General features: G+C 40.1%; 1 protein-coding gene across 1 annotated transcript; it reads right to left on the bottom strand.

The window, feature by feature from the left end:
* Nucleotides 1–26966: 26966 nt before the first annotated feature.
* On the bottom strand, nucleotides 26967–140129 carry SCEL (sciellin; the record flags this gene model as incomplete). The annotated part of the gene is made up of 32 exons (XM_080689489.1): nucleotides 26967–27055; nucleotides 39688–39790; nucleotides 42334–42442; nucleotides 49224–49298; nucleotides 51664–51735; nucleotides 52418–52510; nucleotides 55494–55556; nucleotides 71416–71472; nucleotides 71614–71673; nucleotides 71813–71872; nucleotides 77380–77439; nucleotides 78802–78846; nucleotides 79095–79154; nucleotides 80563–80622; nucleotides 81798–81857; nucleotides 86588–86647; nucleotides 89359–89418; nucleotides 91179–91238; nucleotides 91819–91878; nucleotides 92192–92251; nucleotides 93902–93946; nucleotides 98302–98361; nucleotides 100823–100888; nucleotides 103851–103931; nucleotides 120237–120302; nucleotides 124341–124418; nucleotides 125389–125427; nucleotides 125980–126048; nucleotides 131524–131592; nucleotides 135718–135780; nucleotides 139258–139375; nucleotides 140087–140129. 32 exons carry the CDS (start codon nucleotides 140127–140129, stop codon nucleotides 26967–26969), a joined length of 2163 nt encoding a protein of 720 aa, XP_080545615.1.
* Between the last annotated feature and the right edge of the window lie 3842 nt (nucleotides 140130–143971).

The raw sequence follows: 143971 nt of genomic DNA, 5'->3' as shown, positions 1-143971 counted from the left end.
GAATTTTGACTGTTTGACTTTCCCCCTGCTATCTTATTAGGGGGAAAGTTCCCTGCACTGGTTCTCATACACTATCTGGTGAAGGTCCTTGCTCAGGGACTGAACATCCCAACCTCTGTGACAATGTATTCATCCCTCAGGAACTACTACCACATTGTATCTATCGGCTTTTGATTTGCTTTGTGCTTTCCTGCTCAGAAACACTCCTGTCTTCTCAGTTTTCAGTTCTCTCTAGCTTCTGTGGCTGTGCAGGGTGGATGTTCTGCCTTTGACTTGCTTGGAGAAGGCTTTCTAAAATTAATGTGTGTGATCTCTACCTTGAATCTTCCCTACCTGCCACCCCAGCTCACTAGCCTACCACCCAACCACCTGTGCCCCCCATCACCTGCCCAAGTTTCCTTTTATCTTTCTTCCAATGTGTTGGTTATTACTAAAACCTGGAGCAGTGGAATGATACTACTGAAAGTCAAGTAAAGACTCTATTGAGGGATTTTTCCGCATGCTCAGTGGCAGATGCGGGTAGCAGTATCCCTGCAACACAAAGAGAGCTGACAGGCACCATGAGAACAAAGAGCTGCTGGGCTCCACATTAGTGAAAGAAACTGGGATAGGCACATAACAGTGAAGACAATAAGAATTAAGATGTAAAGAAAAGCAGTCATTTTACTGCAAAATTTATACACTGTAAAAAAAAAAAAAGAAGAGCAGAAGAGCGAGAGGGAAGCAGCTGTCTCCTCCCCCGTCTGCCCAGGATGGTCTACAGAATTCATCCAAGCAGCCAAAAGTCAAGCTTTAGAACTATGTTCTCCAAGTAACAATTATAAAAATCTCCCTTGTTTGAAAAGAAAGCACTCATTGTAAACATACAAAAAAGAGGGGAAACATTCTGTTTTACGTTTCTAGTCTGCGTTATTCTTCTGAAAAGACAAACTTGCCCTGTTCCTGCTTTGAAAGTGTGAAGTAATTCATGTTCAGAGAAATATTAAATCAGTATTTTCTATTAAAGTCCTCTTTTTCCCCCCTTCGGACAATTGTGTATGTACACATACCAAAGACACTCAACATCCACACTGATTTTCCATTGGTATCCCCAGGATACCAGTCCCTTTAACACATAATTAAGAGGTTGATGGTGTCAAGGTTTTAATTAAGCAGTCTTGATTTTTTATTTTGATGCAAATTTTAAGCTGTGTGCTTTGAAAGAAATTGCATGCCTAGTTGTTCCATCCATTTTAATTTTAATTTTAAGTGAAATAATAAGGTGGTTTTAGAGGTTGCAGAGAAGATATGAGAATAAAATGCATGCCTCGTTAAAAACTTTCAGCTTTAAAGATAGTTAAAATATTATGAAGTAATGGGAATTATCTATATACCGTATATGCAAAAACCAGGGAATGAAACACATATTTTTTCAGTATGCCCTATTCATTATACTTTATAATTACATCAAGGTCACTCTAGTGAGTTTTCAAAAATAAACTTATTTTCATTAGTATTTTCCACATATATCTCCAGTAGTATCTAATAGATATTAATTGCCAATTTGATCATTGATCCAGCTGAACAGAGCTACAAAAGCAGTATAGTTTCTTCCTGAATACTTAAATATACTTCTCCAAGGAAGAACAGCCTGTTGTTATTCTACTTTTACTTATGAGCTAGATTTCAGGCCCAAGTTTAGTCAAGAAAATGATGGCAGTTCCCAGCAGTTTCTAATGGCTCAATCATGCTTTTCCTTACCTTTTGCCTTAGAGTAAAATTCCTCCTAGATTCAGCCCTGTGTGTTGTAAATGTAGATTTTCCATCAATGCAGCTGATGCTCCCTACCATGAGCACTACATTAATCCAAGATCATAGATCCACTTACCCAAGAAAAGAGAAACCGCCTATGTGTAAGACCAACATCAAGGATCTCCAGTGGTGTTTTCAAGTTGATTCAGACTACAGTGTCCGAGTGATTCTTATACCTCTTAATGAAGAGTCTTGTTAATTTGCACAGTCTAGAATTGAATATTGCCAGTCCTTCTACCCTTGTGGTCCACAGTGCCTCATATGGTGTCTAGCGCACGGCAAAGAAAGATTGAAATGTCAAAAAAAAAAAAAAAGAGAGACAGATGAATAAACTGGGCATCATGGTATATGCCTGTAATCCCAGTATTGGGAGACTAAGGAGGATCACAGATTCAAGTCCAGTCTCAGCAATATAGGGAGACTCTGAGCAACCTAATGAGGCCCTGTTTCAAAAGTAAAAAGGGCTAAGGATGTAGCTCACAGGTAGAATTCCATGAGTTCAATCCCCAGTACAACAACAACAACAAAAAAAAAAAGGATAAATAAACCCCCAAGTTGTAACTGTACTTCAGACAAGAACCTAATTAGTCGTTTTCATAAGCTTCATTTATCATGTAGTAGCAATAGGAGAAGATTAAAAGGCTTTTTGCAGACCTCATGATAATCGATTATTTCACATCTGACCCAAATAAAACTGAGAAAAAATGCTTGCTACTTCTGATGTGTTGTGTTATAATGTAAAAGAATAATGCAGAAAGAAAACAAGAATATGCAAAACCAGAATTGGTAAGAACAATCCCTGTGTCAACTGAACCATCCTAACCTCACCCAACACTGCTGCTCATATTCATGCTTTCTAGGGTATAATTTCCACGTAATTATACCCCATAAAGTCACATATAGTAGGAGTCATAATAACAGTAATAGCAATAATAATAATGATTGTGTTTATTTGGCAAAACTATACACGTAAGAGCCCTTTTAATAAATACTTACTACATGTCTATTATGTTCAAGTCACAGTGCCATATGATTTTTAAAAGTGAGTAAGACTATGTCTCCACCAAGACCTTATCTAATTGGAGAAAGAAACACATAAACAACTAGTACCTGACTTAGTGGATCAGGATGAAAATACAAATCAACCCTATAGCGGGTGGCCAAGAAGAAACAATTTTGGCCAAAAATCTGGAGACGCCGCATGTTGCAAGTGATCATTCATCTGCTTCTTCTCATCCAGCTGTGAGGCTTTAGGGAAAGTATGGTGATCTTCATTCATCAGTCAGGAGATAGGGTATGTCAAAACGACAAAAGAACTAGAAAAAAGCACCCAGATCCAATTCTCAATATTATTTCTTCTGTGATCAGGTTGTTTACTTTTTATTAATAACTCACATAGCTATCATTACTACTAGAAAGAAACTTTCTACAGTATTTCTTAAGAGTAGCTATTAGTGAGCCGGGCGTGGTGGTGCATGCTTGTAATTCCCACGCTTGGGAGGCTGAGACAGAATGATCGCGCTGGCTTAGGAGACCCTGTTTCCAAATAAAAGTACAAAATAGGTCTGGGAGTGTAACCCGGAGGTAGAAGAGTTTCCAGGAACCCCAGTACCACCCCCCCAAAAAAAAGTAGCTATTAGTGTTTACTAAATACCAGGGTTTATTCTAAGCACTTTACATAGGATAACTTACTTATTAAACAACCTTTTAAGGTAGTTATTATTCCTATTTTATAAACAAGGAAACCGAGACACAGAAAGTTCAATCTGCCCCAAATTATCAGCCAGTAAGTAATAGAATTAGGGTTCAAAGCTAGGCAGTCTGACCTGAGTTCAAGCTCCTAAACTACAGTATCTCTTTTAAAGTCTTAGGCATCACCTCGTAGAGTACCCTGCTTTGGTCGTCATGGCTTATAAATAAAATCCATTGACTAATGCAAAATCAGTGGCCTGGGATGCCTTGAACAAAGTGTAATTCATTGAAAGAAAATATGACTGAAACTTTAAAGGTCACCAACGCAGATTAGAAAACAGTGAGCTTCCAAGATCAACAGAATTGCCTGTACTGGCACATTTTTGACAGTACAATGGCTCTTCATTCAATGCTTATTTCTGAGCAGACGACAAAAACAGCACAAATTACCACCGTGCTGTTCTGTGTTTTTAGCCATTGAGATTCATCAAATGTCAATACCACTCTTAAAAACACTCAAAAGAAACAAACAACGCCGGGCGCGGTGGTGCACGCTTGCAATCCCCGCGCTTGGGAGGCTGAGACAGGAGGATCGCACAGGTTCGAAGGTAGCCTCAGCTACTTAGTGAGGCTCTCAGCAACTTAGTGAGACCCTGCTTCCAAATAAAAATATAAAACGGGTCTGGGAATATAGCCCAGAGGTAGAAAGCCTCTGGGTTCCACCCCCAGTACCACAACAACAACAAAAAAAGAAACAAACATCACTGCCAATGTCAGGCCTGATCAGATCTCATTATGGCTTGGGAAGTATTTTAAAATTTTAAACTTTAAAAACAAAAACAAATTTTTTTTCAGTAACCTTTTTCAAAATAAAAAACATCTTTACCTAAACAAATTGATATGCATCTTAATAAGGTTTTCTCTTCAGGAATATAAGTGCTAAGATTACTAATATATATATATATATATATATATATATATATATATATATTTTTTTTTTTTTTTTTTTTTTTTTTTTTTTTGTGGTGGTGGTACTGGGGGTGGAACCCAGAGGCTTTCTACCTCCGGGCTATACTCCCAGACCTTATTAAATATTTTATTTGGAAACAGGGTCTCACTAAGTTGTTGAGAGCCTCACTAAGTAGCTGAGGCTGGCTTCGAACCTGTGCGATCCTCCTGTCTCAGCCTCCCAAGCGCGGGGATTACAAGCGTGCACCACCATGCCCGGCTCAAAGAATAACATCATATTTATTTATTTATTTATTTATTTATTTATTTATTTATTTATTTTGGTGGTACTGGGGTTCCTGGAAGCCCTTCTACCTCCGGGCTACACTCTCAGACCTATTTTTACATTTTTTTTTTTATTTGGAAACAGGGTCTCCTAAGCCAGCGCGCGTGGCTGGCTTCGAACCTGCGCGATCCTCCTGTCTCTGCTTCCCAAGCGCGGGGATTACAAGCGTGCGCCACCATGCCCGGCCATAACATCATATTTAAAAGGGAAGATGGCACATGCTTGCGATCCCAGGTCTTGGGAGGCAGAGATAGGATGATCGCAGGTTCAAAGCTAGCCTCAGCAACTTAGTGAGACCCTATTTCAAAATAAAAAATTAAATACAGTTGATGGTGTAGCTCAGAGGTAGAATGTCCCTGCATTTAATCCCCAGTAACAATATATACATATATAAATGAACCTTTAGTTTTTTTCAAAATTTAACTTCATAAAAGATCATTAATATAGTGTGATTTGTCTTGCTAGGAAAAAAAAAAACCTGTCATTTAGACCACATCACACCAGATATCTACTTTAGAACTTTTAGACTATTTAAATTTAAGAGTAGCCAGGCGTAGTGGCTCATGCTTGTAATCCCAGCATTTGGGAGGCTGAGACAGCAAGATCCTGGTTCAAGGACAGCCTCAGCTGCTACTTAGTGAGACCCTTTGCAACTCAATGAGACCCTGTTTTAAAATAAAGAATAATGCCGGGCGTGGTGGCGCACGCTTGTAATCCCCGCGATTGGGAGGCGGAGACAGGAGGATCACACAGGTTCCAAGCCAGGCGCAGGTTCGAAGCCAGCCGCGCACGCTGGCTTAGGAGACCCTGTTTCCAAAAATGAAAATGTAAAAATAGGTCTGAGAGTGTAGCCCGGAGGTAGAAGGGCTTCCAGGAACCCCAGTACCACCAAAAAATAAATAAATAAATAAAAATAAAATAAAATTGAGAATAGGGCTGAGGTGTCCTTCCAGGTAGAATGCCCCTGGGTTCCATTCCATTACTGCAAAAAAAAAAAAAAAAAAAAATTTAAGAGTAATTTATTTTTTCCCATTCTTCAAATGTTTCATCATAAAAAGTCAGTGTGGTCGAGTTTTCTTTCTTTAATTCGTAAAAGTTATTTTCTTTGATAATTTACAGAGCTTTGATAAAACCTTTTTGCAAAAAAAAATTGCAAACGTAAAGAAGTGTTAAAAATCAAAGCCATATGCATATTTATGGGGGAATGAATGGAACTGTAGAACATTATGCTAAGTAAGATTTGTCAATCACAAAAAGTAAAAAATCAAACGTTCTTCCTAATAGGAGGAAACTAGGGAGAAAAAGGATCATAGGAGAAACTCCAGATGAAGGAAAAACCATAGATGAGCAAATAAGGCGGCCTAACTAAGAGGGAACTCCTTAATGTACATGATGTACATTCACAAACATATCAGCATCAATCACTAAACCAAACATGAGAAGGAAGGAGGGGGAAGTAATGGGGTGAAACTGAGGAAGGCCTAAATGAGTGATGTTTGCGCGTATGCCTCTACCATTGTGTACCCCATTAAGATGTACGACTACAATGCACCAATAAAATATTTTTAAAGGCCGGGCGTGGTGGCACACGCTTGTAATCCCCGCGCTTGGGAGGCAGAGACAGGAGGATCGTGCAGGTTCAAAGCCAGCCGCACTGGCTTAAGAGACCCTGTTTCCAAATAAAAGGTATAAAATAGGTCTGGGAGTGTAGCCCGGAGGTAGAAGGGCTTCCAGGAACCCCAGTACCATCAAAAAAAAAAAAAAAAAAACAAAAAACCCCAGAGTCATAAATCATTTGGAAGTCCATGGGACATGGCCAGGCAATAAGCCTTCCTGTGACAGGAAGTTCTGTAGTTCCCTCCAAGGCACTGGAGCAGCCACAGCGATGTGACCTTTGGGATCCAAGTAAGTTTCATGGAAAGTAGCGTGCAGATGAGAGTACATCGTTCTTTGCCAAAGCATTGCATATTAATTGTGTGTGTGTGTGTGTGTGCGCGCGTGTGGGTTTGGAGATGGAACCCAGGACATTTGACCCCCAAGCTACATCCCCTGCCCTATTTTTTATTCTTTATTATTTTTTAATTAATTAATTAATTAATTTATTTATTTATTTATTTATTGGTGGTACTGGGGTTCCTGGAAGCCCTTCTATCTCTGGACTACACTCCCAGACCTATTTTTACATTTTTATTTGGAAACAGGGTCTCCTAAGCCAGCGCGCGCGGCTGGCTTCGAACCTGCGCGACCCTCCTGTCTCTGCCTCCCAAGCGCGGGGATTACAAGCGTGCGCCACCACGCCCGGCATTATTCTTTATTTTTGAAACAGGGTCTCACTAAGTTGCAGAGGGCCTCACTAAGTAGCTGAGGCTCTCCGCGAACCGTGATCTTCAGGTTTCAGCCTCCCGAATGCTGGGATTACAAGTGTGCGCCACCACGCCCGGCAAAGCATCGCACTTTAGAAGTCACATATCAGTCTCAAAGTTGCCACAAGTTTGTTCAAAATAAACCTTCAATGAGTGTACATGGTCTATACACATAATTTTCAGACAAAAATAATAATTAAGCCGGGCGTGGTGGCGCACGCTTGTAATCCCCGCACTTGGGAGGCTGAGACAGGGGGATCACACAGGTTCCAAGCCAGCCTCAGCTACTTAGTGAGGCTTTCAGCAACTTAGTGAGACCCTGTTTCCAAATAAAAAAATTATATATAAAAAGTAAAAAAATAATAATTACATCATAAAGGCATGACCTGTATTTCAACTACAATCTAGGATCATCCCAGATCTTTCATGAAGAAAGTGATTATTATTCTGTTACAGAAAGACTGTTTCTTCATGATTACAGATATAGTCATGCACCCTATAATGACATTTTCAGACTTCTATGGACCACATATACAACAGTGGGTTCACTGAATCAATTATGACCCCTGGAATGTCTTAGCCATCATAGTCTGTGATAATTCACTCTGTGATGGTCTCACAATGTTGAAATCAACTAACAACACATTTCTCAGAATGAGTCCCCATCCTTAAGTGACTTATGACTTATATTCTTATATTTTTATCTTTGAAAATGGTTTATTTTCAGATATGTGTTGCTTACCATTGAAAGTTTTATGAATGCTGTGGTTGCCTTCACGACATCAAAACGCAAAAGGCTCAAACACGAACGGCTCTCCTAACTACAGAATGCTCGAATGGGTGGCAAGAGGGAGAATTAGTTATGAGGACCATTTTCCAGCTTTGTAACCAGTGTAAAGCCTCTGTTTTCAGACTCTGGATTTAATTTGATGGCATTTGTAAGCAACATTTATTAGCACATGGACAATAATGTCTGAAAGCTCCCAGATGCTACTAGAAAACTAGAGGCAGCAAAAACAACAAACAACAAAACATACTTTTCAAAGACTGGGCTCACTGGGTGATTAAGCCAACAGACTGCAAATGTAGCTCCAAAGAGGGAAAGCTAAAATAATTCAGTTTATAAAAGTCAGAAGTTCAGAGAATAACTGTGGATGCCAAACCTGAAAATGAGCTTGTGGTGCTAAGTTCCTTCACTGCTCTTGCGCTGTGCAAGTGAACGGACCCAACAAAAGTCAGAGGGTGGCAGGGACCCCCAAAGGATTTGGAAGACAGTCACCCTTGCTCAGGTGCATTGCTCAGGGAAGGCTCACTCCATCTCTCGGCATCGAATTTGCTAAGTTAAGAAGAAAAGAATCTGGCCAACTGTGTTTTAGCTCATATATCTCCTGTCCCTAAAAATTCTTTCCATCCACACTCCATTGACCAAAACAAGTCAAATGGCAGCAGAACTTCAACGGAACACGTATAGTGTGCAACTGTGCTGTGTAGACGCAGAAGAAGGACCAGGAATATCAGTGTGTAACACTTTCTACTACAAAAGATTCTCTTTTAATCTTTTCTGTCACTCAAAAAAACTATATATGGATAAGATTTTCTAAATATGTTGGCTGTTTCCCATAAATTTTGAAATCTCTTGGCTTTTCTAGTTGTTTACCTATCAGTTCACTGTGATTATGCCTCTGGCTCATGTGTAACCTAAGAATATAATTTTTGCATAGTGAGAAACTCAGCAACTTAGTGAGGCCCTAAACAATATAAAAAATAAAAACAATATAAAATATAAAAAGATCTGGTGGTATCGTTCAGAAATAAAATGCCCCTAGGTTTAATTCCTGGTTCCCAACCCCTCAAAAAAATAAGAGAACACAATTTTTGGCATATGTGTATTTATATATTTTTATTAATTTTTCATTTCTGTTATGATAAAAAAGTCAGTCTATGTAAATCTGATTCATTGAAATTTGGCAGGTCTTCCTTTGTGACATTGTATGCTATAAATATATGAGAATATTACATGTATACTTGAATATTATGTATATATTGTATTTGTTAGGTGCAGGACATATGAATACATATAGTTTATATAAGCATTATATAGCATTTATATAAATTTAAAATATTTACATAGATATATAACTTATCCATACTTGTTTGAAATTAAATTGCTTATATTATTCAAATTTTCTTATCAATTACTGAGGCTGACCAAAAACCTTCGATCTTCCTGACTCAGCCTTTAAGTACTGGGATTACAAGCCTGCTATCACACCTGGCTTGTTTTTATATATTTTATGTGTACATGTTCAAAAATTATATCTTATCCATAGAGTGTTATTTATTATTATGTAATGTTCCATTCATCTCTTTTTTTGCTTTAAAATATATTCTACAAATATATTAATGTTGCTAACCCAGCTGGTACTATTTTTAATCTTCTGATCTTTTTGTGTTTCTTTTTTTTTTTTTTTTTTTTTTTACCAGTGATTCACATAAGGTGCACATAGCTGGATTTTTTTTTTATCATCCAATCTCATTGTCTCTGTTATTTATTAGGTGAATGCAGCATCTTTGTATATTTTGTGATTATTGATATTTCTGGAATTATTTCTATCACAATGTTTTGTTTTCTGTACATCATATTTTTTCTCCTTTCACTCTTTTCAAACTTCTCTTGAATTTATAAATTTATATATTACATTGTTCCATTCTCCTAGTCTAAAGACTATGGATTTGACTTCTCACTTACTTAAAGTTGCCCTTTCATTTTTAAGATTCATCTTCAAATATAAATTTTTCTAAAAGCTTTTGATTTATTTCCTTATATGTGTACGACAAGGACTTTAAATTTCACTGGGCACTTCTTCCTTCCTGTCCTTATTATCGTTAACTTTTTTGGCACATACTCATGCACACTCAAATAGTTATTATAGTTATTTTATCCATAAATAGTTGAATTACTAACTTTTCGAATTTTTCAATTTATATTTTCATTGTTTTCTTTTATATCTTTCTTGCCTGTGGTTCTGTTTGCTTCTTTTGAATTTCTTCTGTTTGTTTTCATTAATGGTCTGTGAGAAACACTTGAATGGGCTTTGGCTTAATATGAAAGTATTAATATTAACCTATATTTTGGGTACATATAAATTTGTCTAAATATAAAATTCAATGGTACATGCCTGCAATCCTAGTAATTTGGAGGCAGAGACACGAGGATAGTAGATTCCAGGTCAGTCTTAGTAACCTAGCAAGACCTTCAGCAGTAGAGCAAGACCTTCTTTCAAACTAAAAATCTAAGAACCGGGGCTGTAGTTTGGAGGTAGAACACCCCTGGTTCAATCCTCAGTACCAAAACAAACAAAAATTCTGGTGAAATCAATATTTTTTGGAAGACTTTAATTATATAATTTTATTTCTTTCAGCATCTACTGATAATAATGTGGTGGTGCTGATGATGATGATGATGACGACGATGATGATGATAATGTAATAATTGTTATATCCTTTTCTCCCTGGTACATTTTTTAAGATTATCATTGTATTTTGCTTTGTTATTATAATTGGTCTCATTCTGCATCTAGTTTTATTTATCTGGAGTATGTTTTTAATCTGACAAAGAGTTTCTTTCATCAACTCAGAAGATACTCAGTGTTTAGCTGTCTGCTTGTTGCCTTTGCCTTCCCTCTACTCTTTTCCTCTGGGAGTCCATATGTCCAAGTGAGCATTCATTCTTCGATTTATTCACACCTGTCTCCACATCAATCTCCACATTCTTTAACTGATCTTTCAAATGTTTTTCAGTTTATCTCTGTTATATTTTGGGTGAAATCCCAAATATCACCCCTTAATTAATAACAAGTAATATTATTTTGATTATTTCAGATTAGAATTTATCCAGTCTACTGAGTTAAAATTTTTTTGCATAATTTCTTGTTTTTTGGAATGATGCTATGATACATATATATACATATATATCACAGAAACATTATATATGTGTGTATATATATATCTGTATATACAGATATATATTATATATATGTGTGTGTGTGTGTATATATATATATATCATGCTTTCAGACTCAGGACTACATATCATCTTTCTGTGTGTGTGTGTGTGTGTGTGTGTGTGTGTGTGTATTTGGTAACTCAAGACATGCTTATTCTAACGCCTTTTTAAAATAAAACCTTTATTTTCATTTTGTCTAAAAGTATTTATTTCCCAGCTGGGCATGGTGGTGCACACTTGAAATCCCAACATTTGGGAGGCTGAGATAAAAGGACCGAGGTTAGCAGATACTCTCCGTTACGTAGGCCTTTACAACTCAGTGAGATTCTGTATCAAAATAAAGAGTAAAAAACAAACAAACAAACAAACAAAAAACAGGGCTGGGGTATAGTTCAGTGGTAGAATGCCCCTGGGTTCCATCCTCAGTACTGCAAAAAATATATAAATAAATAAAAATAAAAATGAGCCCGGCGTCGTCCCGCACACTTGTTTTCCTAGCATTAGGGAGGCTGAGACCAGAGGATTGCGGTTCATGAATAGGCTCAGGTACTTAGTAAGGCCCTCCACAACTTAGTGAGACCATGTTTCAAAATAAAGAATAAAAAATAGGACAGGGCATATAGCTTGGAGATCAAATGCCCCTTGGGTTCCATTCCTAGGCCTCAAAAAATAATAATAAATAAATAAATAATAAAAAATAAAAATAAAAAGACTAGAAAATAGGACTAAAGGTGTAGCTCGGAGGTACAATGCCCCTGGGCTCCATACTCAGTACTGCAAATAAATAACAAATAAATAGATAAATAAATAAATAAATAATTTACTTCTCAATATAATAATATTTACTTATTCTCAGGGAATACATTCTAAATCTCAGTAGATACCTCAAACCATGGATATGACTGATCCTATATACACCATTTATTCATATATATATTCATATATATAATCATATATATATATGGTAAGGTTTAATTTTTAAATAGGCACAGTAAAGTGTTAACAAAAACTAAAAATAAAATAGAACAATTATCACAATATAGTATAATAAAAGTTATATGAATGTGATCTCTCACACCATGTATGTTTTGCTACTGTAGATTTTAGCAATCTTGGCATACAATTCTTTTCTTCCCTTATTTAAGCTAAAAACTTTCACATTTGCGCTTCAAGGTAGCATTTTATAGCTTTTCTTTGTCATATCTGAATCGCCAGCTTGACTATTCTTGTGCTTTGGAGCCATTGTTAAGTAAAACAAATGTCACTTGAACACAACAATGCGCTACAACAGTTGGTCGATAACGAAAGCATCTGCAAAGTGAGTAATGGGCAGGTAGTGGACTCAGCATGGATACGCTGGACCAAAGGATGGTTCGTGATCCTGGCAGGATGGGGCAGGAAGGCGTGAGATTTCATCACACTATTTAGAATGAGGAACCATTTTAGAATGATGAATGATATAATTTTCCACAAAAAGAAAAAGGATTTTAAAAAACATGGAAAAGCTAAATGAAAGCCTAAGGTAGGAATTGGACTAGATGACCTTGAACATTCTTACCAAAAACAAGTAGGATTACAAATTATGTATTCCTAGAGTTTTCAATTTAACCTTTTTAGGTCATATTTGACCATAGGTAACTGAAACCATGGAAATGGAAACCACGAATAAGGGGGATTTTATTCTATGTGCTTTCTTTCTCAGTGGCAATTTTCTTTGTATGTTTTACAATATTGGTTCTTAGACCCACCTTAACTTGGTGCAACTTTCTTTTTCTCTTTCTTCATCTCCTCTATTTAGAGGTTTTATGGTTTCCCCAGCCCAGCCCCTAAAACCCATATCCCAAGCCCAGACCCTCCTTTGATGGCTTCAGGCTCTTCCTTCATCATGATAACTGAGACTAGTTTAGGACGGGATGACTGCTGGCTAGGCTTGGTCATGAAGGTTGAGCCTGCCCTTTTGGCTTCCTTGGCACTCAGATTCATAAGCTATAGCTCTCTGCAGCAACCTGCAGCATCTTTTTTTCCCTTACATTTCTTAACAGGGTAGAAGGAAAGGAAAATAGAGAGGACAGAGACATACTCCTTTGTCCCACCTCTTTTGGGTCCTGGAAACTGGCATCCTCCTACTTCTGTTCCTTCTGCTACCGAGAATGGCAGTCGTTGGAGCTTCAGACCTTCCCCTTCAGTCCCTGGCTCATAAAGAGGACTATGCTGTTTGTTTTATTTTCTTTTATGTTTGAGCATGGGGCTTGTGGGTGGCTCAAACTGTAAATTTTGAATGTCATTTTGACAAGAAATCTATGCCCTTTCATTATTTGCTTAAAAAGAAAAAGAAAAAAAGTGCATCACAAGCCCATACCACAGCCAACATCTGACCACGCACTCTGCAAGTCAGAGTTCCTGTCCAGTGTCAGCCTCCTCCAATGCACCATGCTTTTCACTAATCAGAAAGCCTGTCTCTGTCCAAGGCATGAGAGGAAGCAACAGTGATTTTAAACTTCTCCTTCTTGTATAAAAACAAAAGAATCAATAACATAAAACATTTTCTCATATAAATATTAAAATCTTTTACACTCATTGATTTGATGCCCTGCATCGGTGGGAAGAATGAACTGGACAGTGGATGTGGGTGGCCTGTCTGCTGCTAGTTCCTAGAACTTAGTGGCCTCTTGACTCTTGTTTTCACATCTAGTCATCAGCTAGGAAAAGCTGATAAAAATGAGACACCGGCTTAATATATATATATATATATATATGCCTACTGTTGAATGTGAGTTGTAATTAATTTTGAAATGCAGGATAAATGATACTTTTAAAATAAGCAGCCAGAATCTTATTTGTGATGTTTCTTTTCCTCTTTTTTTTCTGGCAAAGAATGGAACGGAGACGATGAGGGAGGTTTACATTTGAACTTGCTTTAAATTTTAAAAAGCTGTTCTTTTAAATGTACCATCTGTTACTTCAGTACTTCAAAGTGGCTATGGTAGCTGTTTAGGATACCAGACAGAAGCATGGCATAATCGGGTATGGCTTGACCCCTACTGTGCCTTTCTCATGGAGGGAGACCAACTCATTGTGAGTCTTGTCACATCAAGAGAGAGTTTCCCCACAAATATGTTAGCTTTCTGGTTATAATGTACAACAGAGATAAGAATTACCCATAGATGTTCTTGCAAGTCATTTAAGTTATAAGGTGCTACTTCTGAAAAGAAAATTCTCTCATCCTCCTGAGCTGGACTTCAAGACATAATATAGTACTTAAACATTTTTTCTACAAATCTCAGAAACAATATGCAAATATATTTAAGCAATGCAATTAGTTTTTGCTTCAGAAAGGATGATCCATGTCACTGCCAGTTTTCAGATTCCATCGTTTTCCTGGAGATAGTATTAGTTGAAGAAGTTACCATAAATACTTGGTGGATAGTGGTATTGATGTGGTTATTTTGAGTCTGTGATGTGTGTACTTAGGACAAAGGAAATGAGTGCCATGTTTATGTTATTGAGAGCTGATATTGTTAGTAAAGGAGAAAGATGTCTACTAAGAGGGATGAGCTTAACTTTAGGGTTCTGAATTGAATTGAATTAGAATTTCAAACTCATCATTTTTCATAAAAGAAAAAAATTATTTTTATCACTATCTACTGAAAGGGCCCAGAGATACTGACCAACCCAATAGCAACGAGAAAAGCAACAGAAATTTGAAAACACAGGAAAAGCTGAATGGAATCCTAAGGTAGGAATTGGACTGGACGATCTTGAAAATTCTTACCAAAAAAAAAGTAGGATTTGAGTCAAAGGGTCTCAGAAGCCAATCTAAATCAATTCCCAGTGTCCAAAGTTTGAGTAATTTTAGTATCAATAAAAAATATTAGCTGCATGGACTGAAATACAGCAAATATGTTTGGATCCATGAATTCAAACTGATTATTTAATACATAGTCTGAGAATACTAGAATTATGACTTATTTCTTTGAAAACGGGTAAAGCATTTATTCTGCCTTTTCTATTCAAATTCTTTTTTTTTTTTTCTTTTTGGTGGTACTGGAGGTGGAACCCAGAGGCTTTCTACCTCCGGTCTATATTCCCAGACCTATTTAATACTTCTTTTAGAAACAGGGTCTCACTAAGTTGCTGAGCGCCTCACTAAGTAGCTGAGGCTGGCTTCGAACCTGCGTGATCCTCCTGTCTCAGCCTCCCAAGCGCAGGGATTACAAGCGTGCGCCACCACGCCCGGCCTTTTCTATTCAAATTCTGGGTAACCAAACTGTTGATGAGACAAAGCGTCTTTTCATAGATGTATACTAGTTAATAAGTGAAAGAACAAAAAATATAAGTAGAACAGCACATTTTGCAACCCCTGATAGGTTAATAACACCACAAAATCAGAGAAAGATAATATGTGCTTCTGAAGAAAGTATCCAGCGTGATTCATCGAGAAGGCTTCCCAGGCAGCAATACCAAACCTGAATTTTATCACATATCAATACACTGAAATACAGGGCTAAGAAACATGTATAAAGCCAAACAAAAGTACAAACTGCAGAAAGAGCTCTACCAAAAACGACCCAGCTGCTCTCAGCTACTGATGTTCTTCCTCCTTCTCCAACAACAAAATTGCAAGGGAGAAAAGAAGAGCGGATGGAAGAAACTATAAGAAATAGCTTCCCATCGCTCTAACAAATACTGAGATGATTCACTTATAAAGAGAAAAGGGATATTGTGGTTCACAGTTTTTTCAGTCCATGGTCACTTGGCCTCATTGATTGGGGGTTGGCCTATCATAGTGGCACAGCATGACAGAAAAAGCCCTCACCTCTTGTCCAGGAAGTAAAAATAAAGAGGAAGGCAGGGGTCAAGGGGCCACTATCCCCTTTAAGGACACGTCCCAGTGATGAAGATCGCCCTCTAGGCCACACTATTAAAACTTCTACTAATTCCCAATCACACTGAGCTGGGGACTTAGTCTTTAACACATCAGCCTTCAGGAGATGCTCCAGATCCAATCTATAGCACAATACACTAAAAGAGACAAGAGCACTTAGAGAACATTTATAGCAGAATTTGGAAAATGTGAACTCTATCTGGATATTTGAGGAGATTGTGATCGATAGCTGATTTGGCAGAAACATAGTACACATATTAGATGTAATATAGTAAGTGGACTATATTAACTACCTCTGCACCAATCTCCTGAGACTAGAACTCAGAGGGAGTAATGCAGGAATAGAGGAGAGGAGAGGGATGGGGTAGGAAGGGAAGATTTGTTTATTGCGCCCTTTTGCCAGAAAAATAAACTCAGAGTGTACCTCAAACTGGGCTTTAATATAACCAGAAGTTTGAATAAGAGCAGTTTAACAAATAAATTAGTGAACTATTAAGGCCCATAAATAGAAAAAGCTTCTTTTCTCTAGCTTTTCTTTCTTTCTTTCTTTCTTTCTTTCTTTCTGATGGTACTGGGGATCAAACTCTGGCTTTAAGGTATTCTACCTCTGAGTTACCCCCATCCCTATTTTATTTTTTATTTTGAAACAAGGTCTCACTAATTTACTAAGGGCCTATGTTGTAGAGGCTGGCCTCGAACCTGCATCCCCCTGTCTCAGCCTCCTAAGTACTGGGATAAGTACCATGCCTGGCTAGCACATTTTTTTTCTCTACTAAAGAAAGTATACTGAAACTTCACAATGGACTTGAGCATCTTTACATTATAAAAGTCTCAATACATAATGAAAGAGTTAAATATATGCACATGCCTGCCTGTATTTTAGAATTTTATGTTTGTTAAAATTTGGTAGGTCCTTAATATTTCCCCCTTTTTTTCATAAACTAATCATTCAGGATTGAGTTCAAAGACAACCAAAATAATAAAAATAGTAAAGAAGAGAAAAGAATTTCTGAGAAGGAATCTATTCATACTCACACATTTTGATTTTTCCTTCCTATGATGTGTATTTCTTTTAAAGAATCATGGAATTAAGCACATCAACAGTTTATTTCTATAGTATTCCCTCAACAAATAGTACTCTACTTAGGAACTGAATATTTTCTTAGGTTGTGACATGTCTGAAAAGGTGAGATATTAGATCCTAAAACACATGTATGAGAAGTGCCTAGGACACAGTTGGTGCCCACAGTTGGTGCCAGTGGAAGTTATTACTGTGTCAAAAAATTACTAATATGGTCAGAGGCTTGATTGTTCTCCATTTTCCTGCCTGTCAAAGAAAATCTGCATTGACAAGTCCAATTTTCTATCTCTTCTCACCTCCTAAGGGGAAAGGATAATTTTCTGCTGAGTTTCAGCCTCTCAGTGTATTGAACAATGTTAGCAGAAAGAAGAAAGGAGAGGAGGAGGGCCACATTAAGAAGGCTGGGGATTAAGAGGTTTGGGTCGGTGGTTTACTCAGGGATGGAGGAAGTAGAAGAGGAAAGGGATTAAAGTGGACATGGAGTATGTATTTGGATCATCTCAGTTGTCTTTGAGAGGCACTAGTAAAAGATGGAATTCTTTATAATTACACTTTAAGAATTGAATTTCCTTTCTTAAATGTAGCCCTGTTATGGGAATGAAACCTGAGCATGTCTGGATATATAAAGCTATATTGCCACGCAAGTTGTGTGGAAAGGATTAACCTGGTCGACAGAGAGGTTTGATTTTTGTCTTGGGCTCCTGGGAGGTAACTTCTAAGCTCTTGAGATGTCCTTCCTGCTGAATGGGTTCAGGTTTGCTTGAGGCCTTGGGCCATACCAAGTATTGTATATTGACAATGTAATTTGTGATGGAGACTTGGGCTGCACAGAATCAGCTCTACCTCTGGATGGGCTAGAAACAAAGGTAAGACATGCAAGGGATAGGCCATACCTCTATGACCAAAGCATAATAAAAATTCTAAGCCGGGCGTGGTGGCGCACGCTTCTAATCCCCGCGCTTGGGAGGCAGAGACAGGAGGATCGTGCAGGTTCGAAGCCAGCCGTACGCGCTGGCTTAGGAGATCCTGTTTCCAAATTTTAAAAAAATGTAAAAATAGGGAGTGTAGCCCAGAGGTAGAAGGGCTTCCAGGAACCCCAGTACCACCACCAAATAATAATAATAATAATAATAATAATAATAATAATAATAATAGTAAAAATTCTGGAGCCCAAAGCTTCTCTGGCGATTCCTACTCAACCTGTGTACCTTCGTGTGTTTGCTGGGGGGGATGATTTCTGTCCACACAACTGCACTGTGGAAGAACCTTAACCTGAGGCTCAGCATTTAGCATCTCCTCGACTCTGTCCTTTGCTCCTCTTCCTTTGGTTGATGTCCATCCATGTTCTTTCACTGTAATAATCTGACACCATGAGTACCATTGCTTTTTTGAGTTCTGAGAGTCCTTTAGGTGAATGATCAGAATTTGACAGTGGTCTTGGGGATCACTCAAATTTGTGGTTGTGTCACAAGTAAAGGTGGTCTCAGGCACCTCGAATGCTAGTGTTGACGTCAGAGGTGAGGGCAGGCTTTAAGATCTGCAAGCTTTGCAGAAATGCACTGTGAAAAATATTTTTACACACAAATGTAAGGTGAAAATATTTATGGAAAAGCCTAAAAGTGAAAAAGAGAACTACATTTAGAAGGAAACAAATCTGTAATTACAGTATAATTCTACTTCCAGAGAGAATATTAGGCTATCTAGTCAGAATAGAAAAATATGGGAGTAGCATAACTTTTAAAATAGTAAATGTTAACAATGTATTTTTTTATGTATGATATGATAAACTGGAAGCAAAAATGTATGTGATCAGTATTAACTAATATGAAAGATATTAACTGATTTTAACTTTAGTAAAATTTTTATCTGAACCCAGAGTTTGATGTTTTAAAGCACCTGATGGCTGGGCCTGGTGGTACATACTTATAATCCCAGCATTTGGGAGGCTAAGTTAGGAGAACAGCCTCAGCTACTTAGTGAGACCTTTTGTAACTCAGTGAGATCCTGTTTCAAAATAAAGAATAAAAAATGGGGCTGGGGGTGTAGCTAAAAGGTAGAATGTCCCTGGGTTCCAGCTCCAGTACCACAATAAATAAATAAATAAATAAATAAATAAATAAATAAAGCACCTAATGTTAAATAGGCTTCAAAAGGAATGTAAATTTAATTAATTCAATAGTGATACATGCAGAATACAAAAAGTCATAATAGAAGAAATCTATATAAATCTAAGCTAGCAAAGAACTTGGTTTGCAAATGTATGACATAAAATTGATTCAGACAAGTAAAAACCACAAGTTAAGTAGAAGTTAGCAGTGTGTTGCTGAAATTCTAAAAGTTAATAAAATATTGCAGTAAGTATTCAAACAAGAGAAGGACATGTAATGCCTGATTTGTCACAGTATTCGATTCTAGTTTGATCAGTTTAGATTATTTTATTTATTTAATTTTTTGGGGGGGTGGTACTGGGGTTCCTGGAAGCCCTTCTACCTCCGGGCTACACTCCCAGACCCATTTTCATATTTTTATTTGGAAACAGGGTCTCTTAAGCCAGCGCGGCTGGCTTCAAACCAGCGTGATCCTCCTGTCTCCGCCTCCCAAGTGCGGGGATGACAAGTGTGCACCACCACGCCCGGCTATTTTATTTATTTAAAAACCTCTTATATAGTAAAAGAGACTTCAGCTTGCTAAGTTTCAGTCTTAGCTTTGCCACTAAAAATTTGGCTATATCATGGAACTATCAAGGGCCTCAGGTCCTTCAATCTTTCCTACTCCACACTGCATAAATCAGGGACATCAGCTCAGAATCATATTCAAATAACCACACAAATTTTACATCATTTGGTCAATAGGGAAAGATATAGTTAAAAATCATGTGGCACAGTCTAATCACAAACATACACAGTCTACAAAGCAATGTGTCATTGAAGGCTGTGAGCTGTCCCCTGATGAACTGTCTTTGGGGGTCAGATTAAGAGATCTGGGTCCCAAGCTTCATCTTGTTTGGGTAATAAATCTCTCAACACATTTTAGCAGGTGCACATCTAGAAACTACATTTCAGAACCTCCCTCGGAGTTAGGTGTGGCCAATATGAATGACCATTTGGATGTGAGTGAAAAGAAGGGGATTGCTTCTTCATCTCACCTATTCTAGTTCTCTTCTCTCAGTGAGGGGCACAGTGATGGAGCGGATGAGAGCTTTGATCAAGAGAAACCAAAGGACAGCAGTATGCTCTGGACAATTTCGTGGACAGAAGCTACTTTTATTTTGCTATGAAAAAGAGAAAAGAACTCTATCTTGTCTGAACTACTATATTTTAGAGGTTCTTTGTTTCAGACACTTAGTTTTGCCATAATTTTTACGGAAAATGGTACCAGTAATCAGATGCCATCTACTTTGTATTAGCTCATTCCTTATGTGGTGGGAATAAAGAAATAAATATTACAGCATAGAAATTGAGTGACTCTTACTATGCCAGGAAAAACATTTAGAAACATTGTCACTTACCTTGGCTACCTAGGGAATCCATGCTAAAAGAAGAAACTGGAACAAAATAAAATATTAGCATATGTTGGCCACTCCTTGACCGAGAGTCTAGTGATGGAGAGCTTAATCAGGCTAGAATAGCCAACCTCAACTCTGTGACACACAGCAAGATACATTTTTGTATCTTGGAAACTCTACCACAGTCTTCGTTAAATGCTCTTCCCCAGACAATGGCATTTACTCATCTGCAAAGATCATTGCATTAGTCAGCTCCCTGTCACTATAACATAACATATGCCTGAAATAAATAAATTTATAGCCGAGAACATTTTGCTTTTACCTGGGAAAGGCCGCAATGGCATTTTTTTTTTTTTTTTTTTTTTTTTTGGTATTGCCCCAGAGATACATGCATAGTCTGACCTTATGTTAAAGTCTAGTGGCACAGTATTTAGCCTTCTGGTGAAAGCCTGGAGCTGTACAGTTGCTCTATTATATCGATGATATGCTAACATTTGTTTATCTTTCAGAGTTAGAAGCAGCTGCATCCTCCAAGCCATTCTCCAGGATTAGGAGTGGGCTGTCAAGGAGGACAAAGTCTAGGGACCTGGGTATTCTCTCAAATTATCTATGATGGCCTCTCTCTCTCTCTCTGCCTTGTCCTATCATGCAGGTTAATGGCAGGGAATAGCCTGCTTTCCTGGGCACACACCTTTCAAAGACTCCACAACACCTCCCAGTGCTGGGTTTGTACCAAGTTACTAGTGGAGGCAACCAAAGGTCTCTCATGCCAAATCACTCCCACTACTTCAGACAACTGTTCTATTTGGTAGGCTCTCTCTTTAGACTTTTGATGGTTCTCCTTGATAAGCAGACACTTATTTGTTTAATGTCATCCCACTTATTAATTCTTGTTTTAGATTTTTGAGCTTTGAGGGTCTTATTGAGGAAGTTTCTGTCTATGCCTATATGTTGGAATGTTGAATCTATGCCCTCCTCAAGTAATTTCAGTCTCTGGTCTACTTTCTAGGTCTTTGATCCATCTTGAGTTGACTCTTGGACAGGGTGAGAGATAGTGACTTAATTTTATTTTATTTTATTTATTTATTTTTGGGGTCTGGGGATGGAACCCAGGGGCATTCAACTTCGGAGCTACACCCCCTGCCCTATTTTTTATTCTTTATTTTGAAACAGGGTCTCACAGAGTTGCAGAGGGCCTCACTAAGTAGCTGAGGCTGTCCGCAAACTGCAATCCTCTGGTCTCAGCCTCTCAAATGCTGGGATTACAAGTGTGCGCCAACAAGCCAGGCTTAATTTTATTTTTCTATGAATGAATAACCAGTTTTCCCAACATCATTTGTTGAGAAGGCTATCTTTCCTCCAACATGTTTTTTTTTTTTTTGAATCTTTGTTGAAAATCAATTGGCAACAAGTGTGTGGATTTATTTCTGTATCTTCTATCCTGTTCCATTGGTCTGTGTCTCTGTTTTTGTGCCAATACCATGCTGTTTTTATTACTATGGTTTGTTGTATAACTTATTTATTATTTATTTATTTATTCATTGTAGTACTGGGGATGGAACCCAAGGGCATTCTACCTCTGAGTGACACCCCCAGCCTTATTTTTTATTCTTTATTTTGAAACAGGGTCTCACTGAGTTGCAAAGGGCCTTAATAAGTAGCTGAGGCTGTCCACAAAACTCGATCCTTCTGTCTCAGCCTTCCAAATGCTGGAATTACAAGTGTGCACCACCAAGCCCAGCTGTTGTATAATTTAAAATAAAAACTATGCCGGGCGTGGTGGCACACGCTTGTAATCCCCTCGCTTGGGAGGCAGAGACAGGAGGATCATGCTGGTTCGAAGACAGCCTCACTGGCTTAAGAGACCCTGTTTCCAAATATAAAAATAGGTCTGGAAGTGTATCCCAGAGGTAGAAGGGTTTTCAGGAACCCCTATATCACCAAAAAAAAAAAAAAAACAAACAAACTATGATATTCCTGCATAGTTCTTATTGCTGAAAATTTCTTTGACTATTCTGGGTCTTTGTTTTTCCATATGAAATTTATTTATTATTTATTTATTTATTTATTTATTTATTATTTATTTTGGTGGTACTGGGGGTTGAACCCAGAGGCTTTCTACCTCTGGGATTTACTCCCATACTGATTTTATATTTTATTTGGAAACAGGTTCTCAATAAGTTGCTGAGAGCCTCACTCAGTAGCTGAGGCTGGCTTCGAACATGTGCTATCCTCCTGTCTCAGCCTCCCAAGCGCGGGGATTACAAGTGTGCGCCACCATGCCCAGCTCCATAGGAAATTTAGAACTGATTTTTCTTATTCTGAGAATGACATTGGTATTTTGATAGGGATTGAACTGACTTGTAGTCCATTTTTTATAGAATGGCCATTTTGATAAAATTCATTTTGCCAATCTAAGAACTTGGGAGATCTTTAAATTCTCTAAGACCTTTTTCAATTTCTTTCTTTATTGTATAATAATTTTCATTGTAGAGGTCTCTGACCTCCTTGGTTAGATTTATTTCTGGGTATTTTATTGGTTTTGAGGTTTTTGTGAATGGAATTGTTTTCTGGATTTTTTTCTCAGTGGATTCAGAGTTGGTCTATAGAAAAGCTACTGATATTTTTAGATTGATTTTGTATCCCACTACTTTGTTGAACTTGCTCTAGAAGTCTTTTAGCTAACTTTTTGGGTCTTCCAAATATAGGATCATATCATCTGCAGATAGAGATAATTTAAGTTCTTCTTTTTCTATTTGAATTTCTTTGATATGTTTTTCTTGCCTTACCACTCTGGGAAGTGTCTTAAGTAATATATATATATATATATATATATATATATATATATATATATATATACATATATATATATATGCAGGCATCCTTGTCTTGTTCCTGATTTTAATGAGAATTCCAACAGTTTTTTCTAATTTAATATGATATTGTCTTTGGTTTATTGTATTGCCTTAATGATGTTTTAGATTGATTTTAAGTAAGTTCCCTCTATTCCAATTTTCTACAAGATCTTTAACATAAATGGGTACTTTTCAGCATTTATTATGACAAGCATATGGTTTTTGTTTTTAGTTTCATTTATTTAGTGAATGACATATATTGATTTGCATATGTTGAACCACCTTTGCATCCCTGAAATAACACCAACTTGGTCATGGTGTATAATTTTCTTGATATAGCTTTGAATGAATATTGCTAGCATTTTGTTTATAATTTTTGCATCTATGTTTATTCAGTACACTGGACTATCATATTCTTTTCCTGAGGGATCTTTATTTGGTTTTGGTATTAAGGCGATACTGGCCTCACAGAAGGAGTTTGGAAGGATTCCATCTCTTTCAATTTTGTGGAATAACTTGTGAAGTATTGGGTTTAGTTCTTCTGTAAAGGTTTTGTAGAATTCATCTGGGAATCTGTTTGATCCTGGAAGGCTTTTGATTGTTGTTTCTATCTCTTTGCTTCCAATTGGTTGGTTTAGGTTTTCTGTAGCTTTTTTTTTTTTTTTTTTGTACTGGGGATGGAACCCAGGGACCTTCTACCTCTGGGCTACACTCCCAAACCTATTTTATATTTTATTTAGAAACAGGGTCTCTTAAGCCAGCTAACGCTGGCTTCGAACCTGTGTAATCCTCCTGTCTCAGCCTCCCAAGCGTGGGGATTACAAGCGTGAGCCACCACGCCTGGCTTCTATAGCCTCATGAATCAATTTAGGTGGGTTGTTTGTGTATAGAAATCTGTTGATTTCTTCTATGTTTTCCAATTTATTGGCATATAATTTTTTGTGGTACTAGAAATGGAACCCAGGGGAATTGTACCTCCAAGAGACACCCCCCAGCCCTATTTTTTAAATAATCTTTTCATGAAAGATTAAAAAAAATCTTTTTTTGAAACAGAGTCTCACTGAGTTTTGAAGGACCTCACTAAGTAGCTGAGACTATAAACTGAGCTCCTCCAGTCTCAGCCTCCCAAATGCTGGGATTATAAACGTGTGCCACCACGCCTGCCTTCAACTCTTTTCCTATATTTGAGAATTCTCTGGGATTATTTATCTGAAGTGGCTTCTGATTCCCTTGGTTTGTGCTTCTAGACCTTCAATGCCTGTTTTCCATAGTTATTTCATATTATCCCATATTTCTTTGATGTTCTGATCATATTGCTGTATTGTCTTCTCTGTATTATTGCCAGTGTCATCAGTTTTGTATTAGCTGCCTTCCAAGAATGAGACTCTATTTTTATGTGGTCTAGTCTGCCAGAGGTGGTGGTTTTCTACTGAGGTCTTTAATTCAATTATCTCATTTCACTCAAAGCCTCCTTTTGGTTCTTACTTAGGGCCTCAGTTTCTCTATTCGTATATTATTTCATTAGCAGTGTGCTTTCTCTGATTGAATTTCTGAGGCCTTTGAGCATATTTAAAATCAAAATTCTAAAATCTTCTGGCATTTTCTACAGCTTACAATTGGTGATCTCCCATGTTGTTGTGAGACTGTTTCTTCATTGTCATTCATTCTCACATTCTCAGAATTCTTAGGTTTGTATATCTATTGTCTTTAGATCTTAATTCTCTTTTTGTGAGGGTCCTATGTCTATTTGTTAGGCCTTTTTAATAAAACCTATGCTAGGGATGTATATTTGCCTCAATGAATCTGTTTCATATAATCAGACCTTTGAGTTTGTCCTCTAGAACCTCTTTAAAAATATATAGTTCTTAGTGCAGGCAAACAGGAGTCTCTGATTGGCTATAGGCCACCATACTCTCCAGGTCCAGACTCAGCAGGGCCAGTCTATGCTATTTCATTCAGAGCCTGTGCTCTACTGGTTGTAATTTAATGTCCCACAGACACCACCACTGCTCTGCTGAGTGTGAACCTGTGAGACACTGTAGAGCACTGACCTCTGGCCTCTGTGACCACTGGGCCTAAGCTCAATAGGGCCAGAAGTCACTATGTTCTGAGTTCATGGCCGACTGGTTGAACTTTGATGTCCTAGGGACAGCCCCATTGATCTGCTGGTTGTGATCAAGTGCTAGTGGAGAAAGTGTTGTGTTCCCATTTTTTAGCTGTGATTACATGAAACCCTACTGGCCCCTTGCTTCCCTGCTTTCAGAGCCCAAGCTCTGGAAGGGAAAGGTTATACTGTTCTGAGCCAGAGGCTTTGATGGTTCAGTTATTTGATTCCAGGGATACCACTGCTGCTAGGAGCATCTGTGATCGTTTTATATTTATTGGGCTCTAACCTTGTCGCTTGTGGCACCCAAACACTGCCAGGCACGATTTTATAGCCTTCTGAGCCTGCAGCATCCTTGTCTGAGTTAGTTCACCCCCAAAACACCACTATTAGTGGTCCTATAGTAATTGCTGGAGACCCTGAAGAGGTGTGGCATGCTTCTAACCCTAGGTCCCACCAACTTGGGTGTCCTTACGGATCGTCTGCTAATTCATGCTTCTGTTGTGTCAACAATAGTCCTTGCCTCCACCTCCACAGGGAGGATTTGCCAACTCATAGACTCCATGGGTCTATTCATTGCCACACAAGTCCCTGTAGCCACGTGCAGTCTCCCACTTGGATGCTCTGTAAACTCAAACTTTTGATCAGTACTGCTCAGGCCTCTAAAAGAAGGGATAAGTTCAGCTGCAGCCACATGAGTTTTCTGGATGGTTTTGCTGGTTGGTCTGTAGATTCACAGTGTTCTTGATGAGGCAGGATGTAGCCACTGGGTTCCCTGCAAAAAGGCCTGTCATTTCTCAGTCCAGGTTTAGCTATAGCCACAGGAGTTCACTGGGCAGTTTGGATGGGTGGTCTGGGGAGTCACTGTCTTGAGCTATCCAAGCTCAAGAGAAGAATGTGACTGCATTTTATAATGGTTTTCTGCAATCACTGTCTGAGCAAGATTCTGCTTCTTCTTTGCTGAAGTTAGTCTCTTAGAGTGCTGGTCCTGGCAGCTGCCCACCCTAGCACTGGCTTGCCAAGATGGTGCCGCCTCCACTTTCTTCTCATCAGATGAAACATGTGGGGCTCTTTTCAGTCTTCTGCACTCCATGTTGGATCCAGTTTCACCACATTTCTACTGTCTTTATTCTCTTGAGTTCTGATTGCTTTTCTTCTCTTTCCAAGAAACAGTCTTCCCACTGGTTGAGTTTTGAGTCTTCAAGCAACTGAAACCTGCTGTCTTCCTATATTACACCACCTGTATTCTTTCACATAGGACCTTTTTGTATAGAACAGGTGAACTGGCTTGTAATCAATCAAATGACTGGTTTCCCCAAGAGATGCTAACTGGTGGTGGTAAGAATGGAAACCAACAGAGACCAATCTTCATGATTTTCTCCCAATATGCTTATCTCTGGGTCAAGTCGCACACTGCTACCCTGTAGGGGTAGAGAGAGTATAATGCTTGAGGAAGGAGAGGCAGCAGGAGATATGACCCTGAGCAGCCACAGATATGCATTTAATTAAATGAGCATGACTGGGAAAAATGCAACACACCAGTATAGATCCACGCTGGTGTTAACCTGTGCCATTTTTCCCAGAGTCCTATATAAAGAACAAAGCTATTGAATAAAGCACTGTTGTTCTCTTGATGGCCACTCCATGTGCTTTCTTCAGTCTGGGGATATCACCATTGAAGCCTCCCCTGCAGCAACAGCTGGCCTTTGACAGATGGATTCATTTAACTATGGCAAATGTATTATACTAATGTTGGGTACTAACAAGTGTGTTTAGATTTAGCCTTTTTAATAGACATATAGTATCTCATTGTTGTTCTAAGTTGCATTATCCTTATGACAAATGTTTTGAGCACCTTTCATATATGTATTTGTTATCTAGATGTTTTCTCTGGTAAAGTATCTGTTCAGATACTTTGTTTTTAATTAAATTTTTTGGATTTATTTTATTGTTGAGTTTTAAGAATTATTTGTATATGCCAGAGACATGTTCCAGACAAGTAATATGAAGAGATTTTCTTCCAGTCTGTGGCTTACCTTTTCATCCTCTAAACAGTGTATATTTTAATAAATTTCAACATACTAATTTTTTCTTGTATACATTATGCTTTTAGTTCCACATATAAAAACTCTTCACCAAACTTAAGAAAGTTTTGAATTTTCTTCCATTTTCTAGAAGTTTAATAGATTTGCATTTTTTACTTTTAGGTATTGTTCCATTTTGGTTAAATCTTTGAATCTTTGTGAAATGTGAAAAGTAAAAATAAGTTAGCTCTACTTGTTTCAATATGATTTAAATCAGTTCATTAAATCAGTGATATCCATTAATATTTAATGACACAAATCTAAGTGGTATAAAGGAATTATAAGTAAATTATCAAAAGAAAAATTGCAACACATTTAGAGATCTTAATTAGCCTTTTATTTGTGATTTTAAATGGAAGAATAGCACATTCTATAAAACAGAATGAATGTTCCCATGAGCTGAGCAGAGGAGGTTGGCATTACAGACAGAAAAGAGCTGAGAAAGCAGAAACTGAGAACAAAAAGTGAACTGGTTGTTTCAAAGTTTCTTTGTAAAGGTTAAAGCAGGAAGGCCCTTCTTTCTAATCATGTTGTCTAAAACTGGTCTGTTCAGGGATTTGACTATTATCCCTCCTCTGGTTTCTCAGAAGTTCAAATAAAGAACTTAGTTTCAGCTTGGTGGTATGGACCCTGGGCAGAAACAATTCCATTTGGTTTGGTCTGCTGGGCCCAGGGCAGAAGCTCAGTTCAAAACATTGCCCTCCTAGGAATTTTACCTATACAACCTCCACTTAATAATACATATTTTTAATGATCAGTTATAAAACTAGCATGACCTGTCTCTTGCCTACTTCTTCAACATCTATCTTCCTATTTGCTAATTCCAGCCTCCTAACAGACTTCCTTCCTTTTCTTTTATTCTTATTCAAAATTTTTTTCCTTTAATGGTGCATAGCAATTAATAATCACATTGAAATATGGAATGATAGGCATATACATGCATATATTTCATGGAGTATCATCTCTTCTGGTCCCACCCTTCTCCTTCCCCTTAAATGTACATAGCATTACTTAAATGGTTACCTTCTTCAGGTCTTTATCCGCTCTCCTCCTTCCCCTGAACACCCTCCATACTTTATTGGAGTCTTTTCTCCTCTATCCTGAAGTTACCCTTACACACTTTCTATTCCTGAATCACACCAAAACTATACTGAATTTAGGGCCTAGACACTTCTCTGTAGATTTGAAATCCAATTTGCCTCTAGGCGCTTGAAAAACCCTAAAGATCTATTTTCACTTGGGAAAGGAAGTCAAATTAACAAATTGTAACAGTTGAGAAAAGCACACCAAGATCCGGATGTTTCTTTCCATCAGATACATTATTCATCTTGCAACAGGGAAGAGGAGGTGAGAAATGTGAAATTCCTGCTTTACTGCTTAATGTTTCTAAAAAGGAAAGTGATCTGAACCTGTGCGCCTCACATGAGATAAGATCACACACCATCCCTTGCTTCCACTCCATCATGGGTGGGTCACACCTCCCAGTCCTGCCTAAGTCACTGTGCTCCCTCACACCCACCAGGGCTGGGGTTCTTAGCCTACACGGGCAGTGTCATTCTGGGGTAACTTGCCTTTGGCACAGAATTGAAATCAGTCTCAGTCATTTATGAACATTATTTTTCATGGACAATAGAGAAACCTTAAAAATCTTTTGACTAATCTCTGTCTCCTAGCATTCTAATTTCCATCTGATTATGTTTAAAAGAAGCAAGATTAGGTTTAGCCCAGAAAATCGTCAGATGTCACCCAAATCTAAGACATCTCTTCTAAGAAAACGTTCCTTCATGTTGGTTCCTTACCATCATTTCGATCCATTTAAATATCTCATCCTCATCTTACCACAGTATTTTTATTTTTTGTATTTTGTATTTTTTTATTTTATTATTATTATTATTTTTTTTTTTTTGGTGGTACTGGGGTTCCTGGAAGCCCTTCTACCTCCGGGCTACACTCCCAGACCTATTTTTACATTTTTATTTGGAAACAGGGTCTCCTAAGCCAGCGCGCACAGCTGGCTTCGAACCTGCGCGATCCTCCTGTCTCTGCCTCCCAAGCGCGGGGATTACAAGCGTGCGCCACCACGCCCGGCAATTTTTTGTATTTTTAAAATTTTTGTGGTACTAGGGATGGAGCCCAGGAACATTCTACCACCGAGCTACACCCTCAGCCCTATTTTTTTTATTCCTTATTTTGAAACAGAGTCTTACTGAATTGCAAAGTAGCTGAGGCTGGCCTCGAACCACAATCCTCCTGTCTCAGACTCCTGAATGCTGGGGTTACAGGCATGAGTCACCACGCCTGGCTTACCACAGTATTTTTAAAAGTATCCCATTTGCACAGTCACTGTGTTTAGTTTCCTGTAAGGTCTTAATGATTTCAGAATTATTGCATTAGTATTTTTGCTTTTCAACCTGTCCCTCTCCTGCCCTCTCCTCATTAGAATGTAAGTTCCAGGAGGGCAAGAGTTTTTGCTGTTTTATTCATCACTAGGACCTGCACTGTAAGTTCTCAAAGAAAACAATGTAAGTTACTGAATAGCAGGATGAATAAATGCATGAATGATGACAGCTTGTTAGCCATGCCTCTTTTCTTCTACAGAGCCAAGAATAACCAGATATTTAACATACTAATGAGTAGGATATATCAAAGAAAATGAAGAGGCCAGTGAAGTTAAAAGAGCCTTCCAGATGGCATTTAAAAACTGATAAATGGTGTTCGCCTTCCTGTAACAGGGAGGAAACTTAAATCATCACCTAAAATGTACAATGGAATATTTTAGTAATATCTCTCAGAAACCATTCTTCTCAAATGGCAGGACAAAGATCCAGTAAATAGGTATCAGGATGGCTTTCAACATTTGTCTTATAAGGAACTCCAATGAAAGTCTCAAATACACACAAAACATTCAGTAACCTTCAGGCACCGAGCAGAAGATAGTATATAAAAATAGGGTGGGCAGCAGGAATGCTCATATTCATGTAGTGCTTGAGCTGGTGAGTACATTAGAACCAATATTCTAAACCCCACTTTTTATTTTTTGGTACTGGGGATTGAACTCACTGGCATTTTATCTCCTAACTTCATCCCAGCCCTTCTTTAATTATTTTATTATTTTTTATTTTGAAACAGGGTCTTTCTAACTTGGTGAGGTTCTTGCTAACTTGCTAAGATTGGCCTTGAACCTGTGATCCTTCTCTCTTAGCCTCCCAAGAACTGGACTTTCAGGCATGTGCATCACTCTGTGCTTAAACTCCACTTTTTTTAATTTTTGGAAACAGGGTCTCTTAAGCCAGCACGTCTGGCTTCGAACATGCAGGATCCTCCTGTCTCTGCCTCCCAGTTGCGGGATTACAAGCGTGCGCCACCACTCCCGGCTAAACTCCACATTTTAAACAAAAGATAATGAGCATAGGAGGGAAAGTAGCCTACCCAAGATGAGAGTATTTATGGGTCCCTCTGGAATCTGCTGACTACTACGGAATAGGTGGAATTCTAAAATTTATTTACACTGTATCAAAATAACAATTCCATATTATTTTTTAAAATCACTATCGTTGTTATTTTGCCAGTCAGTTGTATTGATAGAGCTCTGAATTAAGCTGAGCAGGAAAATGTTCCAAACATGCCAATGTTTAAAACACTCACTATTGTCTACCATAGTAAACAAGTCAGAGTGTGCCGACAGGGATAGCTGGGCCCTCTCATCGCTCACAATTTGCTGAGAGATTGCAATCAAACAATTAAGGATATGCAGATTACTTCTTGAATAAATTCTTATTTCTTGGCCTTATTGTAAAGTTTCATGCTATTTTAACAAATTCTTCTCTGAAATTGTTCTATTTCTTTTTTCTTTCTTCAAAAAACATTGTCAAGATGGAACTAGTATTTCTTTTTTTGGAGGCACTTTTCAATTAGTAATAGAATTCAGGACCTGGTAGTCCTAGGGCAACTGTCTCAAGGAAAAGTATGACAATCAAAACACAATTAATTGATTGTGAAATGTGAGATCGTCTAAATTGTGTCAGGAGTCTATCACCCCTGCAGTGAGAATGAACTCACAGAATGAGTGGTCTTGATGAATCAGAGGCCCTTCTCTCTCTGCTCTGTATTTATTCCACTTTTAATAACAGCTTTTTGTTTGATTTAATACATTATTGTAGAGGGAAGCATCCATAAAACAGCAAGAGTGAAAAAATGTGTTCCCTTTAAATTTTTACACATTTAAAATGACACTCAGATGATTTTTAATTACTACAAAAGCATTGAGATGTTAATATACTTCATAGAAAAGGCAAGGCTGCTATTTCATCCATCCTTTTCTGCAGTGAATTTCAACTCTAAGAAAATTATTTCTTTTGATGCACTCTGATAGCATGTAATAAAAGAACAATAAAACATATGGCTCAATTACCACTGCTTCTCATCAGGCATGAATTAATGAATATCAAATTATTATTAATTGTTTTTTCTGGCTCACGCTCCATAGGACAATTATACATTGCTGTATTTTAATAATCTCTTTGTGTTTAACCCTTTGTGGAACAGTCCCTATACGTGAAAGAGGCATAAGATTATTACACCAGAGAATAATTCTTTAAATTTATCACCATTTGCGTTATATGTAATCATCTTTTAATCCCCCTAGTTCATGTCAGTTTCTCTCAACTGCTTAAAATCTCCCTAGACTTCCACTCCTACCTCAATATCTATTCCTTCAAGGAACAGTTTCTATGTGTTTATGAAATTGTTTATAAATTCAAACCTAGCATGGTGGTGCATGCCTGTAATCCCAGTACTTGGGAATCTGAGACAGGAGGATTATAGATTCAAGGTCAGTCTGCAAGTTACCAAGACTTTCCATAACTTAGAAAGACCCTGTTTCAAAATAAAAAAAAATATAGAAAGGATCAAAAGTATAGCTCAGACATAGAATGCCCCTGGGTTCAATCCCCAGTATCAAAAAGATTTTATAGGTTCAATTTCTCAATGTTAATAAAATAATAACTTCTCATATAAATATCAAGTTTTTAATTCCTTCAGCAAATGCTCTTTAAAAATAAAAGCCATAGCCATGATGGCACACACCTATAATCCCGTACTTGGGAGGCTGAAACAGGAGGATTGTGGTTTGAGGACAGCCTTAGCAATTTAGTGAAACCCTGTTTCAAAAATAAAAATAGATAAATAAATAGAGCGGGGTATGGTGGCACACACTTGTAATCCTAGCATATGAGAGGCTGAGACAGGAAGATCGATGTTTGTGGATGGCCTCAGTTACTTAGTGAGGTCCTTCCCAACTCAGTGAGACCCTGTTTCAAAAATAAAAAATAAAAAAATAGGGTTAGGCATATAGCTCGGTGGTAGAGTGCCCCTGGGTTCCATTACTAGTACTGCAAAAATAATAAATGAATAAATAAATAAATAAATAAATAAATAAATAAATAATAAAATTGGTCTGGGAGTATAGCCCAGAGGAAGAATGCTCTTGGGTTCAATCCCCAGTACCACAGTAAATAAATAAATAAATAAATAAATAAACAAACAAATAAGTAAATGCCATAAAAATTAAGCCGTTAAAAAATTAAGCTGACTAATCAAGTAAATGAAAATCAAAACAAAATAAAGATTCTATCTCACTTAATTTAGAATGGCAGTTATCAAGAATAAAAACAATATGGTGAGCCCAGTGCAGTGGTGTACATCTATAATCCCAGTACTTGGTGGGCCAATATGGTGGGGTTGAGGTCAGCTTGTGCAATTTAGTGAGACACTGTTTCAAAATAAAAAAAAATAAAATAAAAGATGCTGGGGCTGGAGCTCAGAGGTAGAATTTCTCTGGGTTCAATCCTGAACAAAAGCAAGTGAGCTAGAGAGAGGAAAGATGTCGGCGAGGTTGTGAGACAAAAGGAACAGTATGCATTGGTAGTGGGGCTGTAAGTTAGTACAACAAACTACGGTGATCAATACAGAGGTTCCTCAAAAGACTAGGAATGGAACCACCATTTGACTCGCGTTACCATTCCTCAGAATCCTTCCAAAACAGAACAGAGTTACATACGTATATCCATGTTCATAGCAGCACAATTTGCAATAGCCAAGCTATGGAAACAACATGTGCCTGTCAGCAGTCGAATGAATAAGGTAAATGTGGTTTATACACATGATGGGGTTTTACTCAGCCATAAAGAACTAGATTATGTCATGAGCCAGGCAGGGTGGCGCAGGCTTGTAATCCCAGTACTTGGGAGGCCAAGAAGAGGGTCACATGTTTGCAGCCAGCCTTAGCTACTTAGTGAGGCCCTCTGCCACTTAATGAGACCCTGTTTCAAAATAAAGAATAAAAAATAGGGCTGGAGTATAGCTCTAAAGTAGAATGCTTTTAGGTTCAATTCCCAGTATGGCAAAATTAAAAAAAAAAGTCAGGTGCAGGAAAATGGATGGAACTAGAGAATACGTGCTAAGTGAGATCAGCCAGACCCAGAAAATCAAGGGCTACATGTTTTATCTCATATGTGGAGGGTAAAGAGAAAACAAGAAATGAAAGGGACCTCATAAAGCCGGGTGTGGCAGTGCACACTTGTAATCCCACTCCTTGGGAGGCTGAGACAGGAGGATTGCAGGTTCCTCCTGTGACAACGAGGCCCTCTACACTTTAGTAAGGCCCTATTTCAAAATACAGAATAAAAAATAGGGTTAGGGGTAGACATGAGTTCAACCCCCAGTACCACAAAACCAAACAAAAATAAACAAAAATAAACGTACCTCATAAAAATAAGGAGAAGAGACCTAGCATAATAGCAGAGGAGCGGCAGGTGACGGAGGAGGGGAGGGGAGAGGAGGTTTGGGGAAGAAAAGCAACCAAATAATGCTGTGTGCATATGTGAATGTGTCACTGTGAATCTCACGATAACGTACAATTACAATAAGTCAGTGCATTTAACAAAATAAGTTAACCAGCATAGCACAGGATATAATAAACTATGTTCAGTATTATAGACAAAACTCAGTGTTACAGGATAATATTTATAGATACTCCACAAAAAGATTCTGTGAAACTGATAGTTCATTTTATTTTCATAAGAATTCTGTAATGTAAAGTGCTACATAATATGAATATAGGCAACATGTCTTTGTGATCCATAACCATTATTTATCATAGATTATTGGTATACCCAGATTTTGAAATAACATGCAATGAAAATTTAATAAGTTCTAATATGTTCATTATACATGTCATATGATTTAACCTGTTACCTATAAATCTATTTCTTTCTTTTTAAAAGTACAGCCTATAAAAACTATTTCTGTGATAAACCAAAGGATGACACTAAAATAAAATTTTTATATGTCCTGCTTAGTTCAGTGAGCTTAACAAATACATACACTGATGTGTTTTATTTATTTATTTATTATTTTTTGTGGTACTGGGGTTCCTGGAAGCTCTTCTACCTCTGGGCTACACTCCCAGACCTATTTTATACTTTTTTATTTTTGGAAACGGTCTCTTAGCCAGCGCGGCTGACTTTGAACCTGTGTGATCCTCCTGTTTCCGCCTCCCAAGCGCGGGGATTACAAGTGTGTGCCACCACGCCTGGCGCACTGATGTGTTTTAAAGAGAAAACTCAAACTTATTTTACAATCAGAAAACTGAGAGAGCAGAGAAGGACCTTAAATACCATTTTGTCCAATGCCCTTCATGTTGCAAATAATGTCACAGAGATGTGGAAAGCTTAAGTGATTTCCTGAGGTTCATACAACGTTTTATGTTGAGATCTTTGTACCAAACTTTATGAGAAAATTTCTATCAGAATGTCTTTTGCAGAAAAAGGAAGCATATCTTGCTTCCTTTAGCATATTTGTCAAGATATTGATAATGCCTATGAATCCAAATTCTTATGGGAATATAGTTAAAGACTGAGAAATTCAATTACAATGAAAACCATGATGCAGAGCTGAAATATGAAGCAAAGACAGGCCTGGCCACAGCTGAGAGGGCTCACGGCCACCAGATGTGTTATTCCTTTGACATCGGTAACTAATACCATGTGAATTTTTTATCACCAAATCTAGCCAGATACCAGATGTTTATTTTTATGTATATGACCTTACTGAAGGTTATTGGATTATTTATACAATAGCAGAATTGTTAAATTTATACAGATATTAATCTTCAGTATAAATGCCTTTGTAGACTGCTTATTCTTATAACTTGTAACTTTTAATTCCTTAATGCATGCCTTTCATCTTGATTTCCATGTATCAGCATTACTGAATCCACTTTGCTGAAAAATTAAGGGAAAAAAAAGATATTTAAATTCAGTACAAACATAAGCCCACAACTAAAATGTAAAAAACAATCCTTCATCCAGAGGATGGTCTTGGATTAAACATTCCACTTTTCTTCCTGTTCCTAAACTCATCACTAGCTTTTGGTCATATATGATGTACCAGATCCCAGTTTTGTGTACTTATGGGGTGGCTGAGAGTCATATGTTGACAACTTATGTGTACTATAAAAAATGCAATGCCAGTGGAATGCACATAGGCTAGGAGGACACAGACAGTGGACACAAAAACTTCCCAGTCTCTGGGTAACCACACATCCTTCGGAAGACTGAAAATTTTAGAGCTCCCACCATCCACATAGAGACCTATGATACCGTATTGGATCATGGTGAGGCTGCTAAATTAGAAAGAAAAGTGAAAGTCAGAGCTGTCTTGGAAAAATAGAAAATAGAAGGCAAAGTATGAATATAATTATGTTTATTCTTGTAATTGATTCTGAAGCCTGATGGAACGTGGGTTTCTGAATATTTTTCAGAGCATTAACCAGATGTAGCCTCCCAGTAGCTCATTAGACTCACATATTTGTCATTAAGTTCCATACTTTGGATTCCATGTAGGAATCCCAAATGTTCCTCTTTGATTCACTAAGTCAACAAGATATCAGAAAATAAGGCCCTTCATGATAGTTTCCTTTGTTGTACAGAAGCTCTTCAGTGTAATGCAATCTATTGTATTGATTCGTCTTTTAGTTTCTTGTGCCTTTGGGGTCTTGTTAAGAAGGTTTTCATCTGTGCCTATGTGTTGCAGTGTTGAACCTATGCCCTCTTCAGGGAGCCTCAAGGTCTCTGGTATAATTTCTAAGTCTTTGATCCATCTTGAATTGACTCTTGTGCAGGGTGAGAAAGTGGGATTAATTTCCATTTTTCTGCATATGGTTAACCAGTTTTGCCAACAACATTTGTTGAACAGGCTTTATTCCAGTGTAGAGTTTTGGCCCCTTTGTCAAAAATTAATTGACTGTAAGTGTGTGGTTTTGTTTCTGAGTTTTCTATTCTGCTCCATTGATCAATATATCTGTTTTTGTGCCAGTACCATGCTGTTTTTATTCCTATGGCTTTGTAGTATAGTTTAAAGTCAGGTATTTTAATTCCTCCTGCTTCGTTTTTGTTGCTGAGAACTACTTTGGCTATTCTGGATTTTTCATTGTTCCAAATGAATTTAAGGACTGATTTTTCTATGTCTGTGAGGAATGATCTTGGTAATTTAATGGGCATTGCGTTGAATATGTACATCACTTTTGGAAGTATGACCATTTTGATATTTATTCTGCCTATCCATGCAAGAACCTTAACCGAGAGCCAACAGAATTGGAAAAGATTTTTGCCAACTACTCCTCTGATAGAGGACTGATATCTAGAATATACAGAGAACTCATGAAACTCAGCACTTAGAAAACAAATAACCCAATCATAAAATGGGCACATGAACTAAATAGACACTTCACAAGGGAAGAAATTCAAATGGACAATAAATGCATAAAAAATGTTCAACACCATTAGCAATCAGAGAGATGCAAATCAAAACAACCCTGAGATTCCACCTAACTCCAATTAGGACAATCATTCAAAACACAAACAACAACAAATTCTGGTGAGAATGTGGAGAAGTGGGAACTCTACGACATTGTTGGTGGGATTGCAAATTAGTACAACCACTTTGGAAAACAGTATGGAGGGTCCTCAGAAGAGTGGGAATGAACTTACCATATGATCGAGCAATACCACTCCTGTACCACCCAAAAGAAAGGAAAGCAAGCTACCAAACTAATGCGTGCATATCTATGTTCATAGCTGCACAATTCACCACTGCCAAACTATGGAACCAGCCAATGTATACATCAACAGATGAAGGGATTACAAAACTGTGAGATATGTACACAATGGAATTTTACTCAGCCATAAAGAAAAACACAATTACGTCATTTACACAAAATGGATGGAACTGGAGGACATTATGCTAAGTGAGATTAGTCAGTCACAAAAAATAAGAAATCGGATGCTCTCCCTAATATGCAAAAGCTAGGGAGAAAATGAGTCATAGGAGGAACTCTAGATGAAAAAGGAGATTCTATAGATGAGCAAATAAGGCAACCTAACTGAGGGAATGGGAGGCTGGAAGAGGGAAAATCTCTAATGCACATGATGTACTTTGACAAACACATCAATATCAATCACTAAGCCAAACATGGGAAGGAGGAAGGGGGTGGGAATGGGGTAGGAATTGGGTAAGGGCTAATTGGATGATATGAGCATGTATGTCTCCACCATCTTGTATCCCATTAAGATGTATGAATATAATGCACCAATAAAAGAAATTTTTAAAAGAAAATAAGGCCGTTCATACAGTGCTGTTGACCTTCCATTCAATATTTATTTGGTTAACTTTCTACTTGCTATTTAATCTAAAAATAAAATGTAGATATTGGCTTTGAAATATCAACCCTATCTCATAGGACTTAATTTTGCTAATTTATCATGTACTGTGCATATCTTTGTTGTTGTTGCTTTTGTTTTTGTTTATTTGTTTGTACTGGGATTCCTGGAAGGCCTTTTACCTCCGGGCTACACTCCCAGACCTATTTTTATATTTTTTAAATTTGGAAACAGGGTCACTTAAGCCAGCGCGGCTGGCTTCGAACCTGCGCGATTCTCTTGTCTCCGCTTCCCGAGCGCAGGGATTATAAGCATGCGCCATCATGCCTGGCTTGTGCCTATCTTTTAAGTCAGCTTTTAAACATTTCATGCTTAGGCTGGGCGTGGTGGTACACACTTGTAATCCCCGCACTTGGGAGGCAGAGACAGGAAGATCGCGCAGGTTCGAAGCCAACCGCGCGCACTGGCTTGGGAGACCCTGTTTCCAAATAAAAAAATGTAAAAATAGGTCTGGGAGTGTAGCCCGGAGGTAGAAGGGCTTCCAGGAACCCCAGTACCACAAAAAAAAAAAAAAACCAAAAAAAATTCATGCTTAGATTATAAAAAAATCAGTTAAAACATAAGTCTGTATGTTTTCTGTTCACATTACTTATACTAATTAAGAGTACAAATTAAAGCCACACGTGGTGATACTTGGACCTTAGGTTGGAGAACAACCTCATAGATACAGCTGAGATTCTCAGCACCTAGGGAGACTGTTTCAAAACAAAAACATACAGAAAGGGCTGGATTGTAGCTCAGAGATAGAAGGTCTCTGCACTCAATTATCAGCACCACACAGAAAAAAAGAGTCCAAACGATAGTAATATTTGGTCTTAAATTGTTTAAAATACTCAGAATCTATATTTAATATATAATTATGTAGAATTATCTTGTTTTACCTTTGAAAGGAATTTATTTGAACAACTGAATTAGATACCAATATATTTAAGCGCAAGCATAAGAGATCATTCACAAAATGGACTTCAATTTAAACAATCATATTAGGAAATAGGTATTTTTGTTTGAAAATTTTTAAGAAAATTCTAAAAGAAATTACTTCTTTGCTTAGTTCTATCTATGCACTGTCTGATATTAGAAGACAATGGAAATGTTGACCGATTTGATACCATTAAACAAAATACTACAATAGTATAACTGCTATTAAATTCCTAAGTATTTTTATTTTATTGAAACGCATAGTTTTCAATGACACTAAATGCTCATTAGTGCTAGTAAAAGTGTTGTTCCTTACAGAGATAACACTTACCTATAACTTTAGAGTAGCAAGGTTCACAGTGTATTGTCTGTCTATAAATCCAAATACTGTCACCTGCCTGTAGATTTTCCAAAGGCTGCTTGCATATTTCACACTAACAAAGAAAAGAATATATATAAAGTTTGCACAGTAGATTCTTAGGGGAAAAGGTTAGATAAGCCTTTTTCAGGATGATCTTTTAAAGTAACAGAGGGATTCTGGAGAAAAACCATGGGAAAACTGAGTGTATCCTGTAGAATACACAGGCTAAAGTTCTCAAATAAATCCTCACAGCATCTCCCTATCATGTAGGTACATTTCAGGTCACATCTGCCACTGGCATTTTCTACTTAATTTACAATGGAGAAGATATGAAAAATTCAAATTGTCAAGGACAGGATGACCCCTCAATATTGCAAGCAAAAACATAAGACAGCATTGCTCTTTTGCTCACATAAAGGAGAGCTATGCTGTCTGGGCACAACTTCATTAAGCAAAACAAACTGCCAACCATATATGGTGTGTGGGGGCAGATTTGTTCTGAGTTATGTCAGTTAAAGAAGCATGAAAGTTTCGACCTCTCTTTTAGATCTGTCCACTGCAGACTAGCCAACTTCTGAACATGAGGCAGTCAGTGGTTGCTTTCAGAAGAGAACTCACTAATGGCCATACCACCCTGAACGCGCCCAATCTCGTCTGATCTCAGAAGCTAAGCTGGGTCGGGCCTGGTTAGTACTTGCATGGGCGTCTGCCTGGGAATACTGGGTGCTGTAGGCTTTAGCCGGGCGTGGTGGCGCACCCTTGTAATCCCCATGCTTGGGAGGCTGCGACAGGAAGATCATACAGGTTCGAAGCCAGCCTCAGCTACTTAGTGAGGCTCTCAGCAACTTAGTGAGACTCTGTTTCCAAATAAAACATAAAATAGGGCTGGGAGAATAGCTCAGAGGTAGAAAGCCTCTAGGTTCCACCCCCAGTACCACACACACACAAAAAAGAAGAGGACTCACTAAAGCAAATTGTCATTCATCTCTTTGACACTTTTAAGCCCATCCAGGTGGTTCTCTATTTTGATCGTTAGAGAACAATCTGTCTTTCTGTACAAGTGTGGGGAATGTTTTTATTCTGTTATATTCTAAAATTATATTGAAAATGGAAAAAAAGCATTTAAAATATAATAAATCAAAGTGATTCATACTTACCAAAAACAATAATCAGGAGAATTTTCTTGTTTATAAAATTGTCTTCATAATAATTTAAAGTAATATTTTAATTGAATATATTTCATAACTAAATGGAAGTAGTTTTATATTCTTATAATCAAAGTTATTTAATCATCAGATTATATTTTCACAATTCTATATTGGATGGGGGATTTTTGCTGGAAATGATGTATCATATTTCTGATTGTTTTATGTTACTGTCTGAAAGTAACTGGAGGAGAAGCAATCAACTGACAAAGTATTACATGTATTTGACTGAATTAGATGATTCACAGCAACCACAGAATGCCAGCTAGTCAGCACACATAGATTTATGTAAATGGTTCTTAAGTTGGCTGCCTCTTAGATTCATTGGTATCAGTGCCCCCCAACTCATCTCTGAGGTTCTTGGTTTAATAGGTGACAGCCGAACATGTGTTGTTGTTTTTTTCCTCCTTAGCTCCCTAGATGATTATAATATGCAGCCAGGGTTGAGGATTGGTCTGGTAAACTGCCCCCATTTTACAGGTAAGAAAACCAAGACCAAGGAAATGTCGGTGGTTGTCCAATGTCACACAGCCATAGTTAGTGGCAAAAGCAGAACTACTAGAATTCAGGTCTTCAGACTCCCAGCTCAGTGCCCACTCATGCAATTACACTCCAAGATGTAATGCTTACCCCGCTGATGTTATCATGAAAAACAAAAAGGTTTTCCAGTGAACTGGAACAGTGGAGCACCCTGCTAATGAATGTTTACTCTTGTTTATTAAGATACAATTAATTATAATTAATCAATGATGAGCTGGGTGTGGTGGCACAGGCTTGTAATCCTAGAATTTGGGAGGCTGAGATAAGAGGATCATGGTTCTCGCTGACAACCTCAGTTAGTGAGGCCCACTGCAACTCAATGAGAGGCTGTTTCAAAATAAAGAATAAAAAATAGGACTGGGGATGTAGCTCAGAGGTAGAATGCCCCTGGGTTCCATCCACAGTACTGAAAAAAATTAATCAATGGTCTCTAAAAAAGACTGAGTTTTAACCATTATTAAATCCAATCAGGCCTAATTTCATGAAGAATGAACTGCTTTCTTCTCAATGGTTTATTTAACATTTAAATTTTTCTCATGTATTTGATGTGATTTAATAAATATATGATTTATTAAAATGTTGCTAAAACTTTTATAAAAAGAACAAGTGTTTATCTTTTCCACAGGCTTATGTCTCTAGAGTAAAAGTGAGTAGATGTATCAGTAATCAACGCAAAGCCTAAAATTAAGATGGTCATTACAAACCTTTGAGGCTTAGGCTGCAGAACTCTGAGAAATATGTAAATGGTTCATTATTAATGAAGATTGTTGCTTTATGAAAGCTTTAATTTCATCCCAAGTATTTCAATATATATTTTTCTCCCAGTTGTTATGCCATTTTATATTTAGATAAGGGAAATAAATACGTTTACCTTAAAGCAAGTGGAATGGCAGCAAATTTGTAATTCATCTAAGATCATTTTAGTCTCTACACCCAAGGGTTTGCGGCAGTAAGTACACATATCTTTTTCAATGACAGACCTATAGAGACATAAGCAATTAAATATTAAAAATAAATTTGCTATCCTATAAAAGACAGATGTATTCCCTATAAAGTCATGCAGAAATATATTAATTTTGATGATACTTTAGGAAATTGCACTGAAATCAAGGAAAGTTCAGAGATTACTTGTTCTAGTAATAGAACTGATTCTCTAGTTACCCCAAAATTATGTCAAAGAATTAACATGAGGAAAAGTCTCAGATTATTAATTTATTAGCAATCAAGGATTCATTTGAGAGGACAAAGATTTCAGTTTTCTAGTTGAAGTAGGTCATAAATGCCCCTTGAAGCTAGAAGAGGGTTTTTAATTATTAACTTACATGTATCACTTTACATATTACATGGGGAAAATATGCAGCAGATTCATGTATTTTTTTAGTCTTGAAACATTCAATAGGACCCACATATAAATCTATTCAAGACTATTTATAAACTCATAAATGTAGTGCTCAGAACTCTAGGATCTAGAGTCAACATGATATTCCTCTTGATGTCATGGTGAGAGTCAGGCTATAGGGATTCCTATAATGGCAAAATATATACTGTACAGGGAGACATAACATTTGATGAGGGGGAGAGGAGTTTTATTTTTTATTTTGGAAAACTAATGTTCAACAATAACTGAATTATAGATGTGCTCAGAGAAGTAAAAAAAAAATCTTACATCATGTCAGATCCTTAAGAAAGAATCCCTTTGCTTTTAGAAGATCGTAGGACTGTCTTAAATAGTAGTTGCGAGTGGTGGCGCATGCTTGTAATCCCAGCACTTGGGAGGCTGAGACAGGAGGATCATAGGTTTGCAGCCAGCTGCAGCTACTTAGTGAGGCTCTCCATAACTTAGTGACATCCTGTTTCAAAATAAAGAATAAAAAATAGGGCTGGGGTATAGCTTGGAGGTAGAATGTCCCTGGGTTAAACCCCTAATTCTGCAAAAAAGAAAAAAAAAATCACCTGGTAGAGTTTACTGGTTTTGAGGCATCAGCATGGAGTTCTAAAGTTTCTGGAGTAGGATACATAATAGGGTGGTAAAAACAAAAAACAAAAAACAAAAAACAAAAAAAAAACAAACTTGTATGGTGCTTAAAATGCTTAGTGCATTTTTCCCATGTATTACCTATACAAACTCAATTATTCTTCATAACAACCTGAAAAGTCAGTATTAATATTTTTATCATTACATTACAGAAAAGCACAGAATGGTAAGTAAATTGCTGCTGTCACACAGCTGGTGAGTGGTTTTGAGTGGAGGCAGCGTGGTCTCAGAGTCTTTGGCCTACCCATGAGTTCTACTGGGCTCCTCATGCTGGAATGAGGTAGTCATGCCCACGAGCCACTGTGTGGTCATCAATTGCAGGAAGAGAAATAGAGAAGATGGAAATGGGAGAAAGAAAAGGGATTAGAATGAATAAACCTTGTTTGGTTTTATATTTTCAGTCATTCTGGTAACTTCTTTCTGATCCCGTTGTATTTAAGTGAATATTCTCCCCTTTTACTTCATTCTCTTTTTGTTATCTATGAGTTATCCGTATTTACACACATGCATGTTTGCACACACTAAAACTTCCTGTTTAAAACTATATGCACCAGGTGTGGTGGAGCATGCTGATAATCCCAGTACCTGGGAGGCTGAGACAGAAGAATGGCTGGTTTGTGAACAGCCTCTGCTACTTAGCGAGGCCCTCTGAAATTTAGTGAAACCTCGTTTCAAAATAAAGAATAAAATATAGGGCCGGGGATATAGCTTAGAGCTAGAATGCCCTTGGGTTCCATCCCTAATACTGCAAAACAAAAGGAAAAAAAAAAAAAGACTAAAAGCACCACAGATATTTAAAAGTAGAAGAGAGCCAGGCATGGTGGCACAAGCTTGTAATCCCCACGCTTGAGAGGCGGAGACAGGAGGATCGCGCAGGTTTGAAGCCAGCCTCGCTGGCTTAAGAGACCCTGTTTCCAAATAAAAATATAAAATAGGTCTGGGAGTGTAGCCCAGAGGTAAAAGGGTTTCCATCCCCAGTATCACCAAAAAAAAAAAAAAAAAGTAGAAGATAGGTGTTCTGTATCACCCATGCATTTCTAGGCACTGAGCTAGGAGCTGGGAGGATGGAGTGGGGAGATGTGGTCCTCCAATGACTAGAAGCTCTTCCCACTGGGAAAGCCACCTGTTTGGTTCAACAATGACAGCATGACATGGAGACAGATAAAGGGTGAGGAGAGTCCATCGGGAGAACCACCAAGGCTACTGGGTGTGGAAGCGCACACTTGTAATCCCAGCATTCAGGAAGCTGACACCAGAAGAACTGGTTCATGGACAGCCTCAACTACCTAGTGAGGCCCTTCGCAACTCAATGCGACCCTGTTTCAAAAATAAAAAGACAGCCGGGCGTGGTGGCGCACACTTGTAATCCCCGCGCTTGGGAGGCAAAGACAGGAGGATCGCGCAGGTTCGAAGCCAGCCGCGCGTGCTGGCTTAGGAGACCCTGTTTCTAAATAAAAATGTAAAAATAGGTCTGGGAGTGTAGCCCGGAGGTAGAGGGGCTTCTAGGAACTCCAGTACCATTAAATAAATAAATAAATAAATAAATAAATAAACAAACAAACTGAAAAATAGGACTGGGGGTGTATCTCGGAGGTAGGTGCCCCTGGGTTTCATCCCTGGTACTGCAAAAATAAATAAATAAACAAACAAACAATAGACTAAAAATAGGGCTGGGAGGACCCCCCTGGGTTTCATCCTCAGAGAGAGAGAGAGAAAAAAAAAACTCACTAAGGTTGAGGGAAGACAGGAAATGCTTTTCTGAGAAAGTGCACAGGGGTTAAATCTTAGAGGTGAAGGAACTGTCACGGTGGGCCCATGAGGAATGCTTATGAGTATGATGGAAGAACTCCAAGCAGATGGAACAGGATGCCCAAGGATGCCCCTGCACATGGGCTTCTACTCTGCCTGACCATCAGACCACGTTCAGTAGGACTGGGTTCTAGAGACCCATAGGGCATATGCAAAGGAAGCTGGTCCTTATCCTACAAGGAGGGAAGCCACTTTTACATGTTTTAGTTGGTGCATTATAGTCTCATATCATAATACAAATCAAGTTGACAGTGATTTACATGCACACAGAATTTGTGGGGCTCTCAGCTCCCTACCCATGTCCCCCTTTCCCCATAAAGAGTACTGAGATTGACATTGGTATTTCCACATATGTATCCAAAGCTGCTGGTAGTGATTTGGGAAGCCACGCTTAATGGGACATGAAGTATTTGGATGAAGATTGTAGGAACAGAGCCAGTTGTAGACACTAACCACAACAGCAAAAGTTGCTTGACCAGATGGAGAACTGACTTCTCTGATGACAAAACAAAGTTTCATGGACTCCTTTAGGAGCAAGACTGAAATTTATCATATTAACACCAAGACTTTAATAAGGAACATTTTTATTAATTGCATTAGCAATAAAATATGAGTCCAGGGAAAGCTCTGAGATTAGCACTGTATCTATTAATATTGTGCATTTAGACAAAAGTTTTTCCAGAAATCTTTGTGAAAAGCCTAGTTCAGGGTGTTTGGTTAGATAGATAATGTCTATAATTCTACAGTTTGTATCAATTATTGCTCAGGGAGGCATGACTTAAAGGCAGGACACTCAGCAGAGCATTGATAAAGGGCAAGACCTTGGAAAAGTGCCCGAAAGGGGACATTTAAAAAAAAATTTAATTGGCATGTAATTATAAGTATTTATTGAGTAAAATGTGGTATTTTGATATGTAATATATTATATAATGGTCAAATCAAGGTAGTTAGTATTATAATCTCAGGCATTTAATTGTGTGTGTGTGTGTGTGTGTTTGTGTGTGTGAAGAACATTCAAAATTAGAGCCGGAAATGGTGGCACACGCTTGTAATCCAGCATTTGGAAGGCTGAGACAGGAGGACTGAGGTTTGCAGACAGCTTCAGCTACTTAGTGAGGCCCTCTGCAACTCAGTGAGACCCTGTGTCAAAATAAAGAACAAAAAATAGGGCTGAGGGTGTAGCTCAGAGGTAGAATGTCCATGAGTTCCATTCCCAGTACTACGCACACACACACACACACACACACACACACACACACGCACGCACACACACAAATTAGCTGGGTGTGGTGGTGCATGCCTGTAATACCAGTACTTGGGAGGCTGAGAGAGAAGAATAGTAAGTCCAAAACCAGCTTCAGCAACATAGTGGGACTCTCAGCAATTTAGTGAGACTCTATTTCCAAAAATAAAAAAGTAAAAAGGGCAGAGTATAGCTTGGGGGGGAGAATGCCCCTGGATTCAATCCTCAGTTAAACACACACACACACACACACACACACACACACACACACTCAAAATTATCTCTTCTAGCTATTTTGAAATATATAAATATACGCTACTGTGCTGTAGAGCTCTAAAAGTTATTTCTCTTATCGAACTGCATTTTAGTTTCTGTTATTTTCTCTATACTTCCTCTACCCTACTTACCAGTTTCTGTGCCATTCTACTCTACTCCTTTGAGATCAAATTTTTTAGCTTCCACTTATGAGTGACCATGTGTGGTATCTGTCTTTCTATGCCTGGTTTATTTCACTTAACACAGTGTCCCCCAGGATCATCCAATGTCATAAATGACAGGTCTTCATTCTTTTTTATAGCTGAATAATATTCCATTATATATATATATATATATATATATATATATATATATATATATATATCACATTTTCATCTATGCATTCCTTGGTGAACATCTATGCTGATCCTGTATCTTGGCTTCTGTGAATAGAGCTGCTATGTATATGGGGGTACAAATATTTCTTTGACATACTGATTTCCTTTCCTTTGGCTATATTCCCAATAGTGTGATTGCTGGAAGTTCTATCTTTAGTTTTTTGAGAAATTTCTATACTGTCTTCCATAAGGGCTTACTAGTTTACGTTCTATCATTAGAGAATAGGATATAATTTTGATGCCTGGTCCACGCTATTTCCTTTAGCAAATGGGATATGGTTCATATTTTCAGAAATCATTTATTAAACTAGTTTGTACTCCCACCAACAGCATGAGTTCCTCTTCCCCCACATCCTAGCCAGCATTTGTTGTTATTTGACTTCTTCACACTTGCCACTCTGATTGGGATTAGATGGAATCTCAGCGTAGTTTTGGCTTGCATCTCCCTGATGGCTAGTGATGTTCAACATCTTTTCTTGTATCTATTGGCCATTCATATCTCTCCTTTTGTGAAGTGTCTATTCAATTCAGTTGCCCATTTCTTGATTGGGTTATTTGTGCAGCCACTATGGAGATCAGTGTGGAGATTCCTTAGAAAACTGGGAATGGATCCACCATATGATCCGGCTATACCATTTCTGCGTATCTTTCCAAAGGGGTTGAAATCAGAGAATGACATTAACATATGCATATCCATCTTCAGAGCAGCACAATTTGTAATAGCCAAAATATGGGACCAACCTAGGTCTCCATCAACAGAAGAATGGATTGCAAAATTATGAGAAATACACACAATGGAATTCTACTCGGATATAAAGAAGAACAAAATCATGTCATTCACAAGAAAATGGAAAGACCCAGAGAACATTATGTTAAGTGAGATCAGCCAAGCACAGAAAGAGAAGGAATATATGTTTTCTTTAATATGCCCAAACTAGAGAGTGTTAGGGATACCAGAGGGACTCCAGATAACGGAGTGGAAACCTCAGCAAAGCTAGAACGGAAGGGTAGGAGAGGATAAAGGCTGAGGTTGATTAATGGAGGAGCTACATTCGAATGTGTGTAAGTGTGAATGTAGCGTGGTTAATCTTGACACTCATTGTTGGGAGGGGGGAAGGAGAAGTTGGGGAAAGAGGGCACCAAGCACATTCTGAATGTATGCCATTTCCAATATGATCCACATAAAAAATAAAAAATAAATAAATAAGAAAGCATTTATTGAATACTTTTAGGTGCCAAATACTGCATTAGAAGCTAAGGCTACCCATAAAAACAAGATTTGCCCTTGCTCTCATGAATCACATTCACAGGCCCTGCTGTAGAGAAACACAGGCATCTGCATTAAGCTTGATTCCAGGGGTTGGGTTGAAATGTTAATTGTTTTCATTTGCTCCACTAGAAATCTGCAGGCCACACTCTCCAGAGTGTCACCTATGGGCGCCTCTGAACAATAAACAGTAAAGAGGATCACTTAGAGCAGAAACCTGGAGTTCAGCCAGCTCACCAGCACTAAATCAATACTCATCATAGCCCTGCCCCTGGGAACTGAGCCTTGGGCCAGCACGGCCCTTACCACATAGCCTCACAGCTGTTTGCAAAGCAAGCTGGCTTCAGAAACTGCAAAGAGGGAGGGCTAAGAGGGGTCTAGTGATGCAGTGAAGCCCGGAGGCTAATAATACGGCCACGCTGGGGATCACCAATAGCAGAAGGGTTGGCCTGGGAGGCAGCGTGTAAGGCACAGAAAGGACTGTGGGAATAATGTGCATTGAAATCAGAAAGCAGTAATAGCCAGGAGGGCAAGCAGCAAATTCCTGGATGCAGAGTTATACTCTGTTCTCTGCGTGCACATATATAATAGTTAGCATCCAGAGAGCCATCTGCAGGAGAAAGGACAGTGAGAACACACACACACACACACACACACACACACACACACACACACACGTATTTTGGATATATATATATATATATATATATATATATATATATACTTATATATTTAGAAATATAGTCATACTCACCTATCTGAAGTTGAGTAAACAGTTTGTATATATTTTCCAGAAGTAGTCTCCTGATTTCCACCCTTTGGTGATTTGCTAGAAACAAACACACATGTGAGTCAGCCTGTCTTCTCTGGTATTGATGTACATACCCAGGCACAGGTAAGAAAACACACGCACATTCTCTCTTGTGATGTTACAAGTCAGGATGATGTTCTGATGCTTTTTATCTTTTAATCAGTAGGGGTATTGATGCACAAAACCCCTCCAAGCTGATACCTCACCAAAGTAAACAGAGAGTAGGGTGAGGAGCATAGGAACAAATGTGAAGAGGCAAATAAATAATCAATTTTCATGACATTTATACTTAGTCACTAAAATAAAGCTGTATAGTCTGGCACGGATAAAGGATAAGCAAAGCCCAAGCAAGGCAGGCAAATACACACACACACACACACACACACACACACACACACACACCATTCCTGCAGAGAAACAGAGACACAGGAGCTTTGAGAGAAAGATCTAGACATTTTAAACTTAAAAACATGCAAGAAGGAGTAACCTAGAAGGAAAGCAAAAGAAGTACAATTTTCCAAAGTCCTTTCTTGTCCATGGTGAAGGTTGTCCCAGCCTGTAACACTCTTTCCTGGAAACAAACAAACTCCATAATGAACTAGCCAGTTGGCTCCTCATAATTGCTTCCCAAGTACGTATGCTACCTGGGAATATATTAGAAGTGGAATCAACATGTTCCTACAGTGAGTGAGAATTCTATAGCCTTCACTTGGGACTTTCTAATGAGAAATCTCTCTATATGAATTGCCCAGAGGCAAACTGCTGTCAGAACTAAAATCTGTTTGATGAACCATATTACCCTAAGAGTTTGCACATATTTATGTGTGATGCATATATTATTACTCCCGTTTTATTGATGAGGAAACTGAAGCCAAAAGAGTTACTCTGCTAAGGCCACGTGGCTGGTAAATCTGGTTTCCTACACCAAGCTATTCCCTCAGCCCTTTTTATTTTTTATTTTGAAACAGGATCTGAGCCGATGAGAGTCTCGCTAACTTGCTGAGGTTGGCCTCAAACCTGTTGTCTGAGTCTAATAAGTATTGGGATTACAGGCATGATGCACTACCACACCCTGCAAAGTCCATCTATTTTTATTCTATATGCCAATACTTGGTGTCTTGCCTTCACTGTAATATTATTTTGATATTATTTATCTACTTGCCAATATATTTTTATTTAGTAACTACTCACTATTTTAAAATTTACTCCAAAACAGGTTAAATGGTACAGCAGATATGTGGATAGCACTATCTCTGTGTTTCAGACTGGACTGAGCTAATGAACAGGCAGGCATACTCCTCATATTAAATAAAATCTTACCTATTTTTGTTTGCCTAATATCTTAAATGGAATTTTTGTATATCTGCATTTTTGTGTTCTGCCACTAGATTCTTCCACAATTAGACTAATTCTTGTTCCTATACTCCTTAAAGACCAAATGGGCTATGAATTCCTGACTCTAGTTGAAATAGCCCTAAATATCCATTACTCCCAGCAACATATTTCATGGGACATCAATTCCCTATAATTTGGGCCAGAATTCATCTACTCAAAACTATACCTCTTATTTCAGATTAGAGGTAAACAACAATAGACAGTCATTTAATTAAAGTGGGACTTCTAATTAGTATAGGAATATTTGTGTGATTTCACAAAGCTTATTAAACCATATAGCCATCCATGTTTCTATGAGGACATTCAATTAGAAATCCTATGGTGTAGCCGGGCGTGGTGGTGCATGCTTGTAATCCCCGCGCTTGGGAGGCGGAGACAGGAGGATTGCACAGGTTTGAAGCCAGCCGCGTTGGCTTAAGAGACCCTGTTTCCAAATAAAAAGTATAAAATAGGTCTGGGAGTGTAGCACGGAGGTAGAAGGGCTTCCAGGAACCCCAGTACCACCAAAAAAAAAAAAAAAAAAAAAAGAAATCCTATGGTGTATACATGTGTTATATTAAAATATTACTGAGCCTATTCAATGATTATGATCATTTTTGCAGGTCTGGGGCTGGAACCCAGAGGCATTTGACCTCCAAGCTATACCCCCTACCCAATTTTTTATTCTTTATTTTGAAACAGGGTCTCACTGAGTTGCGAAGGGCCTCACTAAGCAGCTGAGGCTGTCTGCAAACTGCAATCCTCCGTTCTCAGCCTCCCGAATGCTGGGATTACAAGCGTGCGCCACCATGCCGGGCTAATGATGATGATTACTTATCAACACCTTCATACTAAAGCATCATAGAGTTTTGTATGCCTAGGACTCAATATACTCTTAAATGGCCTTCCCTTTGAAAGAGGCATACTGTAGAATGATGGCATTTCTTGTTAAACATAGATTATTTCAAAATTATAAAATGAAGCAAAATATTTGAATATATTTCAATACCTGTTCTCCACATATGTCCTTGTATATACGACAGTGTCCTTTGGTCTTACATGCCTTGTTCTAGCACTGGAACTGCAACATAACCATTTTACTTCAGGTCAGAAGTTTATTTATAAAGACAATAAAAACGACAAAGCTATTAATTCGATGCAAAGTGTCATGCTTATACATTTTTTCTAAACTAAAATCGTTGAAACTAAAATGTTAAAGTACTATTTATCAACTCTGCAAAATTCCATTGTGTCTGCCATTTTGTTCTTGGGTTCTACTGTTTTGACCTACTTCAAGAGTATTATGAAAATTGATCTCTTAGTAAATCTGTCGAGAAACACAAAGATTACTTTGAGTATCTGTGTCGTGTGTTTTAGTGTCTGCCTCCCTGATGTCCCATTCATATTTCCAAGCCATAATTTCCCCCCATAAACCTCAAAGTGCATCTTAGCTATCATGACAGTATCTGATTTAATGAGACACTGAGATCTAGCCAAAGAATGTCAACACCATTGCCACAGTCGTGCTTTTTTGTGATCATAGTCTTTTTAAGGAAAACCCACATTTTATACTTTCCTATCCAGATGTCTCAACAATAACCAAGCTGCTAACAACTCTTTGGTGTATGGTAGTTATATATAACCCCAGATAAAATTAGAAATTTCTGCAGTTCAAAGGAAGGGTCAGCTTGCATGTGAGATTCAAAGACAAACAAAAACAGGGAGCTAGCTCTGCCCTTTGTCTTGTTAACTGACTGCAGTACCTCAGATTGTTCCTGGATTCGTAAGAATAGGCAGAGGTTCTTGTAGACTCATTGTTCAGGGTGTTGGTGAATCCATTGACTTGGCCATCTAGCCTAAGAGAGAAAAAATGGTATATTTGGCACTGAAATTAGAAGCTTTTTGTTTTATTATAATTCTGCCCAATTCACATTATATTACCTATACTGAATCCCTGTATCTGCCTGGGGTCTGCACAGATACACATAAAACACACGAACACTGTCTTAGGAGCAAGTTGCCACATTTTCTAGTGTTTGGATCTTTTTATCAAGGACAGAAAGCATCAGAAATTGGTTCCGTAACATTTTTACACCAGCGGTGCCATTTTAGAACGCTTCCCCTGTACGATATATCTGAGAATTTATCAACTTAATGAAAATGATCCAGGGGTTGCTTTGAGACATTCCAGTTCCCACTTTGCTTTTAATGAAAGGCAGTACTTTGAAGATTGCAGAAGAACTCTGACCTAGATATCTGCCAATCTAAAAATGTCACCACGTTTAACAAAGTGTAGGCACATCGGCTTTTTCCTGTGGAACAAAGGAAATTCTTAATGCAAGAAAAGTGAAATTTTTAACTCCCTTTCCTCTTTCATGTTAGTCAACTCTAACAAGGGAGAACCGTGAAAACCTACAGAAGAGTTGAGATCTTATTTGAGACTTATTCTCACACAAGTGGTTATTTCAATTTCTAGATTGCTCTTAAAGTAGGAGACACTTGTTCACATACCATCTCTGACATACAGAAAATCTCTTCCTAGTTTTTAAAGTAGATGTTTCATGAACTTACAGTTGATATTAAATAGTGAAAATGATACTAAGAGGTAAAAAGGTAGAGATAGTATTACTTGAAGGTTTTCTAACATAATTATGAGAATAGGTCATTTCAGGAATAATAAACCCAGAGAGGAATTGTTTAAAATATTCAAATAATATAATCTACAATATAAAACCCAATCTACAAAAAATAGATAGCTTCCAGGGACAAAGGCTATCAGTAAAACTGAAATGTATTTGCATTGTCCTCAGCAATGTAAAAATCAAAAGTCACCAGTTGCAAAATCCTCAAACAGAAGAGGGAAATAACTTACAAACAGGATTATTATGGGCTGAATTGTATTCAACAAAATTCATATGCTGAGGCTGCAACCTTCAATGTGACATATTATTTCCTCATCAAAGCCTTTGACAGAACCCCATTTCATGAGCAAGACCAACCGACACTGGAGCATCTTTCAAACTATACTAAAATGGGAAGCTGGATGTGGAAGTGAGTACCCCAAAAGCTTTGCACATGTATGTCTTTTGTCACACCAACCCCACTGAAAATGTGTAACTCCAGTGTATTAATAATTTTTTTTTTTGCAGTACTGGGGATAGAACCCAGGAGCATTCTACTTCCAAGCTACACTCCCAGCCCTATTTTTTATTCTTTATTTTTGAAACAAGGTCTAAGTTGCAAAGGCCCTCATTAAGTAGCTGAGGCTCTCCAGTGAACCATGATCCTCCTGTCTCCACCTCTCAAGTATTGGGATTACAAGTGTATGCCACCATCCCTGGCCTAATAAAATAATTTTTAAAAATAAAAATAAGTAAGAAGAACAAAAATATTTTTAACAATTATACTTAATAATTTACTTGTAATTTATTTATTTATTTATTTTATTTATTTATTTATTTATTTATTTATTTATTTATTTATTTATTTATTTTTTTGGTGGTACTGGGATTCCTGGAAGCCCTTTTACCTCCGGACTACACTCCCACGGGCTACACTCCCAGACCTATTTTTTTACTTTTTTACTTGGAAACAGAGTCTCTTAAGCCTGCGTGGCTGACTCCGAACCAGCGTGATCCTCCTGTCTCCGCCTCCCAAGTGCGGGGATTACAAGCATGTGCCACCATGCCCGGCGCTACTTGTAATTTATTTAACACCAATCACTTCCAAAAAATATTTGAATGATGTTAGTTAATTTAAAATTCACTCTTATTCCCCAAATAGTGAATATTTCTCCAGGACAAGAAGGTCCTTCTGAAAGTTTATCCTCTCTCATTCTATCAAAGACTTTCTTGGGATCATAAAAAAACACATCACTTGGAGAATTACACGAACAGACAGAGACTATCTAGAAAGTCCAGGAGCCCAGCTGGGCATGGAGCACACCTATAATCCCAGGCTGAGCCAGGAGGATTATAGATTCAATGATAGCCTCAGCAACTTGGTGAGGCCTTCAACAACTTAGTGAGATCCTGTTTCAAAATAAAAAAAGGTTGGGGGTATAGCTCCAAGGTAGAATGCCCCTGGGTTCAGTCCTCAGTTCCACAAACGGCCAAGAAGAGTTCTTTATGAGAAAAAAAGTAAGCCAATTGTTTTCTTCACTCTTCTACTCTCTCTCCAGAAAATATCAGTGTTATTTCTTACACACACACACACACACACACACACACACACACACACACCACACACACACACACACACTGTCTCAATAGGAAAGGCAAAACTATCTTAAGGAGATTATATAAATAAATAAGTTATTAATCCTATTTTTAGCCCTCTATAACGACAGCAAAATATAACTTCTATCATAATTTTCTTCATAATGGCAAACAGAGTATAACAGTTTCAAAGCCATTACACTCTATGGTGTTAAAATTTTCAAAATTAGGTCCTGTTTTGTGCCTGTGAGTAATTTGTGCATTTTTAGCACAAAGTATCCAAGGAAGAGATTCCCAGAGTGTGTTCTGCATCTCTGAAAACCTACCAGGCAACAGTAAGTAAAAATAAATCTTCACAGACCAAGAAAATAGCTTTGAAATTCTATGATGCCTCTAAAACTAAGCAATAAAGAAGCAGTCCTCAAACAGAAATTCTTACAGAATTAACTTGTATTTTTGTATCAGTTGTTAAGTACCTAGTACCATAATCTTTATGTATTTGGATAGTATTTATATTTAAGTGCCATAATATAATTCAATTCCCCAGAAAGTCTTCTAAGATTATACATTTTACACAGGTGCATAGGGAACTCATCAGAAAGAAAATTATAATGAACCTTACCTTCCATTCTTTTTTTCAGACATATGAGAATTTACTTCAGTTACATTTTCTGGGTCCTGGTCTCTAGTTATAACACAATTTTTAGAAATAAGAAAATATTAGAACAAAAAAATTGAATATCAGTACATAATCTTAGATATCATCTCTTGTGGCCTTTAAGGATTTGAGAGACTGGAAATCAAAAAATGGGCTCTTTGATCCATACCACTCAGGGATCCCTATGGAAGCGTGGTAGAAGTGTATAATCAGAGAAAGAGTACACACACACACACACACACACACACACACACACACACACACACCACCACCACCACCATGGATTCCATTGTGGGAGAGAAGTAAGAAAGTAAATTTTTTGAAGGCTTGCAAAATCTGGTCTGAAAAGACACCACTGATTTATAGTCACTTTCAACGACCATTTAATGAGCACTAACTTAGGGCCACAAATTATTGTGTGCCCTTTCATTAGAGTCAAAGTCCTTCTGTATGTTATTTATGTATTAGCTAGTTACATATTTGTTATAACCTGAAAATTCCTAGAGTTTTTTTTTCTTTGTTTTTTTTTTCCTGATTTTGAAAAGCCTTTGTCATGAACTCTGTTGAATAGGAGCATTGTTTAGGAGTCAGAACAATAAGGCTCATATCTTCTCTTACTTTCCTTTTTCATTAAATTAGTCAAAAATTTTTTATGTGTGTTTTACTGTGGATGGAACCCAGGGGCATTCTACCTCTGAGCTATACCCCTGGCCCTGTTTTTTGGTCTTTATTTGGAAACAAGGTCTCACTGAGTTGCAAAGGACCTCACTAAGTAGCTGAGGCTGTCCATGAACTGTGATCCTCCTGTCTCAGCTTCCCAAATGCTGGGATTAGAAGCATGTGTCACCCACACCCAGTTAGTAAATTAATCAACTTTTTTTTTTTGGTGGTACTGGGGTTCCACCTCCGAGCTACACTCCCAGACCTATTTTATTTTTGGAAACAGGGTCTCTTACGCCAGCGCGGCTGGCTTTGAACCTGCGAGATCCTCCTGTCTCCGCCTCCCAAGCGCAGGGATTACAAGCGTGCGCCACCACTCCCGGCTCAAATTAATCAACTTTTGATGCTTCTTCTTTTTTTTTTTTGTACTGGGAATAGAATAAAAAGTCTTCCTACTTCCAAGTGACATCCCTTCCCTTTTTATTTTTTATTTTGAAAAAGAGTCCTGCTAAGTAGACTCAATCCTGTGATCCTACTGTCTCAACCTCCCAAGTTGAGAGTTGATTCCCAACTGGAATTACAGGCGTGTGCCACCACACTCAGCTGTAAACTTCATATTTTTAAAAAGATTACCAACATTAAATATCATAATGATATGGTGAGAAAAATAAAACTCACAGCACAAAGACTACAGTTGTGAGTGTGCTGAATAAATTTAAATAAGTAAAAGCTAATAGAAGTAGCATAATATAGCAGTGAGCCCTACTGATTCCAGTTTTGGGGGACTACTTTTCATTATTATTTCTAAATTTTCACATCTTTGGAATTTGTTTAAGTTCTAAAAAATATCCCCTCCCATGGTCCCAAATACTGGCCTTAACTAAGGTTGATACATGAAAGCAGTATATAGATTTTCAATTACAAAATCAATATTGATAAGACGTTAAAATGCTATAAAAGAAACATCCTTATATTTATGTGGAATGAGATTTAATACTTCTATATAACATCCAAGCCATCAATAATTGATAAGATATTTAAATTGGGCAGTATCCCATAGCCACATTTAAACATCACATTTAAAATACTAGCTGCATTGCTTTTGAAAATGTAGAAATTAGGGTAAATTACTTTTTAATGTGAGATTTGGTAGAAATATGCCAGTCAATGTATATAAAAAGTATGATGCTTCAGAAGTAGCTGAGAAGGATCAAAATCATTTGATTTTACAATCTGAATTATATAAAATTCAAAACTAAATTCCTTGGCATACTGTTAAAACTACTAAGGTAACCTCCCAACTTACATCCTTTAAGTTTAGAAATGGTGACAGAAGGCTTGGGTTTTCCTAACCCCTAATGGTCTTTACTAATTACTGGAACCACCTTCTCAGCATCAGGGGCCACTCTACTATTATCTTAACAGTTTTAGCCATTAAGTGACCCTCCCCTTAATGTGGTTTTGGGTTTTTTTTTTTTTTTTTTTTTTTGGTGTTGATGATTGAACTTAGAGGCACTCTGTGACCTACAGCCCCAGGCCTTTTTTTTTTTGTTTTAATTTGGAAATAGGATCTGGCTGAATTACTAACAGTCTCACTAAATTGCCAAGGCTGGCCTTGAACCTGTGATCCTCCTGTCTCAGACTCCCAAATATTGAGATTACAGGTAAGCTCAACTTTAATGTTTTTAACCATACTTTACTTGGGAATACTTGGCATAAAATTAAATGAAATATCATGGTATTCCATAATCCAGTTTCCTAGTAACATTAAACTGGGATGATTGGCAGTGATGCATGGTGAAAGACCACCAGGACAGATGAATCTTGGAGAATCTGAATTTTGTCCTAGAAAGCTGTCTCGTTCCACTGCTAAGAATACTGGAGGACCTGTATGCTACATTTAAGGAAGCTGGTGGCTTTCATTAAAATTTGATATTAGAATCTAAAATGACCTTACAGTAGCTGTTCCATAAATATTAGGCAAAGATACAAGGTGAAGGTAGTGATCTACAAGCCAAAGAGACCTGGAACAGATTCCTCCCTCTTGGCCTAAGCAGGGACTAACCCTGCCGACAGCTTGACTTCAGACTTCCAACCTCCAGAACTGTGCAAAAATACATTTCTGTGGTTCAGCCACCCAGTGTGTGTGTGGTATGTTGTCAGGGCAGTCCTAACAAACGAATCCAGATCAGCTTCTGTTCTCACAGTGAGATTACACTTAGTTGCTCAGCCAGACTGTGAACATCCTCAATTCTTCTGGCACTTGCCACTCAAGAGTGCTACACATCCTGCGTCTTTGCTCCCAGCATGCCTTTCACGCAAGCTCTTGGACTCTAGCTATTGTGAGGGGGAGAGAGGATGGATCTGAGCCTCAGGAAGATGAAGCCAGAATCTTCCAAATCCAAAAACTAGCATAATCAACCGAAAGGTGGAACCTCTGTGTGCCTTCAAAGAAGCATGCTCCCAAGGTGGTGTGAATCACGGAGTGAGCTATATTATTAGTGGCTTCATAAGGTTTTTCTTGTTTTATTAAACAGTACCACTTATCAAGTTTGGCTGAGTGGGCTGTAAGATTTCAGTAGGAATAATCTATACTAATATTTATTTATTTATTTATTTATTTATTTATTTTTTTTTAGTTTTTTTTTTTTTATTGGTACATATTTTTTTTAATTAATTTATTTTTTAAATTGGTGCATTGTAGTCATATATCAATCACATTGGAGTACAAGACTTGAGAGGATATACAAGCACACATCATCCAATTAGCCCTCCTCCAGCCCCCGTCCCATTCCCTCCCCCTCCCTCCATCCCACACTTCTTTGGTGATTTACTTTGATACATTTGTTTATGTACCTCCTGCGTTTTAAAGAGGCTCCGTCCTCCAGTATTACATACCCTCTGATTGATCACATTAGTTGCTTCACTATAGGGCCCTTTCTATAGCTCAACCTCTTCCTGTTGCCCTTTTCCTCCTAGTTATTGCTGATTAAGAGAAGCGTCTGATTTATATTTTCTGCGATATTTCTCTGTGCATGCTGCGTTGCAAGTACCAATCCCACTCTTGATGGTCCCAGTAGTGGCCTGGCTACTCAGTGGACTGATCCAGACCTCGCTGGCTCACGCAGCGGCCTTGCCTCATGGGAGGACCCAGTTCTGGTCTCGCTGGCCCCTGAACCGGTCAAACCCCTAAGCTGGCTTTGGTCCCGACCTTGGAGGCCGCAGGAGTGAACTTGCCTCACGCCAGGCTCCGATGCTGGCCATTGGCCCCTGCACCGGTCTAACCCCTTGGCAGGATTCCAATCCCGGCCTCGGAGGCCCCAACACTGGTAATGCCTCACGGCAGGCTCCGATGCCGGCCTCACTGGCCCCAGCACCGGCCTAACCCCTTGACAGGCTCTTATCCTGGCCTCAGAGGCCCCAGTACCGGCCTTGCCTCACGGCAGGCTCCGATGCCGGCCTCGCTGGCCCCAGCAGCGGCCTAACCCCTCGGCAGGCTCCGATCCCGGCCTCGGAGGCCCCAGCACTGGTCATGCCTCAAGGCAGGCTCCGATGCCGGCCTCGCTGGCCCCAGCACCGGCCTAGCCCCTTGGCAGGCTCTTATCCTGGCCTCGGAGGCCCCAGGACTGGTCATGCCTCACGGCAGGCTCCGCTGCCGGCCTCGTTGGCCCCAGCACCGGCCTAACCTCTCGGCAAGCTCTTATCCTGGCCTCGGAGGCCCCAGTACCGGCCTTGCCTCACGGCAGGCTCCGATGCCGGCCTAACTGGCCCCAGCAGCGGCCTAACCCCTCGGCAGGCTCCGATCCCAGCCTCAGAGGCCCCAGTACCGGCCTTGCCTCAAGGCAGGCTCCGATGCCGGCCTCGCTGGCCCCAGCAGCGGCCTAACCCCTTGGCAGGCTCTTATCCTGGCCTCGGAGGCCCCAGTACTGGCCTTGCCTCACGGCAGGCTCCGATGCCGGCCTCGCTGGCCCCAGCACCGGCCTAACCCCTCGGCATGCTCCGATCCCGGCCTCGGAGGCCCCAGCACTGGTCATGCCTCACGGCAGGCTCCGCTGCCGGCCTCGTTGGCCCCAGCACCGGCCTAACCCCTCGGCAAGCTCTTATCCTGGCCTCGGAGGCCCCAGTACCGGCCTTGCCTCACGGCAGGCTCCGATGCCGGCCTCGCTGGCCCCAGCACCGGCCTAACCCCTCGGCAGGCTCTTGTCCTGGCCTCGGAGGCCCCAGTACCGGCCTTGCCTCACGGCAGGCTCCGATGCTGGCCTCGCTGGCCCCAGCACCGGCCTAACCCCTCGGCAGGCTCCGATCCCGGCCTCGGAGGCCCCAGCACTGGTCATGCCTCAAGGCAGGCTCCGATGCCGGCCTCGCTGGCCCCAGCACCGGCCTAACCCCTTGGCAGGCTCTTATCCTGGCCTCGGAGGCCCCAGCACTGGTCATGCCTCATGGCAGGCTCCGCTGCCGGCCTCGTTGGCCCCAGCACCGGCCTAACCCCTCGGCAAGCTCTTATCCTGGCCTCGGAGGCCCCAGTACAGGCCTTGCCTCACGGCAGGCTCCGATGCCGGCCTCGTTGTCCCCAGCACCGGCCTAAACCCTCGGCAGGCTCTTATCCTGGCCTCGGAGGCCCCAGTACCGGCCTTGCCTCAAGGCAGGCTCCGATGCCGGCCTCGCTGGCCCCAGCACCGGCCTAACCCCTCGGCATGCTCCGATCCCGGCCTCGGAGGCCCCAGCACTGGTCATGCCTCACGGCAGGCTCCGCTGCCGGCCTCGTTGGCCCCAGCAGCGGCCTAACCCCTCGGCAAGCTCTTATCCTGGCCTCGGAGGCCCCAGTACCGGCCTTGCCTCACGGCAGGCTCCGATGCCGGCCTCGCTGGCCCCAGCACCGGCCTAACCCCTCGGCAGGCTCTGATCCCGGCCTCGGAGGCCCCAGCACTGGTCATGCCTCAAGGCAGGCTCCGATGGCGGCCTCGCTGGCCCCAGCACCGGCCTAACCCCTTGGCAGGCTCTTATCCTGGCCTCGGAGGCCCCAGTACTGGCCTTGCCTCACGGCAGGCTCCGCTGCCGGCCTCGCTGTCCCCAGCACCGGCCTAACCCCTCGGCAGGCTCTTATCCTGGCCTAGAGGCCCCAGTACCGGCCTTGCCTCAAGGCAGGCTCCGATGCCGGCCTCACTGGCCCCAGCACTGGCCTAACCCCTCGGCAGGCTCTTATCCTGGCCTCGGAGGCCCCAGTACCGGCCTTGCCTCACGACAGGCTCCGATGCCGGCCTCGCTGGCCCCAGCAGCGGCCTAACCCCTCGGCAGGCTCCGATCCCAGCCTCGGAGGCCCCAGCACTGGTCATGCCTCAAGGCAGGCTCCGATGCCGGCCTCGCTGGCCCCAGCACCGGCCTAGCCCCTTGGCAGGCTCTTATCCTGGCCTCGGAGGCCCCAGTACCGGCCTTGCCTCACGGCAGGCTCCGATGCCGGCCTCGCTGGCACCAGCACCGGCCTAACCCCTCGGCATGCTCCGATCCCGGCCTCGGAGGCCCCAGCACTGGTCATGCCTCACGGCAGGCTCCGCTGCCGGCCTCGTTGGCCCCAGCACCGGCCTAACCCCTCGGCAAGCTCTTATCCTGGCCTCGGAGGCCCCAGTACTGGCCTTGCCTCACGGCAGGCTCCGATGCCGGCCTCACTGGCCCCAGCAGCGGCCTAACCCCTCGGCAGGCTCCGATCCCGGCCTCAGAGGCCCCAGTACCGGCCTTGCCTCACGGCAGGCTCCGATGCCGGCCTCGCTGGCTCCAGCACCGGCCTAACCCCTCGGCAGGCTCCGATCCCGGCCTCGGAGGCCCCAGCACTGGTCATGCCTCAAGGCAGGCTCCGATGCCGGCCTCGCTGGCCCCAGCACCGGCCTAGCCCCTTGGCAGGCTCTTATCCTGGCCTCGGAGGCCCCAGTACCGGCCTTGCCTCACGGCAGGCTCCGATGCCGGCCTCGCTGGCCCCAGCACCGGCCTAACCCCTCGGCATGCTCCGATCCCGGCCTCGGAGGCCCCAGCACTGGTCATGCCTCACGGCAGGCTCCGCTGCCGGCCTCGTTGGCCCCAGCACCGGCCTAACCCCTCGGCAAGCTCTTATCCTGGCCTCGGAGGCCCCAGTACCGGCCTTGCCTCACGGCAGGCTCCGATGCCGGCCTCGCTGGCCCCAGCACCGGCCTAACCCCTCGGCAGGCTCTTATCCTGGCCTCGAGGCCCCAGTACCGGCCTTGCCTCAAGGCAGGCTCCGATGCCGGCCTCGCTGGCCCCAGCACCGGCCTAACCCCTCAGCAGGCTCTTATCCTGGCCTCGGAGGCCCCAGTACCGGCCTTGCCTCACGGCAGGCTCCGATGCCGGCCTCACTGGCCCCAGCAGCGGCCTAACCCCTCGGCAGGCTCCGATCCCGGCCTCAGAGGCCCCAGTACCGGCCTTGCCTCAAGGCAGGCTCCGATGCCGGCCTCGCTGGCACCAGCAGCGGCCTAACCCCTCGGCAGGCTCCGATCCCGGCCTCGGAGGCCCCAGCACTGGTCATTCCTCAAGGCAGGCTCCGATGGCGGCCTCGCTGGCCCCAGCACCGGCCTAACCCCTCGGCAGGCTCTTGTCCTGGCCTCGGAGGCCCCAGTACCGGCCTTGCCTCAAGGCAGGCTCCGATGCCGGCCTCGCTGGCCCCAGCACCGGCCTAACCCCTCAGCAGGCTCTTATTCTGCCCTGGAGGCCCCAGCACTGGCCTAACCCCTCGGCAGGCTCTTATCCTGGCCTCGGAGGCCCAAGTACCGGCCTTGCCTCATGGCAGGCTCTGATGCCAGCCTCGCTGGCCCCAGCACCGGCCTAACCCCTCAGCAGGCTCCGGTCCCATCCTCGGGGGCCCCAACACTGGCCTTGCCTCACGGCAGACTCCGATGCCGGCCTCGCTGACCCCAGCACCGGCCTAACCCCTCAGCAAGTTCCGGACCCGACCTCGGAGGCCCTAGCACAAGCCTTGCATCATGGCAGGCTCCAATGCCGGCCTCGCTGGCCCCAGCATCGGTCTAACCCCTCTGCAGGTTCCAATCCCGGCCACGGAGGCCTCAGTAGTGGCCCTGCCTCACAGCAAGCTCCGATGTCGGCCACTGGCCCCGGCGCCCGCCTAACCCCTCAGCAGGTTCCGATCACAGTCTCTGTGGTTAGTATTTCAAAGGTTCCAGTTGTAATGTATCAGATCTCTGCCTCCCCCGAATATTGGCCACTGGCATTGCCACTGCCTCCACCGTTTCAAATCCTTCCCAGGCTCTTTTTCCACTCTGAATGTTGTCCAGTGTTCCTAAGCATGCGTGATGGTAGCATTCGACATTTGGTGTAATTTCTCCAAAAAAATAAAGTTGGTAAGATCCGGTTTCTGCTTCTCCTGAATACAAGTCTCTACCACCATCGCGAAGAACTCTTTCAGCACCGCATTTCTCCTTGGTCTCCGCTAAACTCTCTCCTTATATGTGATGTCTGAGATTCTTAACAATATAGAGAAATAGCAGTCCTCTTTCACGGCGAATTTTTCCATAAGTTCCAGTGCATTTAGATAAGTTTTGTCTGCATCTCCAGTGTCCTGGCATCCATAACGGCTTTCTTACCACCTCTCCGATATTTTTCTTTATCTTTTTCTGTTCTGGGCCCGGTTTCTCCAGGGGTCTGGCGTGCTACTCGCAGTTCTGCCTGGGGCCCAGAGTCCCGCAACCCGGGCCCCATCTGGCGTGCCCAGCCCGCGACCCCTGCCCAGAACCCAGCGTCTTACTGGGTCTGGTTTCTCCAGGGGTCTGGCGTGCTACGCGCAGTTCGGCAGGGGCCCAGAGTCCCGCGACCCGGGCCCCATCTGGCGTGCCCAGCCCGCGACCCCCGCCCAGAACCCAGCGTCTTACTGGGTCTGGTTTCTCCAGGGGTCTGGCATGCTACGCGCAGTTCGGCAGGGGCCCAGAGTCCCGCGACCCGGGCCCCATTAGGCGTGCCCCGCCCACGACCCCCGCCCAGAACCCAGCGTCTTACTGGGCCTGGTTTCTCCAGGGGTCTGGCGTGCTACGCGCAGTTCGGCCCGGGGCCCAGGGTCCCGCGACCCAGGCCCCGGCTTTTGTGCGCCGCGCGCGACCCCTGCCCAGAACCCAGCGTCTTACTGGGCCTGGTTTCTCCAGGGATCTGGCGTGCTATGCGCAGTTCGGTCTGGGGCCCAGAGTCCCGCGACCCGGGCCCCATCTGGCGTGCCCAGCCCGCGACCCCCGCCCAGAACCCAGCGTCTTACTGGGCCTGGTTTCTCCAGGGGTCTGGCCTATACTAATATTTAAAGCAAGCTAGAAAGTTCCTGTGAAAACTACAAAATGGTACTTGTTTTTGGTTATTCACAGGGTTGTATAAAACAGACTTTCCATAAGCTTCTCGAGCTAAAGCATATGGAAATAAATTTTTGTTGGTTAATTAAGATCACCTCTATTGCATGGTGTCTTTTACACTGTGGCAGTCAAAGTGTGAGATGAATTTTTTTTAATAGAAGTCCAAGACAAATGCTGCAGGCTTGAGTGAATGTTTCATTCTAAACCCTTGCCATTGCAGTCTCAGTGAAAGGAAGACCTTATAATTTTGTGCATTTATGGGATGGTAGATTAATTCCAAAGAAATCACCAATTTGCTATAGATACAGAGAATTGCTAATTGTGAACCATTGTAAATAATAATTGTGTGTGTGTGTGTGTGTGTGTGTATTTTACCAGATATTGAACCCAGGGGCATTCTGCCTCTAAACTACATCCCCCAACCCCATTTTATTTATTTTCTAACAGGATCTTGCTAGGTTGCAATGAGTCTTGCTATGTTACTGAGGCTGGTCTTGAATCTGCTATCCTCCTGTCTTAGACTCCCAAATACTGGGATTACAGGTATATACCACCACACTAGCTAACTAGTAATACTTTTCAAAAGTAGATTTCAGAATAAAAGTGGGGGAGGGAATGGGAGTTATCTGTTTTTGAGTATAAAAATGTATTCATGTCATAATAGTATAATTTTCTCACAGCCACATTAAGGAGCATAACTCCTTTACTGAACAAATTAAGGGGAAAATAGAGATTCTGAGGACTAAGAAATTATGTCTCCAACTATACACCTTTTCCTAAGCTTTGATGAGAGAAAGTTATTAGCTCAGTTCAACTGCTCTTTCTCTCTCATGTGAGTGTAGGAGGCATTTATTAATAGGCAGTAATATGTTTCTTTCTATGGCGCTAACTTAATTTGCTTTTATACAGTATCTAACATACTTACAAAATTAAGAGTCTCCATATAAATGTTTACTATGGTATTTCTTTTATGCTAGGAACTAAATCATAGATATTATTGCCGGGCATTGTGGCACACGCTTGTAATCCCTGCGCTTAGGAGGCTGAGACAGGAGGATCGCAGGGGTTCGAAGTCACTCTCAGCTACTTAGTGAGGCTTTCAGCTACTTAGTAAAGCTTTCAGCAACTTAGTGAGACCCTGTTTCCAAATAAAATATGAAAAAAAGGTCTGGGAGTATAGCCTGGAGGTAGAAAGCCTTTGGGTTCCACCCCCAGTACCACACACACACAAAAAAAATCATAGATATTGGACTTTAACTCAGAAAAGAATATTCATCTCCCCAAAAGGAATATAGAGTACAGAGAATAACTGGTATAAAAACCTTACAGAATTGACATAGCAGAATGGAACCAACTTTAGATAGTCTTATAATTCTTTTCAATGAAGGTGTCTTACACATCTTATATTAAAGAAATTAACAGGTTAATAAACAATTCAAACAATTTAAGTGGTTTTTGTTCGGTGGTACTGGGGTTTCTGGAAACCCATTTACCTCCGGGCTACTCTCCCGGACCTATTTTATATATTTATTTATTTATTTATTTAAGCCAGTGAGGCTGGCTTCGAATAAGCATGATCCTCCTGTCTCTGCCTCCCAAGTGTGGGGATTACAAGCTTGCACCACCACACCCGGCTAGGTGTTTTAAATATAAGATGTAACTAATAATTTCTGTGGCTCTCATTCACTATGGTTTATTGAGATGTGAACAGCTGGGCATGGTGGTACACAGCCGTAAACCCAGCTTCTGGAGAGACTTAAGGCAAGAGAATTGCAAGCTTGAGGCTAGCCCGCACAACTTAGTGAGACTTTGTCTTAAAATAAGGGGATGTAGCTCAGTGGTAGAGTGCTTGCCTATCATAGGTGAGGCCCTGGGTTCAATTCTCAGTACTGTAAAAGAAAGAAGGACAGACGGAGGCAAGGAGAATATTATGAGAAAAGATAGTTATTGGCTCAAGTAGGAAGACCAGTCATAAGAAAACATTCATAGATTTTTATCTAAGTGGACTATCATAAAGCATGGTCAGTTTGAGATTTAGTCCTTATTGCACAGAATACATGTTGAACATCTGACATGTCCTGGACATTGTGCCACTGTGCTATGCACAGTCGGTAAAGAAACAAAACAGACCTGATTCTTACCATTAACCATCTAACAGTCAGGGAGAGATGATTAACTGTTTATCCTAAAGGATAAAGGCTATGGAACAGGAAGGACACAGAGCTTGAGAACATCGAGAGGAAGCACCTGACACAGACATGGAAGGTCAGAGGGGCTTCCCAGAGCTCGAGTGAGAAACACCCAGACCAACGCCTGAAAGATAAGTAGAAGTTATCCACACAACAAGGAGTGGAGACCATGCAAGTCAGAGTGTGTAGGGATGGAATTTGCTCATAGGCAGAAAGGAACAGGGTATGAAGGTGGCAAAGGCCACAGAGGCCAGATCACAATGGCTTTGGAGACCAGATTAAGGAGCATGGCTGTTACCCAGTGGCCATGGAAGGCCACTGAGAGTTTAAATCCGAATAACATGGTGAGATTTGGGTTTTAGGAAGATTACTTTGCAGTGTGCAGATGGACTGAAGGACACGAGGCAAGCCTAGCAGTACTGGAGCTGGGTAGGAGGCTGAACAGTCATCTAGACTACAGTACTATTGGGGATGGTGTAGTGCCTTGGTCCACTTCCTGAGAGCATCAGAGGCAGACAACGTGACTGACTGATGAGAAGTGAAGGCATAGGAAGAGTCAAGGTTATCCCCGGGTTTGTGGTTTGAATAGAAGTATGCGATGTACGCACTTGGAAGATAGAGAGGGGCTTTTTTCTTGTTGGAAATCTAAACCCTTGCTGGTACGTGTTAACAGATAGAAAGCTTTAAAAGAGATGGGAGTATAATACCACAAACAGGAATATTTGCTTCTGCTTTAGGCAAATGATGCCTTTTCTCCCTGTAAAGGCCTTAGCGTCACTAGGTGCACTTGGTGCCCTCTTCAATATCTATTTGGGAGCAGAAGTTGAGAGCTTTAATAATTAGTCTAACCATGGTTTATAGGCTGTAGATAACTCCTTTTAATGTTCGTTTATGTTGCTACCAAAAGTCATGCAATTCCTTGTGGAATAAATGGAAATTCTAGGCACATCTGCATTTGTTCTGGTTATTGTTTTCAAAGGAGGCACTCAGGGATGCCTGCTTACATGCTGATGGATGCCTGAAGTTGATTCAGCCCCTAACTGTGAATAAATATACAGCTGCTGGAAATATCAGCAAAGTCACATAAAAGAATTTTGATTCACTGCTGTTACACTATTAAGTAATCAGTGCTTGTGTCTCACTGAATCGATGCAAAAGTACCTTATGGCTGTTTGTCCTTCTGGGAGGTGCTTTAAACTGCTCTTTTCTCCGCCCACATTAAAATCAAGAGAGCAGCATGGATACACTGGAGATATAGGTGGCTGACTCAGTTGAATATTGTCTGTCCCTCTATTCTTTCTCCCTCTTCCTCCTCCTCCTCCTCCTCCTCCTCCTCCTCCTCCTCCTCCTCCTCCTTCTTCTTCTTCTTCTTCTTCTTCTTCTTCTTCTTCTTCTCTCTCCCTCCCCCTCCCCCCCCCCTCTCTCTCTCTCTCTCTCTCTCTCTCCTTTCTTTCTCTTGTACTGAGGATTGAATCCAGGGGCATTCTACTTTTGAGCTACATCCTCAGTCCTATTTTATTTTTTATCTTCAAACAAGTTTTCTCTAGGCTGATAAGAGTCTCATTACTTGCTGAGGCTATCCTTGAGCCTGTGATCCTCCTATTTCAGCCTCCCAAATACTAGTATTACAGGTAGATACCAGCACATCTGGCTCTTTTCAAAGAGTTCAGTCTTTCCTGTTTGTTCTGTGATAATTCTTGGACATCCTAGCTGATTATCATCAAATCAGGTATGCTATTAAAGAATAATAAGACATAGTTTAGATTTGTGGATCAAGATGCCATCTTAAAACAATAGGATAATCAATATTTTTAATTTTCTTTTTATAATATTCATATTTGTATAGGAAAAATGTTCTCTTTCTATGGATATTTAATTAGGATTTACTGAAACAAATAGCACCTTTTTAAAAAAATTAGCCTCTATTTCAATAAAACAAAAGACACAAGCTCTTATGAGAAAGTTTCCATTGTCCACATAGCACATTAGAGAGATGGAGGAGGGAGAAGCGAGAGAGAGAGAGAGAGAGAGAGAGAGAGAGAGAGAGAGAGAGATTTTCTACTGTAATTGCACAACATGGTTATTAAACCCTTTTCCAACATGATTGAGGACCTCCTAAAACAATTACTGATGAAAAGAAAGACTCACCTCAACAAATACCAGTACAATACATAGTTCCACTTAACAAAGTTATTTCCATACTCTTATCAGTGGCAAGATCTACAAACAAAGCCTAATGTTATTTCAGCCATTAAAAAAATATATATCAGTAAGCCAGGCATGGTGGTAAACACCTGTAATCCCAGTACTTGGTAGGCTGAGACCAGAGGTGTGCAAGTTTAGGGACAATCTCAGAAATGTAGAAAGACTCTCCGCAACCTAACAAGACCCTGTTTCAAAAACAAAAAATTAAAAAGCTGGAGGTACACACACACACACACACACACACACACACACACACAAGCAAACGTCTCTGTGTAAGGTGTAAGGGCTAGGGATGTAGTTGATCTTGACTAGCATGTTTAAGGCCATGTGTTTGATTCTCAACATTATGAAAAAAAACCCTACTTTGTGCAGCAAGTGCTTTTTCTCTTCCTTTTAATTTAATAAGAATACAGAGGAGTAAACATATCTAACTGTAGTCCTCTAACTGGTTATAGGGAAAAAAGAGGAGGGTAGGAATTATGAAGGATGGAAAGAAAAGGGCCTGAAGTCGTTTGGGCACATATCTTTGTTACTCCTCTAGGTAGTGACATCAAAAATTTAGATCCAGGGCATCATTTCTTTCTTGAGAAGGCTTTTTAGTATCTTTGAGCTATAATTTCTTCTCCTGAAAAATAAGGTGCCTTAATATATTTTATGGGGTTTCCGTAATGTATAATGTCCCTGGAGACCGCACAGAGGGTAGGCAGCTATGTTGGAGAAAGGGCTTGGTTGAAGAGGGTGTGGTTTTGGGGGTGGTTCCACTCCTCCCTTGTTCTCTCTCTTACTTCTAGCCTCCTTGATGTGAGAGTAAATCCTGGCTCTCTCCCTTTCTCTGCTTTTTTCTGCATATCCTGAGCTCTCAGACCTGGCCTGACATGCACTGAACCACAGAATCTTCAAAACTGTGAGCAAATAAATCTTTTGTGTTACAGCAGTGAGAATATCAACTGAAACAGTTGTTCTGAGGATTAAATATATATACACATCGCCAAGTTGCCTAGGTGCAAAATAAACACTAAGTAGCATCTGCTCTTTAACTACCTTTATGCTTTCCTAACACCCAGTGATAAGAACATAAAAACAGAAAGAATAGAATAGGTACTAATGCAGAAAATAAAGAGTTAGGCTAATCCATGTGTTTTACTGCCCTCTTTCTCCTGCTGGGTTCAAAGTATTTTTCTTATATAAATAATTTGTTCTCTTCACCTCAGAATGTTGGGCTATGATTCCTAGTTATTGTTGTTGTTGTTATTATGATTATGATTATTATCATTATCATTATTATTTGCGGGTCTGGAGATGGAACCCAGGAGCATTCAACCTCTGAGCTATACCCCCTGCCCTATTTTTTTTTTATTCTTTCTTTCTTTATTTTTGTTTTGTTTTATTGTTTGTTCGTTCGTTTTTGTGGTACTGGGGTTCCTGGAAGCCCTTCTACCTCTGGGATACACTTCCAGACTTATTTTATATATTTTTTTTTATTTGGAAACAGGGTCTCTTAAGCCGGCAAGGCTGGCTCCAAACCAGTGCAATCCTCCTGTCTCCGCCTCCCAAGCGTGGGGATTACAAGCGTGTGCCACCACACGCAGCTTATTCTTTATTTTGAAACAGGGTCTCACTGAGTTGCCTAGGTCCTCACTAAGTAGCTGAGGCTGTCTGCGAACCACAAACCTCTGGTCTCAGCCTCCTGAATGCTGGGATTACAAGTGTGTGCCACCATGACCGGCTCCCAGTTATTATTAATTACAATAAAATTTCAAGTCAGCAGAGTAATTTGGACCTTTTCTATAGTACACACTGATAAATTATCTTTTTGGGGGAACAGAGGATTGGACCCAGGGGCATTCTACCACTGAGCTACACTCTCTACTTTTTTTTAGTTTTTATTTTGAAACAGGGTCTTGCTAAGTTGTTGAGGGTCTTGATGAGTTGTGGAGGCTGGTCTCAAACCTGTGATCTTCCTCTCCAGCTTACCAAGTACTGGGATTACAGGCATGTGCCACCTTGATCAACCTTGTGAATTATTTATTAATAAAGCACTTTGAGTAAAAGATATCACATAAAAATAGCAAATTATCAAATCACTTCAAAACTCAAGGTGTAAGTACAAGATTAAAACCTGCTATATTTGGTGAGCCCAGGCAAGCTGTCAGTTCAGGCTTTCTTCTTCAAAAAATATTTTGTCTTATTACCTAATTTTACCCATTTTTCATTTCAGTCTTGAAACTCTACTTCCTGTAGATAACAAAAATTAACTTGTCTCAGTGCAAACAGGAAGCCCAGAACTGGTTCCAAAATAGTACAATTGATTCCAGAAGAGTATAATATGTTTCCTTATTGCTAGGAGATACACAGGTTATAATTGTGTCCTCATTTGAAACACTAAAGAAAGATAAAAAGCCATCTTTTAAAAAGAAAGAAAATTCCTACCCTAGATAGAAACTTGAGAAAATCTCAAAATAGTCAGACAAGGTCATTTACCGATTGGTGTTTCTGAGCGCAGAAGGTTTCACTTTAATAAGATTGTCCAAGTCTTGGCTGTTTAGAAGAGAAAAGAAAGAGTTCAGATTAGTAATAGGTTTGGGGGGTGGGCTAGGTCAATCAAGCAACAGTATGAATCCACTTCATCCAGGGGAAAGAGACAGATGAAACTACAATTGACTATTTTTATTTGATTACCTCTGATTGCTTCGGATTACCAAAGGATTCACTTTGATGAGGTTATCCAGATCTTGGTTTCTTTACATGGAAAAATAGAAAGAGAGCAGTTAATGAGAGAGTACTTTCTGTAAAGATCATGAAGGCTGTAAATCTGCTTAAACTTATAATAAAAATATTCTTTCTGACCAAAGCACATTAAATAATATAGTTCATTTACCTTTGGTTGTTTATGAGAATTTCAGGATTCACTTTGATGAGCTTGTCAAGATCTTGTTTTCTTTAAGGGAGAGAAAAGAAATTAAAGCCAGCTTGGGTTAGAGGTAATAAGGTTTAAGGTCATTGCAAATGGAAAGAAAGGATTGTAGTGAGACATATTCTTTTTGAATAGAAAAGTCATCAAATGTGTTTTCCAAGAAATCAGGAGAGGAAGAATTATGCTATAAGAAAAGAAAACTTTTTCTAACTTCACAGATTTCATTGCCAGAGCACAGCTACAAGGACACGCAGGTTAAATGTTCTGTTGCGAACATCTTGTGGTTGGCAATTATTCACTCTGGATTGATTCAACATTGTGGAGATACAAACTGATTTTAATGCCCTTGACATTATTAGCGTTATTATTATTATTTTTTGTGTGTGGGTCTGAGGGTGGAACCCAGGGGCATTTAACCTCCAAGCTATACCCCCTGTCCTACTTTTTATTCTTTATTTTGAAACAGGGTCTCACTAAGTTGCTGAGGGCCTCACTAAGTAGCTGAGGCTGTCGGCCAACTGTGATCCTCCAGTCTCAGCCTCCCGAATGCTGGGATTACAATGCCCATGTCATTTTTAAGGTCATGTCCCCTCACAAATGATATGAATTTTTTAAAAATAAATAAGCTCTAAGACTGTTGTTATTCTTAACATAAGATTTGACAAAGATAGTTTCAGTAATACATCAAAAGGGTGACTTTTCTTTCCTCTGTTTACTTTTTTTCTTTTTTGCTGGGGTTGGAACCCAAGGCCTTTGTATATCAGGCAAGTACTCTACTACTGAGCTACCCTCCCAGCCTTTTTTATTCCTCTCTGATGACTGAAAACCTGGATTGAATTCATCTATTCATAGTTAAATTAGGTTCCTATCCTGAAAACAGTCCACTCCCCACCTGAAGCTCTTCCACTTTTTTTTCTTCTCAGCAATAGACCAGTATTTGGTATTTCCTTCCCCTCCCTTCACTAGTTCACTATCTTTCATTGCCTCAGGAAAATTCCAGTTTTAAAAGCTGGAAAATGGTTGGTGACCTTTCAAAGTGTTCCTGCCGTCTAAACCCATGTCTAATATATAAACAGAGAAAGACCTGGCAGGTGCCACGACAAGAGACTGCAGGGCCAAAAGAGAACCCCTGCTTCCAGTATCATCTAGGACAGGGACATGGCAGGACCCCCTTTGCCCAGCAGTCCTTTTTCCTTATATAAAAATAAAATGTACTTTATTTTTACATCAGAAAATGATTGATGCAAGGTACAAACTCAAAGAGGGCCATTTAGAGATGATTCATCAAAAAGGTGTGAGCAGAGGTCTGCATTCCCCTCTGCAGGCCCTCAGCCTTTCCACAGAACATGCGTCCTGGCTCACAAGGGCTTCATCCATTTGGTTCTCAGATTTCCATGGAAGATGAAAAGGCTCTAACTGAATTTCCATGATTTAAATTATTCGCAATAATAATATACTCAATTAAAGATAATCTTTTGAGGCCGGGCGTGGTGGCGCACGCTTGTAATCCCCACGCTTGGGAGGTGGAGACAGGAGGATGGCGCAGATTCGAAGCCGGCCTCGCTGGCTTAAGAGACCCTGTTTCCAAATAAAAATATAAAAAAAATAGGTGTCTGGGAGTGTAGCCCGGAGTAGATGTGTTTCCAGGAACCCCAGTACCACCAAAAATAAATAAATAAGATAACCTTTTGGGGCCAGGTGTGGTGGCGCACGCTTGTAATCCCAGCATTTGCAAGGCTGAGACAGGAGAACTGCAGGTTCACAGCCAGCCTCAGCTACTTAGTGAGGCCCTCTGCAACTCAGTGAGACCCTGTTTCAAAATAAAGAATAATATTCATGTGCCAGCCTAATTAGGAACAGGCAGCATAGAAACTGCAAAAACAAATACAGAAACTTCCATATTCACTTGTTCTGCTAAACACAGAAAATCTAATCACTCAGTAACTCAGAACATGATGTTCAAACCATTTTCTTATAAAGGACTTTTTTGTGTGTGTGGTACTGGGGGTGGAACCCAGGGGCTTTTCTACCTCCGGGTTATGCTCCCAGACCTATTTTTATACTTTATTTGGAAACAGGGTCTCCTTAAGTTGCTGAGAGCCTCACTAAGTAGCTGAGGCTGGCTTCGGACCTGTGCGATCCTCCTGTCTCAGCCTCCCAAGCGCGGGGATTACAAGCATGTGTCACCACACCCGGAATAAATGATGTTTTATGCCACAGCCCTGTACTCTCTCTTTTGGACATGGATATACACACAGACACATGTACAGAAAACATAAACCACATGAAATAAAACCCTTATTACACAAGTTATATTTTCTATTTGATTTGCGAGGATGCTGATTACCACTCGCTAAATCAATTGTACAACCATTTAATGGGTGCTACCTGACAATTTGAGAAAACATAAGTATTCGTTATGTCCTACGCTACATTTAAAAAGGTGACAGGACGCCAGTGTGTTTGTGCACATCCGCAATCCCAGTACTTGGGAGGGTGAGAGAGGAGGATTGCAGGTTTGAGGCAGCCTCAGCAACATAGTGAGACCCTGTTACAAAATAAAAAATAAAAAGGGCTGGAGGAATAGCTTGGAGGTAGAATGCCCCTGGATTCAATCTCCAATACAAGCAAAAATAAATAAAATAAAGGCAATGCAATGTGTTAATAAAACAAGGATATAAGTAACAGTGCTGAGTTGCCTGAATTGATAGCATGGACCATTTATCTCAATGAAGTAAAAGCAAATATATTGTTTTTTTTTTCAGGACCTGGATCCTGCAAACAAAGGAATCTAATATCTGAACGTTATAAGAGTTTAAATAATGCTTTGTATGCATATAAAATTACCGCTGCTAACCTCAATGACATGTCTGGGGACAGGGAGGGAGCAGGACGGGCTCCGGAGGGAAATGGCCCACGTGCTGTGTTCATGTATGTTCCTAACACTGTATACCTCAGTATGCTGTATGATTACAGTGGGCCAATTGAATGAATCTTTAAAATGTAACGTTGTTCCTTCTCAAGTTACTGCTTTCACCAATTTTGCTTTAAGGAGGCAGTAAAGGATCCGCAGGACGGGCATCATTATCTCTGTGGAGTTTAAAAGCTGTAAGGCATTTTAAAGTCATTTGGACACGTGTGATATTGTCATCCATGAAGTGATTATTCACCTGACCCTGACAGAACAATAAAGAATACCTCCCGCCTGTCCAGAAAAAAAGCAGCCATCCTATCCGTAAGAGCTTCCAGTATTTCCTGAGGTGTTTAGCCTTGCTTTCTTTTTCTTTTGGTAATAGGGGTTGAATCCAGGGGCGATCTACCACTAGGCTACACCCCCAGGCCTTTATGTCTTTTATTTTGAAACCTGATCTAAGTTGCTGAGGGACTGGTTAAGTTGTCGAGGCTGGCCTCAAACCTGTGATCCTCCAGTCTCAGACAGGTACCTGGCAACTTTCCTTTGTTTTTAGATCAAAGTCCATGTGCTGTGGTGTTAGAGTTGGGCTGGGAGTTAGAAGACCTCACAGAAGACTGTGACAGTGTTGCTCTCCGGCCTCAGTATTTCCATCTGTGAATGAGGAGCTGGGAGTGGATAATCATTAAAGTTCTGTCAATCTCTAACCCCTACTCCAATATTCTATGACTATGAATTTTATTGCCTACAGTGTTTATTATATCTGCTTTTCAGTGTCTCTCTTCCTTTTTAAATGCAGCTCACTGACAATACATTCTATATTCAGCACGCAGTACATGAGTGCCCCAAAATGTAATATATTAAATTGACAACCTATTATTGTCTTAGAGTAACATCTCTTTGCCCCTGGTACATAATTAGCTTTAATCTATGTTAATTGCCTGCTCTTAATAAGATTGAGTATGACGACTGAATCCTCTTTTTGGCGTCCACAGCCTATAATTATACCTAATGTGCAACTAATGATACCTAGTCTTGAGCTGGGCGCCCAGTAGGTGCTCAGTAATTATTCACTGCCTGAGAGATGGCAGAGTGACTATCAGTCTTCTACTAATTTTCCTTGTGACCCTGGTCAAAGCACTTAACCTTTCTGATTCCGAATTTCCTTTTCCACAAAGTGAGTAGGGTCAACTGAAACAGTGGTTCTCAAAATTGTTCAACTTAACTAGGCTAAGATTCTCTAAGGCTATTTCTTCTCAAAAATCGTATGATTTTTTTTTTTTTTTTTTTTTTTTTTTGGTGGTACTGGGGTTCCTGGAAGCCCTTCTACCTCCGGGCTACACTCCCAGACCTATTTTAACATTTTTATTTGGAAACAGGGTCTCCTAAGCCAGCGTGCGCGGCTGGCTTCGAACCTGCGTGATCCTCCTGTCTCTGCCTCCCAAGCGCGGGGATTACAAGCGTGCGCCACCACGCCCAGCAAAAAATCGTATGATTTTTAAAAATACCAACAAACTTAAAAGGATAAGTTATGCATATATTTCTAAGATTCCTAAGAGTAATGTGTAATGATACAAAAGTTTTTCATGTAACCTGAGACAAAAAAGTAAATTTAATTATCTCACTACTTAAAGAATTATCAAATTTTAGGTCCATATGCTTTGTTGGAGAAGCTACCCTTCTAAATAATTATGAATCTAAGCCAGGCATGGTGGCACATGTCTTTAATCCCATTACTTGGAAGGATTAGACAAAATAAATAAATATAAAAAGTAGGGGCTAGATGTATAGCTTGAAGGTAGAATGCCCTTGGGTTCAATCCCCAGCACCACACACACACACACACACACACACACACACACACACACACACACACAATCATGGACCTCATTACATTTTCACTCTTTCCTAGGAAACAGTCTCCCAAAAGGAGGCAAATAGTACTTCTAATGATGAGTCTAATAAAGTGCCTGGATCTATCTTTTATTTTATTTATTTTTATTAGTGCATTGTTGTCATATATCTTAATGGGGTACAAGATGATAGAGGCATACACACACACATCACTCATTTCGCCCTTCCCCAGTTCCCTCCCCACTCCCTCCCCTCCCCCTTCTCAATCTTTGGCTTATTGATTGATTTTGATGTGCTTGTGAATGTACTCCATGTACATTAGGGACTTTCCCTCTCCCCCCCTCCCATCACTCTCAGGTCACCTTATTTGCTCATCTATGTTTACTCCTTCTTCATCTAGATCTATTTTTTAAATTAAGCCTCTAGTCAATTTTAATTCTAGAGGCAAAAGTATTGTTATCAATGACACACAAACAGCTCATGGTCTCACACTGCTCCTCCCACTCCTCCTTCAACTGTGCCATCTACTGCTTTACTGAGGCTTAGAACAGTGATGGCACCACCATCCATTGTCTCCTGCTGCCTCATTCTTCCTATTAACAAATACTGTGGGTATAATCTAGGTGTCCAGAGACACATAAATATTGTGATGATATTTCAGGACCTACATTCAATTTGCCTACAGAATGACTATGCCGTTAATATTCAGACTGTGTATAGTTATGTAGAAAGAGAATCGAGCAAATAAATAATATCTTTCTCTTACCCAGAGGTGCTTTTGACAGCATTGGGGCTTACACTAATAAGTTCATCAAGACCTCGTTCACTGCTAAAACAAAATGAAAGGTCAAAGCCAATAGGAAATCAGAAAATTTAAAGCCAGCTTTCTTGACAGTTATAAATTACTCAATGGAATCTAGAATTAAAAGTGATGTTTACTGAGTTTCTACTTTATACATAATAATTAGCATTTTCACCCTCAAAACAACTCATTGATGTAGATATTATCATCCCCTATAACGAAACTGAGCTTCAGAAGGATTAAGACACTTCTTGGGGCCAGATATCTAGCAATGGCTGAAGTTGAATTAAATTTGAAACCATAATAAATGAACCTCAAAATCCAGGGTGCTGGCCCTTAACACCCTTCCTCTCTCTCTCTCTGATGTTCACAGTAATTCCCTTCATTTGTAAAGTGTTTTGAACCAACACTGTCTTCACAATAACTCTATTAGAGATAGCTTGGAGTTTCTCTGCGCACTTTTATTAACTTTTGCTCCAGAGTATAATAAGTCTTTATTTCCCAAGAACAGAAATAAATTCAATGTTATACAAAAATATCCTAATCAAGTATAAGAATGTTAGGTTTCCAGTTTCCTCAAAAGTCATTTGAAATTATCTTTGTGTGTGCAAAAGAGTAGGGAACCAGTATTTGAGGATTTACTCAGTATTATGAACTTACAATTCATTAGCTACAAATAATGGTTATAATATATTTGTTATTATAATCCCAAAAGGAATTTCTCTAATAGTAATTTCAGGTCAGGCATGGTGGTGCACACCTGTAATCCTACTTACTTGGGAGGCTGAGACAGGAGGATCAAAGACAGCCTTGGCAATCTAGCAAGACCCTGTTTCAAAAACAAAAAGTAAAAAGGGGTAGGGGTATAGCTCAGAGGTAGAATGCCCCTGGGTTCAATTCCCAGTACCAAATAAACAAATAAATAATTAGCTTCAGTATTATCATTTTAAACAATATTATAATAAAATAAGTACAAGCAATAATGTTTTATGTGCTGTATTGTGATGTGTTATAGTAAAAGAAAAATCTGTCTAGTATTATTACACATCAACGTACTGTAGTCTCGTTTTTTCATGTCCCTTTTCAAAATGTCCTTTGCCACATAATCTTATTCCTTTTTTACACAAATTTAAGAATTGCTCAGAAATCTTTGAAAAAAAGATTTTTTTTTTGGTGGTACTGGGGTTCCTGGAAGCCCTTCTACCTCCGGGCTACACTCCCAGACCTATTTTTACATTTTTATTTGGAAACAGGGTCTCCTAAGCCAGCGCCCACAGCTGACTTCGAACCTGTGTGATCCTCCTGTCTCTGCCTCCCAAGCATGGGGATTACAAGTGTGCACCACCATGCCCAGCTAGAAATCTTTGAAAATTTTAATAAGCTTACCTTTTTGAGGCTGTCACTCTGATAAGATTGTCCAGGTCTTGGTTTCTAAAAATAATGTTATAAGGTTGAATAGCTGACCAGGTCAACTAAAATCAATCATTTTTATACTTTTCAACCTTAATATTGAATCGATGATTGTTGAAAATTTAAAACTCCATCCTCCCTTAAATTCTTTTATCAGTCTCATGCACAAACAAGGTAGTTTCTTGTCTTTATGGCAGGCCAATGTATTTCATCATTTTTTAGAGTTTAATACTAAAACCAGAGCAGTAGGAAAGTTTCCTATACCTTACCCTTGTTTGATTCTGTTTGTTTCAGGAGCCACTTTGATGAGGTTGTCCAGGCTTTGGCCACTTGGAAAAAAATGACAAGATCAGTGGTAGATTTACATCAAATGGTTGCAAATATTTGTTGAAATGGAGAAATAATTTTTGTCATAAAAATATATGTTAAAATAGAGATCTCATCAAAGGGCTGAAGTTTTTCATCACTAACTATATGAAGAGAGAAAAAGAGCAAGAGATGTGCCAGGCACTGTTCTAAGTAACTGACATAATTAATCTGATTTTCACACCAATCCTATGACACAGAAAGTATTATCTTTCTTTCTTACCATCCCTTTTCTCTTTTTCTTTCATTTATTTCTTTCCCTCCCTTCTCCTTCCTTTCTTTCTTTCTTTCTTTCTTTCTTTCTTTCTTTCTTTCTTTCTTTCTTTCTTCCTTTTGTGGTACTGGGGATGGAACACGGAAAAAAAGGGGTTCACTGAGTTGCAAAGGGCCTCACTAAGTAGCTGAGGCTGTCTGTGAACTGCAATCCTCCAGTCTCCACCTCCCAAATGCTGGGATTATAAACACGCATCACCACGCCTGGCCTCTTTCTTTTCTTCTTTCCTACTTTCCTTCTTTCCTTCCTCCCTACCTACTTCCTTCCTTCCTTCCTTCCTTCCTTCCTTCCTTCCTCCTTTCTTTCTTTTCTTATACTGGGAATTTAACCCAGGAGTATTCTACCTCTGAAATACATTGCTAGTCATTTTTTTCATTAAAAAGAGGATCTCACTAAGTTACTGAATCTCACTACATTGCTGAGACTGATATCAACCTGCACTCTTTCTGCTTCAGCCCCCTAAGTACTGGGATTAGAGGCATACACCATGACACCCAGATATCATCCTGATTACATAGAAATAAAAACTGAGACACAGAGTAAACATATTCCCATAAGGCTAGGAGTAAAAGAGTTTGAATTTAAAGCTAGAAAATCTAGCTCCAGAATGCTGGAGCTTTACCATAACACCAACCATCTTATTGGAATTTAGTGCCTGAACCAGAGCTGGAAGTATAGCGATCACCCAGCCCCATTTGCTCTCTTTGAGGAGGAGAAAACCAAAGCCCAAACAGAAGTGAAAAATCTGAGATCACACAAGTTTAAGGACAAATCCCACTCTATGGGTATCAGTCTCACTCTCTTTCCCTTCACTAGTACCATCCCTTCTTGCTTAAGAAAAAGAAACCAATCTCTAAATAAAAACGTTCTCTTCATCCTGGGAAAATAAACGTGGGCCTAATGGATCAAAGTGTACCTCATTATATCGGAAACCAACCGACCAAAGTCTTTAACATTTCTGATAGGAAGTAGTCAGGGTTACAAGGCTTTTCTTGGTGATCACTGGGTTCAGCATTAGTCAGCTGAACTGATGATTTAATTATGCTGATAAGCACTGGTCAGCTTGAAAGAACAATAAAAAGGTAACAAAATCTTACCTTTGCATACTTTTTCCTGATGCTGTACTCACTTTGATGAGGTTGTTAAGATCTTTGCAACTTTAAGCAAGAACAACAAAAGAAAAACATGATAATTGGATCCATTGGCTGTTTTGATTTAAAAAATATATGTGCGCAAGATGAATTTTATTACTAAGTTTATGAACTGAAATCAATACTAGTCTATACCTATACTTTATTTTTCTTTTTGTGGTACTGAGTGTAGAACTCAGGGTTCTACCTCTAGGCTATACTCCCAGGTCTATTTTATATTTTATTTGGAAACAGGGTCTCATTAAGTTGCTAAGAGCCTCACTAAGTAGCTGAGGCTGGCTTTGAACCTGTGCGATCCTCCTGTCTCAGTCTCCCAAGTGCTGGGATTACAAGCGTGCGCCACCACGCCTGGCTTTATACTTAAAAAAGTAAAAATTTCAGCCTTCATACAAACAATAAGTATACTGTATAACAAAACATTGCTTTGTTGAGCCAGGTGTGGTAGCACACACTTGTAATCCCAGCATCTGTGAGGTTGAGACAGGAGGATTATGGTTTATGACAGCCTCAGCTACTTAGGCCCTTTGCAACTCAGTGAGACCCTGTTTCAAAATAAAGAATAAAAAAGGGGCTGGAGGTATAGCTCAGAGGTAGAATGCCACTGAGTTCCATCCCCAGTAACATAAACAAAAATACTGCTTTGGCCAGTCATGGTGGTGCACACTTGTAATCCCAGCATTTGGGAGGCTGAGACTGGAGGATCGCAGTTCGTGGACAGCCTCAGCTACTAGTTAGTGAGGCCCTTTGCAACTCAGTGAGACCCTGTTTCAAAATAAATAATAATAAAAAGGGGCTGGAGGTGTCGCTTGGAGCTAGAATGCCCCTGGGTTCTATCCCCAGTACTGCAAAAGAAAAAAAAATTAAAAAATTTAAAAAAATTTAAATGTTGCTTTGTTAATAATTTACATTTGTTGTATCATTTTGTCTTAAAGGGGGTGATATATCCAGTATTTCCCTTGATCCTTACAATACTTCAATGCCAAAAATAGAACAAACATTATGGTCCTCATTCTGTAACTAAAGAACCTGCAGCTCAGTGTTCCAGGGACACGCTTTAAGACACCCAGGTGGTAAGTACTGAGGTTTGGACTTTGATTCCAGTCAAAGGTTTTTCAACTCATCCTTTGAGTGTCACAAATTGATGAAGAAGGGAAAGAAGAGAGATAAGACACAATCCTCACCTTTGGTTGCTTCTGTTTCTTTCAGGGGTCACTTTGATCAGATTTTCAAGGCTCTGGCCCCTTTAAAACATTGAAGAAATGGTGAAGTTAATGGTAGGTTTTCACAAGTGGATGAAAGTATTCATTAAAACTCAGAAATAGCCAGGCGTGGTGGCGCACGCTTGTAATCCCCGCGCTTGGGAGGCAGAGACAGGAGGATCGCGCAGGTTCGAAGCCAGCCGCGCACGCTGGCTTAGGAGACCCTGTTTCCAAATAAAAATGTAAAAATAGGTCTGGGAGTGTAGCCCGGAGGTAGATGGGCTTCCAGGAACCCCAGTACCACCACCAAAAAAAAAAAAAAAACTCAGAAATAATATAAGCTCCCATTTAAATCATGCCAAAGAATTGAAGACTGTCAAAGGTGACGATGCAGGTCAAGTAGGCGTTTATACATCTCTGAAACTCATGCAGACTCAGTAAGACAAATTTTAATCTTGGAGCCATTTGACCAGTAGCAAATTTTGCACTAGCACTCTCTGTTTTGGTGTATTTATTTCTTTTTATTTATTTATTATTATTATTTTGGCGGTACTGGGGGTGGAAACCAGGGGCTTTCTACCTCCAGGCTATACTCCCAGACCTATTTTTTAATACTTTATTTGGAAACAGGGTTTCATTAAGTTGCTGAGGACGGCTTCGAACCTGTGCAATCTGCCTGTCTCAGCCTCCCAAGCACGGGGATTACAAGCATGCACCACATGCCCGGCTGTTTTGGTGTATTTAATATCATGATGTCAACCTCTGTCAGGCACATAAAACATGTTTTATTAATCTATATACTTTTCTAATGGAACATTTCAGAAGGTATAACCTCTAAATATCAGCCTCTAACCTGTGAGGATTTTAAAACCAAATTTGGATCATCCCTGTTTTTTTTTTTTTAAGTTGACATCCATTGTCAGACATCCTATTATAAAAATGTACTAAGATAAAGGTGCCACTTGGCTAAAATCTACAATATATGAAATGTATGTCTCTGGTACTCAAAAGTGTGTGTTTGAACAGCATGTTTTGAATAATTGTTTTGCCAATGAACAATAAGAAGATCAAAATCTACAGCATTCTGAAATGCTCCAAAGTCAAGGGTAAGACATACAGACCGTTGTCTAAAACTCCATGCCGTCACTGGAAACGCTTGAGCACGTCTTTGTTGCCCTGTGGCACATGCCCGCTACTGATCTTAATGGGGCTTTGCTGCTCTTACTGCGTCTACATGTGTTTTCCACATACATCTGCCAACAAATGCTCCTCTGATCTCCAGAGCATCCCACGTGGGAAAGAGCATCCACAGGAAGGTGCTTTCACTGGGTTTCTCCTCACTCTGTGACCCGGCTAAGAGGCTAGCCAAAAGTCTCTGAGGTTTCTTCCACACAACATCAAAGATACAGATATTTGGAGGCAACCAGATGTTGACCCAAGTGTTTTGCTTGTCTCCAGATGCCTGAGGACAGGATACACAGACTAAAAGCAGCAACAAAAATGTGGACCTTTGACGTGCAAAGAATGGAACAATTAACCTCACAGAAAGAAACACTCTCCTCCAAATTACCCCTTGCTGATTTTTGCCCCAAAATATGAATGACAGGGACTGATTAAAAAAAAACCACTCAGGTTTCTATTTCCAGATTTGAGTATTAAAAAATACCAGAATATTAAGTATTAATAATTCCTTCCTTTATTGCTTGTGGAATCTGCTTTCATTGTATTGTCAAGAATTTGATCTCTTCAAACATTAATTGAGACACATAATAGTATAGAGTTGTTTAAAATCTTACCTTATTATAGTCAATAAAGAAAAAGAAACTAGTTAATATGGTAATATAATTAATGTAAAGATATAATATTTGAGTTTAACTATATGAAGCAATGTCTCATAGTATACCTATCTTTCTTAGTTATACATTTGTGTGAGTGTGTGTGTGTGTGTGGTACTGGTGATGGAACCCAGGGGCATTTTACGTTGGAGCTACACCCCCAGCCCTATTTTTTATTCTTTATTTTGAAACAGGGTCTCACTGAATTGCAAAGGGCCTAAGTAGAAGCTGAGGCTGTCCTTGAACCACAATCTTCCTGTCTCTTCCTCCCAAATGCTGGGATTACAAGTGTGAGCCACCACACCTGGCTTATACATTTCTTTTTAATCCACAAATTGGAAAGCCCAGTGGTGTAAGGACTAGGCTCCGCCTCAAGTTATGGGATTGTCTTGAGCAATACAGAGACATGATTAGCCTACATGAGGGAGGCATCCATCCCAACTCAGAGGAGGGCAGGAAGTAGACAGTCATGCATACAAATGAGTGCCACAACTTCAGGTAACAAAACATGCTATCAACAATAAGAAAGTGCCTAGTGCTCGCAGTACTGGGGACACAGGAGAGGGTGGTGATTTAATCATATTTAGTGGTAAGAAATGAGCTGTTCGAGTAGGTAACACTAAGGGAACAGAGCATTTCAGAAAGTGGGAAGAGTGCACACAGAAGCCTTTAGGTAGGAAGGATCCAAGGATAGGAGAGAGCCATTCAGCAGGGCTTTATTGAAAAAGCAAAAGGCTGATGCTAAGCATCAGGATTGTATTCTACCTGAAAGAGGAGACTATTGAAAGTTTTTCCAAAGGGAAAGAAACATGGACTGAATTTGCTAGCTATTTATTTATTTATTTATTTATTTATTTATTTATTTATCTGGGTGGTATTGGGGTTAAACTCAAGGCTGTCCTACCCTTGAGCTATACCCTCAGCCAGATTTTATTTTTATTTTCAAAAGGGTCTGACTAAATTACTGGGGCTGGCCTGGAACCTGCAACTCTCCTGTTTCAGCTTCCCAAGTACTGGGGTTGTAGATGTATATCATCAAGCCTGGTTTGATCTGACTATTTTTAAAAGATCTACAGAACTTCTTTATGAGTAGAAAAAGGGTTTGACAGCTACAATCCTTTAATCCTCTCAAAGCACAGCCACACAAATACAGATACACACACTGCACACATGCTCACACATACGAGTCCACACACACGTAGATAGATACGCACTTATGCACTCACACACACACAAAAGCATATACATATTCATGAACACATAAGCATTGTGCACATTTGTAATTGAACACATAAGCATTGTGCACATTTGTAATTATACACATGCACAACATACATACATTCATGTGCATGTGCACTCACATACACACATACATGAATATCTACCTATGAGCATGTGCATGCACATACACATATATACATGCATACATACATGTGAATGAAAACATGAACACAAACATTTTTTTTGGTACTGGGTACTGAACCCAGGGGCATTCTACCTCCAAGCTACACCACCAGACCTTTGTGTTTTTTATTTTGAAGCAGGCTCTTGCCAAGTTGTGGAGGGTCTCACTAAATTCCTGAGGCTGGACTCAAACCTGAGATCTTCCTGTTTTAGCTTCCCAAGTACTGAGATTACAGGTACGTGCTACTATGCCTGGCTACATACTAACATTTGCATGCATACATACACATGCATGTACGCATAGGCATGTACACATATACACACTCCAATATATGAAGATAAAACAAGTCACAATTTGAAAAAATCAGATACAAATTAGAAAATACTTATTTTTCTCGGAAGTCAAGGTAAAACAAATATTTGAACACTACCTAAAATAATGAGAAAATACAATTAATCTGGATTCTTATTATTATAACAATGGCTTGTGTCTAATACATGAGAGTATTATGTGTCCTCATCATCCATCTTAGGTAGATTGGTAAAGTGAGGTACAGGGACACAATTAGAAAGAGCAAGAATTGGAATCCAGGTCTTTCAGGATCTCCGTGCACATTCGCTGCCACTGGTTACCTCCCTACACCACCCAGAGAGCCGAGATATTCAGTGCTTTTTTTCTTGGCCTGTTGGTTGTATGACTGTGCACGCCTCGAATTCTTCAGGTGGTTGTTCTTCCGACCACACAACACAGCCCAAAGCAGGACAGCTTGCCGGTGTGCAGCCAGCTCTTAGCTAGCTGTGTCCTTGCTCTGCCAACAGGGCCCATGGGCACTGGTGACACATTTTGGAATCAACACTGTAGTATCATGTACTGAATTAACAGAGTGGAAAGGAGTTCAAGGGAAACCACATGGAATTACTTGGTACACTGTTTTCAGCAACATGCCAAGAAGCTCAGTTTCAAAAATATTCCATCTGCTTTTAAAAATATAAAAAGCAAGAGGACATAAGCTCTCCAGACTGACTTAACATTTCATGGATAAGAGAATGCTTTTAATCAAGTATGCTTTTTTAAGCTTGTCATCTTTAAATACACACCACCCTGAATGCATATGTATACAGATATACCATACAGGCACACTGTGCACACACGCACACACGGACTACTAATATATGCATATACATGTACATCCACACACTGCTTCTTATACATACACACATGCACATATACTTTTATATACTACTGATACATAACACACTTACAAAGAAATAAATCCCTTAGCTCAGTAGATGTCAGTCAGAATTCCCGCTCAGTTTCTCATAATCACTGAATAGCAGATTTCACCCAAGAATAAAATGCAAGTCTTCTTTGTATCAGTCGTATAGGATTATTTAACATAATTATGTGTTTGAAGAAGAAAGAGCTCCCATTTGGTTTGAACTTCAATCCCCTGACTTGAAGATGAAGCCTCAGAATCCTAATGTGCTTATAATTGCCAAGTCAAAGGGAAAGAAGAGTTCTAAGTGCCTTACCTCTTGATATTTTTATTTGTCTCAGGATTCACTTTAATAAGCCCATCAAGGTCTTGTTTTCTTAAAATAAAGAAATAAGTTTTAATGAATGCCATTAAAATAAAACACTAATCAAACAAATAATGGTTAGAAAAATTAATAAGTAGTTAATACAAAAGTTATTCATGCCAGTGTAAATATTTAAAGCTGTAAATGCGAATGAAAATTCTCTTTTACATCTTGAACTAAAGGCCATTTAAATGTCATTTGTTTGACATTTAAGAAATATGTATGAGCGTACACTTGTAATCCCAGTACTTGAGAAGCTGAGATGGGAGGATCACAGGTTTGTAGCCAGCCTCAACTGCTTAGCCTCACTTAGTAATGTCCTCTGCAACTTAGTGAGACCCTGTTTCAAAATAAAGAATAAAAAATAGGGCTAGGGGTAGCTTGGAGATAAAATGCCCCTGGGTTCAATCCCCAGTACTGCAAAAAAACCCCTCACATATATCTATGCTATATGTATATATCATGTAAATATATAAGTGATTTTGAAACATATATAAGATATAGCCGGGCGTGGTGGCACATGCTTGTAATCCTCACGCTTGGGAGGCTGAGACAGGAGGATCGCATGGGTTCGAAGCCAGCCTCACCTACTTAGTGAGGCTCTCAGCAGCTTAGTGAGACCCTGTTTCCAAATAAAATATAAAAAAGGTCTGGGAGTATAGCCTGGAGGTAGAAAGCCCCCAGTACCACAAAAAAAGAAACATATATAAAATACCTAAGTGTATTGTTAAATTTATTGAACAAAATCAACTTTGCTCTCAGATACATCCTGATAGAATACACATAGCATCGAAGTAATGTAGGCTAGATGAAGTTCTAGACTAGATCTAGACCAAAATAAGTTATACTCAACAAATTTATAAATATATGTACATATATACTTAAATTATATTACATATATTATAATACTTAAGTATATATAAGAAAACACATACATTTCTTACATATATTAATATATATGCTTAAATATATATATAAGAAAACATATACATTCCTTACTCCTATTCTGTTTTTAAATAAGAAAAATGTTAGTAATTGGATAATTTAATATTAAAATAATAAGAAAACACATCTTCATACAAACTTAACGGTTCCCCTAGTCCAACCCTTTTAAAATATCATTAGCCACCAAGTAATCTTTCTTGATTAATAAAGTCAAAAGAAAACACATAGTCAGAAAGTTAATGACTCACTTCTTAGGAGACACATGGTTACCCCAATAAAATGCATGAGTGATACCCAAAGAAGCAAAAGCTAACACAGAAGGGGCCATAGGGATGCAGGACGTCAACAGATCAATAGATCCTGCAGCAGGAGTCAGAGTGGTGGAGAGCCCTCACTTTCCCAGTGGGTCTCTGCCCAGCCTCTCCCCTGCTGCTTCGCAGACCACAGTCCTCTACAGAAGGTGAAGCCAAGGCTTTCTCTTGGCTATCATTGTCATTTTGAAAATCGGCTTTGAAAATTTTGTCAAGAGTGCATTCTTTAGGCAAAGAAATTCAACTCAGTGGCCCATCCATAAAAATAAATCAAAGCCCAATAAAAAATAAATCTGGGAGAAAAGGAAATTTACTATCAGACTCTTGGGCATTTCTTCAAAAATAAGCGGTTTTATGGGGGAAGGAGTGATAGTCATGTGGTCCATCTTTAACATCCAACTCCATGCTAATGAAATATGGTTATGAAGCAAAAAAGTCAGGTCATTTTATCTTTTAATTGATCATCAGTTACAGAAATCAGAATTAAAGATATTAATAAGTCTTACTCAGTGTTTTTTAAATTTCCTTTGGGATTGACTTTCTTTAAACAAAAGTTTAAGTCAATTTCAAAATGCTCCTATAGAATTAAATATATGCTATACTTATATCTATATTGATGATTAATTCAAACATTTGGAGAAAATTATTATACTGACATTAAATTTATTTCTAGCATAAAAATTGCCTAACAACAATACAATTAATCCATAGAATTTTATTGTCCTTATGTAAATGGAAATTTAGACACTCTGTACTCTTCAAAAGAACCATCAGGGTACCAGAGATGAGACACAAAAGAGAGGAGATGAGCTTAAAGATGTGTTGCCCTCAACATTACTGAGGAGATAACCAAAGGGTCTGGTAGAAAATAGTCAACACTCAGAGACAGCCACACAGTTCTCACCCTCTGCTGGGTTCATCTGTCCTTGCATTTGGTTTGATAATAGATTGGAGATCTTGGCTTCTTTGGAAAAAATAAAATAAAAACTTTACATTGCTTAGGTTATATGCAATTTTCTCTGAAAAGTGTATAAACAAGAATGTCCCTGAATGCCATGTCAAATGTTTTCAGGACCAAATGACCCAGAAAAACCTATGATATAATTACTGCTAGCTTATCTGTATTAATTTCCACAGTAGTGTTTGATTTAAACCAGCTTAAATCAGTTTAGGAAGGTGTCCCAACATGCCTCTCACTTTACAAGTTGATTCTTTACAATGCAAAATTTACAGTTTGAAAAATGACTCTTTTTAAAATGATTTGATGAAATATAGAATAAGAGATTATATAGCAGGTTTTCTTGCACCTGCTGCAATGCAACTCATATATGTATTCTATGGAAACAGCAGACATCGTGTTATCTCTGATGGCATCTGCAGCACGGGAAAGTATCCTGCTCCCATCTTAATGAGCTCTAAGAAGCTAAGCTAGACAAAGAGCCCCACCGAGGTAGGACTTTTACTTACCCTTTCTCATTTCTGTCAGTCCTTTGATTAACTTTATTAAGACTTCCAAGGCCTTGGTTTCTTTATAACATTGGAGGAAAAAAAGAAAAGGTAGAACAAGAGAGACGGAGAGCAACTCAGAGATCTGTTCTGAATCTCTTATGACAAGAACAGATTTCACACAATAGAAGTAAGTTATAATTGGTGCCTAAAGTAGTAGAAGCTCTTAGGATCATTTAATTCAAGTGGCTCTACTCATTTCATGACTGCAAAGTGTACAGGAGTGGGGAGGGAGGAGGGGCTGCCAGGTGGGATAGGAGAGGAGTACACAGAGAGGGGTGTGTGTGTGTGTGTGTGTGTGTGTGTGTGTGTGTTCATCACAATGAACTTCACTATGGTGTATAAATGTGTTGAACTAATAAAATAATTTAATAAAAAATATCCCAACCCTTATTCAGTTATGAATGAACTAACTTCAAAGTAAAATTTTCCACCTTATTTTTTTTTGAGGATGTATTGAAGAAAGATGGGTTTTAACATCAGGCATAGCAGCACACGCTTGTAATCCAGCACTTGGGAGGCTGAGACAGGATGACTGCGCAGGTTCGAAGCCAGCCTCAGTTACTTAGCGAGTCTCTCAGCAACTTAGTGAGACCCTGTTTCCAAATAAAGTATAAAATAGGTCTGGGAGTATAGCCTGGAAGTAGAAAAGCCCCTGTGTTCTACCCCCAGCACCACACACACACACACACACAAAAGATGGGTTTTAGCATATACATCAGGATGTCTCATTTTAGCATGAATATCCTTTACATTGGGATGGTAATCAATTGATTAGCATTTTTTATCAGAATCCTTTGAGGATTTGGTCATGTCATTTCTTCTAAAAATTTCAAGAGTATATTTAAAGGTTGTAAACTCCTCTGGAAAAGTTGAAACAACTCTATCATGGCTCTAGTACCTGATGTAAATGAACTGTACAGAATAAAACTTTCACGTGTCAAAGATTAAACATTATTAGAGAATATAAGAGTTAATCCCTCAGACGCTCCAAATGCCAATGATTCCACTTTTCCATGTTCATATGCCTGACTGCACTGTAATAAGAGTGTTAACAATTTAAGTTCTCTCACTATAAGGAAGAAGGGTTTTATGGAGTGGGGAAAAACTAGGACTTTTCCCCACCACACCAAAATCAATTATTCCTGCACCAGTTTCTATTGATACCCCAGATTACCAATCACTTCTCTTTTCTATTTCCCAGCCCACAGTATGATCTGTGATGCTCATCCTCCTTTTCCAGTTTTCTATCACTGTTGTGAGTGCTCCAAACTCCATGTTTGTTTGGTTTGGGTATGGGGGACAGAACCCAGGGGTATTCTTCCCTCTGAGCTACACCCCATCTTTATTTTTCATTTGGAAACAGGGCCTCAGTAAATTTCTGAGGCCTCACTAAGGTTTTGGCACTAGTCTTGAACCTGAAGTCCTCTTGTCTCAGCATCCCAAGTACTGGGATTGCAGGCATGCACCACTACGCCCAGCTCAATAACATGTTTTAATTAAGTATTCTGTGTCTGTGTGGTTATTACTGCCAACGCTTTCCATCACAGAGACTTTTTTAAGGGTTCAATATCAGAAAGAGTGGAGAACACATCTGCCAAGGTTGACTTGGAAAGCTAGAATACCATTTTATGCACAGATTGGCACAGATAAATTGCTTTTAAAAATAACTGTGACCATAGAAATAATTATCATGTTAGGAAGACAAATTTAATGACTAGCCAAATACAGAGTAAGAAGCCAATCTGGGAAAAAATAGTAGAAATCTTTTAAATCCTTACCCTTTGTCATTCTTGATTATTCTGGGATTTTCCTTAATGAAACTGTCGAGAGTTTTGTTTCTTTCAACATAAAAAATAATATCAGTAATGAAGGTTAATTTTCTACTAATCAGAATTAGCCTAGGACTATAAATTAATCTCTTAAATCCTACTAGTTTGAACACTAATCATGAATTAACCTATTTTTGATACAAAATAAATGAAAACACATCTTTTGACCTTTAGTTATTTACAAGTACATAAGCAGAAATATACCTATGAAGAGCTGCCCAAAGTCCAACTGAAAAGTACCTTAACTATTCTAAAGATTTCAATGGTGAATGACTATGCTTCAAAACCTGTGTCTTAGGGTAAACAAAACGAGCCACAACTTGTAACAGACAATGGATTTCTTTCATTTTTAGATTTTGAAGGGATCATGTAGGTCATACCCTTCATTTTATGGGATGAGGAAACAGAGGTTCCCAGAGTCACCCAGATGTATGCTGGTGCCATAGTTAGTACCTAGACTCCCACCCTCTCCTGACCCCGATCCAGGGCCTGTCCCAACCTGACTGACCCTTGACCAAGCATGTGGCCTCCCCCGAGAACAGCACACACTCTAGGACTCCAGCAAAGTGGCCTCCTGATTGACTCTTACCCTTTGCCATCTTTGTCCATGAGAGTATTCATGTGGATGAGACTTTCCAGGCTTTGGGCTCTGTAAACAGAGAAAAACCCAAATTTTGTTAAAAAAAAAACACTGCATATGGAAAATTAAATTGTGTGGTCTCTTGAAAGGTCAAATACAATAAACTTTCTCCATGAATTGCTCATTTACTTTCATTGAATGGAGGAGCAAAAAATCCTTCCGGGCAATTATGTCTGAACTAAATGTACAATGCTGAGACTGCTGGCCCATCTGCCCGCGCATTTCCACTCCAGAACACACAGCACCCTTCCAGCTAACATCTGCAGAAAAAGGCAAGCAATCTGGGAGATAAGATGTGCAGATTAGAGACAGATGCACTTACCTTTTCTCTATTTGTTCTGCCTTCATATTTGCTCGGAAGAGACCATCGAGACCTTGATTTCTTTAAATATGTTGATTAAAAAAATCTCGTCAGTAATAATAACAGATGCTTAACTTTATATTAACAGAGACCAGTTTACATCTAAACAGGAAACAGAAGCTGGCTGGGAAAGATGAGCCACAATTCTTAAACCTGCTTTATTCCAAACAGGTGTTTCTGCAGACTCAAAATTTAAACTGCAGTGGACCTTAAACAGGATAAACTAGAAGACAGGGGATCTACAAGTCACAACAGGCTCATGGATGTGTTGTTTGGCATGTTTTTATTTTTAAAAATGAACTGGTGTTTACAGAAATGACCATGACATATGGCCATATTCTTGAATTTTCAGGATATTCTGAAAACATGCTGGAACCCACATGGCAGGTCTCAGCTGGAGCGGAGACGGCAGCTGGGAGCTTTTGACAAGATAGTCACTCTCCTTCCTGTCCCGATGCCACTGCTGCCTGTTTCTGACAGTCAGCCACCCCCATCATTTACACCTGCCTGCTGCCAGTCCAGATCTAAAATGCCCCATGAAACTGAAAAGCAGCAAATTCTAGTGACTCGTCAATAGCTGGACCATATAACCCTACAGATTATTATTGTTAGGACAGGATATAAAAACCTATCTCGGCTTGGCGTGGTGGCACATGCCTGTAATCCTAGTGCTTGGGAGGCTGAGACAGGAGGATCGAAAACCTTCAGCAACTTAGTGAGACTCTTTAAAAAATATAAATTAAAATTAAAAAAACTATCTCACCATCCTCAGATCAACTAATTCAACATTTTCTTCATTTTCTCCTTTTCTTTGGTCCCTACTGGTTTTGTTTGTCAGTCTCCAAAGTAACAGAGAAATAACTAAAATTTTATATGCCTTTTCTTCCTCCATTTTTCATTTTCTCTCAATATATTCTAAGTTTCACAATTATAAGTGACCCAAAATAAGGGTGCTTTTGAACTATGATATTCATGGGGGTTTTGTTTGTTTGTTTGTTTTGTTTTCTTTTATAGTACTGAGGATGGAAGACGAGGAATTGTACCTCTGAGCCACACCCACAGCTCTATTTTTTATTCTTTATTTTGAAACAGGGTCTCCCTGAGTTGCAAAGGGCCTCACTAAGTAGTAGCTGAGGCTGTCCACGAACCGCAATCCTCCTGTCTCAGCCTCCCGAATGCTGGGATTACAAGTGTGTGCCACCACGCCTGGCTTCATTTTTTTTTAATGTGCTTTTATTGGTGCATTATAGTCTCACATCACAATGTCAATCGTGTTGACAGTGACATACATGCACGTAGCATGTGGTGCCCTCCCTCTCACCTCCCATTTCCCTCATTCATGGGGTTTAAAATGATTAAACTGAAAGTAATAAGTAACCAAATTAATATGTACATACAGGTATTAATATTTCAGGAAGCGAAATGTGTTTATTTATATAACTGCCTTAATGAATTAATGGAGCATGAAAATGAAAGACATTCTTAGTATCTTTACACTTTAATAACCATTTCTAGCCAGAAAATGATTATTTCTTCAAGTTTTTCTAATCCAAGAATTGCAGGATATTTTTGACTAATCTTTCATATGTATCTTCATACTCAAAAGACTGGAAATATATGCTACAACATGCAATTCAGTAACAAAAAAAAGCAGACACCTTTAAATCTTACCTATTTAAGCTTTTGTTCATTTTGATGAGATTATCCAATTCTTCACTTTGGGAAGAAAAAATATCTCTCATTAGTAAAAATCTGTCCAGAGTCAAAAGACAGATACACCTCAAAATAGCTCTCGGTTCTTTGAAATAAAATGGTTGTCTTACGTTAATCATCTGTGAAAAGACAGTTTGTCCCTCAAGAAATTGCTTTAAGCAAAATGCTACTCTTTTACTCTTCCAAAAAGGCCTTTCTGCATCTCCAATTGGTCATGTTCACAATACTTTATAGCAATTGCACCTTGTCTCATGTTCATGCCCTCCCCTCACATAAGCATCGTATCACATGCACACCACTTAAACTTTAGACCTGGATTATTATATACTTTCTTTTTTTTTTTTTTTGGTGATGGTGGTACTGAGGTTCCTGGGCTACACTCCCATACCTATTTTTTATACTTTTATTTTTTTTCGAAGTGGCTGGCTTCGAACCTGCGTGATCCTCCTGTCTCCGTCCCCCAAGTGCAGGGATGATAAGTGTGTGCCACCACGCTCGGCTATTATATACTCTTCTTCAGGTTTAATGTAGTCTCTTGAACTAGATGCTTAGTATACCTTTTAAATTAAATCATAAAATGTAGGTACACTGACTTTCGATTCTATCTTTGTACAATGTATTTGCACACCAAGTGGCTACTGAAGATACCTGCTCATCCATACGTCTGGCTTCTTCCTTGGGTTCTAGTATCACCTCACTCTAGGTCAGCTAACTTTGGTAGCTGTATCTGAAAACTGCAATGTTCTTTCTGGGTGCTTTTTCAGGGGCAATCTATTTAAGCTAAAACTCTTGGGTTCAGGAATTTTCCTTAAACCACATGGGCTTAGCTTTCTTCTCCTGGGCAGGTGGCCTGGGTAGAGGGAAGAGACCTGGAAGTGCTCTTGGTTACTTCATCCAGTTCTCCCTACTGTATGCCTTCTCCCCAGCTTGTCTGTCTTCCCTCTCCCACACACTCCCACACACCGCCCCCGTTTCCCTTGCCTTCCTCATTTATTTTTTTCTTCATTCACAAATCTTGGTTCTCTCTCTGTTTTTTTTTTTTTTTCCCCAGTACTGGGGATAGAACTGTGGGGCATTCTACCTCCCAGCTATGCCCCAGCCCTAATTTTAAAAAATTCTTTTAATTCTTTATTTTTTTTTATTTTTTGGTGGTACAGGGGGTGGAACCCAGAGGCTTTCTACCTCTGGGCTATACTCCCAGACCTATTTTTATATTTTATATGGAAACAGGGTCTCACTAAGTTGCTGAGAGCCTCACTAAGTACTTGATGCTGGCTTCGAACCTGTGCGATACTTCTGTCTCAGTCTCCTAAATGCTGACATCACAAGCGTGCACCACCATGCCTGGCCTTTTTTATTCTTTATTTTGAAACAGAGTCTCTCTGAGTGGCAGAGGGCCTTGCTAAGTAGCTGAGGCTGTCCACGAACTGCAATCTTCCTGTCTCAGCCTCCAAAATGCTGGGATTACAGCATGCACCATTATGCTTGGCTGGTACTCTCTTCTTGCTCCTCTAGAATCACACATTTTCCCAAGCTTTTTCAACGCCTCTCTTTCTTCCTGGGTCATCTTTGCTACTGATCAAGAGGCTGTAGGACCTGATGACTCAGTAGTCAGTCTGGGGCCTCTGCATTCCAATTTGGGACCCACCTATTATTCATTGGTGACCCTAGGAGACTTGCCCTAGCTCTTGCTGACTCCATTTTTCCATCTTTAAAATGGGTATAGCAATTGTACTCATTTCAAAAAAGAATTGACACGTTAATGAATAAAGAGTGCTTAGCATGATGCCTGTCGGGTTGTAAATTCTGTTAATTTTTGCCATTAAAATAACGAATAATTCAATGAATACTAAGATTTTTATCTAATACATACTTGCTATATTTACTTTTTAACTGAATTTAGAGACATCAAGACACTGTCTGAGGAGTGTCAGAGTCACTTAAGTAGAGAGGCCGGCCATAACAAGTTTGCCATAAGACCTGTCAAGGGCAATCCTCTAAGAGACCCTAAAAATATGTTAAAGTGACAGCCATCACATAGGTGAATCCTTTCAAGTCATCTCATACATTCAATGATAGGATTAAAGGCTAAAATAAATACTAAAAGAAAAAGTTGCTGCTACTGACAAAAAAGAAAGAAAGAAAGAAAGAAAGCCAGCCAGCCTTATTCTTGCATGGGACAAATACCACCTGCCCTAACACGGTGCTCTCTTATTGTTTCTTGCTTGAAATTCTACTCACCAACTCTGAGGCTACAAATCTGTTCATGTCCCAAGGGGAAAAGCAAGCCTAAGAATCATGTAAATTTTACCCCTAAAACTTTCAGACTGGCATGAGTCACAATAATCTAATTCTCAGGCTCTGGGTTTGCTTGTGTTTATCTGAAGAAAATTAGCATAAACCATGAGAAGATAGACAGTGATAAATTAAATTAAATGGAGACTGTATTCCAAATAAAGAAACTGAGCTTTCAAAATAATTGTAATTTGATGAAAGCTCTGGATATTAAGTTTCACCATTGTACTAGCAACAAATTAAATGTCCTTAATCAGATAGCAGTAACATTCTATTCCACAAAGAGCAGTTTGGATAAATAAAGCCATTTCTATTCCCTTTGGATGGTTAGTAAAACATTGTCCCTGGTCCATGTCAAAGCAGCAGCCTCTCTCTGTGATGAGTGTTTGTGGCCATGCGATTTGTGCATCACGACGATGGAGCGGGGACGGGAAAGTCAAACCAACTGTTGCTCTCATTGTTTTTCTTTGATTTATGTCAAGCCATAATTTCTCTCCAGCATCACTCAATTATCTCCCCTCAAACATTCCCATTGCTCACCAAAAATATTTAATTTCTATTGAAAAATACTATCCACAAACAAAAATAAATTAATAAAATGAAAGTTCTACAAATTTAGATGAAAGCCGAAATGGAAATGAGCAGGCACGGCCCCTTTTACAATCTCCACTGGGACACAGAGCTCCCGTTAGCTGATGATTTTGCACAGGGAAACCAAAGGCCACTTTGTTTCTTTTCTTCAGAACTTTTGAAGGAGATGGCAATCTCCAGTAATACTAAATTACATTAAACAAGGGGGAAAATGTGGCTTTGAGATTTCAACAATGGAATATTTATGCTGGATGTTTTCTCACTGCTCATGATATTAACACAGTCAACTCTATCGATACTTCCCTTGAACAAAAAGGCAGTGTGCCAGACACTGAAAATGGCATCGGGTGAGTAAGACAAAATATCTGCCCCGAAGATTGTGGAGATGATGGATGGGGAGAAAGGCACACATAGCATGGGACAGCCGCAAATGTTGGGAAGTGCTGTAAAATACGGATAATGGGAATCTAATCGCTTAGAGAGACAGAAGTCACATCCTGCCAGATCACCCAGGGATCGCTTCACGGAAGAGGAGATATTTGACCTGAATGTTGAAAAATGGTAGGACTTGGATGGATTGACATGATGGCCTTGTGGTTGGAAAAGACTGCCACATGGACTAAATGGCACAAACAAAGGCAGACTGCTTGGGAATTACAGAAGTGGTCTAAGCTGGTGCTGAATGTAGCATAAATAATACCAGTGAAGTCAAATGTAACCCTGGAACATTAGGCTGCAGCCAGGTTGCAGAGGCCTTGAATGAGGTTAGAGGTAAGTAAATGGGCAATGGGTTGTAGGACCAGCAATTATTTAAGCAAAAACTTACAGGAAAAAAAAATAACTGTCTGGCATTGACGGGCAGTCATGGTTTACGGGAAGGAGAGACTGAAGGGACACACATAAATCTGAAGAGCTACTCTAATTCCCTAAGCTGGAATCAACAAGGCTTTGAACTGGAGTGAGGCCATGTGTACCTAAGAGGCATTGGAGACATTTAACTTATACATGCCTGGACAACATCAAGCTGGGAAGGGATGATCGAGCATGCTTCCACAAAGGTGAGCCCAAGGGAATAAAAGAACAGAAAAATTGAGGGGAGAGCACATTTGGGGAGGAAGTAGACTATGGCCATAGACATCCTAAATAGGGGTGCTGGGGAGACAGGTTAGTTGAGACCTGAGCCAACAGCACAGTATGAGATTGCAGATGTGGGATGAGATCTGCTAGCTGAGGTTACTAGGATGAGTGAAACTGGCAGAAAAGGGCAGCAGAGGAAGAATCCTGTCCGTAAACGTCAGCATTGTCCATTACTCAAGGATGCTTCTGTACAGACACCAATGCTTTATGCTTCTAAGTTATATGTAATAGACAGCCCTGCAGTTTTGTTCATATTTGGAAATTTTTAAGGTACTAGCTACCCATTTTTGAAGAAGGAGAAGGGAAAGCTAAGCCAGAGAGCTCTGTGACCTCACCCCTTGTCAGCTGTCGGAAGCGGAGCGGGCACCTTGATGATGTTATCAGCATCCTGACTCCTTCAAACAACAAGAGAGATACACAGGTCAGTGACAGCAGAGCCAGCTTGAAAGGAGCTAAAATCTATCATCCATTTCTATTAAAGAAGCTAATAGTCCATGTGTTGCTCAGGAATTAATAGAATTTAGCAAAATGGTTTCTGTTCATGGCACACACGCACCCCCATTGACACAAACATATGCACACACATGCATCCTACTCTGTCATTCCACCTGGGTGTTGGCTCTGCTGTCTTGTGCTTGTGGAAATAACTCTATTTTCCCCAAAGTACCTTGTTAAGGTTTAAGTTTGGAACTTCTTCCAAAAGGTTCATGTGTTGAAACCATGTCTCCAAAGCAATAATATTCAGAGATGAGATGATTGAATCAGGGCTCTAATCTCACCAGTGGACATGCCTACTGAAGGACTAATAATTTGAATGGATTAACTGGGTGGTAACTAGGCAGATGGGGCGTGGAGGAGGAAGGTGAGGGAGTGGCCGAGGTAGTCACTGGAGGCGTGGCCTTGGGACCACTTCTGTCCTTGGTATCTCTCTGTCTCTTTCTCTGCTTCCAGCCACCATCAATTTGAGCTCAGCTTTCCTCCACCATGATGTCTGCCATGGACTTGGCCAACTACAGACTAAGCCTATGAAACCCAGAGCCAGGCAAATTTTTCCTCCTCTGTGTTGTCTGTGTCTGATATTTTTAGTCACAGCAATGGAAAAATAGACTAGAAGAGACCTGTATTGGTGGCTCCCAAATTCTTCACTTAAGAAAGATAGAAAAGAAAATCCAGTTAGCTTCACAAGTAGCCACAGAAGCAAGTTCAGAAGTTCTTTCTCCTAGATCCAAGGAGAATTAAGCAACAGGGCCAGATCATTAATTAGTCCCTCAAAAGAGGTGAAAATGTGTCTTCTCGGGCTTCTAAATTAGGAAAGGAAATTATATTTTAAGTTGTAGGATAGACACAAAAGACTTGGTTCCATCCTGACCTCCCTAGATCATGAAAATGAATAATAGGAAAAATTCTAACAGGTTTCCCTGCAATTAAGACCTGTGTTTCACAAACATCTCATAGAAGTTTAATAGGGTTGCACAAAGAAAGGATTTTGTTGTCAATTAAGTTTAGGAAATAGAACCCCCTTTTTGGCAATTCAGAATACACAGAGAGGCATGCTAAAAGTTCTGAAGTGTCTCTTGCAGAGAACGGTAACTCATTATTTCCTAAATGTACTGAACCATTAAAATTCATTCACATAACATCCTTTGATATCTTGTGGCACATGGAACATGGTTTGGGAAATGCTGGGAGTTGTACTTTATGTTCCTACATAAAGGAAACTTTATAGGAACTTTATGTTCCTATAAAGGAAACATGATCCTTCCCAAAGGTGAGGTGTGTTATGTGTCTCCAATTGGGACTCATCTGAGAGTCAAGACTTATAAGGAAAAAAAGTGTGTGTGTGTGTGTGTGTGTGTGTGTGTGTGTGTGTATTAAACCTTAAAAATTTTTGTCAAGCCGGGCGTAGTGGCGCACACTTGTAATCCCCGCGCTTGGGAGGCGGAGACAGGAGGATCGCACAGGTTTGAAGCCAGCTGCGCTGGTTTAAGAGAACCTGTTTCAAAAATATAAAATAGGTCTGGGAGTGTAGCCCTAAGGTAGAAGGGCTTCCAGGAACCCCAGTACCACCAAAAAAAATTTTGTCAAAAAGTTATTTACTGGTTTATCACATTGATGGACTTATAAAAATAGCACTATTCAAAAAGTATTTTTAAAAATAGTATTTTTCATGTAAAGAAAGATAAGATATATCTACAATAAACGCTAACCTAGTTAGGTAGGATGTGCAGACAACTTCCTGCAGACTTCCCTGGGAAAGCCAGACATATGGGAGATGCCACCTAACCCCAAAGAATCAACACAATTTGTAAGCCCATTCCTGATGCTACAGAGGAGCTGGGCTTGACTTTCTACAGTTAACACTAGACAAAGCCTTGTAGCACAAATTCAACTAAGTGACTGCATTTCTGCCCATTCATTCAGAAAGTATGCCATTGACTTTGGGACCTGTGCCAGGAATACAGAGGTGAACAAGCTTTCCCTCCTTCAATGGGCTTCTTTTTATCCTGTTACCATGTTCAGACCATTGTGGTTGGTTCTTTAGCCTATTTTTTTTCCCATCATCCCAGATGTAAACAACCATTAAAAACTGAGCAACAAATATGCCACTCATGGAAATTTTGAAGTAACTATTACATTTGCAAAATTAAAAACCTGGGACTTAGTGAATTAATGAGAAGCTTAGGATAGAAAGACAAGGAGAAAAATTCTATCAGGTACTATAAAAACCACTTACTCTATTGAAGTCAGCTAGAAAATTGACTTTATCTTCTTAAATGTGAATTGTTTTTATTTCAAAGTATAAAGCATATTCTATTATTGCCACAATTACATGTGTATAGACAGAGATTGTTTTACCTTATATTTCTCTGAGCAGATCTGTTGGTTTCTGCATATAATTCTGGTTTAGGTGGACAAATCTGCCTATAGTTTCAAAGATAATGTCAGTTAAAAAACAATTTTCTATTAAATTAAATTTATAAGAAGAAGTTTATGTTCAGAAAGATCAAAGTAACATATCAAAGTCAATCAGTAAGGTAAATATGAGAAGGAGGTAGGGGGAGGGTGTGGGGTGGGGATTGGGGAAGGGCTACAAGAGTGATGTGTGCATATATGCCTCTACCATATTCTACCCCATTAAGATGTATGACTACAATGCACTAATAAAAAAATTAAAACAAATAAATAAAAGACACAATAAGACTAAAAAAAACCCCAAACAAAAAGATCAACACATACTAGAACCGTATCACTACCTACCATAATAAGCTTTACCTTAGTACTTTAGGTTAGTTAGAACCCAATGGTTTTCTATTTGAAAAACTACAGTTTAATATACTAATTTTAAAATTTTACCTTCTTTCCACATATTTTTAAACCATAGAATATATCTAGAAATATCTCTTCTACATATGTTTATGTTCATTATTTTTGGTTTCCATTTAGCAATGCATTTTCATATTGATCTTCATTATATAATGATAAAATAAAATATCAAAATCTTTTTGGTCATTAGCCATTAAAGGGATAAGTTTTTTCTTAAAGACACCTCATATGAACACTATCAAGATATTTTTTTTCTCAGATAATACAGGAAATAAATCTAAATTTCAAATACACCTACTACCTTGAGAATGGCCACGCTGATCTGACAGCAACACTAGGTTCTGTCACAATTTCTGATATCAGGCTTTTCATGACTCTTTTTCCTAGTATCTGGCTGACCTACTTATACATTCTTGCTTGTTCTCAAGAAGCTATATTCAACTATGTTTTGTTCTCCCGAGGACATGTGTTAATTACATAGGAAACACTTCCTTTCATATTCTTTCATTAAAATCATCTTGCTGTGATTAAAGTCATCAGGGTTTAAAAAACATGCAAGTTGTCCTAATTTTATTTTTCAGATCATTGATAGAAGAAAGAAATTAGAGTAGTAAAAATGGACTAGACCAATTTCTATGAAATTCAGCTTCTTCTGAATCTAACAAGCTCACTAGTATCACTGAGTTTTAGATGACAATTTAAGTGGTTCAAGGCCAATTTATTTTAGGTCTTTTAAAAAAATCCTACTCGAATTAAGATTTAATTGTTCAATACTATAAAAGTAAAAGGAAAAATCAGGTAGGCCGGGAGTGGTAGCACACGCTTGTAATCCCTGCGCTTGGGAGGCGGAGACAGGAGGATCATGCTGGTTCGAAGCCAGCCTCACTGGCTTAAGAGACCCTGTTTCCAAATTTAAAAAAAATATAAAATAGGTCTGGGAGCATAGCCCGGAGGTAGAAGGGTTTCCAGGAACCCCAGAACCACCAAAAAAAAATAAAAAAGGAAAAATCAGGTAAGGTAAAAGCTTGAGAAGTTATTTTTATGAGTTAATTTTAAATAAGTTATGCATCTAATCTATATTATTAACTAGTTCAGTGAAGAAATATTCTCTTGCCTCATTTTAAAAAAATGCTCTCATTCTAAGGATAAAATTTCAAAGACATAATGATGTTTCACAGGATACCAGTTCAGATCTGGAGTTTTAGCCCAACAGGATGAGTACCTAATGATACAGTCCTGCTTCATGGTCAGCATGGTACTAAAGAACAGGTCTGTAATTGCGACTTATTGAAGAACAGCTCTACAACGGTGTCTTTCATAGTGTCAAAAATCACCATCAAAAAGCAAAAATACAAAAGAGTCAAAGGCATGCACTCAAGCAGATCTAACATATTGAGTCTTCACTGAGATTCCATTTTTTAAATCTCATGAGAATAATGGAAATGGGGGACAGACATCTTGAAAAACAGTTCAAGAATATTAACAACATAACTGGAAGACAAGGGAAGATGTCCAGATCTCTGGATTCACTTCTAAGTATTAAACAGAGAGTGACAGAGGCTCAAAGAGAAACATCAAATTTGTTTTTCCTGATTCAGAGGCAAATTAATTAGAATAGTTTTTAAAATATTTGATAGTTTTGAAATAAATTAAAATCCCTTAGCTAAAACATTAAAGAACAACACAAAGAGGTATTTCTAACACAACTAAGGATTTAGTCAGTAACACAAAGTTTCAAGGAATCTTTTATCGGAATATATATCTTTTAATGGGGAGTGTAACTAGGAATAAAAACAAATAAATATATATATATGTGGTTAAATGTCTTATGTTTATATTGTATATGTATAAAATATACATGTCAGTCAGACATGGTGCCACACGTCAATAATCCCAGTAGTTGGGAGGCTGAGACAGGAGGGTCGCAGGTTTGCGGACAACCTCAGTGACATAGAGAGACTCTTGACAACTTAGTGAGACCCTGTTTCAAAATGAAAAGTTCACATATATGCCTCTACCATCTTGTACCCCCATTAAGATGTATGACTACAATGCACCAATAAAAATTTATAAAAAATAAATAAAAGTAAAAATAAAAAGGCCTGGGGGTGTAGGTTAGAGGTAAAATGCCCTGGATTCAATCCCCAGCAACATACACACACACACACACACACACACACACACACACACACACACACAACCACACACACACTGCATGTATGCATACATATATATACACACAATTATGCCAAGTTCATATGTATATGAATGTATGCATTAGGAACGAATACTGAAGAAGCCTGAGCACAAACACTTGAACATGAATACTATCCCATTTTTTATCTGGAAGATGTATTTCCTTAAGACAATAGGCAAGAGTATTCAAAAGCAAACATAAATACACATATGTTGACAAAATTAGAAAAGCTTTTCCAGTGCTTCATTTGTGAATATACATACAACACATCTCCATGCTCTGTACAGAGCAGGTTTCAATTCATTTTCCCTCATGTGCTTTGAACTTCATTTTGGCAAGAAAGCACGCAGTGCCTGTTCTTACCTATTATCCCGCCTCGGCTGGTTAGGAGAAGGAGCAGGAGATCTGGGCTTCGGAGGTATTGGAGGGTGAATCGCTGGGTCCCTTTAAAACAGAAAATAGCAGTTCATTTCACCATGGAAACATGGTGGGTTTCAGCATCTATTAACCAAATGAATCTATTACCTACATTAAAACATCCCTTACATTTTATAAGCCCTGTGTGTAAGGGACCTGAAAATTCAGAATCCATGGAGCACAAACTTTAAAAAAATCAAATATTTCAAATATGTATTTAAATGTTTATTTAGTCAATTTTTTGGAAACCCTATTCTCTATAATTATAGTTTGAACTCTCATATGTTCTTTAAGTAGCATAGTATTCCACTAGTATATTTAGCTCAAGTCATGGCATTTTGGTTCAGCAGTGCCTGAGTGTTGTAAATGATTCTTAGGCATTAACATATAAGCTTCTTTAGGAATTATGTCAGCTATCGGACTGCTATGAAGACAGAAGGAAAGCCTTTCAATTTCACAGACCTCAAGGTAAAGTTGATTTTCAGCTTTTAACCTAATTTGACTTAAATATTGTCAGTCCAGGCCAGTCTGATGCTTGTAAAGTATAAAATATAGTGTCAGCCTAAATGTTCCAATGGAGCAGCAAAGTAGTCTGGGAGTGAGCATGCTGTAGGGATCTAGTAATTAGAAATGGGCAATTATGTGCCAATGCTTGATGGAGTCAGCCCCTTAAGGGCTTATTACTTCCTCACCTCCCACCAATACTACTCCAGTTATTTTCTATTGTCCTCAAGGTAAACTCTGTATGTAGTACAAGTACCCATGTGATGTGCACTCCGTCTTTCTATATAGGTAGATGTACACTCTGCTGTCAGGATGCCTGAAGTGCCAGCTGTGCAGTGATAGGTTAATCTGATTATGTTTCTTCATCTGTAATAATCCTGTAATAGGAGTGTTGGGGGTATTGTCAGGACTAAACGAGATCATGCTTTTACCCAACAAATATTTGTTGGGTAGCTTTCTATGTGCACACACTCTCTTTGAGGTATGATAATATCCCTATTCTCAAAAGGCTTTCGATACACAAATTTAGTATAAATAAGTGTATGTTATTTTAGTACAAATAAGTGTATGTTAGAGGGAGAACAGTACTATGCAGACAAATAAAACAGGGTAAGGACACAGTGATGGTGTAGGGAGACTGTTTATTGAAAATGGTCTGGGAAGCCTCTCGCTAAGTAAAGTTTGAGCTGAGACTTGCAGAACGTAACATAATGAGCCCTAAGGGCTTGTGAGGGAAGAGAATGTGAATATGGGCATCCTCAGCTTAGAGAAGGCATTTGATGCTTGAAACTGGATGAGAACATCAGGGAATCAAGACAAAGAGAGAGCTGATGCTTGGGCCTTCGGGTCCTCCAGTGTTTTAAAGTCAAGAAGGTAAGAAGGAAAGGGTAAAAGAGAAGGAGTGGCCAAGGAGAAAGAAATGTCTGGTATCCTGAAAGACAACTGAGAAAAGTGTTTCAAGGAGGGAGTGGCTGGCTTTGTCCCATGTTACTGATAGACCAAATGCAACAAAGATGGGGAAATTAGCCTGACTTTGGCAACTTAGTCATCATTGCTACCCCTGATAAGGGCTTTGGGTAGAACATTGTGGGGGAGGGAAAACATAATAGGGGTAGATTTAGGAGAAAATGGGAAACAAGGAAGGAGAGGCATGGAAATAGGCATTTGAATTCAAGAGGGAGAGGGAAATGGTCAGCTAGATGGAGCTAGAGGGATGGAGGAGGGTCACTACTGCATGTAACTATGACGGTGGGAATGACCCAGTGACTCGCTATTGCAGGAGAGTGAGGGGGAAGTTGCTAGACAGATGTCCTAGAGAAGGGCTGGGGCCCAAGTGAGATGTTTAGTCTCAGAGGGAATCACATGGACTTCATTCATTGTAACAAGCGAGAAAGGGATGAGATGGATATGACTGAGTTGTGTTCATTGATCTAAGGTGGCGAAAGTTCTTTTTATTTTTTTCTTCAGTATTGAGGATGGAAGTCAGAAGCATTCTAACTTTGAGCTACATCCCCAGCCCTATGTTTCATTCTTTATTTTGAAACAGCGTCTCACTGAGTTGCAAAGGGCCTCACTAAATAGCAGAGGCTGCCTATGGACCGCAATCCTCCTGTCTCATACTCCCAAATGCTGGGATTACAAGCATGTGCCACCATGCCCGGCTTGAGGAAGTTCTGTTTTGTTTACTTCTATTTTCTCAGTCTGGCTCCACTAGCCCTGGTCATGCTCTGCCACCCACCCACTAGAGGCTGCCTGATCCTGAACTTCTGGCCTCCAAAACTGTGAACCAAATAAACCTCTTTTCTTTATAGACAAATATATAGCTTCAAGTATTTTGTTATAGCAATATAAAACACACTACTAAAGTTGGTCAATAGACACAAAGACACAAACTTCTAAAATATTGCTTAAGTCATGGCAGCTTTCAGCCCTTAGATGTTTTCTCAAAAACATAACAAGAATAGTCTAATTATTATCAGGTGAAAGAGAAAAAATTTTAACATTAAAAAGGAATCTACTAGCCGGGCGTGGTGGTGCACGCTTGTAATCCCAGCATTCGGGAGGCTGAGATCTGGAGGATCGCGGTTCGCGGACAGCCTCAGCTACTTAGTGAGGCCTCTGCAACTCAGTGAGACCCGGTTTCAAAATAAAGAATAAAAAATAGGGCAGGGGCTGTAGCTCGGAGGTCAAATGCCCCTGGGTTCCATCCCCAGACCTGCAAAAAAAAAAAAAAAAAAAAAAAAAAAAGGAATCTACTTGAACCAGATCATAGATATGTAAATAAAACTATAAAACTTTTAAAAGAAAATATTTTTTTTGTGTGTGGTACTGGAGATGAAACTCAGGGGCACTGTACCTTCAAGATACACCTCCAGCCCTATTTTTTATCACTTATTTTGAAACAGGGCCTCACTAAGTAGCTGGCTGCAAACCTGCGAAACTCCTGTCTCAGCCTCCCAAGTGCTGGGATTACAAGCATGCACCATCATGCCCAGCTAAAAGAAAATGTTTACGATCATTGGTTAGACAGAGTTATTAGATATGACGAAACACATTTCTTTAACAAAACTTGACAAATTAGATTTTATAAAGTTAAAAAAAAATTTAAAGATATATATATATATAGCCAGACATGGTGGCGCACGCTTGTAATCCCCATGTTTGGGAGGCAGAGACAGGAGGATCGCGCAGGTTCGAAGCCAGCCGCACGCATTGGCTTAGGAGACCCTGTTTCCAAATTTTAAAAAAATGTTAAAATAGGTCTGGGAGTGTAGCCCAGAGGTAGAAGGGCTTCCAGGAACCCCAGTACCACCAAAAAAAAAATAAATAAATAAATAAATAAATATATATATATATATATATCCATATCCATACATACATAAACACACACACACACATATATAGATGTATGTATATATATGTGTGTGTGTATATATATATATATATATATATTTGCAGTGCCGGGGATGGAACCCAGGGACATTGTACCTCAGAGCTACACCCCCAGCCCTATGTTTTATCCTTTTTATTTTTGAAACAGAGTCTCACTGAGTTGTGAAAAGTAGCTGAGGCTGTCTGCGAACCATGATCCTCCAGTCTCTACCTCTCGAATGCTGGGATTACAACTATGTGTCACTACGCCTGGCTAAGAAATATATTTTTAAGAGATTAAAAATACAAGGCACAGACTAGAAAAAACTATAAACCATATCTACAAAAAAAGATTTTTTAAAAAAAACCCTCAAAACTCAACAATAAGTAAACAGGAAAGAAAAAAAGAGAATACGCAAAAACTGTGAGCAGATATTTCATGAGAGAAGATGTACATATGACAAGCAAATATATAAAAAGACGCACATATCATCAGTTCTAGGAAAGTACAAATTAAAACCACAATGGGACAAACCTCATAGAATGGCTAAACCTATCCTATAGCTGAAAATACTAAAGGGTATTAAGGAAGCAGAGCAACTAGAACCCTTCTACGTTGCTGGTGGATACACAAAATGATATCGCCACTCTGAGAACAGTTTGGCAGGGTTTATACAGTTAAATGTGCACCTGCCCTAGGGCCTAGCAATCCCACTTATAGGCAATCACTCAAGAAAACTGGGTATGTACATTTACACAAAAACTGATATGGAATGACTCAAAGCATCTTCAGAAATAATCCAAATGACCTTCCATTGGTGAATGGACCAATGAGCTATGCACATCCATGCAGAGGGATGCTGCCCAGCACCGAAAAGAAATGAACTTCTGACACCTCAAAGCATGGATGAATCTCAAAAGGCCATGAAGTGTGTGTGGGCCCACTGACGTGATGTTCTGCAAACAGCTGAGAGGGGAGAGGAATGAGAAGACAAAGACGGGCCCTCACATTTCTTGAATGTAAGGAGAGTACTAAAAAAAAAAAGAGTTGACCCACCTCCCATGGCCCTGGCCCTCCTCCAGGCACTGTGACCGGCAGGACACCCAGGCCTCCCGGCCGCCCAGGGGCTTCCTGCTCCAAAGCATCTTCCATTGCTGGCCACACACAGCATTCTAGTTCTGCGCAGGTGTCGCAGGAAAAAAACCTGACTTTAGTCACTGGCCTAAGACTTGAATGAGCAGAGAGAGACACCCTTCCATCCGTCAGAGTTTTCATTAAGATGAAGTTGACTGAACTTCAGGCAACACCACTAAATTGTAAAATAAGTTTTTTCCCAGTCACACAACTTGGTCTTTATGGTCCAGGCAGGGCGATGTTTTTTGGTGGGCGATTGGCCCTACGTAACCTAATCTCACAGGTCCTTTCTCGTCTCTCCCTTGGAACCTGAGCGTCCCTGCCCTTGGTTTTAAGGTGCTTCCCTAGCACTATCAGTAACAGAGGTTCCAAGGGTGGGAGGGTCTGGATTGGGCCAAGTTGGGAGGGGTTCATTTTTTGTCGTTTAAATGTATGAGATACTTGAAACTCACATTAGGACACCCGGGACTATCTAAGCTGTCCCTACAGGACTGCAGAAAAACAAACCTGTTGCTGAAAGTTTAGACTTCCACTTACACATTCTAAATTAGGACCATAAAAGGTATATTTAGGTAAGTGGGGGTATAGTTAAGAGAAGGCTATGATAAAGGAGTTATGTTGCAGAGAAAGGGTCTGGAGTGGTCCATTTCCAGAAATGGAAAATGGCCCAAAGATCACTTTTTAAAATTAATAAACGTTAGCTAGGTGCAGTGTCACACACCTTTAATGCAGCTACTCAGAGGCTTAGACAGGAGGATTATAAATTTGAGGCCAGCATAAGCAATTTAGCAAGACCCTCAAAATAAAATAAAAAGTGTTGGGGTGTAGTTCAGGGATAGAATGCCCCTGGGTTCAGTTCCCAACAGCCCAGTAATACTAATAACAAACCTTAACTTTTGTTAATGTTTGAATTATTTTGAATGTTTAGAATGAGTAATCTGAGCATTCAGATATGGTTTTTTTAAATCACTGAGTACTTTGACATTTACCAAGTGGCAGAGAAGTCTTTTTATAAAAGATTTTAGTTAGTATAAATATTTTCATTGGGATACAAATAAAATCTATTGTTTTTATATGGTGTGACATCAAACTCTGTAGAGGCTTTGGTACCCACAGAGTTAAAAAAATGTAGCAAAATTAGAAAGGTTACATTTTACCATTTATAGTTACAGACAGAAAAATATAACTATAGTGCAAGGTTGCCATGGCAACTCCCTTCTCAATCAGGATTTTGCTTTCTCCTCTAACTGTACCAGTCAGCTCACTGGAGGCCAAGACCACTGATGGAGAAGAGGCAGACACAGATAAGGATGAGAAGTAATGGTGGTGTGTAGGAAGTATCTAACCCGATAGTAGTTTTTCTAAATGCATCCACTATCTTAATTTTATCAGATATTATTCATTTTCTTCTTTATCTTTGAAACTGGTTCCAGAAAAAAAGAAAAAAATTATCAAAAAAAATATGATGGGATCATTGATCTTCCCAAGTGAGAATATTGGGTAACATCCATAAACATTCAGACTGCGTGTTAAGCAAATTATTTATTTTGGCTTCAGTGAGTTTCTTAAATGAGCCTTATGAGGCAATGAGCACTGAATCTTTTAGTCGCCTAGTACAAAATCATAGCATCTGAATTTACCAAGGTCTAACAGCAGGTTTGGAAGGCTGGAAGAAGTTCAATGTCGAATTTCCAGAACTGTATTCCCATGTCTCATTTCATTCTGCCTCAATGGCGCCTATTATCCACTCTGTCAGTGGCTCAGGCCCGACAAATGCTATCACTCTTTAAAAGAGCTCAAAGATGATGAGAAAAAGTTTAAGAGCTTGATAAAAATATACACTAGTGATTGCAAATGGTTGCTTTGTGTCAGGATTCCTGACCCACCCTTCCCTTGCTCCCTCCCTCCTTCCTTCTTTCCTTAGTACTGGAGATTGAATCCAGAAGTATTCTACCTCCAAGCCACTCCTCCAGCTCTTTTGATATTTGAAACAGGGTTTTGATAGGTTGCTAGGAGTCTTGCTAAGTTGCTGAGGCTGTCCTTGAACCTGTGATCCTTCTGTTTTAGTCTCTCAAGTAATTGGGATTATAAGCATGTGATAACACACTTGGCTCCTGACACTTTTTTTTTTTTTTTTTTTGCGGTAATGGGGATGGAACCCAGAGGCATTGTACCCTCAAGCTACACCCACAGCCCTATTTGTGTGTGTGTGTGTGTGTGTGTGTGTGTGTGTGTGTGTGTGTGGTACTGCGGGTGGAACCCAGGTGCTTTTCTACCTTCGGGCTACACTCTCAGACCTATTTTATACCTTATTTGGAAACAGGGTCTTACTACATTGCTGAGAACCTCACTAAGTAGCTGAGGCTGGCTTCAAACCTGTGCAATCCTCCTGTCTCAGCCTCCTAAATGCTGGGATTACAAGCGTGCACCACCATGCCCTGCTCAGCCCTATTTTTTTTTTTTTTTTGAAACAGGGTTTCACCGAGTTGCAAAGGGCCTCACTAAGTAGCTGAGGCTGTCTGCAAACTGTGATCCTCCGATCTCAGTCTCAAATGCAGGGATTACAAGTGTGTGCCACCATGTCAGGCTTCCTGATACTTTATGAAAGAAGTGAGACGGGCCTTGTGGCGCATGCTTGTAATCCCAGTATTCTGGAGGATGAGACCAGAGGATGCCGGTTCGTGAACAGCCTCAGCTACTTAGTGAGACCCTTTGCAACTCAGTGAGACCCAGTTTCAAAATAAAGAATAAAAAATAGGGCTGGGGGTGCAGCTCGGAGGTAGAATGCCTCTGGGTTCCATCCCCAGTACTGAAAAAAAAAAAAAAAGTTGGAAGGGAAAACAATCACTGGCTCTAACCTTCTAATAATTTTTGTATTGATAATACTCATATTTTCTTGTTATTGCAAAGGTTTTTAGTGTGCTTTCATATTTTCTTTATATATACTTCATGATCTCCAGCACATGGTCAGAGCCCTGATTACATAACAGCACAGCAGTGCCTCTTAAAATAGAAAGAAACATGATACCGGAAAAGGTACTTAAGCTTACCGTAAGTTATCAGTAGATATTCACCCATAGTTTCTTACCCTAAAAGCCATTTTTCCTTATGATATCAGGTTTGGAAGTTCCAGAATTACCAGATTTCCTCCTACCACAAAACATAACTTATAAAGGATGAATACAGAGAATGCCCCACGGATGGAAACCCATTGCTACATAGACACAGATATACTCACACCCATGCACACACACACACTCATACCCATACCATGCTCTCTGGAGTTAGAGCCAGGGCTCCTTTTCCTCTCCCGCAACCCCATGCATCTTCTTAATCATGCTTTAAGGTTACTTCACACTGTGTTTTTTAAGCCCGCTGTACCCCAGATGCATCCTCTACTGCCTCCCTCTCCATGCTCCCCCATCTTTTGCAGCTGTCTCTACCTCTGTGCTCATCACATCCCCGAGGACCACTTTCAGTCAGGCCAGCCTTCCCGTTCAGTGATCCTGGCTTGCGGTGACTCCCTGGAAGACTTTGAACTTTCCTAAAACAGGAGCTGGGGCTTATACCTCTCTGCACTCCTGGCATCTGGCACAGGATGTTCTTAGCACTCAGCCAGAGATTAGCAATTTTCTTGGGAAGATAAAGAGGGAGAAAGAGACAGATAACAAGCTTTCTGAGTCCAGCTTACAAGAAGAACCCTGGGGGGTGGGGGTGAGAAAGCTGTGTGTAGGAGGTAAGATCCATGGCAGACTGTGAGGCACAGTCAAGAGTGGCTAGGGATGGTAGAACCCAGGCCCCGCCTGGGTCTCATTACACCCGCCATCACCAGGTAACTGCAGTAGTCAGGGCTTCATTTTTCTGGTACTTCCTCCACCACCAACATGTAGACACACTTCAAAGTTCATATTTATCCCCTCTCACTTAACACTGTCTCCACAAGTAACTTCATGCTGAAGATTCCACGTTGCAATTCCATGGTTTTATCTTCAAATCAGGATCTCTGACACCAGCCTCTTACCTGAGCACTCTCCTCTCCACCCCCAGCCAATTCTCATTGCTTGGGAATCACCTTCAGAAAAATCATCTTTCCAGTATCTCAACTCTGCCCGCTCAAACCAAGCACAAGGGCAGCTTCTTGAGACCTACTGTTCACTACTCATTCTGCTCCTGTTTCTTCCTGCATTGATTAGTGGTTTTGCTATACTTAAAATCACTCTGGGCTTGGAAGCCTCACAATGTGTAATTTCTCTCCTTCCTCCAAATTTCACATCTTTTATCAAGATTTGTACCCTACGTCCCTTTAGCTCTACATACCATACCATATCTCACGAAAAATGTAAATGCTCCTCTTAGGACCCCATGGTGGATCTTATGTTATGGCTACCCGTACATCCATATTGTCCAACTTTGGGGGTTATATGGGATCCCAAGCTGCTCTCACCTAAGCTCTCTGACCTTAGAATTGCCCTATGTTGCAGAGTGACATCACTTAGACACGTAAGCTCCCTGCCTGGTCTCCTGTCTCCCAGAGGCCCCTTGCTCTTCCACCCTCTGGATGGTGGTCCCCTTTGGAATACCTCAAGGCTGTGACTGGCTCAGCAGGGAACCTGTCTAAGCACCGCCCAAATTAAGCTCATGGTGTCTGACTGCCACCTAGTGGTAGTATCTTTTTCTTTAATCAGCACCAGGGTATCTCGAACTCAAGACAAGGGTGATAGGATAAGGGGAAAAAGGAAGACAGGGCTCAGTGACCAGTGTGATGTTTCAAGTGTTGTGTGACTACATGATGACATGACTGTGGCAAGAGGAAAGAACTGTGGTATAAAAAGCAGAACAGAAATCCCAATGGCTAATAAATGTATAAAAAAATGTTCAACATCATTAGCAATCAGAGAGATGCAAATCAAAACTACCCTGAGATTTCACCTAACTCCAACTAGAATGGCAACCATTCAAAACACAAACAACAACAAATGCTGGCGAGGATGTGGAGCAGTAGGAACTCTAATACAAATTGGTGGATTGCAAATTAGTGTAACCACTTTGGAAAAAAAGAAGTATGGAGTTTCCTCAGAAGAATGAGAATGAACCTACCATATGATCCAGCAATACCACTTCTGGGTATCTACTCAAAAGAACGGAAACCAGACTACCAAAGTAATGCATGCATATCTATGCTCATAGCCGCACAATTCACAATTGCCAAACTATGGAACCAGCCAAGAAGTCCATCAACAGATTAAAAAAAAAAACTATGGATATGTACACAATGGAATTTTATCCAGCCATAAAGAACAAAATTATGTCAATTATGGGGAAATGGATGGAACTGGAGAATATTATGCTAAGTGAGATTAGTCAGTCATAAAAAGTAAGAAACCGGAGGCTCTCCCTAATATGTGGAAGCTAGGGAGAAAATGGGTCATAGGAGGAACTCTAGACAAAGAAGGAGAATCTATAGATGAGCAAAAAGGTGACCTAACTGAGGGGGATAAGAGGGGGAAATGGAAATTCCCTAATGTATGTGAATTTAAGGGAAGGGAGAAGAAAAATAGAGATGGAAGAGAGAAGGGAGTGAAGGGTCTTCTGAGAAAAACTGCAGCAGAGAAGACCTGTAGAGAAAGGTCAGCCAGCCAGGATGCTCACTAATGGTCTCGACTCAGAAAAGATGGCTGGAGCAAATGGCTGCTGATGTCTCACACAGAGATGGTGCTGCCGAGGGGGCAGTGCACAAGCAGAGGAGAGGAGAGGAGAGGAGAGGAGAGGAGAGGAGAGGAGAGGAGAGGAGAGGGGAGGGGAGGGGAGGGGAGGGGAGGGGAGGGGAGGGGAGGAGAGGAGAGGAGAGGAGAGGAGAGGAGAGGAGAGGAGAGGGGAGGGGAGGAGAGGAGAGGGGAGGGGAGGGGAGGAGAGGAGAGGAGAGGAGAGGAGAGGAGAGGAGAGGGGAGGGACTGTGAGCCTTTAGAACATCAGCATTTAGTGGTTGTGTAGAAGATGGTGAAGTAGCAAAAGAGACTAAGGAAGAATCGCTAAAGAAACAAAAGAAAGCCTGTAATCCTAGTACTTAGGAGGCTGACAAGAGAATCTTAGGTTTAAGACCAACCTCAACCATTTAGGAAGACTTTTAGCAACCTAACAAGACGCTGTTTCGAAACAAATAATAAAAAGGGCTGGAGATGGAGCTGGGAAGGAGAGTATCTCTGAGTTCAACTCTCAGGGGAGGGAGGGAAGGAGAGAGGGAGAGAGGGAGAGAGGGAGGGAGGGAGGGAGGGAGGGAGATAGAGAGAGAGAGAGAGAGAGAGAGAGAGAGAGAGAGAGAGAGAGAGAGAGAGAGAGAGAATTCCCTAAGAGTTTGTTAGAGGGCTGGTTTTCAAAAACCAATGAGCAAGATTTAATATAGGCAGGAATCTTCAGTGGTGCTTTCTGAAAGGTCAAGTCCTAGGGACTACTAAATCAACAAAGAGTTAGCAAGGTCATTGATAACCTTGAGGAGAGCTGCTTCTATGAGATATTGGTTTCTAATGGTGATAGTAACCAGAAAATAGGACAGAAAGCATCATCAACTCTTCTGAGGATATATAAGCTATAACAGAAACACAGAGTGCCAACTGAGTAGATCTGTAAGGGCACACTAGAAAATGTTCAGAAGGCTTTTTTTTTTTCCCAGAAGGCTAAAAGGGGAAACAGTGAACAGGGGCTTAATAAAGAAGGTCGGAAGAAAGAAGAATGTAATGAGGAATAAAGCTATAAGCTAAATTTTGATTCCATCTTGGTTAAAAGGAAAAGAAAATATGCCACTTGATGGTATTTAATAAAAAGGCTCCAGAGGCTTATCTTGTTGGCATATCTTGATAAATCAAAATACTATACTGATTGAAAAAAATTGCCCTGGTTATTTCTCTTCCCAGTAAGAAAAGACAGAAACATTTACATCTCAGTAACCAGAAGCAGCCCAATATGGTGACACATGCTTGTAATCCTAGTTCTTGGGAGGCTGAGACAGGAGAATTGAAGGTTCCCAGCCAGCCTCAGCTACTTAGTAATGCCCTCCACAACTTAGTGAGATCCTGTTTCAAAATAAAGAATAATAAATAAGGCTAGAGGTGCAGCTCTGAAGTAGAATGCCCCTGGGATCCATCGCCAGTACTGCAAAAAGGAAAGCCGGGTGTGGTGGCACACACTTGTAATCCCAGCATTCAGGAGCCTGAGATCGGAGGATTGCGGTTTCTGGTTCGTGGACAGCCTCGGCTACTTAGTGAGGCCCTCCGCAATTTAGTGAGATTCTGTTTCAAATTAAAAAGAATAAAAAATAGGGAAGGGGGTGTAGTTTGGAGGTTGAATGCTCCTGAGTACCATCCCCAGACCCGCGAAAAAAAGGAAGGAAGGAAGGAAGGAAGGAAGGAAGGAAGGAAGGAAGGAAGGACGGACAAAGCTAAAAGGGTCAAATGACTTATTCAAGCTAACCTTACATGCTATAGCTTGCTGTCATGAATTATAGCTTCTCTCTTTCACATTTACTAGAAATGGGATAAGATGCTTAAAAAATATTCAACTCTCAAGCCCTCAAATTTTGTTTAATTATCTAAGTCTAAACCCTTTCATTGCAGGACAAATATATATCAAATATAAAAAGAAATTTTTGCTAGAAAAATGCAATTTTTAGTTATAAAGTGTGATTGTGATTGTTTTATTTTCAAATGTTATTTTAACCCAATACTTCATTAATTAAATCCCAGTTAATGTCACCAGACTTGTGTGTGTGCATGTGTGTGTATGAGGGGGAGAGAGAGAGAGAGAGAATCTTATGGATCTGGAATGTCCACTCAAGTCTTGTGTGTTGAAGGCTTTGTCCCCAGTACAGCACTGTACAGAGATGGGGCTTTGGAAAAGGATTAGATCTTGAGGGCTCTCACCTCATCAAGGAACAATCCCCTTATCTGTTCATAAATACAATACATAGACAGCTGGGAAGTGGTAAAAACTGTAGGAGGTGAGATTTAGTTGAAGGCAGTGGCTCCTTGAAGAATATATCTTGCCTTCTGTAATATTCAATCATTCTCTCTCTCTCTCTCTCTCTCTCTCTCTCTCTCTCTCTCTCTCTCTCTCTCTCTCTCTCTCTCTCCCATCTATCATGAGTTGAGCAGCTTCCCCTGCCCTGCCCTTCTGCCATGATGCTCTGCTTGGTATGAGGCCCAAAGCAATGGAACCAGCCATCCAAGCACTTATGAAGGCTCTGACGCCATGGGCCAAAATAAATTCTTCCTCCTCTCAGTTGATTTTCTCAGATATTTTGTCACAGTGACAGAAAGCTGACTAACACAGATAGATGCTTGATAGACAGATATAGAAAGAGATAGTATCGTGAGCTTTTTGGTTGATAAGAAAGCCTGAGACTCTTTGGGTGAGTTTCTATTGTGCCTGTAATTAATTTTAATCCAAAAACAAATGCCAACATGCATTTTAAATCCAAACACAACTAAGTTTGGTTTCTTTCATAATATATGTTAAGAATGGAACCAATGAGGGAAGGGACTATGTTGGAAAAGGCTACAGAAAGGTCATAGGAAGAAAGAAAGAGGGAAATTCCCTAATGTATTTGATGTACACTAATAAACATTTCAAAGTCAATCATTAAGCAAAACATGAGAAGGAAGGAGGGGGAGAAAATTAGGTGGGAGGCCGGGCGTGGTGGCGCACGCTTGTAATCCCCACGCTTGGGAGGCTGAGAAAGGAGGATCGCACGGGTTCAAAGCCAGCCTCAGCTACTCTGTGAGGCTTCCAGCAACTTAGTGAGGTGACCCTGTTTCCAAATAAAACATAAAAAAGGTCTGGGAGTATAGCCTGGAGGTAGAAAGCCTCTGGGTTCCACCCCCAGTACCACCAAAAACAAAACAAAAAAAAAAAAAAACAAAAAAAGAAAAAAGAAAATTAGGTGGGAATTGGGGAAGGGCTAAATGAGTTATGTGTGCATGTATGCCTCTACCATTTTGTACCCCATTAAAAGGTATGACTAAAATACACCAATAAAAATTTTTTAAAGAAGGGAAAAGAACTCATTCCTATGATAGCTGGGAAGTGTGTTGGTCTCTTCGGGTGTGTTGCAGAAAGGAATATGTGAAAGAAAATGAAATTTCAGGGAAAGATTGGGTGGCGAAAAAGCAAAGGCTTGCAAAAAATGAGGAACAGAAGAAAATGAGGGTGTCAGGATTAAGAGGAATTTCTTCTGTGGAAGATGCCAGGGAAGGGCAAGTGGAGAAGGATACCAGTGTGTTAGTGGGAGATAAAGAAAACTAATTCAGTACTGCATGGTTAACTAGTGTTAAAAATCACAGTTCCCCCATTTTTATCTGTTTTTGACCTATTTTTACTTTCTTTGAATTCCTCTGGGGATAAAGATCTCTTTTTAAAGCCTTTACTCCCTTTCATTATTTAATAATTGTTTCTATTTTTCAGCATTTATTAAAAAGGCTATTTACCAGCCCTGGGAACGCATTTGGCATTAAAAGGTGAGAATTAGAAGCTTGCTTTGGGCTCTTCCAGAGAAAAGCACTTCAGAAATAAAAGGCATTACTATGTTATTACTCTCTCCTTCCACTGAAAGCTTGGCAAGACATCATCTCTGATCCTCACAGAGAATTCTTTCAGTTTACATTACATTAATTATCTGCAAATCTAAAATAGAAATGAGTATCTAAGTTGATCAACCAAGCCAAATAATCTCTTTTCTGTAGTTCTAGTGCTAAGGGTCTGAGCCAGGAATCACAAATAGGAGCATTGTAATCCATTTCATCTCCCATCTCACATCTAGCAAAGCAAACACCATCAGGGCTTATAGCCAGGAACTATCAGTCCTGTGCAGAAATCTACGCCTTCAACATGCATCAGAGGATGAGATGTCAACTCATGCATAACCATTACCTATTTTTACAGTTATTTAAACAGTTGTCTATTATAGTGATAATTTACACTATTATTGAGATAATGGATAGAGGATAAAAATAAGATGTTATTTCGGAAATAAAAAGTATTTTCTAAAAAAAATGCCAGTTATTGTCTATCAAGACAAAATTGGAAGGATCATGCGATACTTGGAGAAAAAAAAAATTGTTACTAGCAAAAGTCCTCATTCTCATTTTCCCCACTTGCAGAGGTCCAGGAAGGCATACCCCTTGAGTAATGTCTAACGACAGCCCACAGGGAAAGAACATTGTTAACTAATATAAGCCATACGTAGCAGTGTGTATCATTGGAAGTGACCTGTATATGAGCAGATTCAAAAAGAAAATATGTTGATGGATGTGGTGTGATTGCAGGTTGTGATTGTTCAACATGTGCAATAATTTGACTTAGTTATACACACACACACACACACACCTAAACACATATACATATACATGAGATGCAATAACAAGTGTGAGAAAAAAAGCGACCTAGGGTCTTTGTGTATATTGTGTCTTTGTGTAAAATTTACTTAAAGCCTTAGAAATCTGGCCTAAATTACAATAGACTTTCATTTTCAAATATTTCCATCATTTGGAAATGAAAGAGATATTAGAAATATGCACGGTAGATAAAATTTTTAGGGAAAACACAATTTAATATTAAACATGTTCCATACTACGCTCTTTTGCAGTAGTTGGAAGTAGGAAAACATCCCATTGAAATATGGAAATATTTGACAATGAGATATAAAGATGTTTTGGATGTCTGGGTGCCAAAGCCCTGTTGAAGACCCATTTCTGTTTCTGTGTTAGTGGTGACATAGATTACAGGAGTTCTATACTTCTAGAACATGCTTCTGTCAAGGCCAGAGTGTAGGCTCTTGTTTTGTTCAATGGCATATCCCAAATTCTAGAACAATATCTGGCATACAGTAATCACCTATTAGATGTTTGTGAAATGTTTGTTAAATTGAATTATTGTTGATACTCCCAGCATAGAAATTGTAGAGCAATGTATCCTCCACACAATCTAAAATTTTTGTTAAAACTATTTATATCAACAACAAAAAAGTAGAAAGCATTCATTTGTCACTTCCCATTTTCAAGGAACTTGGCCACCCATATCCCCCAATCACCTGGGGTCTGCATTGTCTGGAAAGAGCTGGGCACCAGGAGCCCCAGGTGACTGGCCCTTGCCTAATGCTCAGCTCTCTTCACCCTCTCCACCACTACTAAGAGCTGGACTGTTCCCTCCACATTTACATAAAGTCTTAACTCCCTCAGAATGTGACTTTATTTGGAAATAGAACCATTGCAGATATAATTAGTTAAGTTAGGCTGAGCTCACTCTGGAATAGGATGGGCCCCTAACCTCATATGACTGGTAATATTATAGAAAAGAGGTCTGGACTCACATATGCAAACAGCAAGAACACCATGCAAAAAAGAAGACATAGACTGGGAGGATGAGTGTACAGACAGGGACACCAAAAATCACCAGGAAACCAGCACGTGGAGAACATGAACAGACCCTCACAGTCTCCAGCAGGAAGCCACCCTACTAACACCTTGACCTTGGACCTCAAGCCTGCAGAACTGAGGGCATCCATTTCTGGTAAGCCATCTCCTTTGTGCCACTATTTTATGACAATCCTAGCCAACTCATACAGATGCCTACTTACTTCTCATAGATTGTCAGTTTCCTACCAGGAGCCCTCGGGGCTCTGACCTCACTCCCACTGAGTCCTGTCTTGTTCAGAGCTTGGCGTTCAGAAAATTACCTCCAATCTATTTCAGAGCACCCACAATTACACCTTGTCAGAGTCTGAAATATATTCCTCTCCCTGGCATAGCGATGGCACCTGACACCCTCCCCCTTACCTTCTGGAGGCCTCTGTGCCGGCAGTGGCACTGGAACCTGGAGGGGGTGGTGGAAACCAGGACTGTCTGTGAAGAAATGTCATCAGTTATAAACATGGCACTCGAAACGCTGATCCTACCTTCGTGTCTGTCAGGAAACACTAAAAATAATTTAACAGTTAAAAGGGTAATGGCATTAATTTTATAGAAGGCCTTAGAAATAAAATGCACATAGATTCATAAATAAAATAGAAGGCAAGTATCCTATATTCCAGGCCATCTGCTCCCCCAAGTAAATTCATTTTCTTATTGCCTTTGGCAATAAACAATGTGGACATTTTTTTTTAAATCTGAAGAAATTGGAAAATAATAACAATCATTAAATCTAGTAGATTCATGCCTGTTAATTGTACTATTTTCCATATTTTTCTGCCTATTCATGCCTGTTAATTGTACTATTTTCCATATTTTTCTGCCTACCTGAACTATTTCATAAAAATAACAATCTTACACTCTACTTAAAATAATATTACTTCTTCTTCTTCTTATATTATTATTATTATTATTATTATTATTATTATTATTATTATTATTTCTAGAGATTGAACCAAGAGTCATTCTACCTCTGAGCTACACTCCCAGCACTATTTTTTAAAAATAAAAACAGGATCATACTAACTTTCTAAGGCCGGCCTCAAACCTATGATTCTTCTATCTCAACCTCCCAAGTATCAGGAATACACACACATATCACCACAACCTGGTTTAAAATAGGATTTTTAAAGAACTATATCTAAAAATTCTGACGAGAATATTGCAAACATAAATGAATACCACAGCATTGTTAACCTCAGTTAGAAAAAAAGTCCTCACACTATAAGGAAGTAACTCTAATTTGGTAGCAATCGCTAAGGACTCCATCAAGAAGACTGATAGACTGATAGGGACCATAAATGAAGATACAATAAGAGTGGTGTAGACTAGAGAAGGAAAGCATGAAATTGGAGGTTCAGGAGAGCTGGCTTTAAATTCTGTTTTGTAAAACCAAGTAACAGTCAACCAAGATAGATTTCAGCTCAATATCAGCAGTACACATTCCCTGAAGATCTACTTAAAGGTGTATCGCTGAGCAGTGAGAATCTTACTGCTGGCTTCAACCATCCTGAATGATGTCTAATCTGTTAGAGGCAAGATTCTTACATTGTGTAGGACATTGACCTAACTGACCTTAAATTTTTCTTAAAACCTTAGGAATCTGAAATTTGGACTTGAAATAATAAAAATATGAATCACATTTTCTGAGATTCTGTAGGTAACAATCAGAACCCTAGCTACAGGGAGGAAATAAAGACAGTGAGTCATCTCTCCCTATAGTGGCTCCTTGGCAAAAATAGCCAGGCCATCAACAAACACCACTTACCTACCCTACACCAGGCATAGTATTAGGTGCAGGCTAAGAAAACTTCCAAGGAACAGAAGGTCAAGCATGGCTGTTTTCTGTTTGTGTCATGACTTGCTAGCATTGTGGTCTCTTCAGCATACAAAAATACCTCCCACGACCATACTCTAGGTCATGAAGGATATTCTGCCACCACAGATTTCTCTTCTCCTCCATGCTCAAGAGCTGCATGGAGTTCAACAGCAGCATGTGGGAAGCCATGCAGGGGAAGCCAAACAGGAGATCAAACCCACACAAACACAGACCAATGACTCCGGAAGGAAAACCAGCCCAGTCTAGAGCGGAGGCAGCTATGGGTGCAGGCAGGATTCCGGAGCACAGAGACACCTGATTGCATGTCAATCGTTACTGTAGGTCAAGGCCTTCCCTGTATGTGGGCCCTAGCAAATATACTACCTGATACAGCCCACCCTGAAACAGCTGAGCATCTTCATAAAAAAATTATCTAGACCCTTAGGTGACCCCCTCCCCACCTGGAAGAACCCTGAGGTCCGGGCCGCCAGGCCCCGAATCTGGGCGGGTGGGTGGGCACTGGAGGGGCACCCTTAGGTGACCCCCTCCCCACCCAGAAGGACCCTGAGGTCTGGGCCACCAGGCCCCGACCCTGGGAGGGTGGGTGGGCACTGGCTGGGCACCCTTAGACGACCCCCTCTCCACCAGGAAGGATCCTGAGGTCCAGGCCTCAAGGCCCTGATCCTGGGCGGGTGGGTGGGCGCTGGAGGGGCACCTTTGGGTGACCCTCTCCCCACCCAGAATGACCCTGAGGTCCGGGCCTCAAGGCCCAGACCCTGGGTGGGTGGGCGTGCGCTGGTGGGGCACCCTTAGGTGACCCCCCACCAACCAGAAGGGCCTGGAGGTCCAGGCTTCAAGGCCCTGACCCCGGATGGGTGTGTGGGCACGTGGGGGGCACCCTTAGGTGACCCCCACCTCATACACCCGGAAAGAAAAAAAAATTTTGTTACGGAGTGCCTGATTCCACATCCTCCCCAAACCACACATACTCTCTTCTCCTATTTAAAAAAAATAATAATAATAAGGGAAAAGAAAAAAGAAAAATATTTGAGAGGGGTTAAGATGGCCACGGCAGCAGCTAGAATTTGGAGATGCAGACAAAACATATGCATTGGAACTGGAACTTTTGGAAAAATTCCCCACGAAAGAGGACTGCAGCTTCTCTACATCTTTAAGAATCCTGGACATCACCTGTAAGGAGAGAGTCTTGCCTTGGAGGCAAGGCCAGTGCTGAGGCCTCCAAGGCCGGAATTGGAGCCTGCCGAGGGGTTAGGCCAGTGCCAGGGCCATCGAGGCCGGGATCAGAGCCTGCTGTGAGTCAAGGCTGGTGCTGGGGCCTCCAAGGCCTGGATAGGAGCCTGCTGAGGGGGTAGACCAGTGCCGGGGCCAGCAAGGCCAGGATCGGAGCCTGCCTTGAGGTATGGCCGGTGCAGGGGCCTCCGAGGCTGGGATCGGAGCCTGCCGAGGGGTAGGCCGGTAACAGGGCCAGCAAGCCGGGATCGGAGCCTGCCATGAAGCAAGGCCACTACTGAGGCCTCCGAGGCAGGAATTGGCGCCAGCCAAGGGGTTAGGCCGGTGCCGGGGTCAGCAAGGTCGGGATTGGAGCCTGCTATGAGGCAAGACCAGTGCTGGGACCTCCGACGCTGGGATTGAACTCTGCCGGGGGGTAAGGCCAGTGCCAGGGCCAGCGAGGCTGGGATCAGAAACTGCCGTGAGGTATGGACGGAGCTGGGACTTGCGAGACCAGGATAGGAGCCTGCCAAGCGGTTAGGCTGGTGCCAGGGTCAGGCAAGGCCAGGATCGGAGCCTGTCGTGAGGCTAGGCCAGTGCTGGGGTCTCTGAGGCTGGGAGCGGAGCCAGACGAGGTGTTAGTTCGGTGCGGGGGCTAGCAAGGCCAGGATCGGGGCCTCCCATGAGGCAAGGCCAGTGCTGGAGCCAGGGAGGTTGGGATAAGAGTCCCCTGGGTGGTCAGTCCACTACTGGGGCCGTCAAGAGTGGGATCGGAACTTGCAATGCGGCATGCACAGAGAAATAGCACAGAAAGTAAAATCCAGATGCTTCCCCTAATTAGCAAGAACTAGGAGGAAAGGGGTAACAGGAGGAGGTTGAGTAGTAGAAAAGGCCCTATTGAGAAGCAATTAAGGTGACCAGTCAGAGGGGAGGGGATGGGGGAGGATGGAATCTCTTTAAAACTCATGAGGTGTGTAAACAAATATATAGAGATAATCACCAATTAAGCATGGGATCGGCAGAGGGGGAGGGAATGGGATGGGGATTGGATGAGGGCTTACTGAAAGATATGTGCTTGTATATCCTCTCAAGTTTTGTATTCCAAAATGATGTATGATTACAAAAATAATAATAATAATAATAAATAAATTTTTTAAAATGAAAAAAATAAAAATAAATAAAAAGATAATTGTTTAGAACTAAAAAAAATTATCTAGAATTTTAAGGTCTTAAGGCAACTAACTGGAGTATTTGAAGAGGAAACTGGGGAGAATGCCTGATGTTTGAGGTAGGTGCTAGAGCTCTAGAAGGAAGGAGGACACTTTGGAATATTGGAAGTCTTGGTGGATGGTTTGGTTCTGACATTCATAAGAACAGTCCTTTGAGGATGTCAGCAAGAAGCGGACACAGGGGGCTCACCATACCTTTTTTTCTTCACTGGGGTGGTAGCTGAGGTGGATGCAGTGATGCTGGTGCTGGGAGCCTGCTGGGTGCCAGGTCGCCTGTCAGATGACCAGAATAACACATCATCACCTTCCCCAACCTTGTTCATTCCACCCCACCTTCAAAAGGTCCCACATCTACTCCCAGTCCCGTGTACTCTCGCTCCACTACAAAATGTTTCATTTGAAGCTGGAAGAGCAATTAAAACAAATAGGTCTTCCTTAGTTTACATATTTGGTCAATTTTCAGGATCTCATATAACTAGTTAAAAACTGAAGGAATTGAATCAAGTCACTTATGGTATGATGTTTATTGTCTGAATTCAGGCCAATCAGTTCTGGCATGCTATAGATTCATTTTCTTAAATCTCATAATTATGTTGTAGCTGACTGAATTACACTGCATTTTTTTTTTTTTTTTTTTGGTACTAGGGATTGAAACCAGGGGCATTATTCCTTGGAGTGGTACACCAGCCCTTTGGATTTTTTACTATGAAACACCAGTCCTTTGGATTTTATTATGCTAGGTTGCTGAGCATCCCACTAAGTTACTCACTAAGATCCTCTTGTCTCAGCCTTCCGAGTATTAGGAATACAGGCATGTGTTACCACACCTTCTTATACTGAAATTTTTGCGTTGAAAAACTTAAAAGTCATGCCATTTAAAATCTCCATTTTACATTTATTATTATTATATTCAGACCCTCAAAAAATGAGAGTGACCTAGGTCTGTGTCAGAGTGGTATATAATCCAGCATGAAAATTAATTTTTAAAACTAGTTTAATAACAAATTACATTTGTTTGTAAAAAAAAATTAGTTTAAAACAAATTGCTTTTAAGAGTATGCCTAATTTGGGTTACTTATAACCACCAATTGTACAGGACAGGGGAAATAGATTTCATCTGAATAGTTTTTCAAAGACTCATGATTTTGTGACTCAATGTGCTCCAAAACAGGAGTTGTAGCATGTTGTAAGGGTTTGATCCCAAGCACCACAAAAAATAATAATAATAAAGAAAAATACATACAACTTGGTTGCTTCTGGTGATCTAAATGCGGACATGCTTCTGGTAAGAGAGAAGGGGGAAAAAGACACAATTTGAGGAATAGTGAAGAATTAATTCACACTTGTATCACTTGTAATCATGCATGAATTTAGTTATTTTTAATGAGAAGTTAGATATTATTTGAGAGAAATAAAAAGAAAGCATCAGTCTTTGAATAAATTTGAGATGGCAGTTTCATATATTTATGTTCAAATTTATAAATATATTTAAATATATTTATATTCAAATTTATAAAGAATATAAATTTGCCTTTGCACATATTTTATTATGTTGCCACCATCACATCTTAAACAAATGTAACACATCTTAAAGATGTGAATATGGTAAGAGTTAAGACCCAAAACAAGGAGCTCTCTTGATTTTTAAGCCAGACAACATTTTATTCTGGCCATAAATAGGAGTAGTTTTATACTCTGGAAAATCTGTGTTAAAAATATAGAGAATAAGAGTTTATAAAAGATATTAAGTAGGAATGGAGAATTGTAGGTAAATGAGTAACACTTGGAAAGAGATTGCACTTGATCCGTCCCCAAAGTTAGTAGACGCTGGTACCTATTGGTTAGTCGGTTATCCAAGGTATTGGCCTTATATGTGTTAACAGCATCATGTCTGTCTGAAATCCTTTATAAAGAGACAACACAAAAGTCTGGATAAACATTTAGGTTGTTAAACTCCTTTTAGCTCTCTTTAATGTTAGAATAACTTTACAACATAACCTTTCTCTAGTTAAGAGAACTATTTTTGTATTTTTATCAGTGCAACGTAACTATACATCAGAGTGGGATTCAAAGTGATACAGACATGCACGGACGCCGCACGTGTGTTATTTCCCTTGTACAGCAGCCCCCTTCCTCTTCCTCCCTCATTCTCAAGAGATTGGTAGTGAAATCTTGCATGAACGTCGCCTTATTTGAGCTGCTCCCTTCCTCGATCCTTCTTTCCCCCTCCTCCCCTCCCTCCTCCAACCCCTTTCACTTTTCTGCCATTTTGTCTCATTTGACTGAAGTCCCTTTTGCTTCCTATTTTTGTTCTACCCTCTACATAGGAAAGAAAACAGAAAACAGGTGTTACATTTTAAAAACTGTTACAGAAAAAAAAAGCTACTTGTGACAAAATCTACTTGTGAGGTTCTATATACATAATTTAAAATGTTTAAAGTATGAAGCTTTTTTGCACATTTGCCTTTCTGACTCATTAAGCATTTAACTCATTAATTATCTTTTCGTCCTTTACGGTTTCATACCACATCTTGTCAAATACAGTAACTTCCTATGTCAGTGAAAGGCGTCCATGGAATACTAAGCCATTTTTGTATGTGGCACAGACCAAACGAGGCCTTGGCCAAGCTCACTTTCTTTTCCTGCAGAGCACACAGAGAAGCCACATTTATGAACTTGAATTGTAATTACGTTGGGGCCACTCGACTGAGTCCTAGAGGACAGGATGTGGACAGAAGTGCTGTTTACCACTTCCTGACCCAGGATAAAACCTGCATCATCTTTTATGCTCTTCCCCCTCCCATCCTGGGTTGAAGATGGCAAAATTAAAATGCTGAAAGAACTCCAACTCCTGAATCATTGACTTAACAACATCATATCCAATTCTGGTGAGTCAAAGAGAATCCTCCTGTGTGTTAAACCATCTAGTCTGGAGAGGAGAGGGGGACTTGCTAAAACACTTATTCTATTTAGATTATTTCCCTTTGACTAATACATTTGGTTGAGAAGCCCTAATGGCCATCAAAGGTGTTAATTCCTCTAATCTCAGGGCTCCTCAAAGAAGGCAGATCTGGCAAAGGCACGTTTGTGGGCTCCCCAGGTCGGGAAACACAGGGCAAGAAAGTCATCACTCCGTGCCAATGGGGTGGTCTCCTGACTGCAGCCCCTGCAGCTCTCTTCCTCATCTCCCGTTGGATAGCAAGGTTCCTTCTGAGACCTAGATCTGTCTTCTGGGGCATTCTGCCAGTTTGCAGAAGGTAGGGCGTAGTAAAGTAAGGCTTGGGAAAGCAAAAATCATCAAGATTCTTCTGGTGGCCCACACTACAGGTCTGCTCTAACTTTCCCAAAACGTTTGCTTCTATCATCTGCTTTAGGATAGGGCTTTATACAGCCTGTTCCTGCTAAGATGGACACTGACCTTACCTCTCTCCAAAAGAAATGGTCATGCAGGGGAAAACATGACTTCCTTGTCAGAAGCTGAAGATAATTTCAGTTCATTTTGACATATGTAACCAAACTATTGGGTATAACTTTAACACACTAAACTTCTGGAGTCAACCCCAAACAGAGTTTCTGTTTGTGGTAAGTAATACTATTAACTGCTGACTCTTGACTAAAAAAAGGAAGGATGAATAACTGTTGCAATACTCCACAGACACAAAGGCTGCACAGACTGCTCACAATACAGGGTAACTTGTACAGAATCCGAGAATCATGTACAAAACTCTCTTATCTAAGGTGATCATCAGACCAAGACTGGGATCAAAACCCCACACCCACTGAAGCCTCTCAACCTCTGAGCTGGTTTCAAGAGCTCTGCAGCAACCAGGTATGGTGGCACACATTTGTTATCCTAGTGCTTGGGAGACTGAGACAGGAGGATCACAGTTTTGAAGCCAGCCTCAGCAACTTACCAAGGCCCTCTACAACTCAGTGAGACCTTGTTTCAAAAATTAAAAAGCAATAGGGCTGAGAGGTAGAATGTCCTTGGATTCAATCTCCAGTACTACAAAAAGAGAGGAAGGGAGGGAAGGAAGGAAGGAGGGAGGAAGGGAGAGAGAGAGAGAGAGAGAAAGAGAGAGAGAGAGAGAGAGAGAGAGAGAGAGAGAGAGAGAGAGAGAGAGAGAGAGAGGATGAGAATGAATGAGAATGAGCTTTGCAGTAAATCACTGTGGATATCATAGGTGAGATGTCAGGTAACCAGAAATATTAAAGTTCCCTAAAAGCTCTACTTAAACTTTATAGCTCTCTCTGAGATCATGACAGAAGTTAAAAAATAATCTCAGGAAATGACTGGAAACAAGACTTGTCTAAAACAAAACAGACCTTTATTATCAAATGTTCCCAAGGTATGTTCAGATGTTAAAATTAAATGAATTTATTTTTTAAAATCCCACAGCATAAACCTGTGTGAGCAGCACTGCATGTTGTAGTAAAAATAGCTAGCCACTCTTGGCTGATCGTTTCATAAGCTTCTCTAATTCTTCAGAATGTCCCTGCAAGGTGGGAGTCATTATGTCCATTTTATAGTTGAAGAAACGGGGTCTCCGAGAAGCCGGGTGCCCTTCTGCTGACACAGGTAGGAAGCCGTCTATCTCCAAGGTCTCTACCACACCGCTCATTCTGAGATAATCATCTCAGCAAGATCATCCCCTAAACTCGCGGAAAAGATGAACACATCTACCTTTGTTGGTCTTCATGAATAGCAATCTTTTTCATGCCACTAGGGGGAGAAGTCTATCCTCAGTGACGGAAAAGAAATTCTAAACCATCATTCTAATACAGATGCCAATTTCTCATTGTTGAGACGTTATCTTTGCATTTCTCTTGGATATTAATCTTTCACTAACTCGTGATATTAAGCAGGTTGCTTTAATAGAAGTTGGTCCCGAAGACAGAAAATAATATCACTGGCAGTATGAGAACCTAAGGAAGTTAGATTCCCACATAATAACACTAGGGGGAACCCCAACCTAGGTTTTCCAAATGAGTCATTAAACCACCTTCAGGATTCAGGACCATATCTGTGTCACATACACTATTATTATGTTTCTTTAGCCACTTCAAATTTCTACACACACACACACACACACACACACACACACACACATATGTGTGTAGAAATTATATATATATATATATATTTAGAAGGAAACTTTTCAAGTCTAAACCCAGTATTTTTCTTATATTCATTAAAACTAATGCATCATTTTAAAAAATGTACAGACTCACAAACCAGATGTATTTTATCATTTTCCTCCTGAAATGATTTGACATCTTGCATTTCAAATTGGTCTGCATAGTGGAGGTCCCACTCCTACTAATAAAGCTTGCCTGTCTTTAGTGATCCCTGTCAGTAAAGAAAGACAGCTGACCAGGATACTTCTTCCAAATAACTCACTAAACCCGGTATGTTGGCACTGCTTGTACTCTCAGGATCTGGAAGGCTGAAACAGGAGGATTGCAAGTTTGAGACCAGCCTTGGCAACTTAGTGAGGCCCACTGCAACTTCATGAGACACTGTTTCAAAATAAAATTGGGCTAGGGGTATAGACCACAGGTAAAATGCCCTGAATTAAATCCCCGGTGCCAACAAACAAACAAACAAATAAGCAAGCCACAAAAACTCTGGGTAATTAAGTCGCATAATCTTGAGTCCCTAGATTCTGTATAAAAGGAAATATTTGGACTCTGTGTTTATAAATGCTGGCTGCACATTAGATTCCTTTTATAGGCTCACAAGCAATGCCCAAATCCCACCTCAGTTGACTCAATCAGAAATTGAGGTGTAAGGGCAATAAGACAAGTCAAGTTATCATTAAGATATTAAAGCTCCCTCAGGATGCTAGACCCAGGGGTCTTTTCCATTTTTCACATCCGAAGGTTGAATTTGTACTGGCCTCAACTTTCTGACATGCAGCCTATATAAGCTTGGGTCCTCCACATGTGTACCTTTCTTGAGGCTCAGTCATTTCACGTTATAAATTTGTTCCTATAACTAGGATTTCCCTTTTCAATTAATTATGCAACAAGAAAGACTGCAAGGCCAGGGTGAATGAACACAGGTATATGTCTACCTCTGTCTGTGCACTACTGTGGAGATGAAATTTTAAACATATATTTCTACAAACTCATTTTTGATAAGGCTGAGAACTAAAAGAAGAGAGAGGCCATCTCAGTAGGGTTTCAGTGCTGATTATCCTCTATTAGAGAGGATAACTTGAAAACCCATGAATAAATAGTACAGAAGTACATACATTTGCTTTACTAGCCTACACTGGTGTAGTCTGACTCCTAAGTCTATTAGATGCTATAAGTTTCAGCATATCTGCTTCAAATCCAATCCATGATATTTTTGTCTACAGTAACAGCATGTTTTTATCCGTGCATTATGCCCAACTCCTGCTGAACATGTTACTTTGTACTTTTCTATGATTATTCATCTTCTTTACCAACTCTAAATGAAAAAAAAATGTGATTTGTGAAATTTACACTTCAACCTGGATAGAAGTTTCTCATTTTTTCCCATAGGGAAGAGCCCTTTATCTTTATGTAAGAAGAGAGTAATGTAGGCACAGTGTAGTAGACTCATTCTCTCGGCCATATAGAGACTCCAATGTTGGAAAAGTAGTTTCAATTTCTAAAGAGCTAATGTCTTTATCCTAAATGGATTTAAACAATTGCATTATTAAAATTGGCAGTCTTTCCATAAGTAGTTATACAGAAACTGCTGTTTCTCCATCATCAGGATGGAAGAACCTAAGGTTGGAATAGGGCTAATATTCACAAACACAAGTATATTCCCCATTTTTATTGTGTATGTGTGTGTGTGTGTGTGTGTGTGTTGCAAAGGATTGAATCCAGGATCATTCTACCTCTGAGCTATGCCTATGCTGCCAGTCTTATTATTTTAATATTTATTTGGAAACAAGGTTTCACCAAATTGCTGAAAGTCTAGTTCAGTTGTTAAGTTGCTGGGACTGGTTTGAAACCTGCAATCCTCCTGTCTCGGCTTCCCAAGTACTGAGATTACAGGCATTTGCCACCATGCCTGGATCTATTCCTCATTCTGAATTAAATTAACAGAGTCTATGTTTTGTACACCCTACCTATACTTATATATTCTCAGATCATCTACTAAAGTCTAAGGCTTTAGGAAAACAATACATCTAACTGATATTTTATACATTCCTAGGAAAATAAGTCAAGCCTTAGAGCCCTTTCTCCCTGGAGATAAAATATCAATGGTTCAAAGTTTATTCTGATACACATTTAAATGTCTCATGTTTTATAGAGGTAGGACTTGATGTTTTAACATGCATTAAATGTAAAGCACATGTAAGTACTTTCTCACTTACATGATCCCAAAGCACCTTACCTGTCCAACGTGTCATCAGATCTGTACCGACTAATCGTGGCTTTTGGCTCAGCCCTCTCATTGATTTTCCTGTAAAAATAGTTATCAAATTTTAAATAAATTACCAAAATGGTTTATAAAAATAACTATTATACACTTGTAAAATCTCTTACCAATTTCTGTAGGAAATGTATAGGTTGCCAAGAAAAGACAGATCTAAGGTACTCAAATCTTCTAAGCTTTTGACTCAGATAGAATAAATTATGGTAAATCCAATTCTCAATGCTAATAAAGGATTCTTCTCTGTCTTCATTTATGTTTAACTAAAGTGTGACATATTCAAATTGTGGATAAGGATATATGAAGCAAACAACACACCATGAAAAGTGGTTAATAACAAATATATACTCTTGTCAGTGTTGTAGACCTCTGCATAATAGTATCTCAAATCCCTTATGATACCATGGTTTCCTTGCAGAGTTCTAACAGTCCCTTCAGCCACACAAGAGGACAAATCCTAAACTGCTTTATTTAGCATTCAGCACCGTGGACAGGGTTGAAAGTCAAGAACTCCCAGGCAGAAGAAGGGGGAAGGGAGAAAGAAATAGAGGAAGAAAACACCCAGAGCCAGAAGAAGGTGAAAGGCGAGAGAAAGGATAACATGGAAAGGAGGAGAAAAGAGTGATGAGGAGAAGGAGAAAAGGCAACAAGAGAGAAAGATACATGAACAGGGAAAAATGGGAGAGAAAAGAAGAAAATAAAGGCAGAGGATAGGAGGCTCAACAGTAGAAATTATAGTCATGGAAAGAGTGGGAATCAGGTAGGTAGGGGTTAAATCGGTGGTGTTGGTTTTTTTTTTTTACCCCAATATGATGTACGAATATAATGCACCAATAAAAAATAAAAAAAATCTTGATCCAACTCATCAATCAAGAATACAGCCTGTTTAATGCCTCCTATGTCCCTGTGATCTAGGGAACGTGAACTCTGGAAAATCAAACCATGATTTATGGTATCCATATATCATACCATCATTTGAAGCTGATGCATTAAAGACATTGAATCAGATTAAGAACTAAGGATGGACTCCTATCATTTAATTTTAAACAGTGTGATATATTTTATTGTACAAATTTGACTAGGAGGAAATCTGGAAGGAAATAACTACAGATGGTCCCACACAGAGCTGGAGAGACAAAGTAGATATTCACAGCCAAAGACAGAAAGTAGTTGGTGTCATTATAACGGTCATGCAAAATTCAAGGAAGTTATAAGTCGAGAAAGGTGATTTTCAAGTATAAGGAGTGTTTATGGGTGAGTTGCAGTTTGACCTGGGCATTGGAAGGTAAACAGATATGAACATTTTCAAACAGAGTTAGAGGTATAGTGAAGGCAAGAAAAAAGTAACGAAAGGTTGCCTAATACAACTCTCCTAGTTCATAAGGAAATCCCAAAGTGAAATTATGGTGTGTTTCTCCATCTTCTGTATTCTGTGGATGCAAATAGCCATTGGAGAGCCCTCTGGCCCAGTCCAGAAAATAGCCTCGCCACAGAAACCATCACTTGAGATCTCTTTAGCTGGCTTTATTCTTCCTAGTGCCCACTCTAACAAGACATACTACGTGCTGATTAATTTTCATTCTTCTCCCTCCCTGCCTTCAACCAGTATCCACATTCTCTGGAAGCAGGGACCTCCTTTGTTTCCAGTCTTTAGCACCATGGCTGCCCCCCCAAGAGGCATCTCATAAGCACTACTTGTGTTATCAGTCTCCCTTAAATTATCTAAGAAGGATGTAGTAAAATTTCCAAGTCAGTGGACAATAGGAAGCTTTTATCTACAGTGATGGAAATATATTTGTTCAGTCCTTGCTAATGCCAGCTCTTTGCACCCATTGCCAGGACAGCTGGGCTGTCCCATGTCTCCGGAGGTGTCCCAGCCACCCTTGCCTATTTGAGAAACATTTCCTCTTCATCCTGCCAGCAGCAGTGTCCACACCAAAGACTACTTCCTTGGTGGGTCATCTAGTTACTCGGGTAGATTTAGTTCATCTCACCTCTCTATTTGCATAGCACCCAACACATCTACAATTGTGATTTCTGTATGTTTTAGTATTTTAACCTATGGATCATTTCCCTATGAATACAAGAGCTGTTTTGACATCTAAGCTTGTGTCTTATGCATCTTTACACTCCCAGCAATGTGGCTGCTGAATGAGCACCAAAGGGAATATGTATTTTGCAAGTGGGCAGCTAAGTGATGGGTGGCATCATTTGAGTAAGTTCTTGGAGAATCTACCCTATTCCTTGTGGCAGATATATTCTGTGATATTAGCTCTACATCAAAAGAGAAATGTCTAAAGCTTACAGATTTATGTTAATAAAGATAAAAGCCTGACGTGCTACTTTGGCCAAAATCCTAACCATCAAGAAGAGAGGTCCAGGCAACCAATATAATTTAAAATATAAAATAAACATACAAGTGTAGCCAGACATGGTGGTGCACGGTTGTAATCTCAGCATTAGGGAGGCTGAGAGCAGAGGATTGTGGTTCACAGACAGCCTCAGCTACTTTGCAACTCAGTGAGACCTTGTTAAAAAAATAAAAAGACTGAAAAATAGGGCTGGGGATGTAGCTCAGATGTAGAATGTCTATCCCTGGGTTCCACCCCCAGTACCACAAAATAAAAAAAAAATAATAATGAGACACGAGGATCACAGTTCTAAGACAGCCTCAGCTACTTAGTGAGGCCCTTTGCAATTCAGTGAGACCCTGTTTCAAAGTCAAGAATTTTAAAAAATAGGATGGGGTGTAGCTCAGAGGTAGAATACCCCTGGGTTCCAACCCCAGTACCACAAAAATAAAATAAAAAGCATAGGAGGCAATATCTTATCTTAAAATGTACTATATGTATGCTTAAAATATGAAACTTAGTCTTTACTGTTACATTTCAAAACAAGTGTATATATTTTAATAGTTCTAGAAACAGTTAATAAAATGCAAGGAGCAAGTTCCATTGGTAGCTGGTCTAATGATCAGACTCCCTTTGTTCGGTGAAATGAGGGTCAACTAGGAACCAGGGAACAGTCTTCAATATGGTGAGGACTGAGGAAAGAGGATAAGGAGGGAGTCTGCCAGCCCACAGACCAGCACGTCAGATGAACTGAAGCTCACATCAGGAAAACAAAACGGCTACTTTCATAAAGGGCTGTAAGCTCAAAAGCATTTGAAAAGATCAAAATTATGAAAAGGTTTACAGTGGTCAAGAGAAATTCACAGATAAAAGTTTCAAAAATGGATAGATTCAAGGTGTCTACTTAACTATTATCTTTTTTTGTGGCACTAGGGGTGGAATCCAGGTGCACTCTACCCCCAAGCTATACCCCCAGCCCTATTTTTTATTCTTTATTTTGAAACAGGGTCTCGCTGACTTGCAAAGGGCCTCACTAAGTAGCTGAGGCTGTGCTGGAACCTCGATCCTCCTGTCTCAACCTGCCAAATACTGGGATTATAAATGTGTGCCACCATGCCCGGCTTTCTACTTGACTGTTTGAAATCCATCCTCTGACAAAGCGCTCCCAGTTTTGAACAGAAAGAACCTACTGGGCCAGATGAAACTTGATTCTAATAAATATTTAGATTCTTCCGATGGGTGTGGTTGTTTATGCATGTGTATGAGTATGAAAGTGTTTTAATTAGATTATCATCTAGTTATCAGATCCATTTGAGATTATTTCACATTACTGGGATCGCTAGTTTTGTCTGAATATTCCCAGTAATTTTCATTTGACAGTCTCTTTGCCACCAAGGATAAGTTAGTGTGTTTTACAAGCCTAGGATTTTTCAAAAAGAAATGTACTGTCCCATAAAGCAAGTGACTCTGAAATTATTGTTTCTATATTGTAGGCTTCCTTTCTCTGGCTCAGAGACTTCTCATCTGGTTGTGTTTCTATGAAAGTCCTTTTCCTGTCAGTCAAAGGGCCTCCTCAGTGGGCGGGCCAAGGATGGTTATGTTCCAGCTCCAAGCTACAGTTCTGGAGGTGGAGAAGCATAGTTTCCTCAAGGAAACCCATAATAATATCTCAGATTTTACTTCCCATGACCAGGATTTTGGGGAAAGCCCGAGGCTAGCCACAAATATTCAGCTGGCTTGAACAAGTCTTCTCTGAAAAGTTCCATCCTTGTGTTTCTGTTAATGATATAACTAAAACACCCACCTGATGTCCAGGGCATCATGGGAATTATGTCGGTTGAGCACCACCCTGCCATAATTTTCATCTCTGCGAGTAAGAACGAGATTATGTTAAATTAAGAGATAACCACCATATGTTTGATAAGCACTAAATAAGAGAGATGGGAGCTGGGCATGGTGGCACACACTTGTATTCCCAGTACTTGGGAGGCTGAGACAGGAGGATCCACTTTGCAGCCAGCCTTGGCTACTTATTGAGGCCCTACACAATTTAGTGAGATCCTGTTTCAAAATAAGGAAGAAAATAGGGCTTGGGGTGTAGCTCAGAGGTAGAATACCCCTGGGTTTCATTCCTATCATTCCTAGTAGGAGAGAGAGAGAGAAAGAGAGAAAGAGAGAGAGAGAGAGAGAGAGAGAGAGAGAGAGAGAGAGAGAGGAGAGAGATATCTCCTAGCTTTTGGCAATATTAATTCATTTTACTTCCAGAATAAAAATACAACTACAAATATATTTCAACCAGTCACCACATGCAACAACATGGCAAGAAAAAAAGTTTTTTAGTACAAATGATCATTTATCCCGTGAGACTTCCAAATGATTTAAGAATGAACGAGTGTTTTGTGGTGGCTGTTTTTTTTTATCAGTGTGGAAGCATGGGGCTATCTACTTTGTGTAGAAAAGTTCCTTTTCTACACAATCAGAAGAGTTCCTTTCTGCAGTAAAGCAAATACAAAAGCTTTCTGTAAATATTATTTACATTTAATTAAGCCTATTAGATCTAGAAATTTTGATGAATTTGACAGTATTCCTTGATCAATTATAGGAAAATATTTGTGACTTAGGAGACTGCTCATTCACAGATTTAGCCCATATTAAACTCTACATAGATTGTGTCATTCAATCCTTAAAATAACACTATGAATTAAGCAGGGAAGACATCATTCTACCCAGTTCACAGATGAGAAAACTGACGAGGGATTGTATAACTCTCCTAAGACCACAATATTAGCAAGTGACAAAGGTAGGTTTAGGCCCCAGATCTTTCAGTTCCAAACTTTCTCTTTTCCTTGTGGTCAACGCTGCGATAGACTCTTATATATAAAATCTCAACACCATGTTTTTCTTACTTTATATTGTGGACTTGAAAGTACAGGCAATTTTAAGAAGTGTCAAAACACGTCGTAGAGCCTCTGTACTTGAGCCAAAGCAGAGAGGGAGTACCTGAACTGCTTTCATGTCAACCCAACCAAACCTGAAATTCCACATTTTTCATGGTTGGGCTCTACTAACATTACTCAATACTCTGGAGCCATTTTAAATAAAGCTATAAAAGAACTGTAGCAGGCAATTAAAAAGAAATACAAGCATTGAAACTGAAACAATCCCAGCAAATATACACCCTCAAAGAACTCCGAGAGAATGTTTCGGTCTTCCTTGTTATCCCTCCTCAAAACTTGCGATAGAGTAACAACACTCGGTGCATTCTTGCCTGAAAGGGAATCATAACATACCGCCCAAAGAGGGACCAGTGGGAGTCAGGGAAGCATCTGAGCCAACCTACCCTTCACTCAGCAGCTGCCCCGCCATCCAAGCTGGCTTCCCTGGGCCTCCTTAGGGAGGCTTGCCTGGCACAAAACCAACATTCCTACCAACTGCAATTTATCTTAGACATCTCTGTATTCACCCATCTGTGTAAATATTTGCAATCTAAAAGGTATTATCTACACTTGATACCATGCTACCACTACAGAAAAATAAAAATGCTAGAGTAAGCTCTGACAGAAGCAGTAAGTGCTGCTTTGTGGAAGGGAATCTTGTCCAAGGGTGTTAACTCCAAGAGTCAATGGAAATCCCCCTATGTCCTTAAGAGAGTAAGATTCAATAACATTAATAGATGTTTTTATTTGAAAGTTATAAATACAATCTCTAAGTAAATATATTTTGGAAGTTTGTAGAAGGTTTAGGGTAATATAGAGTTTCTCAGCTTCAGGGCTATTAATATTTTGTGATTGTCAATCTTTTTGTCATGGGGTTATCCTGCGTATTGTAGACTATTTAACAGCATTTTGTTGTTTATTGTTTGTTTGCTGGGGATGGAATCCAGGGGCAGCTACCTCGGAGCTACACTCCTGCCCTATTTTTTATTCTTTATTTTGAAACAGGGTCTCACTGAGTTGAGTTGCAAAGGGCCTCACTAAGTAGTTGAGGCTGTCCATGAACCACGAACCTCCTGTCTCAGCCTCCAAAATGCTGGGCTTACAAGCCTGCGCCACCACATCTGGCTTATTTAACAGCATTTTTTTTTTTACCTCTTCTCAGTAAATGTCAAGAGCATGCCCCAAGTTCAACAACCTAAAATATCTTCCAACATTGTCAAATGCCTCTGGCTAAGAAACATTGTAAAATTGTCTCCGGTTAAGAAACATTGGTGTACGGGAAAGACAATGAGTTAAAAATCTACTCCACCACTTAATGGCTATGTGCCATTGGAAAAATTATGTGACTTCTTTGCACCTCAGGATTTCTTTCCTATAAAAGGAAAAAATAGTTGGGCTTGGTGGTACATGCCTGTAAGCCCAGTACTTGGGAGGCTGAGACAGGAGGATCACAGGTTTGAGGCCAACTTCAGCAATTTAGCAAGATCCTGTTTCAAAACCAAAAGAGCTGGAAGTATAACTCTGAGGTAGAATGAGCCTAGGTTCGTTCGATCCCTAGTACAAAAAAATAAATAAATAAAATAAAATGAGTATGTAATACCTACATTGTTTGTTGTGAGATTTAGTGATGTTTATACGTCAAATATCTAGTATCAAGCTTGACATGTAAAGAAAATCAGAAAATGTGTACATATGTAAACATAATTTATAATGCTAAAGAATTCATTGTAAATATATACAGGGAATGAATAAATATCTACCATAAATCTTTGTTGACAATAAGGCTATATGCACATGGTCATGGTTTTTAGATTCTTAAACATATAGCTGGCAGGAGTAATGCTTGAATTAGACAAAACTCTGCTGGTGGTGAAGTATTTTCCCTTAGAAAATAATGATGTATTTTCCACCCTTCCAATATCTAGAGGCAGATGGCCAGGTGGCGCTCTAATGAGCTGGGAATTGCTGGGTTTAGATATACATACAGAAATTTTAAAGAAATCATAATTAAATGTGTAAATTTAGAACCACGCTATTGTGTTTACTTTGACAGACAGCATCAACACATAAGGAATCTCTCTACTATGGATTAATCATTACCTTTTTGGAATCTGGAAAATCCTGTTTTCTTTTCAGTCTACCAAGGAAGTGCCAACATCTGTTCTAGGTGCCAAGCACACTCTCTCAGTCATGACTCACATTCTCTTTTGTTTGTGGATATTGAAAAAGGTGGAGATATTCTTGAAAATCTGGTATAGCCAATGTGTGCTTACTATATCTTAACAAAAATTAGACCATGCCATTAAAATGTTTTAGAAAGAAAGGACTTGCTCTCCAGATAGCCATTCCACATATCTCCAGATAACCTCTCTCCACTTCTCCATCAAACCGCCAATCTCTACACTTACTTTTCTTCTTCAAGGCGTTTCTTTATCCAGCTGTTGTCCTGTAGGAAAGCCCTTCTTTTGTTCACCTCGTGGAAGCCCTGTTGCCTCAGCAAAGTCCCCTGAGTCGTGCTCTTCATATCTATCGACAGCAACACAAAAATCAGGTAATGTAGTCAAATTGGGTGTTGGTTTATTAACCTGGAAATCTTGAGAGGCACATCTGGTCGGCCAGCATCGTCTTCAAGGCTGGCAAGTCTGGTACTGTTTCAGAGCAGGATGCACCAGCAAGAAAGAACAATTCCCTCACTCCACCATCAAAGATAACATATAAAACTGCTCAGGTGCCAACTGAAACTGCCTGTGCAGCTCAGGAGGCCCCATTCAGCTCCCAGGAATGTAGAATCATCAGCCTGGCATAAACCAAACCAGGGCTCAGTGGGTTGGCCACTCTACCCAATAGAAATGTGCCTTGGAAACCCAGGACTGTTTCTATAGTGCCCAGTAAATAATAATCTTCATGCATTTTACTACAAGTGACTGAATTCGTTGACCTCATGAGATCCAGAAGCAGGAGGGAAGGTTGCCCTAAAACACACACACACACACACACACACACACACACACACACACACACAATTTGTATTGATTTTTTAAAATATATATCTTAAAATTACAATTTCATGAGTAAAAACTCTGGGACTCTTACTTTTTCTTAAGCCTAAAGTAAGCATCATTAATTAAATAATACTGCTGTTTCCAAGTGTTTAATGTCTATTAAAAAGCTATGATCTGTGCATTGCTTTCCTTAGACGTTAAAGTTTTTGAGTAAAGGAAACATTGTCTATATTACCATTTCCTGTGGAAGGCTTTTTTCTCAAGGGAAAATTAGACATGCTTCCTTCCAGTAATGATCTAAAAGAAAAATGGGGATGAGAAAAAGCACAACAATGACATTGAGAATATATATATGACTATTTCATTGCTGAGACATGTATTCCAATGACATTAACAAAGGCACATGATACAATGGAATAAATTCATCACACAAGGGAAGAACCTGGGCGTTAATCTATTCCAATAAATTTATTTTACAGATGGAAAAAATAAAACCCAGGTGTCTAGTGTCTCCAGTGCTATGTAACAACTAGTTGCTTGATTCAGGGTATCAGTGAACTTATTTAGCCAATCCATACATATGCACTGGGTGCTTACACGGTGCCTGCCACTGAGTCAGGAGCTGAGGACTAAAAGGAGAGTTAGACCAGTGTTTGGTCATGGTCAATAAGAGGGAGAGACAGTGTGCCAGACCTCGAAGCACAGTGTGGAGAAGGTCTGAAGACAGGTTCATCAGCTGGGGAAGCCAAAGTCAGTCTAGGCAATGGATATGTAGTTAGAAGGGAAGCAGCTAGGTAATGCATAAATCACAGATCTGGAGAAAGACTGCTGATTTTTTTTTTTTTTTTTTGGTGGTACTGGGGTCCTGGAAGCCCTTCTACCTCCGGGCTACACTCCCAGACCTATTTTATACTTTTTTAAAATTTGGGAACAGGGTCTCTTAAGCCAGCACGGCTGGCTTCGAACCTACGCGATCCTCTTGTCTCTGCCTCCCAAGTGTGGGGATTACAAGCGTGCGCCACCACTCCTGGCAAGATTGCTGATTTTAAGCAATCATCACATGGAAAAGTTCAAAGTCCCTTAGCTGTGACACACTGCTACTGTGAAAGCATTAAACTGATCCACAGTCCTCATTTTCCCAGGACTATTCCCATTCCCCAGAGCTGAATTATGTCTCTATACTTCTTAGACACTACAGCCCCTTTATGGCCCCTTAACTTTCCTCCTCCTCCTCCTCCTCCTCCTCCTCCTCCTCCTCCTCCTCCTCTTCTTCTTCTTCTTCTTCTTCTTCTTCCTCTCTCTCTCTCTCTCTCTCTCTCTCTCTCTCTCTCACACACACACACACACACACACACCACAAAAAGTTATATTTTATGACTATGTTAATATGACTATAATTGAGACTGTCATTATTTATGGCAGCTTTTACTATACTTTTATTTTTTCTATTATCAAAAGGAATTAAAACTGGATAACTTTTGTGGGTCTTAGAAGTATTGTGGGCCTTAGCCACTATACCTAGTTAGTCTTAGGTCTCTTTGGAATCGGGACTTTCAGTTTTATAACTGAAGAAGTCCAGGGGCAGAGGGAAATAGCTGGTCACTATTATATCCTTTGCAGTAAGCATCCAACCAAATGGTGTCCACAACATTGAAGGGTATTCATTCTCAAGTCAAAAGCATGTCCTAGGCCCAGTTTCATCACACTCAAGTTCTACAGCGGAACCACCTGACCTCTCCATCTAATGAGGCTGGTGAAACCTGCCATCTGCCTTGGAAGGTTATGGTGGTGATGAGATGAATAAGGTACACAAAACTGCCTTGTTAAACCAAACATGTGACTGAACTTAACCTAGTCTTATGTGACAGCTGTCTAGCGGGGGTCCTAAAAGCCTCCACTTCCCATCCTCCAATGGAAGAATATCGCCGGCAACAACTTGCCATAGGACCTGAAGAGGTAAAGAGCCCTTCTGCAGCCCGAGATTAACTGACCCAGGATACAAAGCTTCCTCCCTTGCCTTTGGGTGGAGCCAGTTCTGTGGGGAGAAGCGTAACTCAGTGTGGGATCTGTCTGAAGCTCAACGAGAGCAGAGCACAGCCTCCCTTGGTCTTTCTGTCTCCCCTTCCCTTGTTTCCTCCTTCTGAGAACACATCTTCAGTAAGTCACAGCCACTCATGTTCCTCTCGGGCACTGCTTGTAGCAGCCAGACCTACAACAAGGACTAATAGACAGTGTAGCAACCATGGCCATTACCTTCGTAGAGCTCAGAGTCTATTGGTGTTGGTGAAATTAGAAAGACCTGCATTTCAATGATCCTATTTACTGACTCCCCTTGGCTATGGGGTCAGCTCAGTTCTCTTATCTGTAAAATGAGCTGAAATAAAGCTATTATGAGGATCAAGTAAGGACATTCGTAAAGTGCCTAAGTATTGCCTAGGACACTGTAGGTGCTCAATAGTTCTTAACTGCATGCCTCTACTCTATCACATGGAAGAGCAGACAGCAAAGACATGGAGAGATGAGGGAGGGATGGACTTGAACGTGGGCAGCTGGACATGCCAGGGTGAGGGACAACCCTGGCCAGCCGTGTTTAGAGGTTGACTAGAAACTGGCAGAAATAGGAGGTAAAGATGAAGCTAAAGACGAACGTGTCTCAACTATTTTCCAACTTTGCCTCTGTCCGGCCCTGCTTCTAGGGACTCTTAACATGGCCACCCATATTCTGTTTTCAAATGGGCTCTGATAATTTATTTTTTTTCTCTTAACTGGTGAAGACCTGGAGTGTTCTCAGCTAATTGAACTAAATTTCTGAGGTGATCGAAACATTGAATGCATATTTGATAGTATATTTACAGAGACTCAAACTCAATCGTTAGACAAGGGGCAGAGTAATTGGAGAAGAGGTATTTTACAGTTATCCACATAGCTCCCCTAAGAGACTGGTCAAGGCCTAAATCGTTCTCTTTTACCCGCAGGGTTGAAGATAATGTATGTGCTGCCTGTCTGCTTCCTATAGAAATAATGTTCCTCCAGACTTTACATGTTAAAGTCTAAACCCCTCAGGATGTGACTGTATTTGGAAACAGTGCCCTTAAATGAGTAAGTTAAAAGGTGGCCCTTGTGGTGGACACCAATCCAATATGACTAGTAACCTTATAAGAAAAAAAATTGTACACACCAAGAAAAAGATAGCAGAGAAAAGGCCAGGTGAGGACTTATCAAGTACCAGCCACCTACAAGCCAAGGGGAAAGGACTCAGGAGAAACCAAACCTGCTGCCTCCTTGACCTGAACTTTCAGCCTCCAGAGCTGTCAGACAGTTTTTGCTGTTTGAGTCACCCAGTCTGTGTGTGGTATATTGTCATGCCTGCCTTAGCAAAACTATATGGTCCTTAAGGAAAATATGGTTTAAATATTTCTAAAATTAGCAAGCCACTTAAGGAGCTTTGTGTGACACTGTCTCTAACCTGTGTCCTGCGTTTCTTCAATTGTCATACTGTGTGGACACAGACACTGTGTCCTACTGTTACTAATAGTAGAAGTATCTGTTGAAGGAGCCCTGCCTTGAACAGGGCACCTCACAGGCATTAGCTCTTGTTTTTACATAAATGCTATGAGTTGTCTATTATTACCTCAGACTTCCAGAAAAGACAACTGAAACTCAAGGACAGTATCTAACCTGTTCAAGGTGCTAAGAGGCATGGTCAGTCTTTCTTCAGCCACCAATCTTTTCTCTGGTATCTCTTTTTTGGTGTGTCAAATTTTTTTTCATATAAAGTTACTAATCAGATTGCACTACAAGGTAGGCCTCCTTTTATCTTACTTATTTAAGGGCACTGTTTCTAATAATGGTTACCATGAGTCACAGCAGGACTAGATGGGTGCCCTGGTGTTAGATTGCAGAGGGATAGTAGATACCAGAGGCCTGTCTCACCCTGACATCTCACTCTTTTGAATTCCCATGAGTTCTATCCACAATGCTTGGTACCAAGAGACCCAGAGCAGTCACTCAAGGAATCACTGCGGTAGACAAACCTCACAGGACAACTTTATTTCTTGATATTCCCTTGGTTATAAAGCATACATCCATGGAAGAATAGTCATAGCAGCATTACTCGTAA

This window comes from Muscardinus avellanarius (assembly GCF_963383645.1).
Source record: "Muscardinus avellanarius genome assembly, chromosome: 2".
Classification (NCBI taxonomy): Eukaryota; Metazoa; Chordata; class Mammalia; order Rodentia; family Gliridae; genus Muscardinus; species Muscardinus avellanarius.
The sequence above is the reverse complement of the archived record's forward strand: the minus strand, read 5'-3'. Positions and strand labels throughout refer to the sequence as shown.